Source organism: Doryrhamphus excisus, linkage group LG16 (assembly GCF_037039965.1).
Source record: "Doryrhamphus excisus strain RoL-2023G ecotype Guam linkage group LG16, RoL_Dexc_Guam_v1.1, whole genome shotgun sequence".
Lineage (NCBI taxonomy): Eukaryota > Metazoa > Chordata > Actinopteri > Syngnathiformes > Syngnathidae > Doryrhamphus > Doryrhamphus excisus.
Genome location: NC_136372.1, coordinates 9,651,352 through 9,795,530, shown reverse-complemented (window position 1 = coordinate 9,795,530; position 144,179 = coordinate 9,651,352). Strand labels below are relative to the sequence as shown.

The 144,179-nt window shown below is 43.1% G+C and overlaps 1 protein-coding gene across 3 annotated transcripts; it reads left to right on the top strand.

Moving 5' to 3' along the window:
• Positions 1-50,296: 50,296 nt before the first annotated feature.
• On the top strand, positions 50,297-140,291 carry LOC131111076 (uncharacterized). Of its 3 annotated transcripts, none has more exons than XM_078797158.1 (19): positions 50,297-50,374; positions 127,117-127,552; positions 127,663-127,722; positions 127,801-127,884; positions 128,147-128,180; positions 128,351-128,454; positions 128,526-128,792; positions 128,884-128,977; positions 129,137-129,204; positions 129,289-129,432; positions 130,301-130,333; positions 130,404-130,550; positions 130,619-130,681; positions 130,770-130,904; positions 131,030-131,092; positions 131,630-131,695; positions 131,782-131,922; positions 132,041-132,184; positions 132,330-140,291. In XM_078797158.1, the coding sequence occupies exons 2-19, from the start codon at positions 127,454-127,456 to the stop codon at positions 139,239-139,241; spliced, it is 8,658 nt and encodes a 2,885-aa protein (XP_078653284.1). In that variant the 5' UTR covers positions 50,297-50,374; positions 127,117-127,453; the 3' UTR covers positions 139,242-140,291. The 3 variants fall into 3 exon arrangements, with proteins under 3 accessions (XP_078653284.1, XP_078653282.1, XP_078653283.1); XM_078797156.1 differs by lacking the exon at positions 50,297-50,374 and adding an exon at positions 50,681-50,774; XM_078797157.1 differs by lacking the exon at positions 50,297-50,374 and adding an exon at positions 124,161-126,013.
• The last annotated feature ends 3,888 nt before the right edge of the window (positions 140,292-144,179 follow it).

The following is a 144,179-nucleotide window of genomic DNA, read 5'->3' as shown; positions in this document are numbered from 1 at the left end:
CCTCTTAGAGTTGCATGACCATGTATTAGGGACCTCCTAAAGAAAATAAAAAGAGAGGAGCGTGAATGGCATACTCAGAGTGGAGTGGCATGTCACTGGGTATGTTGTTTCACTCTCCTCGCTGCGAGAAACTTTGAATTTCGTTGTCTGTCTCTTCTGTAATTAAGTGTTTTTACAAGTGTCACAGGAGTTTGAACCTGACAATACACCCTTTGGCCTTTTTGAATTCAGTCGGATTGTTACGGTTTCCCGGAGGTGGACCACTGAATGCAGATGCGGGAAGTGGAAATAAAAAGTTTTTTAATGACTCAGGGGGGCACAGAAAGACAACTAGGGGCGCTGGTGGCAGCACCAGGAAATAACGAATGGGAAAGAAAGCACACTAAACTGAAAGCGCTGGTGAAGTGGTACACCAGGGTACAAAGCTTAAGAAGAGCCCTCTGGCTAGGGAGACAGGGACAACTGGGCGACAGGGGAAATGCTGGCAGCGAGGCTGTGGCATGCGGAGACATCAGGTAGCGAGTGCAAAGATCCAGCGACTCTCAGCTGCCTCCACTCAGCTTAAGTAGTGGTGAGGTCTAATGAGGAACAGGTGCGTCCAGCTGTCCCAGCTCAAGGAGGGCAATACACTGTGGAGAGAGAGCGAGAGAGAGGGCGAGCACCACAAAACAGGTGATCGTCACACAGATGCCTTTTGGCTTGTGTAAGGTTGTGCTTCCATTTTGGCGACGGAAAGCTTCACCTACCAACCCAATACTATCCTGGCCATTGACTTTACGTTGTTGGAACTGTCGAGAATGTGTTGGTCATGACTGACGTTTTTAGTAAATTCACTGTAGCAGTCCCTACAGGAGCAACAGGCCTCTGCTGTGGCTCAGGTCTTCTTTTTTAGTAAAAAGGGCTGCACGGCGGACGAGTGGTTAGCGAGCAGGCCTCACAGCTACGAGACCCTAATTCAATTCCACCCTTGGCCATCTCTGTGAGGAGTTTGCATGTTCTCCCTATGCATGCGTGGCTTTTCTCTGGGGACTCCGGTTTCCTCCCACATTCCAAAAACATGCTAAGTTAATTGGCGACTCCAAATTGTCCATACGTAGGTATGAATGTGAGTGTGAATGGTTGTTTGTCTATATGTGCCCTGTGATTGGCTGGCAACCGGTCCAGGGTATACCCCGCCTCTCGCCCGAAAACAGCTGGCAGAGGGTACAACAGAGATGGTCGAGGGTAGGCAATTTTAAATTGACACAACCTTTTTAAACATATCTAAAAGGTTTAACATTTTCCAAATATTATCTCATGACATATCATTTTGTAAAATAAGTAAATCAACAATCCATTTATCAACACACATATAATTTGCTTTCCTAGTATGATGTTCAGTTATCATTTCATAAAATCTTATAACTGCACTTTTATTAATTATATCTTGATGAAAGAGTGCATCCTCCAGATTGTGTTTGTGGCAAGTCATACTTTCAAGAGATATACATCTTTTAATTGTATGTTTTAGAGAAATATAATTTAAAAAATGACTTCTGGGTATACTATATTGATCAGATAATACACTTAATGATTTAGAAGAATTTTCATAAATAATGTCATAGTCTATTAATACCTTTTATCTTTCCATATATTCCATTTCAGTACCTTTTTATTAATTAAAATATCCGGGTTATGCCAAAGAGGTTGATTCATAGATGGAGTTGGATTTATTCCAAGTATATTATGACATAATTTAAAAATATTAAAAGTTGCTTCAATTGGGCTCTGTTTCAATGTGGAAGGTAAGATTTTCATATAATATGAATATTAATGCCTCTCCGTGAATCACCACCTTATCGTGGTGGAGGTGTTTGAGTGCCCGAGTGATCCGAGGAGCTATGTTGTCTGGGGCTATATGCCCCTGGTAGGGTCTCCCAAGGCAAACAGGTCCGAGGCGACGGGACAGACCAAGAGTGATTCAGAAGACCCATATGAGCAAGAACAAGAGGAGAAAACGTACCTTGCCCGGATGTGGGATACCTCACCCTGGAGCCAGGCCCGGGGGAGGGGCTCGCAGGCGAGCGCCTGGTGGTCGGGCCTTCACCCGTGGAGCCTGGCCGGGCCCAGCCCGAAGAAGCCACACAGGATCTCCCCCTCGTAGACCCACCACCTATGGGGGCAAGCATAAGGGTCCGGTGCAATGTGTGTTGGGTGGCGGTCAAGGGCGGGTGCGTAGGCGACCTGGTCTTTGGTGGCCAAATCTGGTTCTTGGGACATGGAATGTCACTTCGCTGATGGAGAAGGAAACTGAACTTGTGCGAGAGGTTAAGATATTCCGACTAGACATAGTCGGACTCACCTCGACCCACAGTTTGGGTTCCGGAACCAAACTCCTCGAGAGGGGCTGGACCTTGTTCTACTCTGGAGTTGCTGCAGGGCAGAGGCGGCGAGCTGGTGTGGGCTTATTAATAGCCCCCCGGCTTGGTGCCTCTGTGTTGGAGTCAGCCCCGGTGAACGAGAGGGTCATTTCCCTACGCCTTCGGGCTGGGGAAAGGGTCCTGACTGTCATTTGTGTGTACGCACCAAATGGCAGTTCGGAGTACCCGGCCTTCTTGGAGTCCATCAGAGGGGTGCTGGAGAGCACCCCAGCTGGTGACTCCGTCATTCTACTGGGAGACTTCAACATGACAGTGTGACCTGGAGGGGCGTGATTGGGAGGAACGGCCTCCCTGATCTGAACCCGTGCGGTGTGATGTTATTGGACTTTTGTGCGAACTACAGTTTGTCCATAACTAACACCATGTTCGAACATAGGGATGTCCATAAGTGCACTTGGCACCAGGACACCCTAGGCCGCAGGTCAATGATCGACTTTGTAGTCGTATCATCAGACCTGCGTCCGCATGTTCTGGACAAACGGGTGAAGAGAGGGGCTGAGCTGTCAAATGATCACCACCTGGTGATGAGTTGGATTAGATGGCGGGGGAGGTTGCTGGACAGACCTGGTAGACCCAAACAAGTAGTGAGGGTGTGCTGGGAACGTCTGGCAGAGTCTCCCGTTCGTCGAGTCTTCAACTCTCACCTCCGGCAGCGCTTCACCTGCATCCCGGGGGAGGACCGGGATATTGAGTCCGAAAGGGCCATATTCCGTGCCTCCATTGCTGAGTTAGCTGACCGGAGGTCAGGGCTGCCGTCAAGCTGAAGAAGGAGTCCTATCGAGCACTGATGGCTTGTGGGACTCCGGAAGCAGCTGACAGGTACCGTCAGGGCCAAACGGTTCGCGGCTTCAGCGGTTGTCGAGGCAAAAACTCGGGTGTGGGAGGAATTCGGTGAGGCCATGGAGCACGACTTTCGGTCAGCCTTGAAGAGGTTCTGGCAAACCATCCGGCGCCTCAGAAAAGGGAAGCAGTGCTCAGTCCACACTGTTTACAGTGGAGATGGGGGCCTGCTGACCTCGACTGGGGATGTAGTCGGACGGTGGAAGGAATACTTTGAGGCCCTTCTCAATCCCACTGACATACCTTCCATAGAGGAAGCAGAGTCTGAGGACACGTATGTCTCTTCAACATTGCATGGAAGTCGGGAACAGTACCTTTGGATTGGCAGACCGGGGTGGTGGTCCCCCTTTTCAAGAAGGGTGACCGGAGGGTGTGTTCCAACTACAGGGGGATCACACTCCTCAGCCTCCCTGGAAAGTCTATTCCAAGGTGCTGGTGAGAAGGGTACGACCGCCGAACCTCTGATACAAGAGGTCCAATGCGGTTTTCGTCCTGGTCATGGAACACTGGACCAGCTCTACACCCTCACGAGGGTGCTTGAGGGTGCATGGGAGTTTGCCCAACCAGTCTACATGTACTTTGTGGACCTGGAAAAGGCATTCGACCATGTCCCTCGTAGCGTTTTTTTGGGGGGTGCTCCGGGAGTACGGGATTGGTGGCGCGTTACTACGTGCTATCCGGTCCTTGTACAAACAGGGCAGGAGTCTGGTTCGCATTGCCAGTAGTAAGTCGAGCCTGTTTCCGGTAAACGTTGGTCTCCGCCAAGGCTGCCCTTTGTCACCGATTCTGTTCACAATTTTCATGGACAGAATTTCTAGGTTGAGCGAGTCCAGTTCGGGGGCCTTAGAATCTCATCTCTGCTATTTGCAGATGATGTGGTTCTTATGGCTTCTTCGGGCTGTGACCTTCAGCGTTTACTTGGACGGTTTGCATCTGAGTCTGAAGCGTCTGGAATGAGACTCAGTACCTCCAAATCAGAGGCCATGGTTCTCAGTCCGAAAAGGGTGGAGTTCTCCCGCCGGGTTGGAAATGAGGTCCTGCCCCAGGTGGAGGAGTTTAAGTATCTCGGGGTCTTGTTCACAAGTGAGGGAAAGTGGGAGCGTGAGGTCGACAGTCGGATCGGTGCAGCCTCGGCAGTAATGCGGTCGCTGTACCGGACCGTCGTGGTGAAAAGAGAGCTGAGCCAGAGGGCAAAGCTCTCAATTTACCGGTCGATCTATGTTCTATGTTCTATGTTCCCTCATGGTCATGAGCTTTGGGTCATGACCGAAAGAATGAAATCGCGGATACAGGCGGCTGAAATGAGTTTCCTCCGTAGGGTAGCTGGACTCACCCTAAGAGATAGGGTGAGGAGCTCAGCCATCCGGGAGGGGCTCAGAGTAGAGCCGCTTCTCCTTCACATTGAGAGGAGTCAGTTGAGGTGGCTCGGGCATCCGGATGCCTCTCGGACGTCTCCCTGGTGAGGTGTTCCGGGCATGCCCAGCCGGGAAAAGGCCCCGGGGCAGACCTAGGACACGCTGGAGGGACTATGTCTCACAGCTGGCCTGGGAACGCCTTGGTGTTCTCCCGGTGGAGCTGGAGGAGGTGGCCGGGGACCGGGAAGTCTGGGCTTCCCTACTAAGACTGCTGCCCCCGCGACCCGGATAAACGGAGGAATGTATATTGTCTAAATTCATTAATAATTCCCTTTGTTATATCAACCCAGTCTTTATCTAAAGTGGGGTGGAATAGTTGTCTTGCCAAAGGATATAATAATGTAGAAAATAGTTGTAACCTTCCTTTGGCTTGTGAACTAGACAGTCTTAAGAACATCTTGTCAGAATTCACTCTGCTTGGTCCGCTGCCCTCTGCTGTCTGCTGCCCTGCTGAGGCTTCCACCCCCGGCTCATCTGGCCAGCACATCTGGAGCCCATCTTCAATTAGGCCTTCTTATGTTATGCGGTCAAGCAAGCCCCTGTCAGATTGTCCTACTGCTTTCCCTGCATAGTTCATGCTTCACGACTCCTGACACCTTTGCCTAACCTTCTTAGTACTATTAGTTCCTGCTGCATACTCTTCTCCTGTGTTTTTCCCCAACTTCCCTAGTTTTTCCTTGTTTGCATTTTTAATATATAATTCACAGCTGGAAGTACATTCATTTTAATGATATTTACCTGACCCGAAAGAGATATTTGGAGACATGACCAACGTTCCAGTTTTGATTCTATTCTATTCTTTAAATCTTTAAGATTTATGTCTCTGCGAGAGTAGAGATTTGGTGTAATATATATTCCTAGATATCTTATTTAGAGATATCTCTCCATGGCATTTAAAAATTCAGAACTCATAATTTATTACAATACTTATTTAATGGTAAGAGTTCACATTTTCCCCAATTAATCTTATACACCGACAAACATCCATATTCAGTGATGACCTTATTGACACAGTGAAGAGAGGAGTTCACCATAAATCTAAATCTAAATCTAAATATATAAATATATGAATATATAAATACAGTGCATCCGGAAAGTATTCACAGCGCTTCACTTTTTCTACATTTTGTCATGTTACAGCCTCATTCCAAACTGAATTAAATTAATCTCTTACCTCAAAATTCTACACAAAATACTCCATTATGACAATGTGAAAAAAGGTTTTTTTTTTACATGTTTTGAATTTATTAAAAATAAAAAACAAAAAAATCACATTTACATAAGTATTCACAGCCTTTGCCATGAAGCTCAAAATTGAGCTCAGGTGCATCTTTTTTCCACTGATCATCCTTGAGATCTTTCTACAGCTTAATTGGAGTCCACCTGCAGTAAATTCAGTTGATTGGACATGATTTGGAAATATAATAACTGTCTATATAAGGTCCCACAGTTGACTGTGCATGTCAGAGCACAAACACCAAGCATGAAGTCAAAAGAACTGTCTGTAGACCTGCGAGACAGGATTGTCTTGAGGCACAAATCTGGGGAAGGATACAGAAAAATGTCTGCTGCTTTGAAGGTCCCAATGAGCACAGTGGCCTCCATTATTTGTAAATGGAAGACGTTTGGAACCACCAGGACTCTTCCTAGAGCTGGCCGGCCTTCTAAACTGAGCGATCGGGGAAGAAGGGCCTTAGTCAGGGAGGTGACCAAGGCCCTGATGGTCACTCTGTCAGAGCTCCAGCGTTCCTCTGTGGAGAGAGGAGAGCCTTCCAGAAGGACAACCATCTGTGCAGCAATCCACCAATCAGGCCTGTATGGTAGAGTGGCCAGACGAAAGCCATCAGACCAGAGAATTTTGTTTCTCATGGTCTGAGAGTCATTCAAGTGCTTTTTGGCAAATTCCAGACGGGCTGCCATGTTCCTTTTACTAAGGAGTGGCTTTCGTCTGGTCACTCTACCATACAGGCCTGATTGGTGAATTGCTGCAGAGATGGTTGTCCTTCTGGAAGGCTCTCCTCTCTCCACAGAGGAACGCTGGAGCTCTGACAGAGTGACCATCGGGGCCTTGGTCACCTCCCTGACTAAGGCCCTTCTTCCCCGATCGCTCAGTTTAGAAGGCCGCCCAGCTCTAGGAAGAGTCCTGGTGGTTCCAAACGTCTTCCATTTACGAATAATGGAGGCCACTGTGCTCATTGGGACCTTCAAAGCAGCAGAATTTTTTCTGTATCCTTCCCCAGATTTGTGCCTCAAGACAATCCTGTCTCGCAGGTCTACAGACCTTATATAGACAGTTATTATATTTCCAAATCATGTCCAATCAACTGAATTTACTGCAGGTGGACTCCAATTAAGCTGTAGAAAGATCTCAAGGATGATCAGTGGAAAAAAGATGCACCTGAGCTCAATTTTGAGCTTCATGGCAAAGGCTGTGAATAGTACTTATGTAAATGTGATTTCTTAGTTTTCTATTTTTAATAAATTCAAAAAAAGTATTTTGTGTAGAATTTTGAGGTAAGAGATTAAATTAATACAATTTGGAATGAGGCTGTAACATGACAAAATGTGGAAAAAGTGAAGCGCTGTGAATACTTTCCGGATGCACTGTATATAAGTATAAATATAAAAATATACTGTTTTGTTCCTCTCCTTAAAATAAATGGTTTTGAAAACAGATTTTTAGTTTTAACTGATGCTGCGTGGTTTGTATAGAGCATCCTAATCCATTTGATAAAATTAGCTCCAAATCCAAATTTGTGTAATGCACGGAACATAAAAGACTTATATAAAAACTTATGCGATCAAAAGCCTTCTCTGAAGCAATAGTTCAAACTGCTGTAGAATGAGGAAGGTCCTTAGCATAATGTATAATATTAAATAATTTCCCTGTATTATCGGATGAATGTCGGCCTTGCATAAAGCAAGTTTGATCGGTATGAATCAATTTTCCTGTAATATTTGATAAACGCATAGCTACAAGTTTTGCTAAGATTTTATTGTCCATATTTGCTAGAGATCTATAGGACGATAATTGCTACAAAGCAACAGGCCTTTATCTTTTTTATGTATCAATGTGATATGAGAAAAATTTTAAGTTGAAGAAAAAGATTGCTTATCAAATGATGATTGGTACATTTGTAATAACAGAGGAGACAAATCCTCACAAAATATTTGATTGAATATTTGATCATTACCATCTAAAAGGTTAATATTAGATATCAAATTCCTAGTCATCAGTTTATTTAACCTTAAAGTAAGAAGCTTTCCAGTTTGCTCAGCATGTTGAAAACATTTTAACTTTGCTCTATTCATTTTATGGTCAGGTTTATATTTTATTATTTAATCATATTCAATTTCTTGCATTTTGTACGATTGTCTTCAGGACAAGAAACATATCAATTCTAGTAAAGGACTGTTAGAATAGAAAGTAAAATCCCTCTCGTCTGAATTTAATGTCCTCCCAATATCTACCAAGTTTAAAATTTGAATCACAATGAGCATACAAAAAACAGACTTACAAAGAAAAAAAGAAAGAGAGAAAAAGAAAAATAATAAGATCAAATATAATAAGCTGGAAAGAACAAATAATGAATAGATTTAAAAATGAAAAAATCACTACTGAAATATCAGAGATAAATAAAAAATCTTAGCCAGCATATCCCAAAACACTTATTTAACTAAGAAAAATCGGGAAAAAACCACGTATTCACATTGTACTAGACTTCAATATATCAATATCTATGAAATCCTTATAGAAAAGTTTCTGATGTTATGGACGCATACATGATGTCATTACCTTGCGCCATTGTTTTGATGCAGCTCTGTGGCAACGGACTGGTCAGGGCGGCAATTCCCAGCAAAACTGGCCTTTGGATGCACGGCGCACAAAGTGCAAGGCATGACGCTGTCTGTCTTCTGCGTCGTATCTCTGAAACGTGTGTTTGAACTCGGAATGGCCTACGTAGCTCTAAGCCGCAGAACCTCACTCCATCGACTTTGATGAAAACAAAATATATGCTGATCCCAACATTGCATTGGCAATGGACAGCCTGTCGCAGGCTTCTTTCTTTACCGTCAGACCACTGTTGCACTTTGCACACACAGCTCCTCCGACTTTGAAGATTGTCCACCATAACACAGACATAACGCATCAAACATGAGGACATCAAACAGGCCAGACATGGCTGCAAAAGAGGGAGGAACAGTTACAGCCTACTAGCAGACGGAACTTCAAGGCCAGCCCCTTCGGTTTGTTCAGAATGTGCGAGACCTTGAATTCTAAGTTGTCAAAGTCATGGTGCCAGTCACGGCTCACAGCTACGGTTGATCAGCCACCGAACTTGATTGGATACTGCAATAACAGGTGTTGGAGCTGTCACATCTATTAGTTGTGGAGTTGTTGCAGTCGTAACTATATCATGTAGAATTGGCTGAGGCTGTTTAGTGGCCTTAGTGACAGTAACTTGCAAAGTTACGCCGACTGAAGTGGTTCTAAGTTTCCGTATTATCGACCTTACAGGCAATTGCACAGCTTTACCTCCTGGCAGTTCTGTATAATACATGTTTAGGGTGTATGTCTGTTTATCAGGCCGTGCTCCCCCTTTTGACTTACGTATCTACAATTATAGAAAAAGTATTTTGTGGGTCTCTTCATTGTGGCTGTAGCCTAACCCCCACTTCCCACTACTCTGGTTTTTGTAGTACTATTACAGTGCATTGGTCTGATCCCCATTCTGGAGGCTCATCTTCTATTTTAAAGTCTACACCACATATTCCCCGACCAAATATTGACACTGTAGGTGACCTAACAGCCTCCACTCTCCCTAGTTTACTAACCTTAATTTTAGCAGTCCATAATTCTGCAAACTCTTATGTCCTCCCTAGCCAGTAGTACTGGTACTGGTACTGGTACTGGTATTGCAATTGAGTGATGTGTAGTTGCATCGTACTCGTCTGGTTCATGTCTTAGGGCTTCCTTGGAAGCTGGCTTTTCTTTCCCTTAGAGTGAGACACTGGTATTTGGGTTGTCAGTGCCCACAGCACACAGCACACCATCGCCAGCAGGTGAATCTTTGACGTTCGGCTTTCCATTTGTGCTTCCTTTGTTGCTCAGCTCCTCCTTTTGCTTGGATTTGGTTGGACGCACCCTGGTGCAGTGGTTTAAATGATACCACGTTGTGCTCCCTTCCACCTGGACAGCCATGGGTGTTGCTCGAACCACCTTATAGGGTCCCTCTCGTCTTGGCTCGTGTCACTTTCGCCTGTACACTTTGATGTACACCTGGCCGCCTGGCACCACCTGGCCGCCTGGCACCACCTAGCCGCCTGTCACCTCTGTCAACTCAGGAACCCTGTTTTTCTCCTGCACAAAGATAGCTCTATGTATGGCAGTTAACTGTTTTATATAGTCTTTCATTTTGCAACTGCTCAAATGGGGGCTCTTTATAAGGCCCTCTCAAATGCGGTGCTGGCATGGGTCGACCCGTAAGCATCTCATGCGGTGTTAGATGTGTAATTCTGTTAGTTTGCATGTGATAGCTCATTAATGCAAGTGGTAGTGCATCCACCCAATTTAACTTTGTGACAGGTTCAACTCGGCTAATTGCGCAGAGCACGGTTGTACACAACTCTCAGCCTTGACTGTCAGAAAATCACTTTCTTCCTGTTTGATGACTGCAAACCCTGCATGGCTACCAAGATGATCTCTATAACATGATCCATCCACAAAGTACGTCACTTCTGCATTTACCAAAGGAGTAGATTCCAAATCTGGCCTCAACTTTGTGTACTTAATACAAACTTATTTTGGTGGATCAGCTCAGAAATTTTATGATGAGTATATATTGTCGCTGGATGTCCCATTGTGATTGTAGATGCCTTGTCAAAAGCATAATGTACAGCAGCCAACCCTTGATAACATGGTGGGCAGCTCTGGACCACATTGTCCAGCTTCGTGCTATAGTACACAACGGCTTGTTTCCTCCGACCACTACAAGTTTCCTGCATCAACACTGCAGATGCATATGTGGCGAGCTGATGGAGGGGTACAAAGAGGAAGTTGTCCGACAACGCCACCTGGGGAATTACACCCCAAGAAATATAGTACACTCAAGGTCACACAAGTTCATCACACCAATATACACAGGATGAGAGACGGACTTCCAAAAGTATTAATACATTTATTGGTTTAAAATTACTAAGTTAAAAATATACACAAAGAGTGCCAAATGGGCCACAAAATTGATGTGGTGGACTACTCCAAAACCAAACAAAACAAAACAGGAGTAATTTGAACTAAATGTAACTCAGTGGAAAATAAATGGTCTTTGGTGCAGTTCCACGTGGTAGCGCTAGGGGTCAGTGTGCTGTTTGTGAGGGGTTGTTGGGCGGTTAGATGAACGGAAGTGAGGGTTGGACGAGAGCCAAGTAGAAGCTACGTGTGTGTGGGTGCATGAGTCAACTCTGAGGTAAATATTCTAAATATTATGCATTCTTCAACATAATAGTTTGTAGTGGAATAGTAATAGTCTGTCCTTACAGTGTGTGGGTCTTTTTATGTTTAGGTGATCTTTTGGGTACTGATAGCAAAACAGCAAGGAAAGCTGTTCTTTGACAAGTTGGCAGTTTGCCACAGATTCTGCTGTCCAACGTTCATTTAATCAGTCAGCAATGTATGTAGACTTGAATTCTCTTTCTAGAAATTGTACATTTCTATGATTTCTAACCATACACTTGTATATTGTGTTGAGTATATATCTCAATGTGCCAACTCTTGTTACAGAAATGTGTGAACATTGTTGTTGAAATGTGTAACAAGGTATTAAGAGGATGCTCTTTATGTCACAAGGTATAGAACCACTGTAGTTATTTTACAGAGATTTCTTTCCTGACTTTGATACCTTTTCTAAAAATAGTAGTCAACCACCTAATCCTAAATTCCAGAATAAAGAACTCCATAATAATTTTGTGTCCTGTGCTTAATAAAGCTTTGCCAGGCAACATATTTTGGTACCAGGAGTGGGGTTCTGATAATTTGGTGGTTGACTGTAGTCAGACAGTAAACTACTTTTGAGTACAAAATAAAATAACTGCAGTGGTGAACAGTTTCGACGCCGGTGCTGGTTGGAGATACATCTTGGTGAGACTTTCTGATGGAGACACTGGGATGCCACCATCATCACTCACTAGCTATAGTCATCAGAAAGGAGCAGGCCAGAGACGCTTGAGGACAACGCACCAAAGCTATAGACGCCAGAGCAAACCTTGTGACCTCATGGCATGCCAGAGAGAGACGACGACTATGGTCAGTGTTGGGGAGAGGGGGATGAAGTGGACCCTATTACTGAACTTCAGGCTAAACTGTCGGAGCTGAGTTGCAAACACAATGAGTCCATGGCCCAAATAACTGCTCTGTTTAGTGCTGCCAACCGGTCTTATGTGTACTTACCTAGAGAACGACCTATATAACCGTTTTGCGGAGATCCGACTGTTGATGGTCGCTCTGTTGATGAATTTTTAGATGAAGTAGACAGAACGATGCGTTCAAGGGGCCTCGGTGGGGAAGAACAGGTTGATTTTATTTTCTCACTTCTCAGGGGGTCGGTGCTAGAGGAAGTCAAATTATGTATTGATGGTGAGAGAAATGAAGTGGGACAGATTTTTAATTTTCTCAGGGAGGCTTACAGAGAAAAGCGCAGTGTGGCCCAGCTTTTACAGACTTTTTACAGCCATCATCAGTTGGAAGATGAAGGTTTTTTTGAGTATTCTTACACGCTTTCTCAGATTCTTTGTTCTGCTCTGAAACAAAAGCCAAATGCTGTGTCTGACGCAAAAATGGCAGTGATAGATCAATTTGTGGAAGGGGTTCGAGACTCTTGTCTCAGAAGAGAACTCCGCAAGATGGTTAGAGAGAGGCCAGACTGTACACTCTTTGATGTACGTCAAGAAGCTTTTGACTGGTCTGAAGGGGACAGACCAAATAGTTCCAAAGTGGCTAAAAGTCGGAAAATAGTGTGTGAACGAGAAGGCCGAATGAGTTGTCCCCCTGATGATGCCCCACAAAAGCCTTCTGCAACACTTGATGACATTTCCAAAGTCGTCTCAGAGCAAGGGAAAGCTATCGGGGACTTAGTCACTGCAGTGAGAGAGAGTTTTGCAGTGAGAGAGAAGTCATACAGTAGTGGAAGATCCAGGTTAAAGTTTCAATTTACTGAGGAAGGGAAGCCTGTTTGTTTCAAATGCAGGACACATTGCTCGAGAGTGTAAAATGCAGAAGCAAGAACACCAGTCCGCTACAGACATCACACATCAGTCAAACTAGCTCCCTCGGTTGCCTCGCAATCTGAGGTGTGACTAAAGGCTCTGAAAGCTTGACCAAAGAGCAATTTTTTGAAAGAGCACTGGGAACGTGTCCAATAGTCGAGGTGGAAATAGCTGGAGTTACGGCAAAAAGACTGTTAGATACTGGGAGTCAGGTTAGCACCATCTCTGAGTCCTTCTTCCGTGATCACTTATTAGGACAGAATGAAGACATTACTCGAATTCTTTACCAATCCCTTACATGGGCTACCTGGAGCTTCATGTACAGGTTATGGGACTGACAATACCAGAGTGTGGGTTATTGGTTGTCAAGAGTCCTGTTCACGAGGCCCCTGTGTCAGGTGTACATGAACTAGCTTTGGGCTGCCCAACTGTAGAAAAAATCCAAGAAAGAGGTGAGCGAGAGGGACCAGAGTCACCCCCAGTCCTCATTGGCACGAACATCATAAAAAGATGCAAGGAGTTGGCTATTGCCAGTTTGGACACCACTTTGGAAGGTTAACTGAATTCAGCATGGAGAGAGGCTTTTCAGAAAGTTCATGTGTGTGAAGTGGCAGAACCAATATCCACTGTTCAGGTGGTAAATTTTTCACCCGAAGATGTGTGGTTAAAACCCAAAACCAGAATCGGTCTTCTCAGTCCAACGGATTGTACTGAAGAGGATACTAAAGTACTTTTTAGTCGTATTTCTGCTGACCAGGAAGAGGTGTCCATTGAGAGAGGGGAAGAGTGTCCACCAGCCCGTGAACTGAGTCCCATCTGGAGCGATTGAACATTGGTGGCTCACCAGATGAGCATTCTAAACTCATTTCACTTTTAACTCAATACACACATGTGTTTGCTTTCGGAGAAGATGACCTAGGCTACACTGATAAAGTTAAACACGAGATACACCTTATTGACGATACACCAGTCACACAGCCTTACCGACGTATTCCACCGACACAATACCAAGAGGTCATAACGAAGCTGTTAAAAAAAATGGCGTGATTGTGGAGAGTCAAAGTGCATATGCATCTCCTATTGGTCTTGTGAGGAAAGCGGACAATAGTTTGAGACTTTGTGTAGACTATCGCAGGTTGAACTCCAAAACCAGGCGAGATGCATTTCCTTTGCCACGCATTGATGAGTGTTTTGATGCATTGCATGGAGCAAAGTCCTTTTCAACAATAGACCTGGCCAGTGGTTACCATCAGGTGGCAGTACATGAAAAGGATAGGCATAAGACTGCCTTCACAACCCCTTTTGGGTTGTTTGAGTACACCCGATTACCATTCGGCGTATGTAATGGGCCTGCAACATTCCAGAGGCTCATTCAGGCCACTATGAATGACCTGGTTTTCCAGATTATGCTTGTTTACCTAGATGATATTTTAGTCTTTTCGCCGACGTTTGAAGATCACTTAATAAGACTACCGAAAGTGCTGCGGCGACTCACTGAGACAGGATTGAAAGTCAAAGTGGAAAAGTGCAATTTCCTCCAGTCCACTGTGCGTTTTCTTGGTCAACAAATATCGGCTGAGGGTGTTGGAACAGACCCGGACAAAGTCTCAGCTGTGAAGCAGTGGCCAGTCCCGACAACAGTAAAAAATCTGAGGGCTTTTCTGGGGTTTTGTGGCTATTACACAAAGTTCTTGCAGGGCTTCTCTCAGCGGGCTGGTGTACTACATGATGTGGTCAACTCTTGTATCAAGGTGAACAATTCAGTCAGGTCTCAGGTGTTGTTTCATGAGCTGTGGACAGAGAAATGTCAGGAGTCCTTTGAATGTTTAAAGGGACTGTCAAGTGCTCCTCTACTGGGCTATGCAGATTTTTCACTTCCATTTATTGTAGAGACAGATGCCAGCAGTTTAGGACTAGGTGCTGTATTATATCAGTTGCAAGAAGGAGGGAAACGTGTAATAGCCTATGCAAGTAGGAGGTTAAGGGGCGCAGCGAAGAATGATCGAAATTACAGCAGTATGAAACTTGAGCTCCTGGCACTCAAGTGGGCTGTTTCAGAGAAATTCAGAGGATACCTGCTTGGGTCCAAGTTTATTGTCCTAACAGATAATAATCCCCTCTGTCACCTAAATTCAGCAAAACTAGGGGCCACTGAACACCGCTGGGTGGCCCAATTAGCTCCGTTTGAATTTGACGTGCAGTACCGTCCTGGTCACTGTAATACAGCTGCAGATACACTCTCGAGGCAGCCGTTTGCAGGGGAGCTCGATTCAGGTGGGGACGATGAGTTTGATGGGTGTGTATCTCTTTGTAATGTCATCAGAAGAGGGTCTGTGTTACCACTAGATTTGGTTGGTGCCGGTGTCATGTGTTGCCAGGTGAAGCAGATTAGATCCAATGGTACTGACAATGGCATAGATAGCCCTGGATTCCTGGGAAGCACTCTGACTCTACAAGGTTATTCCAAAGATGAGTTGAGGAAATGGCAAAGCACAGATCTGACACTTAAGGTTTTCAGAGAATTTTGGGATCAAGAGAAAAGGCCATCACCACAAGAGAGGATAAGAATAAGTAAACTTGTCATTTCCCTGTTAAAGCAATGGCCCAGAATAAGAGAAATTGATGGATTGTTGTACAGGATTATCGATGACCCGCATGTGGGTGAATGTCAACAACTCCTGCTACCTGAGGGACTGCGGAAAGCTGTACTAGAGAGTGTCCATGATCAGATGGGGCATCAAGGAGTTGAGCGCACCCAGAACCTTTTGAGACAGAGATGTTTTTGGACAGGCATGTATAATGACGTAGAGCAGTGGGTTCAAGGGTGTCAGAAGTGTGTGCTCTCTAAGTTGCCTCAACCAAGGATTCATGTTCCAATGAAGTCCTTTCTAGCTAAGCGGCCGCTTGAAGTGGTAGTTGACTTCAGTGTGCTGGAGCCAGCTTCGGATGGTCGAGAGAATGTGTTGGTAATTACTGACATCTTCACTAAGTTCACTCAGGTGTTTCCAGCCCGGGATCAAAAGGCAGATGCAATTGCTAAGATTATTCTCAAAGAGTGGTTCATGAGGTATGGGGTGCCTGAGAGACTTCATTCGGATCAGGGAAGAAATTTTGAGAGTGAGGTCATTAAGGAACTTTGTAGACTATATGGTGTAAAGAAAACTCGCACCACACCCCATCATCCTCAAGGAAACGCCCAATGTGAGCGTTTTAACCGGACAATGCATGACCTATTGCGCACGTTACCACCAGAGAAGAAGCGCCAATGGCCCGAATATTTACCAGAGCTGACTTATGCCTATAACGTGACACCCCACGCCACGACCGGCTATTCCCCATATGACTTGATGTTTGGTGGGGAACCTTACCTTCCAGTAGATGCCTTGCTTCGTCGCAAGCATTCGGATGGGAGAGATAACTGGTTAGCACTTCATCAGGAGAGATAAAATGATTCCCTGAAAAGACCTGAAAAGTACAGGGTAGTTGGCATACAGGGCAGCACCTACACAGTTGAGCCAGTGGAAGGTGGATCCATGAAGAACATCCATCGGACTAACCTCAGGCCCTGTGTACACCCTGTACATCCAAGAGAAATCAGCAAAGCTGCAAAACTGTTGAATCAGATCCACCTCCAGAGATGACACCCGTTGTGGAGCAAATTGCTTCAGAATTAGAGCCGGGATATGTTCTGATAGAAGAAGTGACTTATCCCCAGGTGGAGAAAGCAATAGGGGAGGGACATGACCCTTATCAACATACTGAGGGATCAGGGAGTGCTGATGATGTAGAGCCTTCCACTGTGACACTCATATCCAGTCAGCAACCACCACCCCACAGCCCAACTACCACTACTACTGTCATAGAGCTGAATGGGAGCTCAGAGGTTCCAATGCCCGTTCCAGCACCCCGCCGAAGTCGTAGGCCCAATGCAGGGATGCATACAAATCCACATCACCTCCCACAGTCTACCTGCAATGCTATTTCCTTCAGTCCGGATACACTATCGCAGCTGTTGGGCAGTTTGGATGCTATGTTTTTTAGAACTGAAGAGTATTGGTTAAGTCAATGAGGACATTGACTCTTTTGCAGGGGAGGATGTAACCCAGTGGAAAATAAATGGTATTTGGTGCAGTTCTACGTGACAGCGCTAGGGGTCAGTGTGCTGTTTGTGAGGGGTTGTTGGCCGGTTAGATGAACGGGAAGTGAGGGTTGGACGAGAGCCAAGTAGAAGCTACGTGTTTGTGGGTGAATGAGTCAACTCTGAGGTAAATATTCTAAATATTATGCATTCTTCAACATAATAGTTTGTAGTGGAATAGTAATAGTCTGTCCTTACAGTGTGTGGGTCTTTTTATGTTTAGGTGATCTTTTGGGTACTGATAGCAAAACAGCAAGGAGAGCTGTTCTTTGACAAGTTGGCAGTTTGCCACAGATTCTGCTGTCCAACGTTCATTTCATCAGTTTGTAATGTATGTAGACTTGAAATCTCTTTCTAGAAATTGTACATTTTTATGATTTCTAACCATACACTTGTAAATCGTGTTGAGTATATATCTCAATGTGCCAACTCTTGTTACAGAAATGTGTGAACATTGTTGTTGAAATGTGTAACAATGTATTAAGAGGATGCTCTTTATGTGACAGGGTATAGAAACACTGCAGTTATTTTACAGAGATTTCTTTCTTGACTTTGATATATTTTCTAAAAATAGTAGTCAACCACCTAATCCTAAATTCCAGAATAAAGAACTCCATAATAATTTTGTGTCCTGTGCTTAATAAAGCTTTGCCATGCAACATAAAGAAAATCTATACAAACCAAACCACCATGTGCCACACCAACCTAACAAAAGGCAAGGGGGAAGCCAACACCAGGGGAAGTCCGTCGCGCACTGCACCAGCTCCTGTCCTAAAAAAAGAAAGAAGGAAAAGAAAATGAACACGGCTTCTGGCGGGACACTCAGGCAGGTAGGATCCAGTTAAAATAAAACAATTATCTACACAAAGACACACCCAAACACACATGAACTAAATCAAACCCATATAATAAAAACAATTTATGAAAACCAACCCAAACAACTCAGCTGTCGGCGGGGCCACGGATTGTCTTCGTTCCCAACCGCTGAGGAATCAAAAACCACAAAAAAAGGAAACAGTAAACGAGAACCTATACACAATTAAACCATATAAGAAAGACAATTGATTAACCCAAAGAAAGTAAACCTGGTGGGGCAAAAAGCCCAGGGGTATGGGCGCACAGGAGGGTGCGCTTGAACTAGGTTCAAACCAGGAAGTGTGGAGGTAGCGTGGAGACGGAGCGGCCGCAACAGTGTTGGAGGCTTTGGATAGCCGTACTTGGGGGGCCCAGTTGGCAACGCACATCCCCTGCATGCAGTGCAGGCCCGCGCCGAGCGTAGAGGAAGAGTGGGAGCCACAACAGCTACCACAGACAGAAAGCAGGGCGAATGTCTTGGTTAGCAGGGCAAAAAGATGTACAAAGCAGCTTACCGGAGCGAAGGTAGCTTAACACTCAGTGTTGTGAATTCCCTGCTGTGAGGAGCTTACGTCACAGCAAGCTGCCCCATGCAGACATTATAGAGTCTATAATGTCCGCATGGGGCATTATAGAGTCTATAATGTCTGCATGGGGCAGCTTGTCTATACAGTCTATAACAGAGGTAGGGAACCTATGGCTCGGGAGCCAGGTAGGGCTCTTTTGATGACTTTATCTGGCCCCTAAGCATTTCTTACCACAATAAAAATGTATTTTGCTAACATTTTAAAGTAAACATCACAGAAATGACTGTTAAAAATAATATTAAAAATCAACAACTTTTTTATGCATTTTAATTCGTCCATCTATTTTCTACTGCAATACGGCCGACCATATCCATCTTTCCTGATATTTTCCAGGTCAAACACCAAAACTCGATTATTACTGGGTAATGCGGTAGTCTACCTCGGTCATTGAGATGTCAACATGTAAATATAAACTTTTCTCCTTTAGTCAAATAGTCACCTAGCTAAAGTTGCAGAACCAAGCCTTCTGGCAAAGATGGCCAAAAGAATGAAATATACTGAGTATGGTGCAAAATTATGCAGCAGCAGAAGTTGTATTAATGGCAACAAGTATTTGATTTATTATTAGGAACTGCGCTGCTCACGAAAGTGTGCTGGCCACACCCCATTGGCGTGCGGTAGTGTGCCACACACAATTAGAGGCCATTATATCTAAAACTGTTGGTCTTACATAAAAATGCACACATTTTATTGCATTCAATGTTTAAAAAAATGTATATGGCTCTCACAGATACACATTTTAAAATATCTGGCCTTCATGGCTCTCTTAGCCAAAAAGGTTCCCGACCCCTGGTCTATAATATAGACTGTTCCGCACATGCGCAATATGTGTTCAGTAACTTTCGGTGTTTAGTCAGTTGAGTAGCACCTCGGTGACAAGAAGACGCTCTCCTTCATCCTTTGTACAGTACAACAGTGTGCGTCGGTGATGATGTAAGTTTATGACAGACGCTTGTACTTTGTACATAATGAGAGTTGATATTACCAGGTTAATAAGCTCAAGGTGTAGCTTACCATGTAGGACGTTTACAGAGCCTTGTGGAACGTGAACGGCCCGACACGTGGTGTGGCTAATTACCGCGCATTTGTTTATTTCCGTCGTTTTTTATTGGCAGCGTAGCAGTTGCTCTTTGGGGCTGCTATTGTACTGTATGCTAGCGTGACAGACTGACTGGATCGGTAACTACCGGGGCTGTTTCACTTTAGTTTGGTCGCGTAACCTGCCTGCTGCGCCAGGACGTTTGTGTTATTCATGATCCTACACTGACACCTACTGGTGATTTTCCGTATGACACGTTGTATATGTCAATAGTTATTCTAACACTACTGCCACTGTATGTTAACCATCATTAATACTGTTATTACTGTTGTCTTTGCAGACATCACAAACCACACTTATACACACACACATATACCCACGATCTACAAAGGAGACAGTGTCCTGTTATTTGGAAACAAATCAATAAAGCCATCAAAGGGAGAGAAGTTGCTGTGTTTTCTCTGACCGGAGGATTAGGCCAGCTTATACACAGCCAGCGTATCATCACCGAAGCTGTTCTCTTACACTCTGCCAATGCAATCCTAGCCTCAAGAGGAAGAGGCAAACACTGCACTTCCTGCAAGTCCTCCAAAATACACGCCAGGTCGCCAACAAACAACCCCGCTGCAAATTAAAACAATCACAGCTGCAGTCACATCATGATGCGCCATCAACCGGTACAAGCCCAGGGATTTTATGTCTACCTTTCCTATGCTGCCGATGGCACGACAGACCAGAGCACACCACCGGAGCACACCAACACAGCCTCGACAGGTGAACAGCAAGAAACAATGAGCACTGGTGACGTTGAGACCCATAAATAACCCTGGCACCGCCTCGCAATCAAGCCCGAACAGCTGATGCCAATTAAGGTGGAAGCGCAACAGCGCTCAACCTGCCACATTCCACCCCCATCTTTTGCGTCATCGCCCCGACGAGCCACAGGCTAACAAGTACACAAGAGCTAGGTCCATGGCCTAAATAGGACAGAGTGAACATTTACAACGGGTCATGCAGGTTGAAGTCCCCTATTATGCCTGACGCCAACAGGCTGGGGAAGATGATGGGGAACGTTAGAATGTTGACCGGTGGTGGACCAACCTGTTCGACGCAAAGGCAACCGAGAGGGGCTGGACTGACCACTAGAGGGAATGACTGCCAAGTGGGAACATTCCTGTTCTACACTCGAGCCTGCATCAGGCTGGGCCTGTGCTGGGATCATTCCTGCAGGACCTGTAGAGCAGGGGGGAGCTGGTACCTCAGTGGCAGAAGGTTCCGTCGACCTGCAGCAGCCAACAACTTCATGAGCATTCTCAAATGCCACCTTAAGCCTAGCCTGATGATCAGCCATCCAGTCCTGTATGTCCCCTGGCTCAGGGTCCCGGACCCGGCCCAAGAGAAAATCCACGGGAAGCCTGTGCTCCCGACCAAACATGAGGAAGAAAGGAGATTACCCCGTGCCTTGATGCGGGATGGTGTTATAACAAAACAAAACCTGAGGGAGACAAGAGACCCAATCCCGTTTCCGGGGGGTTGACAATGTCCGCAGTAGGTCATGGAGGGTTCTGTTGAACTGCTCACACTGACCGTTGCCGGCCGGGTGATAAGGTGTGGTTCGGGATTTATCCACTTCATACAAACAACAGATCTGATTAATCAAAGAGCTCTCAAAGCTCCGACCTTGGTTGGAATGAATACGGTTTGGAACACCAGACCAGAATAAACATCAGCAAGACCCGAGCCACAGTTGCGGCCTGCTGATCCCGGGTTGGGACCGCTACAGTATACTTGCTGAACACATCTGTCATTACCAGGACGTTCTCCAACCCATTCCTGGAGGGTTCCAACAATGTAAAATCAATGGCGACAATCTCGTTGGGACGAAATGCCAGCAAATGACCCATAAAACTGCGTGGCACAGACCTTGAATCTTTGGCAACCTGGCAACGTTCACAAGCCTGAACCCACCGCTTGATGTCAGCAGACATCCCGAGCCAGTAACAGTGCTGTCGCACCAATTCGGTGGTGCATGCCCTGGTGTCCATGATCTTGGTGCAACTGAGTCAGAGTCTCCTCTTCAAGGGCAGCAGGCAAGACAAGCTGGAGGTACTCCTCTCCCCCATCTGGGGCTTGGCCTGCCTCTTTCAGAAGGGCAAGAAATGATCGTGCAAAAGGGGATCAGCGTCCTGCAAGGAACGGCGATCCAAGGGAGAATGGCCCTGGAAGACAGACATCAATGACTGGACTACAGGCACCACTGGGGCTGAACCTGACACTTGCTGGGAAAGCAGACGGACTAAAGTGCTAGGTAGCGCATGTTCAGCCAGACTGGATCCTGACAGATACTGCTGGGATAGAGCATCAGCGTTCTTATTGCTGCGCCCAGAGCGGTACCTGATCTCAAAATCAAAGGCAGCTAATTGGGATGCCCACCGCTGCTCTGTGGCCCCCAACTTAGCTGAGTTAAGGTAGCTCAATGGGTTGTTGTCTGTAAAGACTACACACTTATGCCCCAACAGGTACTTGCGAAAGTAGCTGGCAAATCCCAGGAACGAACAAAGCTCTGACACTTGGCGGGACGTTGCCATTTTGCCACGGCCTCGATCTTGGCAGGGTCGATTGACACTCCTTGACGGGAGAGGATGTGCCCCAGATAGCTGACCTCCTTCTGGAAAAAGGCACACATCTCCAATTTAACTTTCAAGCCTTCCTTCTGCAGTCGATCAAGAACTACATCCAGACGCTCCAGGTGCTGTGAGACAGAGGAAGAAAATACAATAATGTCATTGAGATACAAAAGCAAAGACTGGCACTGTTGATCCCCAAACATCCTTTGCATGAGCCGTTGAAAGGAGCTTGGAGCGTTGCACAAGCCAAATGGCATGCGGTTCCACTCAAAGAGACCAAAAGGTGTACAAAAGGCCATCTTTGGCTTCTCCTGCTCTGCAAAAGGGACCTGGTTATACCCACTTGCCAAGTCCAGAGTAGTGAACCAGCGAGCTCCAGCAAGGGTGTCTAGGCTTTCCTCGATCCGAGGTAGAGGAACCACTTTTCCACCTTTCTCGTCTTGCTGTTAAGCAGGCGGTAGTCAACACACATGCGGAGGCTAAGTCCTTTTTGCGAACCAGAACAATGGGAGAAGCAAAAGGGCTATTGTTCTCCCGAATCTCCTTGGCGTCAAAAAACTGATCAATATGAGCCTTCACCTCCTCATACTCTGGGGAGAATTTGTCGGTACCGCTGTCTTACTGGAGTGTCATCAAGCAAGGGGATCTCAAGAGAAATGAGGTTGGTACAACCCAAATTACCATCATGGGTGGAGAAAACTGTACAATATTACCTTCAGCAGAGCATGCACGTCCCTCTGCTCTTGCTCTGTTAATGCAGACAGGTCCACAGATTTTTGCCACCCCAGCAACTGCCTGGTGAGAAACTGAAGCTGTAGTAGACTTCACTTCAGTTACACCAGTGGGCAAGCTGACTACCTGGGCACTACTTAATGCACCAAGGCCAGTCCGTGGGTGGAGCAGAACAGCGGCCATCCCCACGTTAACCACCAGGATATACTAGGCTGTACCTCGAGTAACCCGGACAAGACAGGGGAGGCCAGGAGCCCTCCTGACTCTGCTGGTTCAAACAGCACGGCCTGGCCATTCAGCTGTTCTGGACAAGTGGTTGCCACCAATTTCATCACTCCACCAAATATTTGTACTGCCCGTTTACCCCGAACCTTTGAAGAACCAGTGACGTTCCTCTGAGGATCAGTGGCGGTCCGATGGCACCGTTGTAGGGCTTCAAGAACTGGACCTGGAGCTTGAACCACGGAAGGGGAATGGAAAAGGGTAGGGCCATAGACAGCTAAAAGTTCCCGGTAACATTGGCGGATAATGTTGCTCCCCACGATCCTGGGGGCAATGGAAACAGCATCAGGAGGGTCTCTCACTACCAAAATCCCACAACCAGAGACCACCCTACCACAAGGTCACATCCAGCTCCAAATAACCAATGTATGGAATACAAAGACCATTAGCAGCCCGCAGCCAACACCGAAGACGCGCATGATCCCATGGAGCAAAGTGTTTCACAAAGAAACTCTCTGTGATCGTGGACACCATAGAACCGCTATCAAACAAGCATGAGACCGTAATATGGGGGAGTGCCACAATTCTATCGAGGAGTTCTCGTGGTGAGCCTCCAGTCTCCCCATCTGAGCCTTGGTTCCTCAGCTCAGTGGGCTTCAGTTTTCCGGCCGGAGTACGGAGTGGGAAAACCCAGCCACATTGGAAGACCGACCAGTAGCAGAGCCGGCACGAGGATGAGTAGGAACCCGTTCTCTGTCATACTCACTGGCGTAATGACCAGGTTGTTGACACCTCCGGCAAATGAAGGGTCCGCTGTCAGAAGGCCGAGATGGGACAGGGCGGGCCTGCAAAGAAGCCAAGGTCTGAGCCAGTTGATCCAGCTGCTCCTGTTGACGCTTCAAGAGGACCTTCACCTCACTCAACTCTGAGTCATGGGGTGACATCAGAGGGGCAGGGGGATGGCTACCCCGTACTACATGCTGTAGGCCGTAAGCCAAAGGAAGAGAATGGCTACGCTCTCTAGCGCCCCCTGGGCGCCCCTCTCGTTCCCATCTAATGGCCTCTCCGCGTAGATCAAGCAGAAAAGCAGTCGGGTGGCGGCGAACCAACTGCTTCAACTCCCTGTGAAGGGCACCATCGAGCACATGCTCCACGAACTGATCGCGAAGAATTTCTGCATGAGGCAGGCCACCACGGGCTGACTCCTTGACTCCTTGGCTGGCAATATTGTAACTTTGCCTGGGAGGTCTTATGCCCCCTTTCAGCCAGCTTCTGAAGTAACTTTATTGAGTCTCTGTGACAGTGTAGGTGCGCATATCAGCAAATCGTCAACAAACTGTAACAAAAACGCCAAAATTAGTGGATTTTCCATCGTTTTCCAAGTTATTTTGGACATATTTTTCATCATTGGTCCCAAATCTTTTGATGCAAAATTTTTGTTAACCAACAAGGTTATGTTTGGTGCCGAATTTGGCACATTGTACCATCGTGCAAGAAAAGGATTTGGTTCAACATTAAACGCTGCACCCTCCTGTCCAATTATGATATATCCTTTAGTTTGTGTTGCCCATTCTTCTTCCAAGATTTTGCTACATGATGAATCATAATAGACTGTGCACTGATACTCAGACCGTGGTTTTGTTGCTTTTGGAATTTGTGCAAGGATGTACTTTTCCCACTTTTGGAAAGCCAGGAGCACTGGTTTGGATATATCTCCTAACCAGTGCACTTTTGCTCGTGCCGTCTGAACAGTCTTTTGGAAATTTTCCTTAGCTCTATCTAATTTCACTCCCTCAGGCGTACATGAAATATTTACATTCAGTTTACATAATGCATCTCTTCCTAGCAAATTTACTGGTGTCTGCTCAGATACCAGAACTGGCAATACCGTTGTTTCCCCCCCCAAGAACAAAGCAAAAACGTGTACATAAGTTGGTTATACAGAATGCCACACTCAAGGATAGAAATGTTTGAAGATTGGCTCAAAACAACCTTTTCAGATAACAATCGAAAAACTATTTTCATATGTGGAGATTTCAATACTGATTTGTTGAATCCACACAAGAACAAGGTAATTGACGATTTTATAGATACAATGTAGGGCTTAAGTTCTACTTAACCAAGTAGAATAACAGACCATTGTGCCACTCTAATCGACAATATACAGTGCATCCGGAAAGTATTCACAGCGCTTCACTTTTTCTACATTTTGTCATGTTACAGCCTCATTCCAAACTGAATTAAATTAATCTCTTACCTCAAAATTCTACACAAAATACTCCATTATGACAATGTGAAAACGTTTTTTTTGACTTTTTTTGAATTTATTAAAAATAGAAAACTAAGAAATCACATTTACATAAGTATTCACAGCCTTTTCCATGAAGCTCAAAATTGAGCTCAGGTGCATCTTTTTTCCACTGATCATCCTTGAGATCTTTCTACAGCTTAATTGGAGTCCACCTGCAGTAAATTCAGTTGATTGGACATGATTTGGAAATATAATAACTGTCTATATAAGGTCCCACAGTTGACTGTGCATGTCAGAGCACAAACACCAAGCATGAAGTCGAAAGAACTGTCTGTAGACCTGCGAGACAGGATTGTCTTGAGGCACAAATCTGGGGAAGGATACAGAAAAATTTCTGCTGCTTTGAAGGTCCCAATGAGCACAGTGGCCTCCCTTATTCGTAAATGGAAGACGTTTGGAACCACCAGGACTCTTCCTAGAGCTGGCCGGCCTTCTAAACTGAGTGATCGGGGAAGAAGGACCTTAGTCAGGGAGGTGACCAAGGCCACGATGGCCACTCTGTCAGAGCTCCAGCGTTCCTCTGTGGAGAGAGGAGAGCGTTCCAGAAGGACAACCATCTCTGCAGCAATCCACCAATCAGGCCTGTATGGTAGAGTGGCCAGACGAAAGCCACTCCTTAGTAAAAGGAACATGGCAGCCCGTCTGGAATTTGCCAAAAAGCACCTGAATGACTCTCAGACCATGAGAAACAAAATTCTCTGGTCTGATGAGACAAAGATTGAACTCTTTGGTGTGAATGCCAGGCGCCATGTTTGGAGGAAACCAGGCACTGCTCATCACCAGGCCAATACCATCCCTACAGTGAAGCATGGTGGTGGCAGCATCATGCTGTGGGGTTTTTCAGCAGCAGGAACTGGCAGACTAGTCAGGATAGAAGGAAAAATGAATGCAGCAATATATAGAGACATCCTGGATGAAAATATTGCTGCATTCATTTTTCCTTCTATCCTGACTGGTCGAATAATGGAGGCCACTGTGCTCATTGGGACCTTCAAAGCAGCAGAAATTTTTCTGTATCCTTCCCCAGATTTGTGCCTCAAGACAATCCTGTCTCGCAGGTCTACAGACAGTTCTTTTGACTTCATGCTTGGTGTTTGTGCTCTGACATGCACAGTCAACTGTGGGACCTTATATAGACAGTTATTATATTTCCAAATCATGTCCAATCAACTGAATTTACTGCACAAAGCACAAAAACAATATTCGAGCAACCTGGGGCATACTAAATAGTATTATCAGGAAAAGTAACAAGAAGACAGACTACCCTAATTATTTCATGGTGGGAAACACCTATAATGATGATATGGACGAGACAGTTGAAAAGTTCAATAACTACTTTGTCAATATTGGCCCCAAACTAGAAGAAGGGATTCCGAAACAAAGGACAAGCGAGGAAAGGAATGAAACAATAGAAAGTAATCCTAATTCTATGTTCCTGACAGATGTAACAAAAAAGGAAATCATCGACATTGTCAAAAATTCTACAGCAAAAACATCAACGGACTGTAATGGAATCGAAATGGACACTATAAAAACGGTAGTTAACGAGATCGTAGAACCGCTGATGTACATCAGCAATTCATCTTTTCAGACAAAGGTTGTTCCAATTTTTAAAAATGGTGGGAAACACCAATTTACAAACTATTGGCCAGTCTCCTTACTACCACAATACCTACAGCTAGGAGAATACACATCTGCTTCCCCAGGGTTCAATTCTGGGGCCAAAATTGTTCAACTTGTACATCAATGATATCTCCAAAGTAACGCTTTTTGTTCTGGAGGGAGTACAGACGAAATCATTAGAAAGGTCAGAGAAGAAATGGTCACACTAAAAAGATGGTTTGATGATAATAGATTGTCCTTGAACCTAAGTAAAACTAAAATCATGCTGTTTGGTATCAGCAGAAAGGACACTCACCAGCAAATACCAATGGACGGTGTGGACATTGAAAGGGTGAACGAAAATACATTTCTGCGGATCACAATAGATGAAAATATGAGCTGGAAACCTCATATTAAAAATATACAACATAAGGCGGCCAGAAATATTTCAGTATTGAACAAAGCAAAACTTGTTTCCAATCAGAAATCACTCCACACTCTTTATTGCTCTCTGGTTCTACCATATATCTTACTTATTGTGTGGAAATATGTGGTAATAATGATAAAAGCAATCTTCACTCGCTAAATATACTGCAAAAAAGGTCAGTAAGGATAATTCACAATGCCGCCTACAGAGAACATACTAACTCCTTATTTCTAAAATCACAAATACTTAAACTTGCAGATATATGTAAGTAATTTTCAAACAGCTAAAATAATGCATAAGGCTAAAAATAACCAATTACCTAAAAATGTCATCCAATACTTCTCTACAAGAGAGGAGAAATATGATCTCAGGGAAGAACTAAATTTGAAACACTTATATGCTAGGACTACGTTAAAAAGCCATAGCTTTTCAGTATGTGGAATCAAACTATGGAATGGATTGAGTAAGGACCTCAAACAATGCACAACGATGAGCCAATTCAAGAAACAATACAAGCAGTTGATGTTTGCTAAATCCAAGGATGAAGAGTCTTGAACCAGTCATGATGTGCTTTATATGTATATCACTGTATTGATAGTTAATATGGTACCCATTATGTCATCGTATGGTCATATCACCTCATACTCATACTCATAGGACGAGGTGCATTATTTAAAAAAAACAACAGAAAACCTTAAACTGTATTATGGAAAGCAGGAAGTGAACAGTAACAGTTACTGATTGTAAAAGTACCAGATGGAGGGGTAGGATTTAATAAGCTTTGCTTCTTCCTACTCCTTTTGGACATGTGGAACTGTGAACTGATTATGTGATGCACTCAATTGTAATCTGATGCATGTTCAAATGAAATAAAACCATAACCATTACTTAGATATAGCACATTTTCCATTGTTGGTATCCCCAACACTCGTGCCCACACAGCGTTGATATCTCCAAGTGCCAGTATTTTGCCCACCATTTCTTCTTCAAACGCCCTTATCCATTTGCTGGCCCCCTCATGGATAACAGGCAGTCTGGCGATCAACCCCTCAAGATCAAGTGTCTGCCAAGGAATGTACTGTCCCTGTGTTCCTTTTAATAATATTGGTAATTGATTAGCCGGGTCAGTATACCTCTCTGGAGAGTGTATGCCACATGCCACATGTTTGGAGAACATTGTTGTACCTACATACCGACTAACCCGGCCAGAGGAGGGTCTTTTACTACAGCAATGACTAGAATTATTAATTATTAATTAATTATTAAGTCGTGGACTTCAGGAGGAACAGGAGTGACCCGCCCCCCCTCTACATCAACGGCGAGTGTGTGGAAAGGGTCCACACATTCAGGTTCCTGGGAGTCCAGATCTACGACGACCTCTCCTGGACAGAAACACCACAGCTGTCATAAAGAAGGCCCAGCAGTGTCTGCACTTCCTGAGAGTCCTCAGGAGGAACAACCTGAACAGGGAGCTGCTGCTGGCCTTCTACCAATCGTCCATCCAGAGCCTGCTGACCTACTGCGTTTCCACCTGGTACGGCAGCTGCACTGAGGCGGACAGAGAGAGGCTTCAGAGGACAGTCAAGGCAGCACAGCGCATCATCGGCTGCCCTCTCCCCTCCCTGACGGACATCTACTCCACCTGGTGCCTCAGCAGAGCTCGCAACATCATCAAGGACAGTTTACATCCCGGTGCTCAGCTGTTTGACCTGCTGCCCTCTGGCAGACGCTGCAGGTGATTCAAGGCAAAAACAAGCAGACTGAGAAACAGCTTCTTCCCAAGAGCCATCACCACCCTGAACTCAGACATACAACGAGCCCGGTCATTAGCGTAATGCAAATGTGCAATATTTCCATCACTGCCTCTGTTACTACCTCAAACATATTTAGTTATTTAACAACCCAATACAATACACTCATATGTGACTTTACTCATCTGTATACACCAGTCATTATTTGCACTAAGACCCATTTATCATTGCACTAAAATTAATATATCTGCAATATGTCTGCTCCTGCATATGCTCCTGTGCAATATTATGTGTATATTTTGGATATCTTGTATATATCTTGTATATATCTTGTTGAATTGTCTTTTTTACTCTACTTTTTGTATACTTTTTTTTTAACTTGACTACTGCACTGAAAGGAGAAGCTCTCCAATCTCGTTGTACATGTAATGACAATAAAGGCCATTCCATTCCATTCCAATTAGTGAACTTAGGAAAGAGTTGACAGAAAATGCAGGGATAGATACAAAGTCATTTGACTGGTTCACAACAAAGCTTGGATTTTGGGGTGCTCATTTGGTAAAAATGGGAATAACAGCACAAATAGTTTTGACTGTAATTTGTTTGTTACTTTGTTGCATCGTACCCATTCTGAAGAAATTACTGTTTTTTTTACAGACTTTTGTAAAGACAGATGACTGCGCTGGTGGTTACCAAGGTGGCAGAGGCTCAGCTAGTGCAACTAGTGGTTGAGCAGCCTGACCTATTTCCCAATCCGGACGATCGTGAGGATGATGGCACTGACTCAGAGGACTCAATGAGCCATGAGGTATGACTGTTGTTATGATTGGGAAGGGAGCCGGACCCTGAGCTGAACACCACCATCTTTATGTCACTATGCACTGAGTCCTCTCCACGAACTGTGCTACTACTGCTTGGGAAACCGCCATGCCATGGACAGGACCAATATAGAAGGGCAAGGGACTTGACGGGACTGAACAGCAATGCACTCACTCAAAATTAATCAGTGTTGGTAATACCAGTCAGTCAGTAGTAACACTTGTACTAGTTCAGTTATTCAGCACTACTTACTATGTTAGGAGTATATTAGTCACTCACTATTCTAGTTGCCTTATAGTGTTGTAGTTTCAGTGAATGTACATGTACGCAGTTACTCAATGAGGTATCTACACAGTACTTTAGAGCATTAAGGATTTTACACAGTTACTATAGACTACATGTAGTCAAAGATGTGTTTTGTTCAAATACTCACTTATCTTACAGCACTCAGCCATTCAGGAGGACCGCATCAACCGAGACAAGCCATTCCTGGGGGCCACAGTCGAGGAAGGAGCCAGACCGAGCAGAAGGACATCCATCCAGGAGGCTGGCAGTGAGGAAGGGGTGAGATGAGTGCCCTTGAGATGAGTGAGATGAGTGTGTGTGTGTGCGTAAACACAAAACATAACTATATTTCTTTATGAGGTTATTTTTATTATTTTATTGTGACTCGGGTGTTTTCTCTTTCCATCTTGGTCAACAGGAAGGACACGGCTGTGGCACATTGCCCAAGCTCCACCAGGCTGATGGAGGCAATTTTTGTCGAGCTGTGCAACATCCACAGTGAAGGGACACACCATCGCCGGATTTCGGATCAATCGCTGGGGATTGCCAGCACCATCTGCTTCATTTTCCTGTGTCGGGCCGTGGAGGTGGGCACTCTGGCAGAGGAGGCAGAAGTGGATGTGGAGGCCTCCGTCGCACTGTTGAAGCTGCAAAGTGATTCAGGATTTTTTTTTAAATGACTTCACCAGCAGAGGATGCCATTTTCATTGGCCATTTATTTCTAATGAATTATTGTTTTGTTTTGTTTTTTCCCATGTATGTTTATTGGGTTTTTCTCTTTTTTATAACACAAATATACAAAATACAAACTCAGAACACAAAACATAATATACAAACATAACATCAATACAACAAAGCAGGTTGCCAGCCCACCCACCCCCTATCCCCATTGAGGACCCATATAAAACCTCACTTGAATCTTGAAGTGCATGTTACATTCATCATTGAGCTTGATTTGTATTTACCAGATATTGAACAAAAGGTTGCCACGATGTTTCAAAATGTTGAAGTCTGTCTTTCAAGATATATCTTATTCTTTCCAGATGGAGTGTGTTCGTCAACTCCTCTAGCCACATCTTAGTTGATGGTACACTTACACTTTTCCACAGCATTAAAATCAGTTTTTTCGCTATAATGAGACCATATGAAATGAAACATTGTTGTGCCTCATTTAGCATTTGGAAGGATTCAGAAACCCCAAGGATGATGAGCAGAGGCTCTGGCTTTAACACAATCCCCCAAACCTTGGACATTATATCAAAAACACCAGACCAAAAAGAGTATATTCTGGGGCAGAGTGCATAACTATGAAGATGAGTTGCCTTCGAAGATCTGCACCTGTCACAGATAGGCGAGACATCTGGGTATATATTATGTAGTTTTACCTTTGAGAAATGGAGCATGTATATAATTTTAAATTAAATAAGGCAATGTCTGGCACTATGCGAGCATGTATTAATTTTCTCAAGTGCACTATCCCAGAGATCATCTGTAATCGATTCGCCAAGTTCTTTCTCCCATTTATGCTTATGTATATGAGCTGGAGAGGGAGTCATTGACAGGAGGGCTTTGTAGATGCGTGTTATCAGTTTTGGTTCGTCTATTGTCAATTTCAGGCAATCATTTATTAATGTTTTTGACTCATTCCGAAAGTCCTCCATATGTTTACGTATATAATCCCTAATTTGCAGTTATTGAAAGAAAGAATTATTTTCCAATCCAAATTTATGCTGTAGTTGAGAGAACGAGGCAAAGATACCCTGTATATATAAATCTCCAACACATTTTATACCTTTCTGACTCCATTTGGCAAAACTACCTCCCAGACCAGATGGGGCAAAAGTGGGATTTCTATCTATGGGTAGGGCAGGGGATATAGAATTGAGGTTATAACTGGCTTTAATTTGTTTCCAAATGCGAATCATGCTGTGGATAAGAGGGTTATTGTTGTATAATGATCTACTGATCGGGGTTGGTGCTAGTGAATTGCGGCTAGTGAATGTGGATGGCAGTCTCCCTGTTCCATCATTAGCCAATTAGGTGGGAACTCTGTGGTGTTTAGACAAACAATAAAATTCTTGAGTGCTGAAGCCCAGTAATAAAACAGAAAATTTGGGAGAGCCAATCCTCCTTCAGATTTTAGTCTGTAGAGATATTTCCTACCGATTCTAGGGGATTTATGTCCCCACAAAAAGGGTGTAATTATGGAGTCTAATTGTTTAAAAAAAGATTTTTTAAGGAATATTGGAATGTTTTGGAACAGGTGTAGTATTTGTGGGAGAAAGACCATCTTGATTGCATTTATTCTTCCGATCATTGAAATTGGAAGTGCATCCCAAAAGAGCAATCTAGAGCGCAGACTCTCAATTAAGGGCGGAAAGTTCTCTTGGAAGAGAGAGGTGTGTTCTCTTGTCACCTCTATCCCCAAGTAGGTGAATTTATCTAGGGAGATTTTGAATGGGAGATTAGACAGGGACGTCAGAACATCTGTACGAGCCGGCATTAAAACACTTTTTGTCCAGTTGATCCAATATCCTGCAAAAGTACCAAACAGATTAATTTTATCTAGGAGTATTGGAATAGATTCCTGAGGATGAGTTAAGTAAAGAAGGATATCGTCCGCATATAGTGATATTTTACTAGTTGTTTCTTTAACTGTGTATCCATGTATCCGAGCATCAAGCCTAATGCTTTGCGCTAGTGGTTCAATAGCAAGGGCGAAGATTAGGGGGGAGAGGGGGCAACCCTGTCTCGTCCCCCTATGCAACTTAAATGGGGAGGATAACGTTTTATTAGTTAGGATTTGAGCTGTAGGACTTTTATAAATCAGATTAATCAGTGATAAGAATCTATCTCCGAGATTAAATCTCTTGAGAACTTCAAATAAATATTGCCATTCAATCTGGTCAAAAGCCTTTTCGGCATCTAGCGAAACGACGACTAGGTCACTGTGTGGTAGTCTCTCTGTATAAAGAATATTAAACAGGCGTCTCAAATTGAAAGTGGAGTGCCTGTTTGGTATGAAACCCGTTTGGTCTGGGTGGATTAACCTCCCCAACAGGGGGCCTAGTCTGTTTGCTAGTATTTTGGCAAATAACTTCTCGTCCACATTTAAGAGTGAAATAGGGCGATAAGCACCAACCTCATGAGGGTCTTTTCCCTTTTTATGAATTACGGTGATTACAGCTTCAGTTTGTGTTGGAGGCAAATCTCCGCTTTCCTGAGCATGTTGGAATACTTTTAATAAGTAGGGGGACAGCTTTTCCTTAAATGTTTTATATAATTCTCCAGGGAGGCCATCAGGACCTGGTGTTTTATTACTTTTTTGAGGCAATAGCAATTTGGACCTCTTTGATTGTAAGTTCCGCGTTCAAAGATTCACAATCTTCAGCTGTCAGCCTCGGCAGCTCACATTCGTCTAAAAATTTATTCATGATTTCAAATTCTGACGCGGATTTAGAAGTGTACAAATCAGTATAAAAGTCAAGAAACCTGTTATTAATATCTTTGGGTTTTGTAAGGATAGTGTTGTCACGGGCCTTTACTTTATGAATTGTCCTATCACTTTCCATTTTCCGGAGTTGCCGAGCAAAGATTCACAATCTTCAGCTGTCAGCCTCGGCAGCTCACATTCGTCTAAAAATTTATTCATGATTTCAAATTCTGACGCGGATTTAGAAGTGTACAAATCAGTATAAAAGTCAAGAAACCTGTTATTAATATCTTTGGGTTTTGTAAGGATAGTGTTGTCACGGGCCTTTACTTTATGAATTGTCCTATCACTTTCCATTTTCCGGAGTTGCCGAGCTAATAATTTTTGTGGTTTATCACCAAATTCAAAAAACTTTTGTCTAGTGTATAGGAATGCTTTGCTTATTTTCACAGACATAATTTGATTATATTCATACTTTAATGTTGTTATTTTTCTAGATCTTTTAATTTGGATATGTTTTCTTTTCTCCTTGAAGCTTCAAATGAAATTATACTACCTCTAATATAGGCTTTAAATGCCTCCCACAGAATAGAGGGAGATGTCTCTGGGAGATCATTCATCTCAAAGTACAATGAAACTTGGTCCTTTAAGTACTCTCGGAATTTTTTATCTGTAAGCAAATAAGGATTCAGCCTCCAAGAAGTGTGTGGCTTATCCATATGGTCTAAGCAGACTGAGAAGGAGAGTGGACTGTGATCTGAGATCACAATGCTGTGATACCGAGCATCTACTGTATAAGGTGCCAGTTTGGCATCGACCAGAAAGTAGTCTATTCTACTATAAGAATTATGCACCGATGAGTAGAAAGAAAAATCCCGGCCTGAGGGGTTCATCATCCTCCAAATATCTAGAATATTAGTATTAATTATATATGTGTTTAGGAATTCACTTGAAGCATTTTTGGGAGACTTTTTTGTTGAGGATCTGTCTAGATATGTATCTAAAACGGTGTTAAAATCTCCTCCAATTATAAGATTAGTCTGTGAAATATCTGGTATCAATGCAAAAACTTTCTGAAAGAATATCGGGTTATCTATGTTAGGCGCGTATATATTTACCAGAGTGAATGGGGTATTCCGAATCTCTCCAATCACTATAACATAGCGTCCCTCTCTATCAGCTATTGTTTTTTTCTGCACAAAGGGTGTGCCTTTCCTAATTACGATTGCTGTCCCCCTTGCTTTGGAAGAAAAAGTCGAATGGTAAATTTCGCCTATCCACTTTGCTCTGAGTCTGCCGTGTGATTTATTATTCAAATGGGTCTCCTGTAAAAACACAATATCCGAGGTCAGTGTTTTCAGATGAGACAGAACCTTCCCTCTTTTAACTGGGTTATTAACTCCCCGTACATTCCAGCTGCAAAAGGTAAGGGTCTTTTTACCCTTAGTATTGTCATTCATGTCACTCCTATCAGTAAACTTTTTTCAGAAAGTAGGTCCTCTTGCCCCTCCCAAGCTACTATCCCTCCCCAGGTCAACCTGAACACCATATTAACAACAAAAACAAAAACTACTCTAGCCAATTCAAAATGAATGGCGCGAGCCTTCTTAGGGAAGTTAAAACAGAAAAAACTAATAACTAAAGTTACTTCCACATCTATTGGTGGCCTGTTAATAACTTAAAATGCTCTGCCAGCTCTGAAACTTGTGCTTGTGTGCATGTTTATCTTGAGTCATTTTCTCCCGGCATCAGGTACCGTGCTAATGTCAGCTATCAAAGCTAACTAAGGTATTCCTGAGGCCCACGATTTATCTGTCCAATGTAGGAAGTCTGTGTGCCGTTGTATGTGACCAGGAGTCGTGCAGGATATAGCAGGCCATACCTGACGCCGGGCTTGTCGCGTAGTAGCTCCCTGGCTCGGTTGAACAGCGCCCTCCGCTTAGCCACGGTGGGCGGATAGTCGGGGAATATTTGGATCTTCTTGCCTTGGAAATGAAGTTGTTTCGCCGTTCTAGCTCTCCGTAGGATGTCCTCAAGCTCATGAAAATAGTGTAGCCTCAGGATGAAGGGTCTAGGCGGCTCTCGTGGGTCGGCGTTTCTCCGGAGGGCCCGGTGTGCTCGATCGATGAGTGGTTTCTCATCCAGACCGAGCATGTCTTTTAGCATCCCGGCTACGAAGTCTCGAGGCCTGGATCCTTCGCCCCCTTCGGGAACTCCGACAATTCTGATGTTGTGCCTTCGAGACCTGCTTTCCAAGTCCTCACATTTTCCAGTCAGTTTCCCCACCTCAGAATTAAGTCGTGTTACCTGGCGCTGGAGAGTAGTGATATCGTCGGAGTGGAGCGTAGCCGTCTTCTCCAGCTCCTTAACAGTCCTCTCGCGGGAGGCCGCAGCTCTTTCCAGTGTTGTGATGGACGCGTTGATTTCCTTTTTAATCGTAGCCAGTTCCTCCCTAACTTCGACGTAGACAACTTGTATACGTGCCTCTATAGAGGCACATATATCGCTTTTAATCTGTGCGACTTCATTCCGCAGGCTAGCGATAGCTGCTAGTATTGCACGGTTGGATGGGTCCGTTTCGTCACCCCTATTCTCAGGCGGAGGCGTATCACTCGGGTCCCAGGGTTGGTCGTGGCCTGGTTCTTGGTGGTCGTTCTTCTTATTTTTTCCCTTTTTAGACATATTTTCCACTCTTGGTCGTTGTGCTGCACTCGTTTATGTTTTACTGCGTGTCTCCGAGGGTTTTAAGAGCGGATTTACCACATTTTAGTGTGTTATTAAGAACCAAGTTATCAGAGCTCTCGCAAACACGTCTTATTCCGCCATTGCTCCACAGCGCCCCCCCTGAATTATTGTTTTTTGACAGAAAATATGAAATAACACTGAATGTGGGAATACTAACACCTAGGCTAGGTAGTTAGAAGGTTATTTGGGTACCTTCATGCCATGGACAAGTTTTGTCACTGCTGTGAATTTGCCCTACCCCAAGCACGAAACACACCGTTTCATCACTGCAGCTTTGCATTTGCCGGGTTGTCTCTTCTTGGTCTATCACTTGGCTTTTCAGTATGACATGCACTGCTGTAGAGTTAGAGCAAAAATGAGGTATTTCACTCGCTGTGATAATGTATTTCAATCAACCTATAGGCTTTGTGGTAAAAATTTCTCCATACATGGCACATGTGTGCCACGTCCAAAAAAGCACTCCACTCGCTCAGAGAAGGCCTCCGAAGAGCGTTTTGGCACTTATGGAACACATTTAGTGTGAGGTGCTTTATTGCTTGGCACACACAACCATTGTTCGAAAATGCACTTTATTCACTCTGAAACACATTGCAAGCAAAGGATGTTAAGGGGCCATCCATAATTTTCAACATTTTCACGAGCGTACAAACCGTACGAGGGGGGGAGGGGGTTAAGACATCAACATGCGCTTTTTTGAAAACCAGAAAATGTTGATGTCTTTATGTTCGAACCGTGGGACGCAGTCAAATTTTAGCGCAAATAGACTGGTCCCCTGACGTCGTATGCTATTGCGAGAGCGTACCAGTCCACGCGATACTCCACGTAGCTCTGCGTGCTCCGCATTCCAACACAACAATCAGACAATGGCCGACCCCGGTAATTTCGATTACCTATTTTCGTTCATCAAAAAGAGAATTACTGCCATTCATCGCTCACCAAGTAATGCATACGAACAATACATCAATGTTTACTGCTTTGTGTGTTTGGAAAGAAAGCGGAATGACGCTGTAGCGGCTGGCCAGGCGGCTTGGAAAGGTTCCAAATCGAAGGAATCGAGCAGGGCGGATTTGTTCCGAAGTGCCGTTGCGAAAATGGAGAAGATCAAAACTAAACCAACCATCCTGAATCTATTCGCCAGCTCTGTGTTTATTTTCTATATTTGGGCATGGACCTGGCTGTGATTGCCATTTTCTGAATTACTCTGTGGTGGTGAATTTGACTTTGTGGACAGTGCAGTAACAATCAATGTGATTTTCACTTCCTGTGATACACTGACTAGACTATAGGGTTGATTGTTAAGCCTTTTCAACAGTTGCGTACTTCGCATAGAGTTGAGTTCAAGGGTTGTGTCCATCATTTCAAAGAAGATTTTATCTCCTCAGGCTTTTGGAAACCAGGGGAAACTCTTCTGCTCCTTGAGTAATCATGTGTGTATACAAGAAGTATTCCCTTGATTAAAAAATCCTGTGGAAAACAGTTGTTGCATCAGGACTTTTCTACATGTATCATTTGATAGAAAGAACAATACAAAAAGACCAAATTTGTAATACATTTGTATTTTCTTGAAAGAAAAATACAAAAAAGAGGCATTTGATATAATTTTTTATCTTGTTCGTGTTCAATACAATGTTGATGGGCAGTGACTGATCAGACCAGAGTCCCAAAATACAGCCAGAGAACACTATTGGACATGTTCGAATTTCCTGGCTGTATTGGGTCAGTTGGTCATGGACCTATCAACATTTTTCATTTGGGATTGTACTCTTTTTAGGGGGGGGGGTTGCTTAAAAGAGTACTCTTTGTACTCTTGTGAAAATGTTGAAAATTATGGATGGCCCCTAAGACGGCTCATTGTGAGCAAGCGGAAGGTGCCAGGAGGCTCATTCCAAATGTGCCTGACGCAGCTTTGCATCCAATCATATAGGCAGCAGTTTCACGTGGCTGAAAAGCACCGCTGTGGAGTTACAGCGAAAATGAGACAAGGTGTTTCATTCGCTGTGATAATGTATTTCCAGCAAGCTATAGGCTTTGTGGTAAACATTTTCTCCATATATGGCACATGTGTGCCACGTCCAAAAAAGCACTCCACTCGCTCAGAGAAGGCCTCTGAAGAGCGTTTTCGCACTTATGGAACACCTTTAGTGTGATGTACTTTATTGCTTGGCACACACAACCATTGTTTGAAAATGCACTTTATTCACTCTGAAAAACATTGTGAGCAAAGGATGTTACAGTGGCCCATTGCGATCCAGCGGAAGGTGCCAGGAGGCTCATTCCAAGTGTGCCTGACGCAGCTTCGCATCCCATCATATCGGCAGCAGTTTCACGTGGCTGAGAAGCACCTCTGTGGAGTTAGAGCAAAAATGAGACAAGGTGTTTCACTCGCGGTGATAATGTATTTCAAGCAAGCTATAGGCCAGGGGTGCTCACACTTTTTCAGCATGCGAGCTACTTTTAAAATGACCGAGTCACAATGATCTACCCACTACAAAAATGCAAAACATCTATTTATTTTCAAATGTATTGAGGATTATTTGTACGTACAATGTATGTTGATGTACCTTACATGACCAAATGAGCAAATATTGCAAAACACACATAATTAACTATTAACATTTTTTGTAATTACCTGAGTTTACTTTGATGACTTGCACTGAATTGAATCAGCCAGGGATGCATAGTCCGGACAGTAGCTGCTGATAGCCAGGTTAGCCAGGCAAACGCACTTCGAAAAAGACATTGTGAAAAAAAAGTCCACCTCCCATTCCGTATGGAAGTGATATGTTTTTGCCTTTTTACTTGGTCCAGCTACTTCGCTCATTTTAGTGACCATAAACTTTAGCGAGGGCTTAAAATCTGACGCAATTCGCCGACTAGCTTAGCACTTTGCATTGTTGTTTACGCATGAGCGGTGACCTAAAGGTCAAAATTCAGTTGTCATCTGACTGGTTGTCCTGTATGTCAATCAAGTAACGTGGATGGATGACAGGCTGACATCGTAAGTTCTGCTGCACTTAGAGATGTTGTTTGGTTTGATTGGCCACCCGAAGGGCAACATTCAGTTGTCATCTGAATGGCTGCCCTGTATATCAATCAAGTGACGGCATTGATGCTAGGATGATATTTTTTTAATGTCACGCCGCGATCGACCAGCGATCGACCAGCGATCGACCAGTACCACCTCCGCGATCAACCGGTAGATCGCGATCGACTTAATTAGCACCCCTGCTATAGGCTTTGTGGTCAAAATTTTCTTCATATATGGCACATGTGTGCCACGACCAAAAAAGCACTCCACTCGCTCAAAGAAGGCCTCCGAAGAGCGTTTTGGCACTTATGGAACACATTTAGTGTGATGTGCTTTATTGCTTGGCACACACAACCCACGTTCGCAAATGCACTTTATTCGCTCTAAATATATTTGTGAGCAAAGGATGTTGAGGCGGCCCACTTGTCATGCCTGCCATTGCTTACCCCGCCTTCACCTTGGAGACCCCGCCTCCTGCCTGATTGTGTTCAGGTGTCCCTCATCACCTGATTTCCGGCCTACTATTTATTGCCTCTGATTCCTCCTGTCTGGTGCAAGTTCGTTGTACTCTCATGTCTCGTTCGAGCATTCCTTGTAATCGCCTCGCCTGGTTTTCTCCTTCCCACGTCCCGCCTTGACAGAACAAACTTGCCATCATGGACCCAGTGGAGTTGGAGTCTTTTCGACAGGCACTCCGGACACAAGGACAGCGCCAGAGCCAACAAGAGGAACAGCTTGGCGCTCTGGGCACGGCGTTACAATCCCTGTCGGAGCGACAGGACGCCATGGCTGGGAACCTAGGCTCCCAGCTTAACTCCCTGCTATTGGCTCTTCAGCCCAACCCGTGGCTCCAGTGGATCCAGCAGCGGCTCCGCTCACTCCACCGGTCCTGACTTCCGCCTTGCCGGCCGCCACGTGTCCACAGTTGTCACGGCCGGAGTGGTTCTCTGGTGAGTTGGGCGACGTACGCCCCTTTTTGACCAAGTGTGAACTCCATTTCGAACTTCAAGCCCCCGCTTTCATGTCAGAGCGTGCCAGGGTGGCTTTTGTGATCTCCCATCTCACGGGCAGGGCAGGAGCGTGGGCCACCACAGAATGGAGCCGCCGGTCCGTGGTGTGCAGCATTCTCCAAGGCACTGGAGCAAGTCTTCCAACGCCAGCCGTCCGGCAGAGAAGCAGCTCGCTCCCTTCTCCAGCTACGTCAGGGGCGTCAGTGTGTCACCGACTATGCTGTCGAATTTCGCACTGTCGCAGCAAACAGCGACTTGAACGCCCCCGCGTTGTTAGACGCATTTTTTCTTGGACTGTCCCCCCACATCTGTAAACAAATGATCCCTCTGAAACTGCCAGGAACAATTGATGAACTCATTGCCTTGGCTGTCATGATTGAGAAGCGCCTTCATGATCATGAGGAGGAGAGCAGGTGGCGCGGGCGAGATTCCACCACACAGTGGGGTGGCAACCTCGGGCACGTCAATAATGTCCGGCCCACCCCTGTCGCTATGCCACTTGCTGCACCCTCTGCTGATGAACCCATGCAACTGGGACTAACCCGACTGTCTCCAGAGGAAAGGACCCGCCGCCGAAGTGAGGGCAGGTGCTTTTATTGTGGTCAAGGGGGACATCTAGTGGCTAATTGTGGGGTAAAGATTTTTTCCTTGTCCCCTCCCGAACATCGTGCATTCAGTACATTCAGGAGTCACTTGCAGCAGGGATTATCAGGCCTTCCTCATCTCCTGCTGGGGCGAGTTTCTTCTTTGTCGAGAAAAAAGACAAATCCCTTCGGGCATGCATAGACTACAGAGGCCTTAATGACATCTCCATCAAGAACCGGTATCCCCTGCCCCTCATTGGCACCGCCACTGATTTTCACCAAGCTGGATTTGCGTAACGCCTATCATCTTGTCAGGATACGAGAGGGTGATGAATGGAAAACAGCCTTCAACACCCCAACCGGACATTATGAGTACTTGGTGATGCCCTTTGGACTGACCAATGCCCCAGCAGTGTTTCACGGCCTTGTCAACGACGTTTTGAGGGACATGTTGAATATTTTTGTGTTTGTGTATCTTGATGACATTCTTATTTTTTCTCTTGATGAATCTACTCAGGAAGGTGCTGCAAAGGCTCCTGGACAACCACCTATTTGTGAAGGCAGAAAAATGTGACTTTCACCAGTCTTCTGTATCATTCTTAGGGTTTATTCCAGGGGTCCCCAAACTTTTTCCTGTGAGGGCGACATAACTTTTCCCTGCTCGTTCCCCTCACTGTGCCGGGCTGCTCTCTCCTGCTGCGGGGAGCTCACACGGAAGTCCCGCCCTCTGAACTGCTTGTTTGGACTAGGGACCGTCAATAAATTTGCATTCATTTCTAGTGTTTGCTTAAAAAAAAATTAAAATCACACAATAAATTAATCCATAAAGGTGTTAAATAATTAGTCATACCCTAAAAACATTTGGCACGCCCATTTTTAAAATTTTTATATTTTATTGGGCTTCATATGACCTTTTAACATGAAAAATTTTGTATTATAGCATGCAGGCCATGCTACCTTGGCACTTCAAATCACTTTATATTAATATTACGATGCATACCTTATACTGCAGGTGAGCTATAACCGTACCATTTGCGCAGTTATAACAGATGGATTATTTGAGTGGTGTTCTCGCTGCAGTAAGGCTGTGTTGAACACAGCAGGTATAATAGCTTGGAAAAAACTTCCAGAGATGAGTATCAGCTACACCACATCACACAATACCTGAGACAATTATTATTTCACCTTGCTGCCTTCAGGGAAAAGACACTGGTCTCTTTGCTCCAGGGCCACCAGACTGGTCGACAGCCTGTATCCTCAATGCACCTGGAACTGCTAAAGGGACACCATTTGTTGGATTGTTTTCATTGTCCCCATCTCATGTCCTGCTCTGCCCTGTCCAGCCAGCTGCTGAACGTTGGGCTACTGTGGTATTACGTTCTGCACAAACTATTGCTGGAGTGTTAAAAAGCAATATTTATTAACTCCATCTGTGCACTCTGGCTGTTATAAGCGTGCTATGCTGCATAAAAAGTCATTGAAAAATGTATTGAATTGAATTATTGGGCTAATATTTTTAATGACTTACAATAAATCCATTTCATATGAAAACTGGCCTCGTAGTACTATGCACACCTTTTTGTTTTTCAAATAATGTTTAATCAGATTTAATATGAATTTGTTACACAAGTCATTAACAATACCTTCCAGGTCATGTGACCTTTGACCTACAAACCACTTTGTATCAGTAGGAATTGTCTGCTAGTACTATACACGCCTTTTTGCTTTGCTACTCAACTTTACTAGGATTTTATATGATTTTTTTACACAAATCATTACCAATAGTTTCCAGTGCATGTGACCTTTGACCTCCAAACCATCTTGTATCAGTAGGACTTGTCTGCTAGTACCATACACGCCTTTTTGCTTTTCTACTTAACTTTGCTAGGATTATATATAATTTTTTTTACACAAATCATTACCAATAGCTTCCAGGTCATGTGACCTTTGACCTCCAAACCACCCTGTATCAGTAGGACTTGTCTGCTTGTACCATACATGCCTTTTTGCTTTTCTACTTAACTTTGCTAGGATTTTATATGATTTTTTTACACAAATCATTACCAATAGCTTCCAGGTCACGTGACCTTTGACCTCCAAACTACTTTGTATCAGTGGGAATTGTCTGCTAGTACCATACACGCCTTTTTGCTTTTCTACTCAACTTTGCTAGGATTTTCTATAACTATTTGAAATGAACTATTATCAATAGCTTCCAGGTCATGTGACCTTTGACCTCCAAACTACTTTGTATCAGTGGGACTTGTCTGCTAGTACTATACGCGCCTTTCTGCTTTGCTACTCAACTTTGCTAGGATTTTATATGATTTTTTTTTACACAAATCATTACCAATAGCTTCCAGGTCACGTGACCTTTGACCTCCAAACTACTTTGTATCAGTGGGAATTGTCTGCTAGTACCATACACGCCTTTTTGCTTTTCTACTCAACTTTTCTAGGATTTTCTATAACTATTTGAAATGAACTATTATCAATAGCTTCCAGGTCATGTGACCTTTGACCTCCAAACTACTTTGTATCAGTGGGACTTGTCTGCTAGTACTATACGCGCCTTTCTGCTTTGCTACTCAACTTTGCTGGGATTTTATATAATTTTTTGAAATTAAATATGATTTTATTACACAAATCATTACCAATATTTTCCAGGTCATGTGACCCTTGACCTCCAAACCACCTTGTATCAGTAGGAATTGTCTGCTAGTACCATACACGCCTTTTTACTTTTCTACTTAGCTTTGCTAGAATTTTATCTAATTTTTTTACACAAATCATTACCAATAGCTTCCAGGTCACGTGACCTTTGACCTCCAAACCACCATGTATCATTATGAATTGTCTGCTGGTACCATACATGCCTTTATGCTTTCCTACTCAACTTTGCTAGGATTTTATATATTTTTTTACACAAATCATTACCAATAGCTTCTAGGTCATGTGACCTTTGACCTCCAAACCACCTTGTATCAATAGGACTTGTCTGCTAGTACCATACAGGCCTTTTTGCTTTGCTACTCAACTTTGCTGGGATTTTATATAATTTTTTTAAATTAAATTCTATCAATAGCGTCCAGGTCATGTGACCTTTGACCTCCATACTACTCTGTATCAGTAGGACTTGTCTGCTAGTACTATACACGTCTTTTTGCTTTGCTACTCAACTTTGCTGGGATTTTATATCATTTTTTTTAAATAACATATTATCAATAGCTTCCAGTGCATGTGACCTTTGACCTCCAAACTACTTTGTATCAGTGGGACTTCTCTGCTAGTACCATACACGCCTTTTTACTTTTCTAGATAGCTTTGCTAGGATTTTATATGAATTTTTTATACAAATATTACCAATAGCTTCCAGGTAATGTGACCTTTGACCTCCAAACCCCTTTGTATCAGTAGGACTTGTCTGCTAGTATCATACACGCCTTTAGCTTTGCTACTCAACTTTGCTGGGATTTTATATAATTTTTTGAAATTAAATATTATCAATAGCTTCCAGGTCATGTGACCTTTGACCTCCAAACTACTTTGTATCAGTGGGACTTGTCTGCCAGTACTATACACGCCTTTTTGCTTTGCTACTCAACTTTGCTAAGATTATATATGAATTTTTTACACAAATCATTACCAGTAGCTTCCAGGTCATGTGACCTTTGACCTCCAAACCACCTTGTATCAATAGGAATTGTCTGCTACTACCATACTCATCTTTTTGCTTTTCTACTTGACTTTCATAAGATTTCATGTGATATTTTTATATGAACTATTATAAATAGCTCCAGGTCATATGACCCTTGACCTCCAAATCACTTTGAATCTTTCATACTCCCATGCTGGTACCATACACTCCCTTGTTATGGTCCTCCTGAAATCTGCAACTATCTTTTTAGTTCTCTTCAAGTTGATACTGAGGCAGGTGTGTAATAGGAGGATCATAACCCATGCAATGTCCAAGTCAATCCATTTTGTTTATATAGCAGAATTAAACAAACACAAGGTTTCCAAAGTGCTGCACAAGCACAATAAGGACAATAAAAACGTCAGTCTGGTAAATTAGAGTAATATAAGATAAAATAAAATATAAAAAATAAAATAAATATAAAAATGTAAAGCATAAAAATATAAAATCCATAAAATAAAATAAGATATAATACAGTACGATCAAAGTCATAAAAAATACCCACTCCCAAAACAGTCAAAAGTCAGCCTCCGACTAAGTGTTAAAACCCATGGAGAAGAGGTGGGTCTTAAGATTTAAAAACAGACAGAGAGGAGGCCTGTCTGATACACTGTGGCAGATTATTCCAAAGTTCCTGTTTTCTTAAATCGCCATTTTGAGTGAATCTTTTACCACACAGCGTGCAAAGAAAAGATTTCTCTCCAGTGTGCACGATGATGTGTAATTTCAAATTTGACATAGCAAGGAATCCTTTACCACAAAACGAGCAGGTGAAAGGTTTCTCTCCTGTGTGCTGCTTCATGTGTCTGTTCAGATTGCCCTTGTTAACAAAAGTTTGGTCACATTGAGAGCATTTCCCTCCTGAGCTTCCGCTTTGTTTTAGGCTTCCTCAGGAGCAACTGATCAGCTGACCTGACCAGACTGTAGAGTGTAAAAGTAAAAAAGCTCAGAGCGTTACGGCAGTTAGGTGATGATTTGTGACTGGAGTTGGTAAGCTAGTTGTTAGATTGCCAGTGGCCTGTGCGGTGAAGCAAAGGGATCAGGGATGTACTGTGTAGGACCAATGTTAGTGTTTCTTATTTTGCTCCAATACAGTCTGGGCTAGCAGTGTTAATAGCTCAACTACCTTTCTCACCTGAGTGATGGTAACATGGCTGTTTTCCACATCAAATAATCTTGTTAGTAGTGGAGGTATTTTATTGATAAATTAACTCCAATTTCTCCAGGCATTTCTACACTATATATGCAGCAGAGTCTGGTGCGGTCAGCGCGGTAACCATGGTGATGACAAATGCTCCTTCACATGACATACCAGTCCTGCTGCAGGAGGGTGACTGGCAAAGAGAAGTGTTGAGTGAGTTCATTTGGTTAATCTTGACAACCTTTGTGAAACCTGAATGTATTTCCTCCAATTCTGCTTTGACCTCACTTTTAATTCATTTTAATAGGGCTGTTACCATTTCAACATTAAGCTTTTTTCTGCATCAATCCTCCAGGTGTTTCTCCTTTTATGAGAGTCGTCACATTGAAGGGTTTCCTTTCTCAGACCCTGCTACAGCCACAGACTAATAGACTGTCGCTGGCCTGTAGGATGCTCACATACCTCCTGGGTGCTGGTGGCTGTAACCAAAGCCAAGAAGCAGCAGCAGAGTTCTGCAAACAGCAACAATAAGACTTGTGATAACACTTTAAAGGGGGACAGCACTTTGGGGGGAATTTGGCCCATTCACAATCCTGATGTGAATCATGAACATATTTCTTTCCTTTTTCTGTGTATTACTCCATGAGATAAGTTGATATGAGCTATTTAAAAAAGGATGTCATGTTTGAACTAGTGAGCTGTTTCAAAACCCAAAATGGAGATGCAAAATGTGGGACAAAAATGCTTACTAAAGAGAAGGTGCCCTTACAGGGAAAGGGCAAACAAACACCAAAAGGGTAAGCAAAAAGTACAACTGAGAACACAGTCCAATGCTAAATACAAAAAACAAAAACACTTCAGCAAAAGGGCTTACAGGCAAAAAGCAGGGCACAAGAACAAAAAACACAGCTGACAGAAAGTTCATTCATTCATTAATTTTTTACCACTTTTTCCTCACGAGGGTCGCGGGGGTGCTAGAGCCTATCCCAGCTGTCTTGGGGCGAGAGGCGGGGTACACCCTGGACTGGTCGCCAGCCAATCACAGGGCACATATAGACAAACAACCATTCACACTCACATTCATACCTATGGACAATTTGGAGTCGCCAATTAACCTAGCATGTTTTTGGAATGTGGGAGGAAACCAGAGTACCCGGAGAAATCCCACGCATGCACGGGGAGAACATGCAAACTCCACACAGAGATGGCCGAGGGTGGAATTGAACCCTGGTCTCCTAGCTGCGAGGTCTGTGCGCTAACCACTCGACCACCGTGCCGCCCCTTACAGAAAGTCTGCGGGTAAAAACTGGGTAAGGGTAACGTAAAATACCACGGCATAAAACAGTTGGCGAGTACTCACAACACTAAGATTAAAAGCCCGAAAACAAGGGGCCTGAGAGTCCACACACGAGGCCGAGTGGACAGGAGGTGTGCAACAGGTAGTCATAAAAGAAACTTGAGGAACAATCTGGTGGTGTGCTGGTCTCTGAGTGCAGCTTAAGTAGTCCAGGGGATAATTGGCCTCAGGTGTGTGCAGAAAAGACCAGCCTGCTGCCCATCAGGATGCACTGTAAGAAAAAGGCAGCAGGTGACAGCAGAGCGACGACACAGCTCATGACACGTCATTGGGATACACCTATTTGGCCTGTGAAGCCCTCTTAAAAAACCTCTAACAAAGTTGTATGGTTTGATATCCATGCCGTGATCATACAATAACACGTACACTAATGATGACATATAATAGTTGCTGTATCTTGCCATATTTTGATTATTTAAAACACAACCCAAACTTTGTTTCTAAGCGCATTAGATATTAGGCGGCACACATACAGCGACAAAACTTCCAATGTCTACTCTCTGTGGGATGGCTGTGTCTTCCAGCACAAGACGTGTGCTCCAGTCCTCAGGCAAATGCTGCTGGAAAACGAGCATCTTGTTGAGTCTTTGTAGTCGAACTAGCAAAGTATCCACTCTTTTGTCTGTGAATTATGCTGAGACCACGCCGTGTTCGTCCCCAAGATAAATATTGTTTTACATTTTAACTGCCATAATAACAATATGGCTGTGGCTTGGTTAATATACTAGGCAGTTCTGTAAATGGACATTGTTGGCGTTTTTTTGTGATTTTTTTTGTGGTCAAAATAGATACTATTTCCCATGCTGTCTGTTGTGAGCTAACTCATTTTAACTCATTTTCTCATGCTAGAATGCACAGAAAAGGGAAAGAAATATGTGTTCATGTTTCACATTGTGAATGATGTGAAGGATCGTGAATGATGGGTAAAATAAAATAAAAAAGCAGTTTCCCTTTAAAGGGGACCGTTTATGCTAATTTTTCAACCCTTCATATTGACAGTTTTACCATGACCATGAGCATTTTGAGCCATCCCAAACTTCTTTCAGGATTCACTTCGAAGTACACAAAGCTCATTATCTGAAACTTTGGGATCATTTACGAGAACAACATTCTAACTACATTTATAGGTCAGAAAAGTGGAAAAAGCATAATAGGTCACCTTTCAGGCCTGAGAGGATTCATTCTATAGATATAGGCCTACATATACATACTGTATATAACATATAACACTAGTATACATAGTAGCGGTTTAAGTACTTTGTCTAGTAAGTAGTTACTTTAATTATATACTATATAGTACATTAGTTACTGATTTTGTTACTTTTCAGAAGGAACATGTCACTACAAATTACTTACTTAAAAACAGAATTCCCACAACCCCAGGCATTAACCTTGCTGATTAAATTTGGATTCAGGCTATTCAGTGTGTTTTTGGTTGCCTTGATACAGCTCAGTTGCATGTTTCTTTAAATGTTTTTCTACACGTACCAAAATCCTGTAGGGGGTGATTTTATTAGCAAACGTATAGCGACCTACAGGCAGACAGACAGGTGTGGAAAACAAAGATTTCATTTTGTGCATCTCGTTAAACATTTAAAATGGGGCGCTATAGAAAAGGACAAAAAAGAAGAAATACAGACCTTTGGCCAAGGGCAGGAGGCAAAGCTTCAGTGACACATTCATTTGTGGCGAATGGATTCACAGGGCCCAACGCCCCTTGCTCGGAGAAGTGGCCCGCCATTACTCGCAATTTTTTTGGGGAATCCGAGCCACAGTTTCAGAAATGGGTAAAAACTATTTGGTTTGAAAACCGAAGAGGAATTCGAAGTGACGTTCAAAATCAAGAAGGTAATGCTAGACATTGAACAATCATTTAGCCAAGAAATCCCCATCTTTAACTTACCTTTCATCAAGTCAAATCCTTAGGAAACACGATTGTTTTAAAAGTATAAATATTAAAGCCACTCTGACAGCTTGGTGGGAATTTTTAAAAATAACTAGGTCCTCGCTCAATCCTTGCCAGTACACTCCGATCTGCAATAACCCTGATATATTGCTTTAAAAAAAAACCTTGGATTTTACAACATGGCATGACAAAGGAATAAGTTGCTTGGAAAATATCATAAGGGGGGGAAAGTTTGTGTCATTCACTTACCTTGTTACACAGTATGGGTTAAGCCAGAATACATTTCTTGAATACTCACAAATTAAATCCATACTTAGAGCTCGGTTTCGTAACATATCTTGGGAAAGTTATCCCACCATTGACCAATTCTTAAACGTATCCGCTCCCCAAACATTATCCAAGTTGTACATTCTTTTGTCAAAGTGTGACAACACCGTTGGGGTTCCAGTCTCCAAATGGAACCTAGATTTATCTACAAGCTGTGACCCTGAGTTCTGGAAACAAATATGCCTTAATTCATCCCGTTTAATAAAAAATCCCAACCTACAGTTGGTTCAGTTCAAAACCATTCATAGAGTACACTACACAGGGCAGAGAATGTTTAAAATGGGTCTAACCGACTCTAACATCTGTGTCCACTGCCCAGATCATGTAGTAGATGATTATTTACACTCCATGTGGGCTTGTGCCCCCATTAGTAATTTCTGGCAAGGAGTGTGCGAAAACCTTTCTTTGGCACTTGGGGACCTCTATTCCTTCCTCACCTTTATTATGCTTGTTGGGTGATCTTTCTACAGTCAACGCAGAAATAAATCACACACAACTCCTCATCACAGTGTTAAGCATTGCCAAGAAAACCATTCTTATCAATTGGAAATCCCAAAAAAAACTGAACATAGCCCTTTACAAAAATCTTCTGTTAGATCATATAGCAATTGAGAGAATGTCTGCTGAATCCAAAGAACAACTGTCAGAATTTCAATCTATATAGGTTCCAATAATTAATCTCTTAAACTAATCTCTTAATCTAATTCTCGAAGGGCTGAGTGTGCCTGTCTCTGCCCCTGGCGGTCTCGTTCCTCTGGGCATTTGGGGCATGGTCTTGGTCGCCGGGTTGCCCCGGCGTCTGGGGGGTGAGCGGGTGGGTGCCGTGTATCTCTGTCCCTTCTTGCTGGGCTGACCCCCTGGAGGTTCTGGTGGGGGTTGGTGGGGGGCTGTCCGGATCAGTGGATGGGGCGTGGGTGGGGTGGTGGTGGTCGTCCCGGGGGTGGTGCAGGCCGTCCCTCGGGGTGGTGGGTAGACGGGGAGTTGCATCCGGTGGGTGGTGGGCGCCTGCTGCTGGGGGGGGCCTGTGTGCGTCCGGTGGCGCTGGTTCCTCCGCGGCCTCCCTCGCCCCTGGGGGTGGGCCGGGTTTGCCCTGGGTGCTCTGGATTGGCTACTGTGTGGGACCGTGGGGTGTGGGCATGGGAGGCTTTGGCCCTGCCCTTGGTGTGGGCACGGGTGGTTATACCCCGCTGCCCTTGCAGAGCCTTCTCCCTTAGGTATGTATATGGCTATATATATGTGTGTGTAGGTATGCATGTATATAGTTATGGACTGGCCCAGTAGCCAGCCCATAGACTGCTACTTGCAGTAGCAGTCTATGGGCTGGCTACTGAGCCAGCCCATATTGTTATTGCTGTTTAGTTATTATTATTCCGTATATCTTAATCTTCCCTTTTTTGCGCGCGTAATGCGGCCAAAACCGCAAGAAGGACCCCCACACATGTTACACCGCCGGAATCGTGGCGCTCGGGACTACAGCGGTATTTAGTTTTTGGAACATTTTGTGTAACCATGGCGACGCTATTAACCGAAACGTTAAAAAATGGGCCACTAGATTAGGTATACCCTTTCTATTTTTAGAACAGCACATGGCAGAGAAAAACTGAGAATTTACAGACATTTCACAGCCTTGTAGCTCAGCCATACGGCCGCGCAGAAACGTGATTGATGGCTAATTTTTTAGATAAACTTCTGAACTCTCTGTGTGGCTAAATGCTAATTGCTAGCATGTTAGCATGTTAACAATTAAGCTAATTTACTCATGTCTAAAGGCAAATACACACATGACATGATGTGGGGAGGTTATAGGACAACCTTGGCACTTTCTAAACTTGAGGCTCTCTTGCTAGGTGCTAGCATGATGACTGTTAGCATGTTAGCGTTTAAGCTAATTTACTCATGTCTAAAGGCAAATACACACATGGCATGATGTTGGGAGGTTATAGGACAACCTTGGCACTTTCTAAACTAGAGGCTTTCTTGCTAGGTGCTAGTATAATGACTGTTAGCATGTTAGCGTTTAAGCTAATTTACTCATGTCTAAAGGCAAATACACACATGGCATGATGCAGGAAGGTTATAGGACAACCTCGGCAGTTTCTGAACTTGAAGCCCTCTTGCTAGGTGCTAGCATGGTAGCCGTTAGCATGTTAGCATTTAAGCTAATTTACTCATGTCTAAAGGATAATACACACATGGCATGGTGTAGGGAGGTTATAGGACAACATTGGCACTTTCTAACCTCGAGGCTCTCTTGCTAGGAGCTAGCATGACTGTTAGCATGTTAGCATTTAAGCTAATTTACTCATGTCTAAAGCCAAATGCACACATTGTATGATGTAGGGAGGTTATAGGACAACCATGGTACGTTCTAAACTTGAGGCCCTCTTGCTAGGTGCTAGCATGATGACTGTTAGCATGTTAGCATTTAAGCTAAATTACTCATGTTTAAAGGCAAATACACCCATGGCACGATGCAGGGAGGTTATAGGACAACCATGGCACTTTCTAAACTTGGGAATTTCTTGCTAGGTGCTAGCATGTTAGCCGTTAGCATGTCAGCATTTTAGCTAATTTACTCATGTCTAAAGGCAAATACACACATGGCATGATGTAGGGAGGTTATAGGACAACCTTGGCACTTTCCAAACTTGAGGCCCTCTTGCTAGGTGCTAGCATGACGACTGTTAGCATGTTAGCATTTAAGCTAATTTACTCATGTTTAAAGGCAAATACACCCATGGCATGATGCAGGGAGGTTATAGGACAACCTTGGCACTTTCTAAAGTTGAGGCTCTCTTGCTAGGTGCTAGCATGGTAGCCGTTAGCATGTTAGCATTTAAGCTAATTTACTCATGTCTAAAGGCATATACACACATGGCATGATGTAGGGAGGTTATAGGACAACCTTGGCACTTTCTAAAGTTGAGGCTCTCTTGCTAGGTGCTAGCATGATGACTGTTCCCATGTTAGCATTTAAGCTAATTTACTCACGTTTAAAGGCAAATACACACATGGCATGATGTAGGGAGGTTATAGGACAACCTTGGCAGTTTCTAAACTTGAGGCCCTCTTGCTAGGTGCTAGCATGATGACTGTTAGCATGTTAACATTTAAGCTTATTTACTCATGTCTAAAGGCAAATACACCCATGGCATGATGCAGGGAGGTTATAGGACAACCTTGGCACTTTCTAAAGTTGAGGCTCTCTTGCTAGGTGCTAGCATGGTACCTGTTAGCATGTTAGCATTTAAGCTAATTTACTCATGTCTAAAGGCAAATACACACATGGCATGATGTCGGGAGGTTATAGGACAACCTTGGCACTTTCTAAACTTGAGGCTCTCTTGCTAGGTGCTAGCATGATAACTGTTAGCATGTTAGCATTTAAGCTAATTTACTCACATTTAAAGGCAAATACACACATGGCATGATATAGGGAGGTTATAGGACAACCTTTGTAGTTTCTAAACTTGAGGCCATCTTGCTAGGTGCTAGCAGTGTAGCCGTTAGCATGTTAGCATTTAAGCTATTTTACTCATGTCGAAAGGCAAATACACACATGGAATGATGTCGGGAGGTTATAGGACAACCTTGGCACTTTCTAAACTTGAGGCTCTCTTGCGAGGTGCTAGCATGATGACTGTTAGCATGTTAGCATTTAAGCTAATTTACTCATGTTTAAAGGCATATACACCCATGGCATGATGCAGGGAGGTTATAGGACAACCTTGTCAGATTCTAAACTTGAGGCCCTCTTGCTCGGTGCTAGCATGGTAGCTGTTAGCATTTTAGCATTTAAGCTATTTTACTCATGTCTAAAGGCAAATACACACTTGGAATGATGTCGGGAGGTTATAGGACAACCTTGGCAATTTCTAAACTTGAGGCTCTCTTGCTAGGTGCTAGCATGATAACTGTTAGCATGTTAGCATTTAAGCTAATTTACTCACGTTTAAAGGCAAATACACACATGGCATGATATAGGGAGGTTATATGACAACCTTGCCACTTTCTAAACTTGAAACCCTCTTGCTAGGTGCTAGCATGGTAGCCGTTAGCATGTTAGCATTTAAGCTAATTTACTCATGTCCAAAGGCAAATACACACATGCATGATGTAGGGAGGTTATAGGACAACCTTGGCACTTTCTAAAGTTGAGGCTCTCTTGCTAGGTGCTAGCATGATGACTGTTAGCATGTGAGCATTTAAGCTAATTTAGTCATGTCTAAAGGCAAATACACACATGGCATGATGTAGGGAGGTTATAGGACAACTTTGGCACTTTCCAAACTTGAGGCTCTCTTGCTAGGTGCTAGCATGACGACTGTTTGCATGTTAGCATTTAAGCTAATTTACTCATGTTTAAAGGCAAATACACCCATGGCATGATGCAGGGAGGTTATAGGACAACCTTGGCACTTTCTAAAGTTGAGGCTCTCTTGCTAGGTGCTAGCATGGTAGCCGTTAGCATGTTAGCATTTAAGCTAATTTACTCACGTCTAAAGGCATATACACACATGGCATGATGTAGGGAGGTTATAGGACAACCTTGGCACTTTCTAAACTTGGGACTCTCTTGCTAGGTGCTAGCATGGTACCCGTTAGCATGATAGCATTTAAGCTAATTTACTCATGTCTAAAGGCAAATACACACATGGCATGATGTAGGGAGGTTATAGGACAACCTTGGCACTTTTTCAACTTGATGCTCTCTTGCTAGGTGCTAGCATGATGGCTGTTAGCATGTTAGCATTTAAGCTAATTTACTCACGTTTAAAGGCAAATACACATATGGCATGATGTAGGGAGGTTATAGGACAACCTTGGCAGTTTCTAAACTTGAGGCCCTCTTGCTAGGTGCTAGCATGGTAGCCGTTAGCATGTTAGCATTTAAGCTAATTTACTCATGTATAAAAGCAAATACACACATGGCATGATGTAGGGAGGTTATAGGACAACCATGGCAGTTTCTGAACTTGGGGCCCTCTTGCTAGGTGCTAGCATGATGACTGTTAGCATGTTAGCATTTAAGCTAGTTTACTCATGTTTAAAGGCAAATACACCCATGGCATGATGCAGGGAGGTTATAGGACAACCTTGGCACTTTCTAAAGTTGACGCTCTCTTGCTAGGTCCTAGCATGGTACCCGTTAGCATGTTAGCATTTTACCTAATTTACTTAAGTTTAAAGGCAAATACACACTTGGCATGATGCGGTGACACTATGGGACTGCATCAACCTTTTCCGTACTTGAGGCTTTCTTGCTAGGTGCTACCGCGGTAGCCGTTGGCACACCGTCCCGAGGTTCACAGCACAGGTGGCCAGTCCATCAAAATTTCCGCGGGAATTTTCTAGTTATTATTATTCCATATACCTTAATCTTCCCTTTTTTGCGCGCGTAATGCGGCCAAAACCGCAAGAAGGACCCCCACACATGTTACACCGCCGGAATCGTGGCGCTCGGGACTACAGCGGTATTTAGTTTTTGGAACGTTTTGTGTAACCATGGCGACGCTATTAACCGAAACGTTAAAAAATGGGCCACTAGATTAGGTATACCCTTTCTATTTTTAGAACAGCACATGGCAGAGAAAAACTGAGAATTTACAGACATTTCACAGCCTTGTAGCTCAGCCATACGGCCGCGCAGAAACGTGATTGATGGCTAATTTTTGAGATAAACTTCTGAACTCTCTGTGTGGCTAAATGCTAATTGCTAGCATGTTAGCAATTAAGCTAATTTACTCATGTCTAAAGGCAAATACACACATGACATGATGTGGAGAGGTTATAGGACAACCTTGGCACTTTCTAAACTTGAGGCTCTCTTGCTAGGTGCTAGCATGATGACTGTTAGCATGTTAGCATTTAAGCTAATTTACTCATGTCTAAAGGCAAATACAAACATGGCATGATGTAGGGAGGTTATAGGACAACCTTGGCACTTTCTAAATTAGAGGCTTTCTTGCTAGGTGCTAGCATAATGACTGTTAGCATGTTAGCGTTTAAGCTAATTTACTCATGTCTAAAGGCAAATACACACATGGCATGATGCAGGAAGGTTATAGGACAACCTTTGCAGTTTCTGAACTTGAGGCCCTCTTGCTAGGTGCTAGCATGGTAGCCGTTAGCATGTAAGCATTTAAGCTAATTTACTCATGTCTAAAGGATAATACACACATGGCATGGTGTAGGGAGGTTATAGGACAACCTTGGCACTTTCTAACCTCGAGGCTCTCTTGCTAGGAGCTAGCATGACTGTTAGCATGTTAGCATTTAAGCTAATTTACTCATGTCTAAAGCCAAATGCACACATTGTATAATGTATGGAGGTTATAGGACAACCATGGTACGTTCTAAACTTGAGGCCCTCTTGCTAGGTGCTAGCATGATGACTGTTAGCATGTTAGCATTTAAGCTAAATTACTCATGTTTAAAGGCAAATACACCCATGGCATGATGCAGGGAGGTTATAGGACAACCATGGCACTTTCTAAACTTGGGAATTTCCTGCTAGGTGCTAGCATGGTACCCGTTAGCATGTTAGCATTTAAGCTAATTTACTCATGTCTAAAGGCAAATACACACATGGCATGATGTAGGGAGGTTATAGGACAACCTTGGCACTTTCTAAAGTTGAGACTCTCTTGCTAGGTGCTAGCATGACGACTGTTAGCATGTTAGCATTTAAGCTAATTTACTCACATTTAAAGGCAAATACACACATGGCATGATGTCGGGAGGTTATAGGACAACCTTGGCACTTTCTAAACTTGAGGCTCTCTTGCTAGGTGCTAGCATGGTAGCCGTCAGCATGTTAGCATTTAAGTTAATTTACTCATGTCTAAAGGCAAATACACACATGGCATGATGTTGGGAGGTTATAGGACAACCTTGGCACTTTCTAAACTTGAGGCTCTCTTACTAGGTGCTAGCATGATAACTGTTAGCATGTTAGCATTTAAGCTAATTTACTCACATTTAAAGGCAAATACACACATGGCATGATATAGGGAGGTTATAGGACAACCTTTGTAGTTTCTAAACTTGAAGCCATCTTGCTAGGTGCTAGCAGTGTAGCCGTTAGCATGTTAGCATTTAAGCTAATTTACTCATGTCTAAAGGATAATACACACATGGCATGATTTAGGGAGGTTACAGGACAACCCAGGCACTTTTTTAATGTAAGGCTCTCTTGCTAAGTGCTAGCATGATGACTGTTAGCATGTTAGCATTTAAGCTAATTTGCTCATGTTTAAAGGCAAATACACACATGCATGATGCAGGGACGTTATAGGACATCCTTGGCAGTTTCTAAACTTGAGGCTGTCTTGCTAGGTGCTAGCATGTTAGCCGTTAGCATGTTAACATTTAAGCTAATGTACTCATGTCTAAAGGCAAATACACGCATGGCATTATGTAGGGAGTTTATAGGACAACCTTGGCACTTTCTAAACTTGGGACTCTCTTGCTAGGTGCTAGCATGGTACACGTTAGCGTGTTAGCATTTAAGCTAATTTACTCATGTCTAAAGGCAAATACACACATGGCATGATGTAGGGAGGTTATACTTGGCACTTTCTAAACTTGAGGCTCTCTTGCTAGGTGCTAGCATGGTAGCCGTTAGCATGTTAGCATTTAAGCTAATTTACTCATGTATAAAGGCAAATACATTTAAGCTAATTTACTCATGTATAAAGGCAAATACACACATGGCATGATGTAGGGAGGTTATAGGACAACCTTGCCACTTTCCAAACTTGAGGCTCTCTTGCTAGGTGCTAGCATGACGACTGTTAGCATATTAGCATTTAAGCTAATTTACTCACATTTAAAGGCAAATACACACATGGCATGATGCAGGGAGGTTATAGGACAACCTTGGCACTTTCTAAACTTGGGACTCTCTTGCTAGGTGCTAGCATGGTACCCGTTAGCATGTTAGCATTTAAGCTAATTTACTCATGCCTAAAGGCTACTAAGCACATGTCATGATGTGGGGAGGTTATAGGACAACCTTGGTACTTTCTAAACTTGAGGCCCTCTTGCTAGGTGCTAGCATGATGACTGTTAGCATGTTAGCATTTTACCTAATTTACTCATGTCTAAAGGAAAATACACACATGGCATGATGTGGGGACACTGTAGGACTGCCCCAAACTTTTCAGGACTTGAGGCTGTTTTGCTACGTGTTAGCACGGTAGCCGTTAGCATGTTAGCATTTTAGCTAATTTACTCAAGTTTAAAGGCAAATACACACTTGGCATGACGTGGGGACACTATGGGACTGCAACAACCTTTTCCGTACTTGAGGCTTTCTTGCTAGGTGCTACGGCGGGCCCGAGGTTCACAGCACAGGTGGCCAGTCCATCAAAATTTCCGCAGGAATTTTCTAGTTATGGGCTGGCTACTGAGCCAGCCCATATTGTTATTGCTGTTTAGTTATGGACTGGCCCATATTGTTATTGCTGTTTAGTTATTATTATTCCGTATATCTTAATCTTCCCTTTTTTGCGCGCGTAATGCGGCCAAAACCGCAAGAAGGACCCCCACACATGTTACACCGCCGGAATCGTGGCGCTCGGGACTACAGCGGTATTTAGTTTTTGGAACATTTTGTGTAACCATGGCGACGCTATTAACCGAAACGTTAAAAAATGGGCCACTAGATTAGGTATACCCTTTCTATTTTTAGAACAGCACATGGCAGAGAAAAACTGAGAATTTACAGACATTTCACAGCCTTGTAGCTCAGCCATACGGCCGCGCAGAAACGTGATTGATGGCTAATTTTTTAGATAAACTTCTGAACTCTCTGTGTGGCTAAATGCTAATTGCTAGCATGTTAGCATGTTAACAATTAAGCTAATTTACTCATGTCTAAAGGCAAATACACACATGACATGATGTGGGGAGGTTATAGGACAACCTTGGCACTTTCTAAACTTGAGGCTCTCTTGCTAGGTGCTAGCATGATGACTGTTAGCATGTTAGCATTTAAGCTAATTTACTCATGTCTAAAGGCAAATACACACATGGCATGATGTTGGGAGGTTATAGGACAACCTTGGCACTTTCTAAACTAGAGGCTTTCTTGCTAGGTGCTAGTATAATGACTGTTAGCATGTTAGCGTTTAAGCTAATTTACTCATGTCTAAAGGCAAATACACACATGGCATGATGCAGGAAGGTTATAGGACAACCTCGGCAGTTTCTGAACTTGAAGCCCTCTTGCTAGGTGCTAGCATGGTAGCCGTTAGCATGTTAGCATTTAAGCTAATTTACTCATGTCTAAAGGATAATACACACATGGCATGGTGTAGGGAGGTTATAGGACAACCTTGGCACTTTCTAACCTCGAGGCTCTCTTGCTAGGAGCTAGCATGACTGTTAGCATGTTAGCATTTAAGCTAATTTACTCATGTCTAAAGCCAAATGCACACATTGTATGATGTAGGGAGGTTATAGGACAACCATGGTACGTTCTAAACTTGAGGCCCTCTTGCTAGGTGCTAGCATGATGACTGTTAGCATGTTAGCATTTAAGCTAAATTACTCATGTTTAAAGGCAAATACACCCATGGCATGATGCAGGGAGGTTATAGGACAACCATGGCACTTTCTAAACTTGGGAATTTCTTGCTAGGTGCTAGCATGTTAGCCGTTAGCATGTCAGCATTTTAGCTAATTTACTCATGTCTAAAGGCAAATACACACATGGCATGATGTAGGGAGGTTATAGGACAACCTTGGCACTTTCCAAACTTGAGGCCCTCTTGCTAGGTGCTAGCATGACGACTGTTAGCATGTTAGCATTTAAGCTAATTTACTCATGTTTAAAGGCAAATACACCCATGGCATGATGCAGGGAGGTTATAGGACAACCTTGGCACTTTCTAAAGTTGACGCTCTCTTGCTAGGTGCTAGCATGGTAGCCGTTAGCATGTTAGCATTTAAGCTAATTTACTCATGTCTAAAGGCATATACACACATGGCATGATGTAGGGAAGTTATAGGACAACCTTGGCACTTTCTAAAGTTGAGGCTCTCTTGCTAGGTGCTAGCATGATGACTGTTCCCATGTTAGCATTTAAGCTAATTTACTCACGTTTAAAGGCAAATACACACATGGCATGATGTAGGGAGGTTATAGGACAACCTTGGCACTTTCTAAACTTGAGGCTCTCTTGCTAGGTGCTAGCATGGTAGCCGTTAGCATGTTAACATTTAAGCTAATTTACTCATGTATAAAAGGCAAATACACACATGGCATGATGTAGGGAGGTTATAGGACAACCTTGGCACTTTCCAAACTTGAGGCTCTCTTGCTAGGTGCTAGCATGACGACTGTTAGCATGTTAGCATTTAAGCTAATTTACTCACATTTAAAGGCAAATACACACATGGCATGATGTAGGGAGGTTATAGGACAACCTTGGCAGTTTCTAAACTTGAGGCCCTCTTGCTAGGTGCTAGCATGATGACTGTTAGCATGTTAACATTTAAGCTTATTTACTCATGTCTAAAGGCAAATACACCCATGGCATGATGCAGGGAGGTTATAGGACAACCTTGGCACTTTCTAAAGTTGAGGCTCTCTTGCTAGGTGCTAGCATGGTACCTGTTAGCATGTTAGCATTTAAGCTAATTTACTCATGTCTAAAGGCAAATACACACATGGCATGATGTCGGAAGGTTATAGGACAACCTTGGCACTTTCTAAACTTGAGGCTCTCTTGCTAGGTGCTAGCATGATAACTGTTAGCATGTTAGCATTTAAGCTAATTTACTCACATTTAAAGGCAAATACACACATGGCATGATATAGGGAGGTTATAGGACAACCTTTGTAGTTTCTAAACTTGAGGCCATCTTGCTAGGTGCTAGCAGTTTAGCCGTTAGCATGTTAGCATTTAAGCTATTTTACTCATGTCGAAAGGCAAATACACACATGGAATGATGTCGGGAGGTTATAGGACAACCTTGGCACTTTCTAAACTTGAGGCTCTCTTGCGAGGTGCTAGCATGATGACTGTTAGCATGTTAGCATTTAAGCTAATTTACTCATGTTTAAAGGCATATACACCCATGGCATGATGCAGGGAGGTTATAGGACAACCTTGTCAGATTCTAAACTTGAGGCCCTCTTGCTCGGTGCTAGCATGGTAGCTGTTAGCATTTTAGCATTTAAGCTATTTTACTCATGTCTAAAGGCAAATACACACTTGGAATGATGTCGGGAGGTTATAGGACAACCTTGGCAATTTCTAAACTTGAGGCTCTCTTGCTAGGTGCTAGCATGATAACTGTTAGCATGTTAGCATTTAAGCTAATTTACTCACGTTTAAAGGCAAATACACACATGGCATGATATAGGGAGGTTATATGACAACCTTGCCACTTTCTAAACTTGAAACCCTCTTGCTAGGTGCTAGCATGGTAGCCGTTAGCATGTTAGCATTTAAGCTAATTTACTCATGTCTAAAGGCAAGTACACACATGGCATGATGTAGGGAGGTTATAGGACATCCTTGGCACTTTCCAAACTTGAGGCTCTCTTGCTAGGTGCTAGCCGTTAGCATGTTAGCATTTAAGCTAATTTACTCATGTCTAAAGGCAAATACAAACATGGCATGATGCAGGGAGGTTATAGGACAACCATGGGACTTTCTAAACTTGAGGCTCTCTTGCTAGGTGCTAGCATGGTAGCCGTTAGCATGTTAGCATTTAAGCTAATTTACTCATGTCTAAAGGCAAATACACACATGGCATGATGTAGGGAGGTTATAGGACAACCTTGGCACTTTCTAAACTTGAGGCTCTCTTGCTAGGTGCTAGCATGACGACTGTTAGCATGTTAGCATTTAAGCTAATTTACTCAGATTTCAAGGCAAATACACACATGGCATGATGTAGGGAGGTTATAGGACATCCTTGGCACTTTCTAAACTTGAGGCCCTCTTGCTAGGTGCTAGCATGGTAGCCGTTAGCATGTTAGCATTTAAGCTAATTTACTTATGTCTAAAGGCAAATACACACATGGCATGATGTAGGGAGGTTATAGGACATCCTTGGCACTTTCCAAACTTGAGGCTCTCTTGCTAGGTGCTAGCATGACGACTGTTAGCATGTTAGCATTTAAGCTAATTTACTCACGTTTAAAGGCAAATAAACCCATGGCATGATGCAGGGAGGTTATAGGACAACCTTGGCACTTTCTAAAGTTGAGGCTCTCTTGCTAGGTGCTAGCATGGAACCCGTTAGCATGTTAGCATTTAAGCTAATTTACTCATGTCTAAAGGATAATACACACATGGCATGTTGCGGGGAGGTTATAGGACAACCTTGGCACTTTCTAAAGTTGAGGCACTCTTGCTAGGTGCTAGCATGGTACCCGTTAGCATGTTAGCATTTAAGCTAATTTACTCATGTCTAAAGGATAATACACACATGGCATGTTGTGGGGAGGTTATAGGACAACCTTGGTACTTTCTAAACTTAAGGCCCTCTTGCTAGGTGCTAGCATGATGACTGTTAGCATTTTACCTAATTTACTCATGTCTAAAGGAAAATACACACATGGCATGATGTGGGGACACTGTAGGACTGCCCCAAACTTTTCAGGACCTGAGGCTGTTTTGCTACGTGTTAGCACGGTAGCCGTTATCATGTTAGCATTTTAGCATTTTAGCTAATTTACTCAAGTTTAAAGGCAAATACACACTTGGCATGATGTGGGGACACTATGGGACTGCATCAACCTTTTCCGTACTTGAGGCTTTCTTGCTAGGTGCTATGGCGGGCCTGAGGTTCACAGCACAGGTGGCCAGTCCATCAAAATTTCCGCGGGAATTTTCTAGTTATTATTATCATATCTAAAATAGTTAAAAGATCTAAATTATTAGAAAATATATTATATATATATTATTATTATATATTAAGTATCAATAGTACTATCATTATTATACATACATAACTATTATCAATAAATATTATTATTATGGACTGGCTCAGTAGCAAGCCCATAGACTGCTATTGTTATTGCTGTTTAGTTATTATTATGGACTGGCTCAGTAGCCAGCCCATATTGTTATTCCTTGTGGCGTTTAGCTAATATTATATCTTAATCTTCCCATTTTTGCGCGCGTAATGCGGCCAAAACTGCAAGAAGGACCCCCACACATGTTACACCGTCGGAATCGTGACGCTCGGGACTACAGCGGTATTTATTTTTTGGAACGTTTTGTGTAACCATGGCGACGCTATTAACCGAAACGTTCAAAAATGGGCCAGTAGATTAGGTATACCTGTTTTATTTTTAGAACAGCCGCATTCCAGAGAAAACGAGAATTTACAGACTATTCACCCCCTTGTAGCTCAGCCATACGGCCACGTAGAAACGTGATTGATGGCTCATTTTTTAGATGAACTTCTGAACTCTCTCTGTGGCTAAATGCTAATTGCTAGCATGTTAGCATTTAAGCTAATTTACTCATGTCTAAAGGCAAATACACACATGGCATGATGTAGGGAGGTCATAGGACAACCTTGGCACTTTCTAAACTAGAGGCTCTCTTGCTAGGTGCTAGCATGATGACTGTTAGCATGTTAGCATTTAAGCTAATTTACTCACGTTTAAAGGCAAATACACATATGTCATGATGTAGGGAGGTTATAGGACAACCTTGGCAGTTTCTAAACTTGAGGCTGTCTTGCTAGGTGCTAGAATGTTAGCCGTTAGCATGTTAGCATTTAAGCTAATTTACTCATGTCTAAAGGCAAATACACACATGGCATGATGTAGGGAGGTTATAGGACAACATTGGCACTTTCTAAAGTTGAGGCTCTCTTGCTAGGTGCTAGCATGACGACTGTTAGCATGTTAGCATTTAAGCTAATTTACTCACGTTTAAAGGCAAATACACATATGGCATGATGTAGGGAGGTTATAGGACAACCTTGGCACTTTCTAAGCTTGAGGCCCTCTTGCTAGGTGCTACCGTGGTAGCCGTTAGCATGTTAGCATTTAAGCTAATTTACTCATGTCTAAAGGCAAATACACACATGGCATGATGCAGGGAGGTTATAGGACAACCTTAGCAGTTTCTAAACTTGAGGCCCTCTTGCTAGGTGCAAGCATGGTAGCCGTTAGCATGTTAGCATTTAAGCTAATTTACTCATGTCTTCAGGCAAATACACACATGGCATGGTGTAGGGAGGTTATAGGACAACCTTGGCACTTTTTAAACTTGAGGCTCTCTTGCTAGGTGCTAGCATAATGATTGTTAGCATGTTAGCATTTCAGCTAATTTACTCACGTTTAAAGGCAAATACACACATGACATGATGTGGGGAGGTTATAGGACAACCTTGGCAGTTTCTAAACTTGAGGCTGTCTTGCTAGGTGCTAGCATGTTAGCCGTTAGAATGTTAGCATTTAAGCTAATTTACTCATGTCTAAAGACAAATACACACATGGCATGATGTAGGGAGGTTATAGGACAACCTTGGCACTTTGTAAACTTGGGACTCTCTTGCTAGGGGCTAGCATGATGACTGTTAGCATGTTAGCATTTAAGCTAATTTGCTCATGTTTAAAGGCAAATACACATATGCCATGATGTAGGGAGGTTATAGGACAACCTTAGCAGTTTCTAAACTTGAGGCTGTCTTGCTAGGTGCTAGCATATTAGCCGTTAGCATATTAGCATTTAAGCTAATTTACTCATGTCTAAAGGCAAATACACACATGGCATGATGTAGGGAGTTTATAGGACAACCTTGGAACTTTCTAAACTTGGGACTCTCTTGCTAGGTGCTAGCATGATGACTGTTAGCATGTTAGCATTTAAGCTAATTTACGCACGTTTAAAGGCAAATACACATATGGCATGATGTAGGGAGGTTATAGGACAACCTTGGCAGTTTCTAAACTTGAAACCCTCTTGGTAGGTGCTAGCATGGTAGCCGTTAGCATGTTAGCATTTAAGCTAATTTACTCATGTCTAAAGCCAAATCCACACATTGTATGATGTAGGGAGGTTATAGGACAACCATGGTACGTTCTAAACTTGAGGGCCTCTTGCTAGGTGCTAGCATGATGACTGTTAGCATGTTAGCATTTAAGCTAATTCACTCATGTTTAGAGACAAATACACACATGGCATGATGCAGGGAGGTTATAGGACAACCATGGCACTTTCTAAAGTTGAAGCTCTCTTGCTAGGTTCTAGCATGATGATTGTTAGCATGTTATGTCATTTACGCTAATTTACTCACATTTAAAGGCAAATACACACATGGCATGATGTAGGGAGGTTATAGGACAACCTTGGCACTTTCTAAACTTGAGGCTCTCTTGCTAGGTGCTAGCAAAATGATTGTTAGCATGTTAGCATTTCAGCTAATTTACTCACATTTAAAGGCAAATACACACATGGCATGATGTAGGGAGGTTATAGGACAACCTTGGCACTTTCTAAACTTGAGGCTGACTTGCTAGGTGCTAGCATGATGACTGTTAGCATGTTAGCATTTAAGCTAATTTACTCATGTGTAAAGGCAAATACACACATGGCATGATGCAGGAAGGTTATAGGACAACCATGGCAGTTTCTGAACTTGAGGGCCTCTTGCTAGGTGCTAGCATGGTAGCCGTTAGCATGTTAGCATTTAAGCTAATTTACTTATGTCTAAAGGCAAATACACACATGGCATGATGTAGGGAGGTTATAGGACAACCTTGGTACTTTGTAAACTTGAGGCCCTCTTGCTAGGTGCAAGCATGCTAATTGCTAGCATGTTAGCATTCATGCTATTTACTCATGTTTAAAGGCAAATACACACATGGCATAATGCAGGGAGGTTATAGGACAACCTCGGCACTTTCTAAACTTGAGGCTCTCTTGCTAGGTGCTAGCATGGTACCCGTTAGCATGATAGCATTTAAGCTAATTTACTCATGTCTAAAGGCAAATACACACATGGCATGATGTAGGGAGGTTATAGGACAACCTTGGCACTTTTTCAACTTGATGCTCTCTTGCTAGGTGCTAGCATGATGGCTGTTAGCATGTTAGCATTTAAGCTAATTTACTCACGTTTAAAGGCAAATACACATATGGCATGATGTAGGGAGGTTATAGGACAACCTTGGCAGTTTCTGAACTTGAGGCCCTCTTGCTAGGTGCTAGCATGATGACTGTTAGCATGTTAGCATTTAAGCTAGTTTACTCATGTTTAAAGGCAAATACACCCATGGCATGATGCAGGGAGGTTATAGGACAACCTTGGCACTTTCTAAAGTTGACGCTCTCTTGCTAGGTGCTAGCATGGTACCCGTTAGCATGTTAGCATTTTACCTAATTTACTTAAGTTTAAAGGCAAATACACACTTGGCATGATGCGGTGACACTATGGGACTGCATCAACCTTTTCCGTACTTGAGGCTTTCTTGCTAGGTGCTACCGCGGTAGCCGTTGGCACACCGGGCCCGAGGTTCACAGCACAGGTGGCCAGTCCATCAAAATTTCCGCGGGAATTTTCTAGTTATGGACTGGCTCAGTAGCCAGCCCATAGACTGCTACAGCCAGCCCATAGACTGCTCAGTAGCCAGCCCATAGACTGCTACAGCAGTCTATGGGCTGGCTACTGAGCCAGCCCATATTGTTATTGCTGTTTAGTTATTATTTTTCTCTTTCTTCTTATATCTTAATCTTCCACTTTTTGTGCGCGTAATGCGGCCAAAACCGCAAGAAGGACCCCCAAACATGTTACACCGCCGGAAACGTGGCGCTCGGGACTACAGCGGTATTTAGTTTTTGGAACGTTTTGTGTAACCATGGCGACGCTATTAACCAAAACGTTCAAAAATGGGCCACTAGATTAGGTTTTCACCTGTTCTATTTTTAGAACAGCACAAGGCAGAGAAAAAAACGAGAATCTACACATTTTTTACAGCCTTGTAGCTCAGCCATACGGCCACGTAGAAACGTGATTAACGGCTCATTTTTGAGATAAACTTCTCTACTCTCTCTGTGGCTAATTAGTTTTATCGTAGGATGTTTAGTTTTCGCTCTATCTTCGTCAGAAGGAGGTGTGCGCTTCGCCAGCGTCTCCCACTCTGACTCCACTGTGGCAGGGGAGACGAAAAGAAAACTTTTTGGCTTTGCAAACAACTCCTCTTCCTGGCCACACCGTTTTAGCCAGCTCGATTTAATTTGGTGAAAACGTAGGAAATCTTGTCCCCTTTCCAAAAATGTCACTCTTATGTCTGAGAGATGTACGGATTGCCTTCTGGGCCCTCAGAAGCGAGAAGAGCGCCGGCATGTCTCCCATTCACTCCCATGTTAAAGACGCCGTCTTTTCTTTCTCCAAATCTTTAATTTTCTGTGTTTTCAACTCGTCATCCTGCGGTCATTTCTCAACCGATATGCAAAACGAGCAGATCTATGCAAAGCCCCGACCCTCGGGCCACTCACGGTCGTCTCGTGGTGTCCATATCTCGAATCGTTTGGCCGTAAGAAGCTTCTGTTCGACATGAGCGATTCAGCCCTCTGTGCTCATTCACTGCCATGGCCACCACCTCCTCCTCCTCCTCACAGCCCCTCCCTTCAAAAACCCCCTTCTCTTGACATGTGGATTACAATGATTCCCTTCCCAGCTGATACCATACAGCTCATTTATTATGTAGATTTTAAAAGTTAGATTTTTCTAATTAAGCACAGTGACTCCAGGCACCTCAAAGACCAAAGTATCAAAATATCAACATTTTTATAGAATCCATGATACAGCAATGAGCTCTGTTATCATCATGTCAGGAATCGATAGTTCAGTATCGACCCGCATGTCAGGCACTCTCTGCTCTTTAGTCCTCCATGGCAATGCAAGTGCTGCTTTCAATTGGAAAACATCACATGACATGTACAGACACCACAGCAGTGCCTGGCAACTTTCAAGACTTGATGCTATGTTGCTCGGCCCTCTTGCTAGGTGCTAGCATGGTAGCCGTTAGCATGTTAGCATTTAAGCTAATTTACTCATGTCTAAAGGCAAATACACACATGGCATGATGTAGGGAGGTTATAGGACAACCTTGGCACTTTCTAAACTTGAGGCTCTCTTGCTAGGTGCTAGCATGACGACTGTTAGCATGTTAGCATTTAAGTTAATTTACTCAGATTTCAAGGCAAATACACACATGGCATGATGTAGGGAGGTTATAGGACATCCTTGGCACTTTCTAAACTTGAGGCCCTCTTGCTAGGTGCTAGCATGGTAGCCATTAGCATGTTAGCATTTAAGCTAATTTACTCATGTCTAAAGGCAAATACACACATGGCATGATGTAGGGAGGTTATAGGACATCCTTGGCACTTTCCAAACTTGAGGCTCTCTTGCTAGGTGCTAGCATGACGACTGTTAGCATGTTAGCATTTAAGCTAATTTACTCACGTTTAAAGGCAAATACACCCATGGCATGATGCAGGGAGGTTATAGGACAACCTTGGCACTTTCTAAAGTTGAGGCTCTCTTGCTAGGTGCTAGCATGGAACCCGTTAGCATGTTAGCATTTAAGCTAATTTACTCATGTCTAAAGGATAATACACACATGGCATGTTGCGGGGAGGTTATAGGACAACCTTGGCACTTTCTAAAGTTGAGGCACTCTTGCTAGGTGCTAGCATGGTACCCGTTAGCATGTTAGCATTTAAGCTAATTTACTCATGTCTAAAGGATAATACACACATGGCATGTTGTGGGGAGGTTATAGGACAACCTTGGTACTTTCTAAACTTAAGGCCCTCTTGCTAGGTGCTAGCATGATGACTGTTAGCATTTTACCTAATTTACTCATGTCTAAAGGAAAATACACACATGGCATGATGTGGGGACACTGTAGGACTGCCCCAAACTTTTCAGGACCTGAGGCTGTTTTGCTACGTGTTAGCACGGTAGCCGTTATCATGTTAGCATTTTAGCATTTTAGCTAATTTACTCAAGTTTAAAGGCAAATACACACTTGGCATGACGTGGGGACACTATGGGACTGCATCAACCTTTTCCGTACTTGAGGCTGTCTTGCTAGGTGCCTCGGCGGGCCCGAGGTTCACAGCACAGGTGGCCAGTCCATCAAAATTTCCGCGGGAATTTTCTAGTTATGGACTGGCCCAGTAGCCAGCCCATAGACTGCTACTTGCAGTAGCAGTCTATGGGCTGGCTACTGAGCCAGCCCATATTGTTATTGCTGTTTAGTTATTATTATGGACTGGCCCAGTAGCCAGCCCATAGACTGCTACTTGCGGTAGCAGTCTATGGGCTGGCTACTGAGCCAGCCCATATTGTTATTGCTGTTTAGTTATTATTATTCCGTATATCTTAATCTTCCCTTTTTTGCGCGCGTAATGCGGCCAAAACCGCAAGAAGGACCCCCACACATGTTACACCGCCGGAATCGTGGCGCTCGGGACTACAGCGGTATTTAGTTTTTGGAACATTTTGTGTAACCATGGCGACGCTATTAACCGAAACGTTAAAAAATGGGCCACTAGATTAGGTATACCCTTTCTATTTTTAGAACAGCACAAGGCAGAGAAAAAAACGAGAATCTACACATTTTTCACAGCCTTGTAGCTCAGCCATACTGCCACGTAGAAACGTGATTAACGGCTCATTTTTGAGATAAACTTCTCTACTCTCTCTGTGGCTAATTAGTTTTATCGTAGGATGTTTAGTTTTTGCTCTATCTTCGTCAGAAGGAGGTGTGCGCTTCGCCAGCGTCTCCCACTCTGACTCCACTGTGGCAGGGGAGACGAAAAGAAAACTTTTTGGCTTTGCAAACAACTCCTCTTCCTGGCCACACCGTTTTAGCCAGCTCGATTTAATTTGGTGAAAACGTAGGAAATCTTGTCCCCTTTCCAAAAATGTCACTCTTATGTCTGAGAGATGTACGGATTGCCTTCTGGGCCCTCAGAAGCGAGAAGAGCGCCGGCATGTCTCCCATTTACTCCCATGTTAAAGACGCCGTCTTTTCTTTCTCCAAATCTTTAATTTTCTGTGTTTTCAACTCGTCATCCTGCGGTCATTTCTCAACCGATATGCAAAACGAGCAGATCTATGCAAAGCCCCGACCCTCGGGCCGCTCACGATCGTCTCGTGGTGTCCATATCTCGAATCGTTTGGCCGTAAGAAGCTTCTGTTCGACATGAGCGATTCAGCCCTCTGTGCTCATTCACTGCCATGGCCACCACCTCCTCCTCCTCCTCACAGCCCCTCCCTTCAAAAACCCCCTTCTCTTGACATGTGGATTACAATGATTCCCTTCCCAGCTGATACCATACAGCTCATTTATTATGTAGATTTTAAAAGTTAGATTTTTCTAATTAAGCACAGTGACTCCAGGCACCTCAAAGACCAAAGTATCAAAATATCAACATTTTTATAGAATCCATGATACAGCAATGAGCTGTGTTATCATCATGTCAGGAATCGATAGTTCAGTATCGACCCGCATGTCAGGCACTCTCTGCTCTTTAGTCCTCCATGGCAATGCAAGTGCTGCTTTCAATTGGAAAACATCACATGACATGTACAGACACCACAGCAGTGCCTGGCAACTTTCAAGACTTGATGCTATGTTGCTCGGCCCTCTTGCTAGGTGCTAGCATGGTAGCCGTTAGCATGTTAGCATTTAAGCTAATTTACTCATGTCTAAAGGCAAATACACACATGGCATGATGTAGGGAGGTTATAGGACAACCTTGGCACTTTCTAAACTTGAGGCTCTCTTGCTAGGTGCTAGCATGACGACTGTTAGCATGTTAGCATTTAAGCTAATTTACTCAGATTTCAAGGCAAATACACACATGGCATGATGTAGGGAGGTTATAGGACATCCTTGGCACTTTCTAAACTTGAGGCCCTCTTGCTAGGTGCTAGCATGGTAGCCGTTAGCATGTTAGCATTTAAGCTAATTTACTCATGTCTAAAGGCAAATACACACATGGCATGATGTAGGGAGGTTATAGGACATCCTTGGCACTTTCCAAACTTGAGGCTCTCTTGCTAGGTGCTAGCCGTTAGCATGTTAGCATTTAAGCTAATTTACTCATGTCTAAAGGCAAATACAAACATGGCATGATGCAGGGAGGTTATAGGACAACCATGGGACTTTCTAAACTTGAGGCTCTCTTGCTAGGTGCTAGCATGGTAGCCGTTAGCATGTTAGCATTTAAGCTAATTTACTCATGTCTAAAGGCAAATACACACATGGCATGATGTAGGGAGGTTATAGGACATCCTTGGCACTTTCCAAACTTGAGGCTCCCTTGCTAGGTGATAGCATAACCACTGTTAGCATGTTAGCATTTAAGCTAATTTACTCACGTTTAAAGGCAAATACACCCATGGCATGATGCAGGGAGGTTATAGGACAACCTTGGCACTTTCTAAAGTTGAGGCTCTCTTGCTAGGTGCTAGCATGGAACCCGTTAGCATGTTAGCATTTAAGCTAACTTACTCATGTCTAAAGGATAATACACACATGGCATGTTGCGGGGAGGTTATAGGACAGCCTTGGCACTTTCTAAAGTTGAGGCACTCTTGCTAGGTGCTAGCATGGTACCCGTTAGCATGTTAGCATTTAAGCTAATTTACTCATGTCTAAAGGATAATACACACATGGCATGTTGTGGGGAGGTTATAGGACAACCTTGGTACTTTCTAAACTTAAGGCCCTCTTGCTAGGTGCTAGCATGATGACTGTTAGCATTTTACCTAATTTACTCATGTCTAAACGAAAATACACACATGGCATGATGTGGGGACACTGTAGGACTGCCCCAAACTTTTCAGGACCTGAGGCTGTTTTGCTACGTGTTAGCACGGTAGCCGTTATCATGTTAGCATTTTAGCATTTTAGCTAATTTACTCAAGTTTAAAGGCAAATACACACTTGGCATGATGTGGGGACACTATGGGACTGCATCAACCTTTTCCGTACTTGAGGCTTTCTTGCTAGGTGCTACGGCGGGCCCGAGGTTCACAGCACAGGTGGCCAGTCCATCAAAATTTCTGCGGGAATTTTCTAGTTATTCCGTATATCTTAATCTTCCACTTTTTGTGCGCGTAATGCGGCCAAAACCGCAAGAAGGACCCCCAAACATGTTACACCGCCGGAAACGTGGCGCTCGGGACTACAGCGGTATTTAGTTTTTGGAACGTTTTGTGTAACCATGGCGACGCTATTAACCAAAACGTTCAAAAATGGGCCACTAGATTAGGTATACCCTTTCTATTTTTAGAACAGCACAAGGCAGAGAAAACAACGAGAATCTACACATTTTTCACAGCCTTGTAGCTCAGCCATACGGCCACGTAGAAACGTGATTAACGGCTCATTTTTGGGATAAACTTCTCTACTCTCTCTGTGGCTAATTAGTTTTATCGTAGGATGTTTAGTTTTCGCTCTATCTTTGTCAGAAGGAGGTGTGCGCTTCGCCAGCGTCTCCCACTCTGACTCCACTGTGGCAGGGGAGACGAAAAGAAAACTTTTTGGCTTTGCAAACAACTCCTCTTCCTGGCCACACCGTTTTAGCCAGCTCGATTTAATTTGGTGAAAACATAGGAAATCTTGTCCCCTTTCCAAAAATGTCACTCTTATGTCTGAGAGATGTACGGATTGCCTTCTGGGCCCTCAGAAGCGAGAAGAGCGCCGGCATGTCTCCCATTCACTCCCATGTTAAAGACGCCGTCTTTTCTTTCTCCAAATCTTTAATTTTCTGTGTTTTCAACTCGTCATCCTGCGGTCATTTCTCAACCGATATGCAAAACGAGCAGATCTATGCAAAGCCCCGACCCTCGGGCCGCTCACGGTCGTCTCGTGGTGTCCATATCTCGAATCGTTTGGCCGTAAGAAGCTTCTGTTCGACATGAGCGATTCAGCCCTCTGTGCTCATTCACTGCCATGGCCACCACCTCCTCCTCCTCCTCACAGCCCCTCCCTTCAAAAACCCCCTTCTCTTGACATGTGGATTACAATGATTCCCTTCCCAGCTGATACCATACAGCTCATTTATTATGTAGATTTTAAAAGTTAGATTTTTCTAATTAAGCACAGTGACTCCAGGCACCTCAAAGACCAAAGTATGAAAATATCAACATTTTTATAGAATCCATGATACAGCAATGAGCTGTGTTATCATCATGTCAGGAATCGATAGTTCAGTATCGACCCGCATGTCAGGCACTCTCTGCTCTTTAGTCCTCCATGGCAATGCAAGTGCTGCTTTCAATTGGAAAACATCACATGACATGTACAGACACCACAGCAGTGCCTGGCAACTTTCAAGACTTGATGCTATGTTGCTCGGCCCTTTTGCTAGGTGCTAGCATGGTAGCCGTTAGCATGTTAGCATTTAAGCTAATTTACTCATGTCTAAAGGCAAATACACACATGGTATGATGTAGGGAGGTTATAGGACAACCTTGGCACTTTCTAAACTTGAGGCTCTCTTGCTAGGTGCTAGCATGACGACTGTTAGCATGTTAGCATTTAAGCTAATTTACTCAGATTTCAAGGCAAATACACACATGGCATGATGTAGGGAGGTTATAGGACATCCTTGGCACTTTCTAAACTTGAGGCCCTCTTGCTAGGTGCTAGCATGGTAGCCGTTAGCATGTTAGCATTTAAGCTAATTTACTTATGTCTAAAGGCAAATACACACATGGCATGATGTAGGGAGGTTATAGGACATCCTTGGCACTTTCCAAACTTGAGGCTCTCTTGCTAGGTGCTAGCATGACGACTGTTAGCATGTTAGCATTTAAGCTAATTTACTCACGTTTAAAGGCAAATACACCCATGGCATGATGCAGCGAGGTTATAGGACAACCTTGGCACTTTCTAAAGTTGAGGCTCTCTTGCTAGGTGCTAGCATGGAACCCGTTAGCATGTTAGCATTTAAGCTAATTTACTCATGTCTAAAGGATAATACACACATGGCATGTTGCGGGGAGGTTATAGGACAACCTTGGCACTTTCTAAAGTTGAGGCACTCTTGCTAGGTGCTAGCATGGTACCCGTTAGCATGTTAGCATTTAAGCTAATTTACTCATGTCTAAAGGATAATACACACATGGCATGTTGTGGGGAGCTTATATGACAACCTTGCCACTTTCTAAACTTGAAACCCTCTTGCTAGGTGCTAGCATGGTAGCCGTTAGCATGTTAGCATTTAAGCTAATTTACTCATGTCCAAAGGCAAATACACACATGCATGATGTAGGGAGGTTATAGGACAACCTTGGCACTTTCTAAAGTTGAGGCTCTCTTGCTAGGTGCTAGCATGATGACTGTTAGCATGTGAGCATTTAAGCTAATTTAGTCATGTCTAAAGGCAAATACACACATGGCATGATGTAGGGAGGTTATAGGACAACTTTGGCATTTTCCAAACTTGAGGCTCTCTTGCTAGGTGCTAGCATGACGACTGTTAGCATGTTAGCATTTAAGCTAATTTACTAATCTTTAAAGGCAAATACACCCATGGCATGATGCAGGGAGGTTATAGGACAACCTTGGCACTTTCTAAAGTTGAGGCTCTCTTGCTAGGTGCTAGCATGACGACTGTTAGCATGTTAGCATTTAAGCTAATTTACTAACGTTTAAAGGCAAATACACCCATGGCATGATGCAGGGAGGTTATAGGACAACCTTGGCACTTTCTAAAGTTGAGGCTCTCTTGCTAGGTGCTAGCATGGAACCCGTTAGCATGTTAGCATTTAAGCTAATTTACTCATGTCTAAAGGATAATACACACATGGCATGTTGCGGGGAGGTTATAGGACAACCTTGGCACTTTCTAAAGTTGAGGCACTCTTGCTAGGTGCTAGCATGGTGACTGTTAGCATTTTACCTAATTTACTCATGTCTAAAGGCAAATACACACATGGCATGATGTCGGGAGGTTATGGGACAACCTTGGCACTTTCTAAAGTTGAAGCTCTCTTGCTAGGTTCTAGCATGATGATTGTTAGCATGTTAGCATTTACGCTAATTTACTCACATTCAAAGGCAAATACACACATGGCATGATGTAGGGAGGTTATAGGACAACCTTGGCACTTTCTAAACTTGAGGCTCTCTTGCTAGGTGCTAGCAAAATGATTGTTAGCATGTTAGCATTTCAGCTAATTTACTCATGTCTAAAGGCAAATACACACATGGCATGATGTAGGGAGGTTATAGGACAACCTTGGCACTTTCTAAACTTGAGGCTCTCTTGCTAGGTGCTAGCATGACGACTGTTAGCATGTTAGCATTTAAGTTAATTTACTCAGATTTCAAGGCAAATACACACATGGCATGATGTAGGGAGGTTATAGGACAACCTTGGCACTTTCTAAACTTGAGGCTCTCTTACTAGGTGCTAGCATGAAAACTGTTAGCATGTTAGCATTTAAGCTAATTTACTCACATTCAAAGGCAAATACACACATGGCATGATATAGGGAGGTTATAGGACAACCTTTGTAGTTTCTAAACTTGAAGCCATCTTGCTAGGTGCTAGCAGTGTAGCCGTTAGCATGTTAGCATTTAAGCTAATTTACTCATGTCTAAAGGATAATACACACATGGCATGATTTAGGGAGGTTACAGGACAACCCAGGCACTTTTTTAATGTAAGGCTCTCTTGCTAAGTGCTAGCATGATGACTGTTAGCATGTTAGCATTTAAGCTAATTTGCTCATGTTTAAAGGCAAATACACACATGCATGATGCAGGGACGTTATAGGACATCCTTGGCAGTTTCTAAACTTGAGGCTGTCTTGCTAGGTGCTAGCATGTTAGCCGTTAGCATGTTAGCATTTAAGCTAATGTACTCATGTCTAAAGGCAAATACACACATGGCATTATGTAGGGAGTTTATAGGACAACCTTGGCACTTTCTAAACTTGGGACTCTCTTGCTAGGTGCTAGCATGGTACACGTTAGCATGTTAGCATTTAAGCTAATTTACTCATGTCTAAAGGCAAATACACACATGGCATGATGTATGGAGGTTATACTTGGCACTTTCTAAACTTGAGGCTCTCTTGCTAGGTGCTAGCATGGTAGCCGTTAGCATGTTAGCATTTAAGCTAATTTACTCATGTATAAAGGCAAATACACACATGGCATGATGTAGGGAGGTTATAGGACAACCTTGGCACTTTCCAAACTTGAGGCTCTCTTGCTAGGTGCTAGCATGACGACTGTTAGCATATTAGCATTTAAGCTAATTTACTCACATTTAAAGGCAAATACACACATGGCATGATGCAGGGAGGTTATAGGACAACCTTGGCACTTTCTAAACTTGGGACTCTCTTGCTAGGTGCTAGCATGGTACCCGTTAGCATGTTAGCATTTAAGCTAATTTACTCATGCCTAAAGGCTACTAAGCACATGTCATGATGTGGGGAGGTTATAGGACAACCTTGGTACTTTCTAAACTTGAGGCCCTCTTGCTAGGTGCTAGCATGATGACTGTTAGCATGTTAGCATTTTACCTAATTTACTCATGTCTAAAGGAAAATACACACATGGCATGATGTGGGGACACTGTAGGACTGCCCCAAACTTTTCAGGACTTGAGGCTGTTTTGCTACGTGTTAGCACGGTAGCCGTTAGCATGTTAGCATTTTAGCTAATTTACTCAAGTTTAAAGGCAAATACACACTTGGCATGACGTGGGGACACTATTGGACTGCAACAACCTTTTCCGTACTTGAGGCTTTCTTGCTAGGTGCTAGCGCGGTAGCCGTTGGCACACCGGGCCCGAGGTTCACAGCACAGGTGGCCAGTCCATCAAAATTTCCGCGGGAATTTTCTAGTTATTCCGTATATCTTAATCTTCCCTTTTTTGCGCACGTAATGCGGCCAAAACCGCAAGAAGGACCCCCACACATGTTACACCGCCGGAATCGTGGCGCTCGGGACTACAGCGGTATTTAGTTTTTGGAACATTTTGTGTAACCATGGCGACGCTATTAACCGAAACGTTAAAAAATGGGCCACTAGATTAGGTATACCCTTTCTATTTTTTGGACAGCACATGGCAGAGAAAAACTGAGAATTTACAGACATTTCACAGCCTTGTAGCTCAGCCATACGGCCGCGCAGAAACGTGATTGATGGCTAATTTTTTAGATAAACTTCTGAACTCTCTGTGTGGCTAAATGCTAATTGCTAGCATGTTAGCATGTTAACAATTAAGCTAATTTACTCATGTCTAAAGGCAAATACACACATGACATGATGTGGGGAGGTTATAGGACAACCTTGGCACTTTCTAAACTTGAGGCTCTCTTGCTAGGTGCTAGCATGATGACTGTTAGCATGTTAGCATTTAAGCTAATTTACTCATGTCTAAAGGCAAATACACACATGGCATGATGTTGGGAGGTTATAGGACAACCTTGGCACTTTCTAAACTAGAGGCTTTCTTGCTAGGTGCTAGTATAATGACTGTTAGCATGTTAGCGTTTAAGCTAATTTACTCATGTCTAAAGGCAAATACACACATGGCATGATGCAGGAAGGTTATAGGACAACCTCGGCAGTTTCTGAACTTGAAGCCCTCTTGCTAGGTGCTAGCATGGTAGCCGTTAGCATGTTAGCATTTAAGCTAATTTACTCATGTCTAAAGGATAATACACACATGGCATGGTGTAGGGAGGTTATAAGACAACCTTGGCACTTTCTAACCTCGAGGCTCTCTTGCTAGGAGCTAGCATGACTGTTAGCATGTTAGCATTTAAGCTAATTTACTCATGTCTAAAGCCAAATGCACACATTCTATGATGTAGGGAGGTTATAGGACAACCATGGTACGTTCTAAACTTGAGGCCCTCTTGCTAGGTGCTAGCATGATGACTGTTAGCATGTTAGCATTTAAGCTAATTTACTCATGTTTAAAGGCAAATACACCCATGGCATGATGCATAGAGGTTATAGGACAACCATGGCACTTTCTAAACTTGGGAATTTCTTGCTAGGTGCTAGCATGTTAGCCGTTAGCATGTCAGCATTTTAGCTAATTTACTCATGTCTAAAGGCAAATACACACATGGCATGATGTAGGGAGGTTATAGGACAACCTTGGCACTTTCCAAACTTGAGGCCCTCTTGCTAGGTGCTAGCATGACGACTGTTAGCATGTTAGCATTTAAGCTAATTTACTCAAGTTTAAAGGCAAATACACCCATGGCATGATGCAGGGAGGTTATAGGACAACCTTGGCACTTTCTAAAGTTGAGGCTCTCTTGCTAGGTGCTAGCATGGTAGCCGTTAGCATGTTAGCATTTAAGCTAATTTACTCATGTCTAAAGGCATATACACACATGGCATGATGTAGGGAGGTTATAGGACAACCATGGCACTTTCTAAAGTTGAGGCTCTCTTGCTAGGTGCTAGCATGATGACTGTTCCCATGTTAGCATTTAAGCTAATTTACTCACGTTTAAAGGCAAATACACACATGGCATGATGTAGGGAGGTTATAGGACAACCTTGGCACTTTCTAAACTTGAGGCTCTCTTGCTAGGTGCTAGCATGGTAGCCGTTAGCATGTTAACATTTAAGCTAATTTACTCATGTATAAAAGGCAAATACACACATGGCATGATGTAGGGAGGTTATAGGACAACCTTGGCACTTTCCAAACTTGAGGCTCTCTTGCTAGGTGCTAGCATGACGACTGTTAGCATGTTAGCATTTAAGCTAATTTACTCACATTTAAAGGCAAATACACACATGGCATGATGTAGGGAGGTTATAGGACAACCTTGGCAGTTTCTAAACTTGAGGCCCTCTTGCTAGGTGCTAGCATGATGACTGTTAGCATGTTAACATTTAAGCTTATTTACTCATGTCTAAAGGCAAATACACCCATGGCATGATGCAGGGAGGTTATAGGACAACCTTGGCACTTTCTAAAGTTGAGGCTCTCTTGCTAGGTGCTAGCATGGTACCTGTTAGCATGTTAGCATTTAAGCTAATTTACTCATGTCTAAAGGCAAATACACACATGGCATGATGTCGGGAGGTTATAGGACAACCTTGGCACTTTCTAAAGTTGAAGCTCTCTTGCTAGGTTCTAGCATGATGATTGTTAGCATGTTAGCATTTACGCTAATTTACTCACATTTAAAGGCAAATACACACATGGCATGATGTAGGGAGGTTATAGGACAACCTTGGCACTTTCTAAACTTGAGGCTCTCTTGCTAGGTGCTAGCAAAATGATTGTTAGCATGTTAGCATTTCAGCTAATTTACTCACATTTAAAGGCAAAAACACACATGACATGATGTAGGGAGGTTATAGGACAACCTTGGCACTTTCTAAACTTGAGGCTGACTTGCTAGGTGCTAGCCTGATGACTGTTAGCATGTTAGCATTTAAGCTAATTTACTCATGTGTAAAGGCAAATACACACATGGCATGATGCAGGAAGGTTATAGGACAACCATGGCAGTTTCTGAACTTGAGGGCCTCTTGCTAGGTGCTAGCATGGTAGCCGTTAGCATGTTAGCATTTAAGCTAATTTACTTATGTCTAAAGGCAAATACACACATGGCATGATGTAGGGAGGTTATAGGACAACCTTGGTACTTTGTAAACTTGAGGCCCTCTTGCTAGGTGCGAGCATGCTAATTGCTAGCATGTTAGCATTCATGCTATTTACTCATGTTTAAAGGCAAATACACACATGAAATAATGCAGGGAGGTTATAGGACAACCTTGGCACTTTCTAAACTTGAGGCTCTCTTGCTAGGTGCTAGCATGGTAGCCATTAGCATGTTAGTATTTAAGCTAATTTACTCATGTCTAAAGGCAAATACACACATGGCATGATGTAGGGAGGTTATAGGACAACCTTGGCACTTTCTAAACTTGGGACTTTCTTGCTAGGTGCTAGCATGGTACCCGTTAGCATGATAGCATTTAAGCTAATTTACTCATGTCTAAAGGCAAATACACACATGGCATGATGTAGGGAGGTTATAGGACAACCTTGGCACTTTTTCAACTTGATGCTCTCTTGCTAGGTGCTAGCATGATGGCTGTTAGCATGTTAGCATTTAAGCTAATTTACTCACATTTAAAGGCAAATACACATATGGCATGATGTAGGGAGGTTATAGGACAACCTTGGCAGTTTCTAAACTTGAGGCCCTCTTGCTAGGTGCTAGCATGGTAGCCGTTAGCATGTTAGCATTTAAGCTAATTTACTCATGTATAAAGGCAAATACACACATGGCATGATGTAGGGAGGTTATAGGACAACCATGGCAGTTTCTGAACTTGAGGCCCTCTTGCTAGGTGCTAGCATGATGACTGTTAGCATGTTAGCATTTAAGCTAGTTTACTCATGTTTAAAGGCAAATACACCCATGGCATGATGCAGGGAGGTTATAGGACAACCTTGGCACTTTCTAAAGTTGACGCTCTCTTGCTAGGTGCTAGCATGGTACCCGTTAGCATGTTAGCATTTTACCTAATTTACTTAAGTTTAAAGACAAATACACACTTGGCATGATGCGGTGACACTATGGGACTGCATCAACCTTTTCCGTACTTGAGGCTTTCTTGCTAGGTGCTACCGCGGTAGCCGTTGGCACACCGGGCCCGAGGTTCACAGCACAGGTGGCCAGTCCATCAAAATTTCCGCGGGAATTTTCTAGTTATGGACTGGCCCAGTACTGAGTACTGAGCCAGCCCATATTGTTATTGCTGTTTAGTTATTATTATTCCGTATATCTTAATCTTCCCTTTTTTGCGCACGTAATGCGGCCAAAACCGCAAGAAGGACCCCCACACATGTTACACCGCCGGAATCGTGGCGCTCGGGACTACAGCGGTATTTAGTTTTTGGAACGTTTTGTGTAACCATGGCGACGCTATTAACCGAAACGTTAAAAAATGGGCCACTAGATTAGGTATACCCTTTCTATTTTTAGAACAGCACATGGCAGAGAAAAACTGAGAATTTACAGACATTTCACAGCCTTGTAGCTCAGCCATACGGCCGCGCAGAAACGTGATTGATGGCTAATTTTTGAGATAAACTTCTGAACTCTCTGTGTGGCTAAATGCTAATTGCTAGCATGTTAGCATGTTAGCAATTAAGCTAATTTACTCATGTCTAAAGGCAAATACACACATGACATGATGTGGGGAGGTTATAGGACAACCTTGGCACTTTCTAAACTTGAGGCTCTCTTGCTAGGTGCTAGCATGGTAGCCGTTAGCATGTTAACATTTAAGCTAATTTACTCATGTCTAAAGGATAATACACACATGGCATGGTGTAGGGAGGTTATAGGACAACCTTGGCACTTTCTAACCTCGAGGCTCTCTTGCTAGGAGCTAGCATGACTGTTAGCATGTTAGCATTTAAGCTAATTTACTCATGTCTAAAGCCAAATGCACACATTGTATAATGTAGGGAGGTTATAGGACAACCATGGTACGTTCTAAACTTGAGGCCCTCTTGCTAGGTGCTAGCATGATGACTGTTAGCATGTTAGCATTTAAGCTAAATTACTCATGTTTAAAGGCAAATACACCCATGGCATGATGCAGGGAGGTTATAGGACAACCATGGCACTTTCTAAACTTGGGAATTTCTTGCTAGGTGCTAGCATGGTACCCGTTAGCATGTTAGCATTTAAGCTAATTTACTCACGTTTAAAGGCAAATACACACATGGCATGATGTCGGGAGGTTATAGGACAACCTTGGCACTTTCTAAACTTGAGGCTCTCTTGCTAGGTGCTAGCATGGTAGCCGTTAGCATGTTAGCATTTAAGTTAATTTACTCATGTCTAAAGGCAAATACACACATGGCATGATGTCGGGAGGTTATAGGACAACCTTGGCACTTTCTAAACTTGAGGCTCTCTTACTAGGTGCTAGCATGATAACTGTTAGCATGTTAGCATTTAAGCTAATTTACTCACATTTAAAGGCAAATACACACATGGCATGATATAGGGAGGTTATAGGACAACCTTTGTAGTTTCTAAACTTGAAGCCATCTTGCTAGGTGCTAGCAGTGTAGCCGTTAGCATGTTAGCATTTAAGCTAATTTACTCATGTCTAAAGGATAATACACACATGGCATGATTTAGGGAGGTTACAGGACAACCCAGGCACTTTTTTAATGTACGGCTCTCTTGCTAAGTGCTAGCATGATGACTGTTAGCATGTTAGCATTTAAGCTAATTTGCTCATGTTTAAAGGCAAATACACACATGCATGATGCAGGGACGTTATAGGACATCCTTGGCAGTTTCTAAACTTGAGGCTGTCTTGCTAGGTGCTAGCATGTTAGCCGTTAGCATGTTAACATTTAAGCTAATGTACTCATGTCTAAAGGCAAATACACACATGGCATTATGTAGGGAGTTTATAGGACAACCTTGGCACTTTCTAAACTTGGGACTCTCTTGCTAGGTGCTAGCATGGTACACGTTAGCGTGTTAGCATTTAAGCTAATTTACTCATGTCTAAAGGCAAATACACACATGGCATGATGTAGGGAGGTTATAGGACAACCTTGGCACTTTCTAAACTTGAGGCTCTCTTGCTAGGTGCTAGCATGACGACTGTTAGCATGTTAGCATTTAAGCTAATTTACTCAGATTTCAAGGCAAATACACACATGGCATGATGTAGGGAGGTTATAGGACATCCTTGGCACTTTCTAAACTTGAGGCCCTCTTGCTAGGTGCTAGCATGGTAGCCGTTAGCATGTTAGCATTTAAGCTAATTTACTTATGTCTAAAGGCAAATACACACATGGCATGATGTAGGGAGGTTATAGGACATCCTTGGCACTTTCCAAACTTGAGGCTCTCTTGCTAGGTGCTAGCATGACGACTGTTAGCATGTTAGCATTTAAGCTAATTTACTCACGTTTAAAGGCAAATACACCCATGGCATGATGCAGGGAGGTTATAGGACAACCTTGGCACTTTCTAAAGTTGAGGCTCTCTTGCTAGGTGCTAGCATGGAACCCGTTAGCATGTTAGCATTTAAGCTAATTTACTCATGTCTAAAGGATAATACACACATGGCATGTTGCGGGGAGGTTATAGGACAACCTTGGCACTTTCTAAAGTTGAGGCACTCTTGCTAGGTGCTAGCATGGTACCCGTTAGCATGTTAGCATTTAAGCTAATTTACTCATGTCTAAAGGATAATACACACATGGCATGTTGTGGGGAGGTTATAGGACAACCTTGGTACTTTCTAAACTTAAGGCCCTCTTGCTAGGTGCTAGCATGATGACTGTTAGCATTTTACCTAATTTACTCATGTCTAAAGGAAAATACACACATGGCATGATGTGGGGACACTGTAGGACTGCCCCAAACTTTTCAGGACTTGAGGCTGTTTTGCTACGTGTTAGCACGGTAGCCGTTATCATGTTAGCATTTTAGCATTTTAGCTAATTTACTCAAGTTTAAAGGCAAATACACACTTGGCATGATGTGGGGACACTATGGGACTGCATCAACCTTTTCCGTACTTGAGGCTTTCTTGCTAGGTGCTACGGCGGGCCTGAGGTTCACAGCACAGGTGGCCAGTCCATCAAAATTTCCGCGGGAATTTTCTAGTTATTCCGTATATCTTAATCTTCCCTTTTTTGCGCGCGTAATGCGGCCAAAACCGCAAGAAGGACCCCCACACATGTTACACCGCCGGAATCGTGGCGCTCGGGACTACAGCGGTATTTAGTTTTTGGAACATTTTGTGTAACCATGGCGATGCTATTAACCGAAACGTTAAAAAATGGGCCACTAGATTAGGTATACCCTTTCTATTTTTAGAACAGCACATGGCAGAGAAAAACTGAGAATTTACAGACATTTCACAGCCTTGTAGCTCAGCCATACGGCCGCGCAGAAACGTGATTGATGGCTAATTTTTTAGATAAACTTCTGAACTCTCTGTGTGGCTAAATGCTAATTGCTAGCATGTTAGCATGTTAACAATTAAGCTAATTTACTCATGTCTAAAGGCAAATACACACATGACATGATGTGGGGAGGTTATAGGACAACCTTGGCACTTTCTAAACTTGAGGCTCTCTTGCTAGGTGCTAGCATGATGACTGTTAGCATGTTAGCATTTAAGCTAATTTACTCATGTCTAAAGGCAAATACACACATGGCATGATGTTGGGAGGTTATAGGACAACCTTGGCACTTTCTAAACTAGAGGCTTTCTTGCTAGGTGCTAGTATAATGACTGTTAGCATGTTAGCGTTTAAGCTAATTTACTCATGTCTAAAGGCAAATACACACATGGCATGATGCAGGAAGGTTATAGGACAACCTCGGCAGTTTCTGAACTTGAAGCCCTCTTGCTAGGTGCTAGCATGGTAGCCGTTAGCATGTTAGCATTTAAGCTAATTTACTCATGTCTAAAGGATAATACACACATGGCATGGTGTAGGGAGGTTATAAGACAACCTTGGCACTTTCTAACCTCGAGGCTCTCTTGCTAGGAGCTAGCATGACTGTTAGCATGTTAGCATTTAAGCTAATTTACTCATGTCTAAAGCCAAATGCACACATTCTATGATGTAGGGAGGTTATAGGACAACCATGGTACGTTCTAAACTTGAGGCCCTCTTGCTAGGTGCTAGCATGATGACTGTTAGCATGTTAGCATTTAAGCTAATTTACTCATGTTTAAAGGCAAATACACCCATGGCATGATGCATAGAGGTTATAGGACAACCATGGCACTTTCTAAACTTGGGAATTTCTTGCTAGGTGCTAGCATGTTAGCCGTTAGCATGTCAGCATTTTAGCTAATTTACTCATGTCTAAAGGCAAATACACACATGGCATGATGTAGGGAGGTTATAGGACAACCTTGGCACTTTCCAAACTTGAGGCCCTCTTGCTAGGTGCTAGCATGACGACTGTTAGCATGTTAGCATTTAAGCTAATTTACTCATGTTTAAAGGCAAATACACCCATGGCATGATGCAGGGAGGTTATAGGACAACCTTGGCACTTTCTAAAGTTGAGGCTCTCTTGCTAGGTGCTAGCATGGTAGCCGTTAGCATGTTAGCATTTAAGCTAATTTACTCATGTCTAAAGGCATATACACACATGGCATGATGTAGGGAGGTTATAGGACAACCATGGCACTTTCTAAAGTTGAGGCTCTCTTGCTAGGTGCTAGCATGATGACTGTTCCCATGTTAGCATTTAAGCTAATTTACTCACGTTTAAAGGCAAATACACACATGGCATGATGTAGGGAGGTTATAGGACAACCTTGGCACTTTCTAAACTTGAGGCTCTCTTGCTAGGTGCTAGCATGGTAGCCGTTAGCATGTTAACATTTAAGCTAATTTACTCATGTATAAAAGGCAAATACACACATGGCATGATGTAGGGAGGTTATAGGACAACCTTGGCACTTTCCAAACTTGAGGCTCTCTTGCTAGGTGCTAGCATGACGACTGTTAGCATGTTAGCATTTAAGCTAATTTACTCACATTTAAAGGCAAATACACACATGGCATGATGTAGGGAGGTTATAGGACAACCTTGGCAGTTTCTAAACTTGAGGCCCTCTTGCTAGGTGCTAGCATGATGACTGTTAGCATGTTAACATTTAAGCTTATTTACTCATGTCTAAAGGCAAATACACCCATGGCATGATGCAGGGAGGTTATAGGACAACCTTGGCACTTTCTAAAGTTGAGGCTCTCTTGCTAGGTGCTAGCATGGTACCTGTTAGCATGTTAGCATTTAAGCTAATTTACTCATGTCTAAAGGCAAATACACACATGGCATGATGTCGGGAGGTTATAGGACAACCTTGGCACTTTCTAAAGTTGAAGCTCTCTTGCTAGGTTCTAGCATGATGATTGTTAGCATGTTAGCATTTACGCTAATTTACTCACATTTAAAGGCAAATACACACATGGCATGATGTAGGGAGGTTATAGGACAACCTTGGCACTTTCTAAACTTGAGGCTCTCTTGCTAGGTGCTAGCAAAATGATTGTTAGCATGTTAGCATTTCAGCTAATTTACTCACATTTAAAGGCAAAAACACACATGACATGATGTAGGGAGGTTATAGGACAACCTTGGCACTTTCTAAACTTGAGGCTGACTTGCTAGGTGCTAGCCTGATGACTGTTAGCATGTTAGCATTTAAGCTAATTTACTCATGTGTAAAGGCAAATACACACATGGCATGATGCAGGAAGGTTATAGGACAACCATGGCAGTTTCTGAACTTGAGGGCCTCTTGCTAGGTGCTAGCATGGTAGCCGTTAGCATGTTAGCATTTAAGCTAATTTACTTATGTCTAAAGGCAAATACACACATGGCATGATGTAGGGAGGTTATAGGACAACCTTGGTACTTTGTAAACTTGAGGCCCTCTTGCTAGGTGCGAGCATGCTAATTGCTAGCATGTTAGCATTCATGCTATTTACTCATGTTTAAAGGCAAATACACACATGAAATAATGCAGGGAGGTTATAGGACAACCTTGGCACTTTCTAAACTTGAGGCTCTCTTGCTAGGTGCTAGCATGGTAGCCATTAGCATGTTAGCATTTAAGCTAATTTACTCATGTCTAAAGGCAAATACACACATGGCATGATGTAGGGAGGTTATAGGACAACCTTGGCACTTTCTAAACTTGGGACTTTCTTGCTAGGTGCTAGCATGGTACCCGTTAGCATGATAGCATTTAAGCTAATTTACTCATGTCTAAAGGCAAATACACACATGGCATGATGTAGGGAGGTTATAGGACAACCTTGGCACTTTTTCAACTTGATGCTCTCTTGCTAGGTGCTAGCATGATGGCTGTTAGCATGTTAGCATTTAAGCTAATTTACTCACATTTAAAGGCAAATACACATATGGCATGATGTAGGGAGGTTATAGGACAACCTTGGCAGTTTCTAAACTTGAGGCCCTCTTGCTAGGTGCTAGCATGGTAGCCGTTAGCATGTTAGCATTTAAGCTAATTTACTCATGTATAAAGGCAAATACACACATGGCATGATGTAGGGAGGTTATAGGACAACCATGGCAGTTTCTGAACTTGAGGCCCTCTTGCTAGGTGCTAGCATGATGACTGTTAGCATGTTAGCATTTAAGCTAGTTTACTCATGTTTAAAGGCAAATACACCCATGGCATGATGCAGGGAGGTTATAGGACAACCTTGGCACTTTCTAAAGTTGACGCTCTCTTGCTAGGTGCTAGCATGGTACCCGTTAGCATGTTAGCATTTTACCTAATTTACTTAAGTTTAAAGACAAATACACACTTGGCATGATGCGGTGACACTATGGGACTGCATCAACCTTTTCCGTACTTGAGGCTTTCTTGCTAGGTGCTACCGCGGTAGCCGTTGGCACACCGGGCCCGAGGTTCACAGCACAGGTGGCCAGTCCATCAAAATTTCCGCGGGAATTTTCTAGTTATGGACTGGCCCAGTACTGAGTACTGAGCCAGCCCATATTGTTATTGCTGTTTAGTTATTATTATTCCGTATATCTTAATCTTCCCTTTTTTGCGCGCGTAATGCGGCCAAAACCGCAAGAAGGACCCCCACACATGTTACACCGCCGGAATCGTGGCGCTCGGGACTACAGCGGTATTTAGTTTTTGGAACGTTTTGTGTAACCATGGCGACGCTATTAACCGAAACGTTAAAAAATGGGCCACTAGATTAGGTATACCCTTTCTATTTTTAGAACAGCACATGGCAGAGAAAAACTGAGAATTTACAGACATTTCACAGCCTTGTAGCTCAGCCATACGGCCGCGCAGAAACGTGATTGATGGCTAATTTTTGAGATAAACTTCTGAACTCTCTGTGTGGCTAAATGCTAATTGCTAGCATGTTAGCATGTTAGCAATTAAGCTAATTTACTCATGTCTAAAGGCAAATACACACATGACATGATGTGGGGAGGTTATAGGACAACCTTGGCACTTTCTAAACTTGAGGCTCTCTTGCTAGGTGCTAGCATGGTAGCCGTTAGCATGTTAACATTTAAGCTAATTTACTCATGTCTAAAGGATAATACACACATGGCATGGTGTAGGGAGGTTATAGGACAACCTTGGCACTTTCTAACCTCGAGGCTCTCTTGCTAGGAGCTAGCATGACTGTTAGCATGTTAGCATTTAAGCTAATTTACTCATGTCTAAAGCCAAATGCACACATTGTATAATGTAGGGAGGTTATAGGACAACCATGGTACGTTCTAAACTTGAGGCCCTCTTGCTAGGTGCTAGCATGATGACTGTTAGCATGTTAGCATTTAAGCTAAATTACTCATGTTTAAAGGCAAATACACCCATGGCATGATGCAGGGAGGTTATAGGACAACCATGGCACTTTCTAAACTTGGGAATTTCTTGCTAGGTGCTAGCATGGTACCCGTTAGCATGTTAGCATTTAAGCTAATTTACTCACGTTTAAAGGCAAATACACACATGGCATGATGTCGGGAGGTTATAGGACAACCTTGGCACTTTCTAAACTTGAGGCTCTCTTGCTAGGTGCTAGCATGGTAGCCGTTAGCATGTTAGCATTTAAGTTAATTTACTCATGTCTAAAGGCAAATACACACATGGCATGATGTCGGGAGGTTATAGGACAACCTTGGCACTTTCTAAACTTGAGGCTCTCTTACTAGGTGCTAGCATGATAACTGTTAGCATGTTAGCATTTAAGCTAATTTACTCACATTTAAAGGCAAATACACACATGGCATGATATAGGGAGGTTATAGGACAACCTTTGTAGTTTCTAAACTTGAAGCCATCTTGCTAGGTGCTAGCAGTGTAGCCGTTAGCATGTTAGCATTTAAGCTAATTTACTCATGTCTAAAGGATAATACACACATGGCATGATTTAGGGAGGTTACAGGACAACCCAGGCACTTTTTTAATGTACGGCTCTCTTGCTAAGTGCTAGCATGATGACTGTTAGCATGTTAGCATTTAAGCTAATTTGCTCATGTTTAAAGGCAAATACACACATGCATGATGCAGGGACGTTATAGGACATCCTTGGCAGTTTCTAAACTTGAGGCTGTCTTGCTAGGTGCTAGCATGTTAGCCGTTAGCATGTTAACATTTAAGCTAATGTACTCATGTCTAAAGGCAAATACACACATGGCATTATGTAGGGAGTTTATAGGACAACCTTGGCACTTTCTAAACTTGGGACTCTCTTGCTAGGTGCTAGCATGGTACACGTTAGCGTGTTAGCATTTAAGCTAATTTACTCATGTCTAAAGGCAAATACACACATGGCATGATGTAGGGAGGTTATAGGACAACCTTGGCACTTTCTAAACTTGAGGCTCTCTTGCTAGGTGCTAGCATGACGACTGTTAGCATGTTAGCATTTAAGCTAATTTACTCAGATTTCAAGGCAAATACACACATGGCATGATGTAGGGAGGTTATAGGACATCCTTGGCACTTTCTAAACTTGAGGCCCTCTTGCTAGGTGCTAGCATGGTAGCCGTTAGCATGTTAGCATTTAAGCTAATTTACTTATGTCTAAAGGCAAATACACACATGGCATGATGTAGGGAGGTTATAGGACATCCTTGGCACTTTCCAAACTTGAGGCTCTCTTGCTAGGTGCTAGCATGACGACTGTTAGCATGTTAGCATTTAAGCTAATTTACTCACGTTTAAAGGCAAATACACCCATGGCATGATGCAGGGAGGTTATAGGACAACCTTGGCACTTTCTAAAGTTGAGGCTCTCTTGCTAGGTGCTAGCATGGAACCCGTTAGCATGTTAGCATTTAAGCTAATTTACTCATGTCTAAAGGATAATACACACATGGCATGTTGCGGGGAGGTTATAGGACAACCTTGGCACTTTCTAAAGTTGAGGCACTCTTGCTAGGTGCTAGCATGGTACCCGTTAGCATGTTAGCATTTAAGCTAATTTACTCATGTCTAAAGGATAATACACACATGGCATGTTGTGGGGAGGTTATAGGACAACCTTGGTACTTTCTAAACTTAAGGCCCTCTTGCTAGGTGCTAGCATGATGACTGTTAGCATTTTACCTAATTTACTCATGTCTAAAGGAAAATACACACATGGCATGATGTGGGGACACTGTAGGACTGCCCCAAACTTTTCAGGACCTGAGGCTGTTTTGCTACGTGTTAGCACGGTAGCCGTTATCATGTTAGCATTTTAGCATTTTAGCTAATTTACTCAAGTTTAAAGGCAAATACACACTTGGCATGATGTGGGGACACTATGGGACTGCATCAACCTTTTCCGTACTTGAGGCTTTCTTGCTAGGTGCTACGGCGGGCCTGAGGTTCACAGCACAGGTGGCCAGTCCATCAAAATTTCCGCGGGAATTTTCTAGTTATTCCGTATATCTTAATCTTCCCTTTTTTGCGCGCGTAATGCGGCCAAAACCGCAAGAAGGACCCCCACACATGTTACACCGCCGGAATCGTGGCGCTCGGGACTACAGCGGTATTTAGTTTTTGGAACATTTTGTGTAACCATGGCGATGCTATTAACCGAAACGTTAAAAAATGGGCCACTAGATTAGGTATACCCTTTCTATTTTTAGAACAGCACATGGCAGAGAAAAACTGAGAATTTACAGACATTTCACAGCCTTGTAGCTCAGCCATACGGCCGCGCAGAAACGTGATTGATGGCTAATTTTTTAGATAAACTTCTGAACTCTCTGTGTGGCTAAATGCTAATTGCTAGCATGTTAGCATGTTAACAATTAAGCTAATTTACTCATGTCTAAAGGCAAATACACACATGACATGATGTGGGGAGGTTATAGGACAACCTTGGCACTTTCTAAACTTGAGGCTCTCTTGCTAGGTGCTAGCATGATGACTGTTAGCATGTTAGCATTTAAGCTAATTTACTCATGTCTAAAGGCAAATACACACATGGCATGATGTTGGGAGGTTATAGGACAACCTTGGCACTTTCTAAACTAGAGGCTTTCTTGCTAGGTGCTAGTATGACTGTTAGCATGTTAGCGTTTAAGCTAATTTACTCATGTCTAAAGGCAAATACACACATGGCATGATGCAGGAAGGTTATAGGACAACCTCGGCAGTTTCTGAACTTGAAGCCCTCTTGCTAGGTGCTAGCATGGTAGCTGTTAGCATGTTAGCATTTAAGCTAATTTACTCATGTCTAAAGGATAATACACACATGGCATGGTGTAGGGAGGTTATAGGACAACCTTGGCACTTTCTAACCTCGAGGCTCTCTTGCTAGGAGCTAGCATGACTGTTAGCATGTTAGCATTTAAGCTAATTTACTCATGTCTAAAGCCAAATGCACACATTGTATAATGTAGGGAGGTTATAGGACAACCATGGTACGTTCTAAACTTGAGGCCCTCTTGTTAGGTGCTAGCATGATGACTGTTAGCATGTTAGCATTTAAGCTAAATTACTCATGTTTAAAGGCAAATACACCCATGGCATGATGCAGGGAGGTTATAGGACAACCATGGCACTTTCTAAACTTGGGAATTTCTTGCTAGGTGCTAGCATGGTACCCGTTAGCATGTTAGCATTTAAGCTAATTTACTCACGTTTAAAGGCAAATACACACATGGCATGATGTCGGGAGGTTATAGGACAACCTTGGCACTTTCTAAACTTGAGGCTCTCTTGCTAGGTGCTAGCATGGTAGCCGTTAGCATGTTAGCATTTAAGTTAATTTACTCATGTCTAAAGGCAAATACACACATGGCATGATGTCGGGAGGTTATAGGACAACCTTGGCACTTTCTAAACTTGAGGCTCTCTTACTAGGTGCTAGCATGATAACTGTTAGCATGTTAGCATTTAAGCTAATTCACTCACATTTAAAGGCAAATACACACATGGCATGATATAGGGAGGTTATAGGACAACCTTTGTAGTTTCTGAACTTGAAGCCATCTTGCTAGGTGCTAGCAGTGTAGCCGTTAGCATGTTAGCATTTAAGCTAATTTACTCATGTCTAAAGGATAATACACACATGGCATGATTTAGGGAGGTTACAGGACAACCCAGGCACTTTTTTAATGTACGGCTCTCTTGCTAAGTGCTAGCATGATGACTGTTAGCATGTTAGCATTTAAGCTAATTTGCTCATGTTTAAAGGCAAATACACACATGCATGATGCAGGGACGTTATAGGACATCCTTGGCAGTTTCTAAACTTGAGGCTGTCTTGCTAGGTGCTAGCATGTTAGCCGTTAGCATGTTAGCATTTAAGCTAATGTACTCATGTCTAAAGGCAAATACACACATGGCATTATGTAGGGAGTTTATAGGACAACCTTGGCACTTTCTAAACTTGGGACTCTCTTGCTAGGTGCTAGCATGGTACACGTTAGCGTGTTAGCATTTAAGCTAATTTACTCATGTCTAAAGGCAAATACACACATGGCATGATGTAGGGAGGTTATAGGACAACCTTGGCACTTTCTAAACTTGAGGCTCTCTTGCTAGGTGCTAGCATGACGACTGTTAGCATGTTAGCATTTAAGCTAATTTACTCAGATTTCAAGGCAAATACACACATGGCATGATGTAGGGAGGTTATAGGACATCCTTGGCACTTTCTAAACTTGAGGCCCTCTTGCTAGGTGCTAGCATGGTAGCCGTTAGCATGTTAGCATTTAAGCTAATTTACTTATGTCTAAAGGCAAATACACACATGGCATGATGTAGGGAGGTTATAGGACATCCTTGGCACTTTCCAAACTTGAGGCTCTCTTGCTAGGTGCTAGCATGACGACTGTTAGCATGTTAGCATTTAAGCTAATTTACTCACGTTTAAAGGCAAATACACCCATGGCATGATGCAGGGAGGTTATAGGACAACCTTGGCACTTTCTAAAGTTGAGGCTCTCTTGCTAGGTGCTAGCATGGAACCCGTTAGCATGTTAGCATTTAAGCTAATTTACTCATGTCTAAAGGATAATACACACATGGCATGTTGCGGGGAGGTTATAGGACAACCTTGGCACTTTCTAAAGTTGAGGCACTCTTGCTAGGTGCTAGCATGGTATCCGTTAGCATGTTAGCATTTAAGCTAATTTACTCATGTCTAAAGGATAATACACACATGGCATGTTGTGGGGAGGTTATAGGACAACCTTGGTACTTTCTAAACTTAAGGCCCTCTTGCTAGGTGCTAGCATGATGACTGTTAGCATTTTACCTAATTTACTCATGTCTAAAGGAAAATACACACATGGCATGATGTGGGGACACTGTAGGACTGCCCCAAACTTTTCAGGACCTGAGGCTGTTTTGCTACGTGTTAGCACGGTAGCCGTTATCATGTTAGCATTTTAGCATTTTAGCTAATTTACTCAAGTTTAAAGGCAAATACACACTTGGCATGATGTGGGGACACTATGGGACTGCATCAACCTTTTCCGTACTTGAGGCTTTCTTGCTAGGTGCTACGGCGGGCCTGAGGTTCACAGCACAGGTGGCCAGTCCATCAAAATTTCCGCGGGAATTTTCTAGTTATTCCGTATATCTTAATCTTCCCTTTTTTGCGCGCGTAATGCAGCCAAAACCGCAAGAAGGACCCCCACACATGTTACACCGCCGGAATCGTGGCGCTCGGGACTACAGCGGTATTTAGTTTTTGGAACATTTTGTGTAACCATGGCGACGCTATTAACCGAAACGTTAAAAAATGGGCCACTAGATTAGGTATACCCTTTCTATTTTTAGAACAGCACATGGCAGAGAAAAACTGAGAATTTACAGACATTTCACAGCCTTGTAGCTCAGCCATACGGCCGCGCAGAAACGTGATTGATGGCTAATTTTTTAGATTAACTTCTGAACTCTCTGTGTGGCTAAATGCTAATTGCTAGCATGTTAGCATGTTAACAATTAAGCTAATTTACTCATGTCTAAAGGCAAATACACACATGACATGATGTGGGGAGGTTATAGGACAACCTTGGCACTTTCTAAACTTGAGGCTCTCTTGCTAGGTGCTAGCATGATGACTGTTAGCATGTTAGCATTTAAGCTAATTTACTCATGTCTAAAGGCAAATACACACATGGCATGATGTTGGGAGGTTATAGGACAACCTTGGCACTTTCTAAACTAGAGGCTTTCTTGCTAGGTGCTAGTATGACTGTTAGCATGTTAGCGTTTAAGCTAATTTACTCATGTCTAAAGGCAAATACACACATGGCATGATGCAGGAAGGTTATAGGACAACCTCGGCAGTTTCTGAACTTGAAGCCCTCTTGCTAGGTGCTAGCATGGTAGCCGTTAGCATGTTAGCATTTAAGCTAATTTACTCATGTCTAAAGGATAATACACACATGGCATGGTGTAGGGAGGTTATAAGACAACCTTGGCACTTTCTAACCTCGAGGCTCTCTTGCTAGGAGCTAGCATGACTGTTAGCATGTTAGCATTTAAGCTAATTTACTCATGTCTAAAGCCAAATGCACACATTGTATGATGTAGGGAGGTTATAGGACAACCATGGTACGTTCTAAACTTGAGGCCCTCTTGCTAGGTGCTAGCATGATGACTGTTAGCATGTTAGCATTTAAGCTAAATTACTCATGTTTAAAGGCAAATACACCCATGGCATGATGCAGGGAGGTTATAGGACAACCATGGCACTTTCTAAACTTGGGAATTTCTTGCTAGGTGCTAGCATGTTAGCCGTTAGCATGTCAGCATTTTAGCTAATTTACTCATGTCTAAAGGCAAATACACACATGGCATGATGTAGGGAGGTTATAGGACAACCTTGGCACTTTCCACACTTGAGGCCCTCTTGCTAGGTGCTAGCATGACGACTGTTAGCATGTTAGCATTTAAGCTAATTTACTCATGTTTAAAGGCAAATACACCCATGGCATGATGCAGGGAGGTTATAGGACAACCTTGGCACTTTCTAAAGTTGAGGCTCTCTTGCTAGGTGCTAGCATGGTAGCCGTTAGCATGTTAGCATTTAAGCTAATTTACTCATGTCTAAAGGCATATACACACATGGCATGATGTAGGGAGGTTATAGGACAACCTTGGCACTTTCTAAAGTTGAGGCTCTCTTGCTAGGTGCTAGCATGATGACTGTTAGCATATTAGCATTTAAGCTAATTTACTCACATTTAAAGGCAAATACACACATGGCATGATGTAGGGAGGTTATAGGACAACCTTGGCCCTTTCTAAACTTGAGGCTCTCTTGCTAGGTGCTAGCATGGTAGCCGTTAGCATGTTAACATTTAAGCTAATTTACTCATGTATAAAAGGCAAATACACACATGGCATGATGTAGGGAGGTTATAGGACAACCTTGGCACTTTCCAAACTTGAGGCTCTCTTGCTAGGTGCTAGCATGACGACTGTTAGCATGTTAGCATTTAAGCTAATTTACTCACATTTAAAGGCAAATACACACATGGCATGATGTAGGGAGGTTATAGGACAACCTTGGCAGTTTCTAAACTTGAGGCCCTCTTGCTAGGTGCTAGCATGATGACTGTTAGCATGTTAACATTTAAGCTTATTTACTCATGTCTAAAGGCAAATACACCCATGGCATGATGCAGGGAGGTTATAGGACAACCTTGGCACTTTCTAAAGTTGAGGCTCTCTTGCTAGGTGCTAGCATGGTACCTGTTAGCATGTTAGCATTTAAGCTAATTTACTCATGTATAAAAGGCAAATACACACATGGCATGATGTAGGGAGGTTATAGGACAACCTTGGCACTTTCCAAACTTGAGGCTCTCTTGCTAGGTGCTAGCATGACGACTGTTAGCATGTTAGCATTTAAGCTAATTTACTCACATTTAAAGGCAAATACACACATGGCATGATGTAGGGAGGTTATAGGACAACCTTGGCAGTTTCTAAACTTGAGGCCCTCTTGCTAGGTGCTAGCATGATGACTGTTAGCATGTTAACATTTAAGCTTATTTACTCATGTCTAAAGGCAAATACACCCATGGCATGATGCAGGGAGGTTATAGGACAACCTTGGCACTTTCTAAAGTTGAGGCTCTCTTGCTAGGTGCTAGCATGGTACCTGTTAGCATGTTAGCATTTAAGCTAATTTACTCATGTCTAAAGGCAAATACACACATGGCATGATGTCGGGAGGTTATAGGACAACCTTGGCACTTTCTAAACTTGAGGCTCTCTTGCTAGGTGCTAGCATGATAACTGTTAGCATGTTAGCATTTAAGCTAATTTACTCACATTTAAAGGCAAATACACACATGGCATGATATAGGGAGGTTATAGGACAACCTTTGTAGTTTCTAAACTTGAGGCCATCTTGCTAGGTGCTAGCAGTGTAGCCGTTAGCATGTTAGCATTTAAGCTATTTTACTCATGTCGAAAGGCAAATACACACATGGAATGATGTCGGGAGGTTATAGGACAACCTTGGCACTTTCTAAACTTGAGGCTCTCTTGCGAGGTGCTAGCATGATGACTGTTAGCATGTTAGCATTTGAGCTAATTTACTCATGTTTAAAGGCATATACACCCATGGCATGATGCAGGGAGGTTATAGGACAACCTTGTCAGATTCTAAACTTGAGGCCCTCTTGCTCGGTGCTAGCATGGTAGCTGTTAGCATTTTAGCATTTAAGCTATTTTACTCATGTCTAAAGGCAAATACACACTTGGAATGATGTCGGGAGGTTATAGGACAACCTTGGCAATTTCTAAACTTGAGGCTCTCTTGCTAGGTGCTAGCATGATAACTGTTAGCATGTTAGCATTTAAGCTAATTTACTCACGTTTAAAGGCAAATACACACATGGCATGATATAGGGAGGTTATATGACAACCTTGCCACTTTCTAAACTTGAAACCCTCTTGCTAGGTGCTAGCATGGTAGCCGTTAGCATGTTAGCATTTAAGCTAATTTACTCATGTCCAAAGGCAAATACACACATGCATGATGTAGGGAGGTTATAGGACAACCTTGGCACTTTCTAAAGTTGAGGCTCTCTTGCTAGGTGCTAGCATGATGACTGTTAGCATGTGAGCATTTAAGCTAATTTAGTCATGTCTAAAGGCAAATACACACATGGCATGATGTAGGGAGGTTATAGGACAACTTTGGCATTTTCCAAACTTGAGGCTCTCTTGCTAGGTGCTAGCATGACGACTGTTAGCATGTTAGCATTTAAGCTAATTTACTCATGTTTAAAGGCAAATACACCCATGGCATGATGCAGGGAGGTTATAGGACAACCTTGGCACTTTCTAAAGTTGAGGCTCTCTTGCTAGGTGCTAGCATGACGACTGTTAGCATGTTAGCATTTAAGCTAATTTACTCACGTTTAAAGGCAAATACACCCATGGCATGATGCAGGGAGGTTATAGGACAACCTTGGCACTTTCTAAAGTTGAGGCTCTCTTGCTAGGTGCTAGCATGGAACCCGTTAGCATGTTAGCATTTAAGCTAATTTACTCATGTCTAAAGGATAATACACACATGGCATGTTGCGGGGAGGTTATAGGACAACCTTGGCACTTTCTAAAGTTGAGGCACTCTTGCTAGGTGCTAGCATGGTGACTGTTAGCATTTTACCTAATTTACTCATGTCTAAAGGCAAATACACACATGGCATGATGTAGGGAGGTTATAGGACAACCTTGGCCCTTTCTAAACTTGAGGCTCTCTTGCTAGGTGCTAGCATGGTAGCCGTTAGCATGTTAACATTTAAGCTAATTTACTCATGTATAAAAGGCAAATACACACATGGCATGATGTAGGGAGGTTATAGGACAACCTTGGCACTTTCCAAACTTGAGGCTCTCTTGCTAGGTGCTAGCATGACGACTGTTAGCATGTTAGCATTTAAGCTAATTTACTCACATTTAAAGGCAAATACACACATGGCATGATGTAGGGAGGTTATAGGACAACCTTGGCAGTTTCTAAACTTGAGGCCCTCTTGCTAGGTGCTAGCATGATGACTGTTAGCATGTTAACATTTAAGCTTATTTACTCATGTCTAAAGGCAAATACACCCATGGCATGATGCAGGGAGGTTATAGGACAACCTTGGCACTTTCTAAAGTTGAGGCTCTCTTGCTAGGTGCTAGCATGGTACCTGTTAGCATGTTAGCATTTAAGCTAATTTACTCATGTATAAAAGGCAAATACACACATGGCATGATGTAGGGAGGTTATAGGACAACCTTGGCACTTTCCAAACTTGAGGCTCTCTTGCTAGGTGCTAGCATGACGACTGTTAGCATGTTAGCATTTAAGCTAATTTACTCACATTTAAAGGCAAATACACACATGGCATGATGCAGGGAGGTTATAGGACAACCTTGTCAGATTCTAAACTTGAGGCCCTCTTGCTCGGTGCTAGCATGGTAGCTGTTAGCATTTTAGCATTTAAGCTATTTTACTCATGTCTAAAGGCAAATACACACTTGGAATGATGTCGGGAGGTTATAGGACAACCTTGGCAATTTCTAAACTTGAGGCTCTCTTGCTAGGTGCTAGCATGATAACTGTTAGCATGTTAGCATTTAAGCTAATTTACTCACGTTTAAAGGCAAATACACACATGGCATGATATAGGGAGGTTATATGACAACCTTGCCACTTTCTAAACTTGAAACCCTCTTGCTAGGTGCTAGCATGGTAGCCGTTAGCATGTTAGCATTTAAGCTAATTTACTCATGTCCAAAGGCAAATACACACATGCATGATGTAGGGAGGTTATAGGACAACCTTGGCACTTTCTAAAGTTGAGGCTCTCTTGCTAGGTGCTAGCATGATGACTGTTAGCATGTGAGCATTTAAGCTAATTTAGTCATGTCTAAAGGCAAATACACACATGGCATGATGTAGGGAGGTTATAGGACAACTTTGGCATTTTCCAAACTTGAGGCTCTCTTGCTAGGTGCTAGCATGACGACTGTTCGCATGTTAGCATTTAAGCTAATTTACTCATGTTTAAAGGCAAATACACCCATGGCATGATGCAGGGAGGTTATAGGACAACCTTGGCACTTTCTAAAGTTGAGGCTCTCTTGCTAGGTGCTAGCATGACGACTGTTAGCATGTTAGCATTTAAGCTAATTTACTCACGTTTAAAGGCAAATACACCCATGGCATGATGCAGGGAGGTTATAGGACAACCTTGGCACTTTCTAAAGTTGAGGCTCTCTTGCTAGGTGCTAGCATGGAACCCGTTAGCATGTTAGCATTTAAGCTAATTTACTCATGTCTAAAGGATAATACACACATGGCATGTTGCGGGGAGGTTATAGGACAACCTTGGCACTTTCTAAAGTTGAGGCACTCTTGCTAGGTGCTAGCATGGTGACTGTTAGCATTTTACCTAATTTACTCATGTCTAAAGGCAAATACACACATGGCATGATGTCGGGAGGTTATGGGACAACCTTGGCACTTTCTAAAGTTGAAGCTCTCTTGCTAGGCTCTAGCATGATGATTGTTAGCATGTTAGCATTTACGCTAATTTACTCACATTTAAAGGCAAATACACACATGGCATGATGTAGGGAGGTTATAGGACAACCTTGGCACTTTCTAAACTTGAGGCTCTCTTGCTAGGTGCTAGCAAAATGATTGTTAGCATGTTAGCATTTCAGCTAATTTACTCACATTTAAAGGCAAAAACACACATGACATGATGTAGGGAGGTTATAGTACAACCTTGGCACTTTCTAAACTTGAGGCTCTCTTGCGAGGTGCTAGCATGATGACTATTAGCATGTTAGCATTTAAGCTAATTTACTGATGTTTAAAGGCAAATACACCCATGGCATGATGTAGGGAGGTTATAGGACAACCTTGGCACTTTCTAAACTTGAGGCCCTCTTGCCAGGTGCTACCGTGGTAGCCGTTAGCATGTTAGCATTTAAGCTAATTTACTCATGTCTTCAGGCAAATACACAAATGGCATGGTGTAGGGAGGTTATAGGACAACCTTGGCACTTTCTAAACTTGAGGCTTTCTTGCTAGGTGCTAGCATAATGATTGTTAGCATGTTATCATTTCAGCTAATTTACTAACGTTTAAAGGCAAATACACACATGACATGATGTGGGGAGGTTATAGGACAACCTTGGCAGTTTCTAAACTTGAGGCTGTCTTGCTAGGTGCTAGCATGGTAGCCGTTAGCATGTTAACATTTAAGCTAATTTACTCATGTATAAAAGGCAAATACACACATGGCATGATGTAGGCAGGTTATAGGACAACCTTGGCACTTTCCAAACTTGAGGCTCTCTTGCTAGGTGCTAGCATGACGACTGTTAGCATGTTAGCATTTAAGCTAATTTACTCACATTTAAAGGCAAATACACACATGGCATGATGTAGGGAGGTTATAGGACAACCTTGGCAGTTTCTAAACTTGAGGCCCTCTTGCTAGGTGCTAGCATGATGACTGTTAGCATGTTAACATTTAAGCTTATTTACTCATGTCTAAAGGCAAATACACCCATGGCATGATGCAGGGAGGTTATAGGACAACCTTGGCACTTTCTAAAGTTGAGGCTCTCTTGCTAGGTGCTAGCATGGTACCTGTTAGCATGTTAGCATTTAAGCTAATTTACTCATGTCTAAAGGCAAATACACACATGGCATGATGTCGGGAGGTTATAGGACAACCTTGGCACTTTCTAAAGTTGAAGCTCTCTTGCTAGGTTCTAGCATGATGATTGTTAGCATGTTAGCATTTACGCTAATTTACTCACATTTAAAGGCAAATACACACATGGCATGATGTAGGGAGGTTATAGGACAACCTTGGCACTTTCTAAACTTGAGGCTCTCTTGCTAGGTGCTAGCAAAATGATTGTTAGCATGTTAGCATTTCAGCTAATTTACTCACATTTAAAGGCAAAAACACACATGACATGATGTAGGGAGGTTATAGGACAACCTTGGCACTTTCTAAACTTGAGGCCCTCTTGCCAGGTGCTACCGTGGTAGCCGTTAGCATGTTAGCATTTAAGCTAATTTACTCATGTCTTCAGGCAAATACACAAATGGCATGGTGTAGGGAGGTTATAGGACAACCTTGGCACTTTCTAAACTTGAGGCTTTCTTGCTAGGTGCTAGCATAATGATTGTTAGCATGTTAGCATTTCAGCTAATTTACTAACGTTTAAAGGCAAATACACACATGACATGATGTGGGGAGGTTATAGGACAACCTTGGCAGTTTCTAAAGTTGAGGCTGTCTTGCTAGGTGCTAGCATGTTAGCCGTTAGCATGTTAGCATTTAAGCTAATTTACTCATGTCTAAAGGCAAATACACACATGGCATGATGTAGGGAGGTTATAGGACAATCTTGGCACTTTCTAAACTTGGGACTCTCTTGCTAGGTGCTAGCATGATGACTGTTAGCATGTTAGCATTTACGCTAATTTACTCACATTTAAAGGCAAATACACACATGGCATGATGTAGGGAGGTTATAGGACAACCCTGGCACTTTCTAAACTTGAGGCTCTCTTGCTAGGTGCTAGCAAAATGATTGTTAGCATGTTAGCATTTCAGCTAATTTACTCACATTTAAAGGCAAAAACACACATGACATGATGTAGGGAGGTTATAGGACAACCTTGGCACTTTCTAAACTTGAGGCTCTCTTGCGAGGTGCTAGCATGATGACTGTTAGCATGTTAGCATTTAAGCTAATTTACTGATGTTTAAAGGCAAATACACCCATGGCATGATGTAGGGAGGTTATAGGACAACCTTGGCACTTTCTAAACTTGAGGCCCTCTTGCCAGGTGCTACCGTGGTAGCCGTTAGCATGTTAGCATTTAAGCTAATTTACTCATGTCTTCAGGCAAATACACAAATGGTATGGTGTAGGGAGGTTATAGGACAACCTTGGCACTTTCTAAACTTGAGGCTTTCTTGCTAGGTGCTAGCATAATGATTGTTAGCATGTTAGCATTTCAGCTAATTTACTAACGTTTAAAGGCAAATACACACATGACATGATGTGGGGAGGTTATAGGACAACCTTGGCAGTTTCTAAACTTGAGGCTGTCTTGCTAGGTGCTAGCATGTTAGCCGTTAGCATGTTAGCATTTAAGCTAATTTACTCATGTCTAAAGGCAAATACACACATGGCATGATGTAGGGAGGTTATAGGACAATCTTGGCACTTTCTAAACTTGGGACTCTCTTGCTAGGTGCTAGCATGATGACTGTTAGCATGTTAGCATTTAAGCTAATTTGCTCATGTTTAAAGGCAAATACACACATGCATGATGCAGGGGCGTCATAGGACAACCTTGGCACTTTCTCAACTTGAGGCTCTCTTGCTAGGTGCTAGCATGATAGTCGTTAGCATGTTAGCATTTTAGCATTTTAGCATTTTAGCTAATTTGCTCAAGTTTAAAGGCAAATACACACTTGGCATGATGCGGGGACACTATGGGACTGCATCAGCCTTTTCCGTACTTGAGGCTTTCTTGCTAGGTGCTAGCGCGGTAGCCGTTGGCACACCGGGCCCGAGGTTCACAGCGCAGGTGGCCAGTCCATCAAAATTTCCGCGGGAATTTTCTAGTTATGGACTGGCCCAGTAGCCAGCCCATAGACTGCTACTGCAAGTATGGCATGATGTCGGGAGGTTATAGGACAACCTTGGCACTTTCTAAACTTGAGGCTCTCTTACTAGGTGCTAGCATGAAAACTGTTAGCATGTTAGCATTTAAGCTAATTTACTCACATTTAAAGGCAAATACACACATGGCATGATATAGGGAGGTTATAGGACAACCTTTGTAGTTTCTAAACTTGAAGCCATCTTGCTAGGTGCTAGCAGTGTAGCCGTTAGCATGTTAGCATTTAAGCTAATTTACTCATGTCTAAAGGATAATACACACATGGTATGATTTAGGGAGGTTACAGGACAACCCAGGCACTTTTTTAATGTAAGGCTCTCTTGCTAAGTGCTAGCATGATGACTGTTAGCATGTTAGCATTTAAGCTAATTTGCTCATGTTTAAAGGCAAATACACACATGCATGATGCAGGGACGTTATAGGACATCCTTGGCAGTTTCTAAACTTGAGGCTGTCTTGCTAGGTGCTAGCATGTTAGCCGTTAGCATGTTAGCATTTAAGCTAATGTACTCATGTCTAAAGGCAAATACACACATGGCATTATGTAGGGAGTTTATAGGACAACCTTGGCACTTTCTAAACTTGGGACTCTCTTGCTAGGTGCTAGCATGGTACACGTTAGCATGTTAGCATTTAAGCTAATTTACTCATGTCTAAAGGCAAATACACACATGGCATGATGTATGGAGGTTATACTTGGCACTTTCTAAACTTGAGGCTCTCTTGCTAGGTGCTAGCATGGTAGCCGTTAGCATGTTAGCATTTAAGCTAATTTACTCATGTATAAAGGCAAATACACACATGGCATGATGTAGGGAGGTTATAGGACAACCTTGGCACTTTCCAAACTTGAGGCTCTCTTGCTAGGTGCTAGCATGACGACTGTTAGCATATTAGCATTTAAGCTAATTTACTCACATTTAAAGGCAAATACACACATGGCATGATGCAGGGAGGTTATAGGACAACCTTGGCACTTTCTAAACTTGGGACTCTCTTGCTAGGTGCTAGCATGGTACCCGTTAGCATGTTAGCATTTAAGCTAATTTACTCATGCCTAAAGGCTACTAAGCACATGTCATGATGTGGGGAGGTTATAGGACAACCTTGGTACTTTCTAAACTTGAGGCCCTCTTGCTAGGTGCTAGCATGATGACTGTTAGCATGTTAGCATTTTACCTAATTTACTCATGTCTAAAGGAAAATACACACATGGCATGATGTGGGGACACTGTAGGACTGCCCCAAACTTTTCAGGACTTGAGGCTGTTTTGCTACGTGTTAGCACGGTAGCCGTTACCATGTTAGCATTTTAGCTAATTTACTCAAGTTTAAAGGCAAATACACACTTGGCATGACGTGGGGACACTATGGGACTGCAACAACCTTTTCCGTACTTGAGGCTTTCTTGCTAGGTGCTAGCGCGGTAGCCGTTGGCACACCGGGCCCGAGGTTCACAGCACAGGTGGCCAGTCCATCAAAATTTCCGCGGGAATTTTCTAGTTATGGACTGGCCCAGTAGCCAGCCCATAGACTGCTACTTGCAGTAGCAGTCTATGGGCTGGCTACTGAGCCAGCCCATATTGTTATTGCTGTTTAGTTATTATTATTCCGTATATCTTAATCTTCCACTTTTTGTGCGCGTAATGCGGCCAAAACCGCAAGAAGGACCCCCAAACATGTTACACCGCCGGAAACGTGGCGCTCGGGACTACAGCGGTATTTAGTTTTTGGAACGTTTTGTGTAACCATGGCGACGCTATTAACCAAAACGTTCAAAAATGGGCCACTAGATTAGGTATACCCTTTCTATTTTTAGAATAGCACAAGGCAGAGAAAAAAACGAGAATCTACACATTTTTCACAGCCTTGTAGCTCAGCCATACGGCCACGTAGAAACGTGATTAACGGCTCATTTTTGGGATAAACTTCTCTACTCTCTCTGTGGCTAATTAGTTTTATCGTAGGATGTTTAGTTTTCGCTCTATCTTCGTCAGAAGGAGGTGTGCGCTTCGCCAGCGTCTCCCACTCTGACTCCACTGTGGCAGGGGAGACGAAAAGAAAACTTTTTGGCTTTGCAAACAACTCCTCTTCCTGGCCACACCGTTTTAGCCAGCTCGATTTAATTTGGTGAAAACGTAGGAAATCTTGTCCCCTTTCCAAAAATGTCACTCTTATGTCTGAGAGATGTACGGATTGCCTTCTGGGCCCTCAGAAGCGAGAAGAGCGCCGGCATGTCTCCCATTCACTCCCATGTTAAAGACGCCGTCTTTTCTTTCTCCAAATCTTTAATTTTCTGTGTTTTCAACTCGTCATCCTGCGGTCATTTCTCAACCGATATGCAAAACGAGCAGATCTATGCAAAGCCCCGACCCTCGGGCCGCTCACGGTCGTCTCGTGGTGTCCATATCTCGAATCGTTTGGCCGTAAGAAGCTTCTGTTCGACATGAGCGATTCAGCCCTCTGTGCTCATTCACTGCCATGGCCACCACCTCCTCCTCCTCCTCACAGCCCCTCCCTTCAAAAACCCCCTTCTCTTGACATGTGGATTACAATGATTCCCTTCCCAGCTGATACCATACAGCTCATTTATTATGTAGATTTTAAAAGTTAGATTTTTCTAATTAAGCACAGTGACTCCAGGCACCTCAAAGACCAAAGTATCAAAATATCAACATTTTTATAGAATCCATGATACAGCAATGAGCTGTGTTATCATCATGTCAGGAATCGATAGTTCAGTATCGACCCGCATGTCAGACACTCTCTGCTCTTTAGTCCTCCATGGCAATGCAAGTGCTGCTTTCAATTGGAAAACATCACATGACATGTACAGACACCACAGCAGTGCCTGGCAACTTTCAAGACTTGATGCTATGTTGCTAGGCCCTCTTGCTAGGTGCTAGCACGGTAGCCGTTAGCATGTTAGCATTTAAGCTAATTTACTCATGTCTAAAGGCAAATACACACATGGCATGATGCAGGGAGGTTATAGGACAACCATGGGACTTTCTAAACCTGAGGCTCTCTTGCTAGGTGCTAGCATGGTAGCCGTTAGCATGTTAGCATTTAAGCTAATTTACTCATGTCTAAAGGCAAATACACACATGGCATGATGTAGGGAGGTTATAGGACAACCTTGGCACTTTCTAAACTTGAGGCTCTCTTGCTAGGTGCTAGCATGACGACTGTTAGCATGTTAGCATTTAAGCTAATTTACTCAGATTTCAAGGCAAATACACACATGGCATGATGTAGGGAGGTTATAGGACATCCTTGGTACTTTCTAAAATTGAGGCCCTCTTGCTAGGTGCTAGCATGGTAGCCGTTAGCATGTTAGCATTTAAGCTAATTTACTCATGTCTAAAGGCAAATACACACATGGCATGATGTAGGGAGGTTATAGGACATCCTTGGCACTTTCCAAACTTGAGGCTCTCTTGCTAGGTGCTAGCATGACGCCTGTTAGCATGTTAGCATTTAAGCTAATTTACTCACGTTTAAAGGCAAATACACCCATGGCATGATGCAGGGAGGTTATAGGACAACCTTGGCACTTTCTAAAGTTGAGGCTCTCTTGATAGGTGCTAGCATGGAACCCGTTAGCATGTTAGCATTTAAGCTAATTTACTCATGTCTAAAGGATAATACACACATGGCATGTTGCGGGGAGGTTATAGGACAACCTTGGCACTTTCTAAAGTTGAGGCACTCTTGCTAGGTGCTAGCATGGTATCCGTTAGCATGTTAGCATTTAAGCTAATTTACTCATGTCTAAAGGATAATACACACATGGCATGTTGTGGGGAGGTTATAGGACAACCTTGGTACTTTCTAAATTTAAGGCCCTCTTGCTAGGTGCTAGCATGATGACTGTTAGCATTTTACCTAATTTACTCATGTCTAAAGGAAAATACACACATGGCATGATGTGGGGACACTATGGGACTGCATCAACCTTTTCCATACTTGAGGCTTTCTTGCTAGGTGCTACGGCGGGCCCGAGGTTCACAGCACAGGTGGCCAGTCCATCAAAATTTCCGCGGGAATTTTCTAGTTATTCCGTATATCTTAATCTTCCCTTTTTTGCGCGCGTAATGCGGCCAAAACCGCAAGAAGGACCCCCACACATGTTACACCGCCGGAATCGTGGCGCTCGGGACTACAGCGGTATTTAGTTTTTGGAACATTTTGTGTAACCATGGCGACGCTATTAACCGAAACGTTAAAAAATGGGCCACTAGATTAGGTATACCCTTTCTATTTTTAGAACAGCACATGGCAGAGAAAAACTGAGAATTTACAGACATTTCACAGCCTTGTAGCTCAGCCATACGGCCGCGCAGAAACGTGATTGATGGCTAATTTTTTAGATAAACTTCTGAACTCTCTGTGTGGCTAAATGCTAATTGCTAGCATGTTAGCATGTTAACAATTAAGCTAATTTACTCATGTCTAAAGGCAAATACACACATGACATGATGTGGGGAGGTTATAGGACAACCTTGGCACTTTCTAAACTTGAGGCTCTCTTGCTAGGTGCTAGCATGATGACTGTTAGCATGTTAGCATTTAAGCTAATTTACTCATGTCTAAAGGCAAATACACACATGGCATGATGTTGGGAGGTTATAGGACAACCTTGGCACTTTCTAAACTAGAGGCTTTCTTGCTAGGTGCTAGTATAATGACTGTTAGCATGTTAGCGTTTAAGCTAATTTACTCATGTCTAAAGGCAAATACACACATGGCATGATGCAGGAAGGTTATAGGACAACCTCGGCAGTTTCTGAACTTGAAGCCCTCTTGCTAGGTGCTAGCATGGTAGCCGTTAGCATGTTAGCATTTAAGCTAATTTACTCATGTCTAAAGGATAATACACACATGGCATGGTGTAGGGAGGTTATAAGACAACCTTGGCACTTTCTAACCTCGAGGCTCTCTTGCTAGGAGCTAGCATGACTGTTAGCATGTTAGCATTTAAGCTAATTTACTCATGTCTAAAGCCAAATGCACACATTCTATGATGTAGGGAGGTTATAGGACAACCATGGTACGTTCTAAACTTGAGGCCCTCTTGCTAGGTGCTAGCATGATGACTGTTAGCATGTTAGCATTTAAGCTAATTTACTCATGTTTAAAGGCAAATACACCCATGGCATGATGCATAGAGGTTATAGGACAACCATGGCACTTTCTAAACTTGGGAATTTCTTGCTAGGTGCTAGCATGTTAGCCGTTAGCATGTCAGCATTTTAGCTAATTTACTCATGTGTAAAGGCAAATACACACATGGCATGATGTAGGGAGGTTATAGGACAACCTTGGCACTTTCCAAACTTGAGGCCCTCTTGCTAGGTGCTAGCATGACGACTGTTAGCATGTTAGCATTTAAGCTAATTTACTCATGTTTAAAGGCAAATACACCCATGGCATGATGCAGGGAGGTTATAGGACAACCTTGGCACTTTCTAAAGTTGAGGCTCTCTTGCTAGGTGCTAGCATGGTAGCCGTTAGCATGTTAGCATTTAAGCTAATTTACTCATGTCTAAAGGCATATACACACATGGCATGATGTAGGGAGGTTATAGGACAACCATGGCACTTTCTAAAGTTGAGGCTCTCTTGCTAGGTGCTAGCATGATGACTGTTCCCATGTTAGCATTTAAGCTAATTTACTCACGTTTAAAGGCAAATACACACATGGCATGATGTAGGGAGGTTATAGGACAACCTTGGCACTTTCTAAACTTGAGGCTCTCTTGCTAGGTGCTAGCATGGTAGCCGTTAGCATGTTAACATTTAAGCTAATTTACTCATGTATAAAAGGCAAATACACACATGGCATGATGTAGGGAGGTTATAGGACAACCTTGGCACTTTCCAAACTTGAGGCTCTCTTGCTAGGTGCTAGCATGACGACTGTTAGCATGTTAGCATTTAAGCTAATTTACTCACATTTAAAGGCAAATACACACATGGCATGATGTAGGGAGGTTATAGGACAACCTTGGCAGTTTCTAAACTTGAGGCCCTCTTGCTAGGTGCTAGCATGATGACTGTTAGCATGTTAACATTTAAGCTTATTTACTCATGTCTAAAGGCAAATACACCCATGGCATGATGCAGGGAGGTTATAGGACAACCTTGGCACTTTCTAAAGTTGAGGCTCTCTTGCTAGGTGCTAGCATGGTACCTGTTAGCATGTTAGCATTTAAGCTAATTTACTCATGTCTAAAGGCAAATACACACATGGCATGATGTCGGGAGGTTATAGGACAACCTTGGCACTTTCTAAAGTTGAAGCTCTCTTGCTAGGTTCTAGCATGATGATTGTTAGCATGTTAGCATTTACGCTAATTTACTCACATTTAAAGGCAAATACACACATGGCATGATGTAGGGAGGTTATAGGACAACCTTGGCACTTTCTAAACTTGAGGCTCTCTTGCTAGGTGCTAGCAAAATGATTGTTAGCATGTTAGCATTTCAGCTAATTTACTCACATTTAAAGGCAAAAACACACATGACATGATGTAGGGAGGTTATAGGACAACCTTGGCACTTTCTAAACTTGAGGCTGACTTGCTAGGTGCTAGCCTGATGACTGTTAGCATATTAGCATTTAAGCTAATTTACTCATGTGTAAAGGCAAATACACACATGGCATGATGCAGGAAGGTTATAGGACAACCATGGCAGTTTCTGAACTTGAGGGCCTCTTGCTAGGTGCTAGCATGGTAGCCGTTAGCATGTTAGCATTTAAGCTAATTTACTTATGTCTAAAGGCAAATACACACATGGCATGATGTAGGGAGGTTATAGGACAACCTTGGTACTTTGTAAACTTGAGGCCCTCTTGCTAGGTGCGAGCATGCTAATTGCTAGCATGTTAGCATTCATGCTATTTACTCATGTTTAAAGGCAAATACACACATGAAATAATGCAGGGAGGTTATAGGACAACCTTGGCACTTTCTAAACTTGAGGCTCTCTTGCTAGGTGCTAGCATGGTAGCCATTGGCATGTTAGCATTTAAGCTAATTTACTCATGTCTAAAGGCAAATACACACATGGCATGATGTAGGGAGGTTATAGGACAACCTTGGCACTTTCTAAACTTGGGACTTTCTTGCTAGGTGCTAGCATGGTACCCGTTAGCATGATAGCATTTAAGCTAATTTACTCATGTCTAAAGGCAAATACACACATGGCATGATGTAGGGAGGTTATAGGACAACCTTGGCACTTTTTCAACTTGATGCTCTCTTGCTAGGTGCTAGCATGATGGCTGTTAGCATGTTAGCATTTAAGCTAATTTACTCACATTTAAAGGCAAATACACATATGGCATGATGTAGGGAGGTTATAGGACAACCTTGGCAGTTTCTAAACTTGAGGCCCTCTTGCTAGGTGCTAGCATGGTAGCCGTTAGCATGTTAGCATTTAAGCTAATTTACTCATGTATAAAGGCAAAAACACACATGGCATGATGTAGGGAGGTTATAGGACAACCATGGCAGTTTCTGAACTTGAGGCCCTCTTGCTAGGTGCTAGCATGATGACTGTTAGCATGTTAGCATTTAAGCTAGTTTACTCATGTTTAAAGGCAAATACACCCATGGCATGATGCAGGGAGGTTATAGGACAACCTTGGCACTTTCTAAAGTTGACGCTCTCTTGCTAGGTGCTAGAATGGTACCCGTTAGCATGTTAGCATTTTACCTAATTTACTTAAGTTTAAAGACAAATACACACTTGGCATGATGCGGTGACACTATGGGACTGCATCAACCTTTTCCGTACTTGAGGCTTTCTTGCTAGGTGCTACCGCGGTAGCCGTTGGCACACCGGGCCCGAGGTTCACAGCACAGGTGGCCAGTCCATCAAAATTTCCGCGGGAATTTTCTAGTTATGGACTGGCCCAGTACTGAGTACTGAGCCAGCCCATATTGTTATTGCTGTTTAGTTATTATTATTCCGTATATCTTAATCTTCCCTTTTTTGCGCGTAATGCGGCCAAAACCGCAAGAAGGACCCCCACACATGTTACACCGCCGGAATCGTGGCGCTCGGGACTACAGCGGTATTTAGTTTTTGGAACGTTTTGTGTAACCATGGCGACGCTATTAACCGAAACGTTAAAAAATGGGCCACTAGATTAGGTATACCCTTTCTATTTTTAGAACAGCACATGGCAGAGAAAAACTGAGAATTTACAGACATTTCACAGCCTTGTAGCTCAGCCATACGGCCGCGCAGAAACGTGATTGATGGCTAATTTTTGAGATAAACTTCTGAACTCTCTGTGTGGCTAAATGCTAATTGCTAGCATGTTAGCATGTTAGCAATTAAGCTAATTTACTCATGTCTAAAGGCAAATACACACATGACATGATGTGGGGAGGTTATAGGACAACCTTGGCACTTTCTAAACTTGAGGCTCTCTTGCTAGGTGCTAGCATGATGACTGTTAGCATGTTAGCATTTAAGCTAATTTACTCATTTCTAAAGGCAAATACAAACATGGCATGATGTAGGGAGGTTATAGGACAACCTTGGCACTTTCTAAACTAGAGGCTTTCTTGCTAGGTGCTAGCATAATGACTGTTAGCATGTTAGCGTTTAAGCTAATTTACTCATGTCTAAAGGCAAATACACACATGGCATGATGCAGGAAGGTTATAGGACAACCTCGGCAGTTTCTGAACTTGAGGCCCTCTTGCTAGGTGCTAGCATGGTAGCCGTTAGCATGTTAACATTTAAGCTAATTTACTCATGTCTAAAGGATAATACACACATGGCATGGTGTAGGGAGGTTATAGGACAACCTTGGCACTTTCTAACCTCGAGGCTCTCTTGCTAGGAGCTAGCATGACTGTTAGCATGTTAGCATTTAAGCTAATTTACTCATGTCTAAAGCCAAATGCACACATTGTATAATGTAGGGAGGTTATAGGACAACCATGGTACGTTCTAAACTTGAGGCCCTCTTGCTAGGTGCTAGCATGATGACTGTTAGCATGTTAGCATTTAAGCTAAATTACTCATGTTTAAAGGCAAATACACCCATGGCATGATGCAGGGAGGTTATAGGACAACCATGGCACTTTCTAAACTTGGGAATTTCTTGCTAGGTGCTAGCATGGTACCCGTTAGCATGTTAGCATTTAAGCTAATTTACTCACGTTTAAAGGCAAATACACACATGGCATGATGTCGGGAGGTTATAGGACAACCTTGGCACTTTCTAAACTTGAGGCTCTCTTGCTAGGTGCTAGCATGGTAGCCGTTAGCATGTTAGCATTTAAGTTAATTTACTCATGTCTAAAGGCAAATACACACATGGCATGATGTCGGGAGGTTATAGGACAACCTTGGCACTTTCTAAACTTGAGGCTCTCTTACTAGGTGCTAGCATGATAACTGTTAGCATGTTAGCATTTAAGCTAATTTACTCACATTTAAAGGCAAATACACACATGGCATGATATAGGGAGGTTATAGGACAACCTTTGTAGTTTCTAAACTTGAAGCCATCTTGCTAGGTGCTAGCAGTGTAGCCGTTAGCATGTTAGCATTTAAGCTAATTTACTCATGTCTAAAGGATAATACACACATGGCATGATTTAGGGAGGTTACAGGACAACCCAGGCACTTTTTTAATGTACGGCTCTCTTGCTAAGTGCTAGCATGATGACTGTTAGCATGTTAGCATTTAAGCTAATTTGCTCATGTTTAAAGGCAAATACACACATGCATGATGCAGGGACGTTATAGGACATCCTTGGCAGTTTCTAAACTTGAGGCTGTCTTGCTAGGTGCTAGCATGTTAGCCGTTAGCATGTTAGCATTTAAGCTAATGTACTCATGTCTAAAGGCAAATACACACATGGCATTATGTAGGGAGTTTATAGGACAACCTTGGCACTTTCTAAACTTGGGACTCTCTTGCTAGGTGCTAGCATGGTACACGTTAGCGTGTTAGCATTTAAGCTAATTTACTCATGTCTAAAGGCAAATACACACATGGCATGATGTAGGGAGGTTATAGGACAACCTTGGCACTTTCCAAACTTGAGGCTCTCTTGCTAGGTGCTAGCATGACGACTGTTAGCATATTAGCATTTAAGCTAATTTACTCACATTTAAAGGCAAATACACACATGGCATGATGCAGGGAGGTTATAGGACAACCTTGGCACTTTCTAAACTTGGGACTCTCTTGCTAGGTGCTAGCATGGTACCCGTTAGCATGTTAGCATTTAAGCTAATTTACTCATGCCTAAAGGCTACTAAGCACATGTCATGATGTGGGGAGGTTATAGGACAACCTTGGTACTTTCTAAACTTGAGGCCCTCTTGCTAGGTGCTAGCATGATGACTGTTAGCATGTTAGCATTTTACCTAATTTACTCATGTCTAAAGGAAAATACACACATGGCATGATGTGGGGACACTGTAGGACTGCCCCAAACTTTTCAGGACTTGAGGCTGTTTTGCTACGTGTTAGCACGGTAGCCGTTAGCATGTTAGCATTTTAGCTAATTTACTCAAGTTTAAAGGCAAATACACACTTGGCATGACGTGGGGACACTATGGGACTGCAACAACCTTTTCCGTACTTGAGGCTTTCTTGCTAGGTGCTAGCGCGGTAGCCGTTGGCACACCGGGCCCGAGGTTCACAGCACAGGTGGCCAGTCCATCAAAATTTCCGCGGGAATTTTCTAGTTATGGACTGGCCCAGCAGCCAGCCCATAGACTGCTACTTGCAGTAGCAGTCTATGGACTGGCTACTGAGCCAGCCCATATTGTTATTGCTGTTTAGTTATTATTATTCCGTATATCTTAATCTTCCCTTTTTAGCGCGCGTAATGCGGCCAAAACCGCAAGAAGGACCCCCACACATGTTACACCGCCGGAATCGTGGCGCTCGGGACTACAGCGGTATTTAGTTTTTGGAACATTTTGTGTAACCATGGCGACGCTATTAACCGAAACGTTAAAAAATGGGCCACTAGATTAGGTATACCCTTTCTATTTTTAGAACAGCACATGGCAGAGAAAAACTGAGAATTTACAGACATTTCACAGCCTTGTAGCTCAGCCATACGGCCGCGCAGAAACGTGATTGATGGCTAATTTTTTAGATAAACTTCTGAACTCTCTGTGTGGCTAAATGCTAATTGCTAGCATGTTAGCATGTTAACAATTAAGCTAATTTACTCATGTCTAAAGGCAAATACACACATGACATGATGTGGGGAGGTTATAGGACAACCTTGGCACTTTCTAAACTTGAGGCTCTCTTGCTAGGTGCTAGCATGATGACTGTTAGCATGTTAGCATTTAAGCTAATTTACTCATGTCTAAAGGCAAATACACACATGGCATGATGTTGGGAGGTTATAGGACAACCTTGGCACTTTCTAAACTAGAGGCTTTCTTACTAGGTGCTAGTATAATGACTGTTAGCATGTTAGCGTTTAAGCTAATTTACTCATGTCTAAAGGCAAATACACACATGGCATGATGCAGGAAGGTTATAGGACAACCTCGGCAGTTTCTGAACTTGAAGCCCTCTTGCTAGGTGCTAGCATGGTAGCCGTTAGCATGTTAGCATTTAAGCTAATTTACTCATGTCTAAAGGATAATACACACATGGCATGGTGTAGGGAGGTTATAGGACAACCTTGGCACTTTCTAACCTCGAGGCTCTCTTGCTAGGAGCTAGCATGACTGTTAGCATGTTAGCATTTAAGCTAATTTACTCATGTCTAAAGCCAAATGCACACATTGTATGATGTAGGGAGGTTATAGGACAACCATGGTACGTTCTAAACTTGAGGCCCTCTTGCTAGGTGCTAGCATGATGACTGTTAGCATGTTAGCATTTAAGCTAAATTACTCATGTTTAAAGGCAAATACACCCATGGCATGATGCAGGGAGGTTATAGGACAACCATGGCACTTTCTAAACTTGGGAATTTCTTGCTAGGTGCTAGCATGTTAGCCGTTAGCATGTCAGCATTTTAGCTAATTTACTCATGTCTAAAGGCAAATACACACATGGCATGATGTAGGGAGGTTATAGGACAACCTTGGCAGTTTCTAAACTTGAGGCTCTCTTGCTAGGTGCTAGCATGATGACTGTTCCCATGTTAGCATTTAAGCTAATTTACTCACGTTTAAAGGCAAATACACACATGGCATGATGTAGGGAGGTTATAGGACAACCTTGGCACTTTCTAAACTTGAGGCTCTCTTGCTAGGTGCTAGCATGGTAGCCGTTAGCATGTTAACATTTAAGCTAATTTACTCATGTATAAAAGGCAAATACACACATGGCATGATGTAGGGAGGTTATAGGACAACCTTGGCACTTTCCAAACTTGAGGCTCTCTTGCTAGGTGCTAGCATGACGACTGTTAGCATGTTAGCATTTAAGCTAATTTACTCACATTTAAAGGCAAATACACACATGGCATGATGTAGGGAGGTTATAGGACAACCTTGGCAGTTTCTAAACTTGAGGCCCTCTTGCTAGGTGCTAGCATGATGACTGTTAGCATGTTAACATTTAAGCTTATTTACTCATGTCTAAAGGCAAATACACCCATGGCATGATGCAGGGAGGTTATAGGACAACCTTGGCACTTTCTAAAGTTGAGGCTCTCTTGCTAGGTGCTAGCATGGTACCTGTTAGCATGTTAGCATTTAAGCTAATTTACTCATGTCTAAAGGCAAATACACACATGGCATGATGTCGGGAGGTTATAGGACAACCTTGGCACTTTCTAAACTTGAGGCCATCTTGCTAGGTGCTAGCAGTGTAGCCGTTAGCATGTTAGCATTTAAGCTATTTTACTCATGTCGAAAGGCAAATACACACATGGAATGATGTCGGGAGGTTATAGGACAACCTTGGCACTTTCTAAAGTTGAGGCTCTCTTGCGAGGTGCTAGCATGATGACTGTTAGCATGTTAGCATTTAAGCTAATTTACTCATGTTTAAAGGCATATACACCCATGGCATGATGCAGGGAGGTTATAGGACAACCTTGTCAGATTCTAAACTTGAGGCCCTCTTGCTCGGTGCTAGCATGGTAGCTGTTAGCATTTTAGCATTTAAGCTATTTTACTCATGTCTAAAGGCAAATACACACTTGGAATGATGTCGGGAGGTTATAGGACAACCTTGGCAATTTCTAAACTTGAGGCTCTCTTGCTAGGTGCTAGCATGATAACTGTTAGCATGTTAGCATTTAAGCTAATTTACTCACGTTTAAAGGCAAATACACACATGGCATGATATAGGGAGGTTATATGACAACCTTGCCACTTTCTAAACTTGAAACCCTCTTGCTAGGTGCTAGCATGGTAGCCGTTAGCATGTTAGCATTTAAGCTAATTTACTCATGTCCAAAGGCAAATACACACATGCATGATGTAGGGAGGTTATAGGACAACCTTGGCACTTTCTAAAGTTGAGGCTCTCTTGCTAGGTGCTAGCATGATGACTGTTAGCATGTTAGCATTTTACCTAATTTACTCATGTCTAAAGGAAAATACACACATGGCATGATGTGGGGACACTGTAGGACTGCCCCAAACTTTTCAGGACTTGAGGCTGTTTTGCTACGTGTTAGCACGGTAGCCGTTAGCATGTTAGCATTCATGCTATTTACTCATGTTTAAAGGCAAATACACACATGAAATAATGCAGGGAGGTTATAGGACAACCTTGGCACTTTCTAAACTTGAGGCTCTCTTGCTAGGTGCTAGCATGGTAGCCATTGGCATGTTAGCATTTAAGCTAATTTACTCATGTCTAAAGGCAAATACACACATGGCATGATGTAGGGAGGTTATAGGACAACCTTGGCACTTTCTAAACTTGGGACTTTCTTGCTAGGTGCTAGCATGGTACCCGTTAGCATGATAGCATTTAAGCTAATTTACTCATGTCTAAAGGCAAATACACACATGGCATGATGTAGGGAGGTTATAGGACAACCTTGGCACTTTTTCAACTTGATGCTCTCTTGCTAGGTGCTAGCATGATGGCTGTTAGCATGTTAGCATTTAAGCTAATTTATTCACATTTAAAGGCAAATACACATATGGCATGATGTAGGGAGGTTATAGGACAACCTTGGCAGTTTCTAAACTTGAGGCCCTCTTGCTAGGTGCTAGCATGGTAGCCGTTAGCATGTTAGCATTTAAGCTAATTTACTCATGTATAAAGGCAAAAACACACATGGCATGATGTAGGGAGGTTATAGGACAACCATGGCAGTTTCTGAACTTGAGGCCCTCTTGCTAGGTGCTAGCATGATGACTGTTAGCATGTTAGCATTTAAGCTAGTTTACTCATGTTTAAAGGCAAATACACCCATGGCATGATGCAGGGAGGTTATAGGACAACCTTGGCACTTTCTAAAGTTGACGCTCTCTTGCTAGGTGCTAGAATGGTACCCGTTAGCATGTTAGCATTTTACCTAATTTACTTAAGTTTAAAGACAAATACACACTTGGCATGATGCGGTGACACTATGGGACTGCATCAATCTTTTCCGTACTTGAGGCTTTCTTGCTAGGTGCTACCGCGGTAGCCGTTGGCACACCGGGCCCGAGGTTCACAGCACAGGTGGCCAGTCCATCAAAATTTCCGCGGGAATTTTCTAGTTATGGACTGGCCCAGTACTGAGTACTGAGCCAGCCCATATTGTTATTGCTGTTTAGTTATTATTATTCCGTATATCTTAATCTTCCCTTTTTTGCGCGTAATGCGGCCAAAACCGCAAGAAGGACCCCCACACATGTTACACCGCCGGAATCGTGGCGCTCGGGACTACAGCGGTATTTAGTTTTTGGAACGTTTTGTGTAACCATGGCGACGCTATTAACCGAAACGTTAAAAAATGGGCCACTAGATTAGGTATACCCTTTCTATTTTTAGAACAGCACATGGCAGAGAAAAACTGAGAATTTACAGACATTTCACAGCCTTGTAGCTCAGCCATACGGCCGCGCAGAAACGTGATTGATGGCTAATTTTTGAGATAAACTTCTGAACTCTCTGTGTGGCTAAATGCTAATTGCTAGCATGTTAGCATGTTAGCAATTAAGCTAATTTACTCATGTCTAAAGGCAAATACACACATGACATGATGTGGGGAGGTTATAGGACAACCTTGGCACTTTCTAAACTTGAGGCTCTCTTGCTAGGTGCTAGCATGATGACTGTTAGCATGTTAGCATTTAAGCTAATTTACTCATTTCTAAAGGCAAATACAAACATGGCATGATGTAGGGAGGTTATAGGACAACCTTGGCACTTTCTAAACTAGAGGCTTTCTTGCTAGGTGCTAGCATAATGACTGTTAGCATGTTAGCGTTTAAGCTAATTTACTCATGTCTAAAGGCAAATACACACATGGCATGATGCAGGAAGGTTATAGGACAACCTCGGCAGTTTCTGAACTTGAGGCCCTCTTGCTAGGTGCTAGCATGGTAGCCGTTAGCATGTTAACATTTAAGCTAATTTACTCATGTCTAAAGGATAATACACACATGGCATGGTGTAGGGAGGTTATAGGACAACCTTGGCACTTTCTAACCTCGAGGCTCTCTTGCTAGGAGCTAGCATGACTGTTAGCATGTTAGCATTTAAGCTAATTTACTCATGTCTAAAGCCAAATGCACACATTGTATAATGTAGGGAGGTTATAGGACAACCATGGTACGTTCTAAACTTGAGGCCCTCTTGCTAGGTGCTAGCATGATGACTGTTAGCATGTTAGCATTTAAGCTAAATTACTCATGTTTAAAGGCAAATACACCCATGGCATGATGCAGGGAGGTTATAGGACAACCATGGCACTTTCTAAACTTGGGAATTTCTTGCTAGGTGCTAGCATGGTACCCGTTAGCATGTTAGCATTTAAGCTAATTTACTCACGTTTAAAGGCAAATACACACATGGCATGATGTCGGGAGGTTATAGGACAACCTTGGCACTTTCTAAACTTGAGGCTCTCTTGCTAGGTGCTAGCATGGTAGCCGTTAGCATGTTAGCATTTAAGTTAATTTACTCATGTCTAAAGGCAAATACACACATGGCATGATGTCGGGAGGTTATAGGACAACCTTGGCACTTTCTAAACTTGAGGCTCTCTTACTAGGTGCTAGCATGATAACTGTTAGCATGTTAGCATTTAAGCTAATTTACTCACATTTAAAGGCAAATACACACATGGCATGATATAGGGAGGTTATAGGACAACCTTTGTAGTTTCTAAACTTGAAGCCATCTTGCTAGGTGCTAGCAGTGTAGCCGTTAGCATGTTAGCATTTAAGCTAATTTACTCATGTCTAAAGGATAATACGCACATGGCATGATTTAGGGAGGTTACAGGACAACCCAGGCACTTTTTTAATGTACGGCTCTCTTGCTAAGTGCTAGCATGATGACTGTTAGCATGTTAGCATTTAAGCTAATTTGCTCATGTTTAAAGGCAAATACACACATGCATGATGCAGGGACGTTATAGGACATCCTTGGCAGTTTCTAAACTTGAGGCTGTCTTGCTAGGTGCTAGCATGTTAGCCGTTAGCATGTTAGCATTTAAGCTAATGTACTCATGTCTAAAGGCAAATACACACATGGCATTATGTAGGGAGTTTATAGGACAACCTTGGCACTTTCTAAACTTGGGACTCTCTTGCTAGGTGCTAGCATGGTACACGTTAGCGTGTTAGCATTTAAGCTAATTTACTCATGTCTAAAGGCAAATACACACATGGCATGATGTAGGGAGGTTATAGGACAACCTTGGCACTTTCCAAACTTGAGGCTCTCTTGCTAGGTGCTAGCATGACGACTGTTAGCATATTAGCATTTAAGCTAATTTACTCACATTTAAAGGCAAATACACACATGGCATGATGCAGGGAGGTTATAGGACAACCTTGGCACTTTCTAAACTTGGGACTCTCTTGCTAGGTGCTAGCATGGTACCCGTTAGCATGTTAGCATTTAAGCTAATTTACTCATGCCTAAAGGCTACTAAGCACATGTCATGATGTGGGGAGGTTATAGGACAACCTTGGTACTTTCTAAACTTGAGGCCCTCTTGCTAGGTGCTAGCATGATGACTGTTAGCATGTTAGCATTTTACCTAATTTACTCATGTCTAAAGGAAAATACACACATGGCATGATGTGGGGACACTGTAGGACTGCCCCAAACTTTTCAGGACTTGAGGCTGTTTTGCTACGTGTTAGCACGGTAGCCGTTAGCATGTTAGCATTTTAGCTAATTTACTCAAGTTTAAAGGCAAATACACACTTGGCATGACATGGGGACACTATGGGACTGCAACAACCTTTTCCGTACTTGAGGCTTTCTTGCTAGGTGCTAGCGCGGTAGCCGTTGGCACACCGGGCCCGAGGTTCACAGCACAGGTGGCCAGTCCATCAAAATTTCCGCGGGAATTTTCTAGTTATGGACTGGCCCAGTAGCCAGCCCATAGACTGCTACTTGCAGTAGCAGTCTATGGACTGGCTACTGAGCCAGCCCATATTGTTATTGCTGTTTAGTTATTATTATTCCGTATATCTTAATCTTCCCTTTTTAGCGCGCGTAATGCGGCCAAAACCGCAAGAAGGACCCCCACACATGTTACACCGCCGGAATCGTGGCGCTCGGGACTACAGCGGTATTTCGTTTTTGGAACATTTTGTGTAACCATGGCGATGCTATTAACCGAAACGTTAAAAAATGGGCCACTAGATTAGGTATACCCTTTCTATTTTTAGAACAGCACATGGCAGAGAAAAACTGAGAATTTACAGACATTTCACAGCCTTGTAGCTCAGCCATACGGCCGCGCAGAAACGTGATTGATGGCTAATTTTTTAGATAAACTTCTGAACTCTCTGTGTGGCTAAATGCTAATTGCTAGCATGTTAGCATGTTAACAATTAAGCTAATTTACTCATGTCTAAAGGCAAATACACACATGACATGATGTGGGGAGGTTATAGGACAACCTTGGCACTTTCTAAACTTGAGGCTCTCTTGCTAGGTGCTAGCATGATGACTGTTAGCATGTTAGCATTTAAGCTAATTTACTCATGTCTAAAGGCAAATACACACATGGCATGATGTTGGGAGGTTATAGGACAACCTTGGCACTTTCTAAACTAGAGGCTTTCTTACTAGGTGCTAGTATAATGACTGTTAGCATGTTAGCGTTTAAGCTAATTTACTCATGTCTAAAGGCAAATACACACATGGCATGATGCAGGAAGGTTATAGGACAACCTCGGCAGTTTCTGAACTTGAAGCCCTCTTGCTAGGTGCTAGCATGGTAGCCGTTAGCATGTTAGCATTTAAGCTAATTTACTCATGTCTAAAGGATAATACACACATGGCATGGTGTAGGGAGGTTATAGGACAACCTTGGCACTTTCTAACCTCGAGGCTCTCTTGCTAGGAGCTAGCATGACTGTTAGCATGTTAGCATTTAAGCTAATTTACTCATGTCTAAAGCCAAATGCACACATTGTATGATGTAGGGAGGTTATAGGACAACCATGGTACGTTCTAAACTTGAGGCCCTCTTGCTAGGTGCTAGCATGATGACTGTTAGCATGTTAGCATTTAAGCTAAATTACTCATGTTTAAAGGCAAATACACCCATGGCATGATGCAGGGAGGTTATAGGACAACCATGGCACTTTCTAAACTTGGGAATTTCTTGCTAGGTGCTAGCATGTTAGCCGTTAGCATGTCAGCATTTTAGCTAATTTACTCATGTCTAAAGGCAAATACACACATGGCATGATGTAGGGAGGTTATAGGACAACCTTGGCAGTTTCTAAACTTGAGGCTCTCTTGCTAGGTGCTAGCATGATGACTGTTCCCATGTTAGCATTTAAGCTAATTTACTCACGTTTAAAGGCAAATACACACATGGCATGATGTAGGGAGGTTATAGGACAACCTTGGCACTTTCTAAACTTGAGGCTCTCTTGCTAGGTGCTAGCATGGTAGCCGTTAGCATGTTAACATTTAAGCTTATTTACTCATGTCTAAAGGCAAATACACCCATGGCATGATGCAGGGAGGTTATAGGACAACCTTGGCACTTTCTAAAGTTGAGGCTCTCTTGCTAGGTGCTAGCATGGTACCTGTTAGCATGTTAGCATTTAAGCTAATTTACTCATGTCTAAAGGCAAATACACACATGGCATGATGTCGGGAGGTTATAGGACAACCTTGGCACTTTCTAAACTTGAGGCCATCTTGCTAGGTGCTAGCAGTGTAGCCGTTAGCATGTTAGCATTTAAGCTATTTTACTCATGTCGAAAGGCAAATACACACATGGAATGATGTCGGGAGGTTATAGGACAACCTTGGCACTTTCTAAAGTTGAGGCTCTCTTGCGAGGTGCTAGCATGATGACTGTTAGCATGTTAGCATTTAAGCTAATTTACTCATGTTTAAAGGCATATACACCCATGGCATGATGCAGGGAGGTTATAGGACAACCTTGTCAGATTCTAAACTTGAGGCCCTCTTGCTCGGTGCTAGCATGGTAGCTGTTAGCATTTTAGCATTTAAGCTATTTTACTCATGTCTAAAGGCAAATAAACACTTGGAATGATGTCGGGAGGTTATAGGACAACCTTGGCAATTTCTAAACTTGAGGCTCTCTTGCTAGGTGCTAGCATGATAACTGTTAGCATGTTAGCATTTAAGCTAATTTACTCACGTTTAAAGGCAAATACACACATGGCATGATATAGGGAGGTTATATGACAACCTTGCCACTTTCTAAACTTGAAACCCTCTTGCTAGGTGCTAGCATGGTAGCCGTTAGCATGTTAGCATTTAAGCTAATTTACTCATGTCCAAAGGCAAATACACACATGCATGATGTAGGGAGGTTATAGGACAACCTTGGCACTTTCTAAAGTTGAGGCTCTCTTGCTAGGTGCTAGCATGATGACTGTTAGCATGTGAGCATTTAAGCTAATTTAGTCATGTCTAAAGGCAAATACACACATGGCATGATGTAGGGAGGTTATAGGACAACTTTGGCACTTTCCAAACTTGAGGCTCTCTTGCTAGGTGCTAGCATGACGACTGTTAGCATGTTAGCATTTAAGCTAATTTACTCATGTTTAAAGGCAAATACACCCATGGCATGATGCAGGGAGGTTATAGGACAACCTTGGCACTTTCTAAAGTTGAGGCTCTCTTGCTAGGTGCTAGCATGGTAGCCGTTAGCATGTTAGCATTTAAGCTAATTTACTCATGTCTAAAGGCATATACACACATGGCATGATGTAGGGAGGTTATAGGACAACCTTGGCACTTTCTAAAGTTGAGGCTCTCTTGCTAGGTGCTAGCATGATGACTGTTCCCATGTTAGCATTTAAGCTAATTTACTCACGTTTAAAGGCAAATACACACATGGCATGATGTAGGGAGGTTATAGGACAACCTTGGCACTTTCTAAACTTGAGGCTCTCTTGCTAGGTGCTAGCATGGTAGCCGTTAGCATGTTAGCATTTAAGCTAATTTACTCATGTATAAAAGGCAAATACACACATGGCATGATGTAGGGAGGTTATAGGACAACCTTGGCACTTTCCAAACTTGAGGCTCTCTTGCTAGGTGCTAGCATGATGACTGTTAGCATGTTAGCATTTAAGCTAATTTACTCACATTTAAAGGCAAATACACACATGGCATGATGTAGGGAGGTTATAGGACAACCTTGGCAGTTTCTAAACTTGAGGCCCTCTTGCTAGGTGCTAGCATGATGACTGTTAGCATGTTAACATTTAAGCTAATTTACTCATGTCTAAAGGCAAATACACCCATGGCATGATGCAGGGAGGTTATAGGACAACCTTGGCACTTTCTAAAGTTGAGGCTCTCTTGCTAGGTGCTAGCATGGTACCTGTTAGCATGTTAGCATTTAAGCTAATTTACTCATGTCTAAAGGCAAATACACACATGGCATGATGTAGGGAGGTTATAGGACAACCTTGGCACTTTCCAAACTTGAGGCTCTCTTGCTAGGTGCTAGCATGACGACTGTTAGCATGTTACCATTTAAGCTAATTTACTCACGTTTAAAGGCAAATACACACATGGCATGATATAGGGAGGTTATAGGACAACCTCTGTAGTTTCTAAACTTGAGGCCATCTTGCTAGGTGCTAGCAGGGTAGCCGTTAGCATGTTAACATTTAAGCTAATTTACTCATGTCTAAAGGATAATACACACATGGCATGATTTAGTGAGGTTACAGGACAACCCAGGCACTTTTTTAACGTAAGGCTTTCTTGCTAAGTGCTAGCATGATGACAGTTAGCATGTTAGCATTTCAACTAATTTACTCATGTCCAAAGGATAATACACACATTTCATGATGTGGGGACACTGTGGGACTGCTATAAGACTTGAAGCTATCTTGCCAGGTGCTATCATGGTAGCTGTTAGCATGTTAGGATTTAAGCTAATTCACTCATGTCTAATGGCAAATACACACATGGCATGATGTTGGTACACTATGGGACTGTCTTAACACTTTATGGACTTGGTGCTGTCTTGCTAGATACTACCATGCTAATTCTTAGCATGTTAGCATTTTAGTTAATTTACTCATTTATGAAGCCGAATACACCCATGGTATGATGCAGGGAGGTTATAGGACAACCTTGGCAGTTTCTAAACATGAGGGCCTGTTGCTAGGTGCTAGCATTAGTCGTTAGCATTTAAGCTAATTTACTCATGTCTACAGGCAAATACACACATGGAATGATGTAGAGATGTTACAGCACAACCTTGGCACTTTCTAAAGTTGAGGTTCTCTTGCTAGGTGCTGGCATGATGACTGTTAGCATGTTAGCATTTTAGCTAATTTACTCATGTCTAATGGCAAATACATGGAATGATGTGGGGACACTATCGGACTGCCTGGACACTTTTGGGACTTGATGCTATGTTGGTAGGTGCTAGCATGCTAATTGTTAGCATGTTAGCATTTATGCTAATTTACTCATGTCTAAATGTAAATGCAAATGTGGCATAATGTAGGGACACTATGGGAATGCCTGACTACTTTATGGAATTGTCGTTTTCTTGGTAGATGCTACATTGCTAACTCCTTACATGATCTTCGATATCTCATGTATCTGGTAGATTTTAAAAGTTGTCTCTTTAAAAGTAAGCACAGGGACTGCAGTCACTTCATATGACTGGCATATCAAATATTCCCATTATCAACACCTATTATTATTACTATTGAACTGCCTTGTTACATTAGGTAGTTCATGCTCTCTTGCTAGTTGCTACTATGCTAACTGTTCGTCCATTCATCCATATGTTGCTTATGTTGGAACCTATCCCAGCTGTGTCTCGGGCGAGACATGGGGTGCACCCTGGACTGGTGGCAGGCCAATCACAGGGCACATATAGACAAACAACCATTCACACTCACATTCATACCTATGGACAATTTGGAGTGGCCTCTGAAGCTAACACGCATGTTTTGGGGAATGTGGGATGACACCGGAATACCCGGAGAAAATGTATGTGAGGAGGAAAGATGAAGAGGACCGACAAGCCAAATATAAACCTGTAGAGTGAGCATCAATTCATGTACACCAGCATATTAAATTATTCATTCATTCATTTTCTACCGCTTATCCTGACGAGGGTCACGGGGGTGCTGGACCTATCCCAGCTGTCCTTTGGGTGAGAGGTGGGGTACACCCTGGACTGTTGGCCACGCATGCACGCATGCACAGAGATGGCTAAGGGTGGAATTGAACTCGGGTCTTCTTGCGTGAGGCCTGTGCGCTAACCACTCGCTGCCGTGCAGCCTCATATATTCAACGTATTAGTAGTGTATTTTCTTGACATTACCGTTGAAATTGTATTAACAGGGATATAAATACAACAGTTGTGGGAGTTGGAGTTGTAATTGAAAGATTTGTGCACTGAATATAAAATATTTTAAAATATAAATATTTCAAAATAATATTAAAATAATAATATAATATTAAATAATATTAAAATAGGATTTTAAAATAAAAATATACTTTTGTCATTTCTTTATTTGTTTTGGATTTAATTGTGTTGGACTATTATTATTATTATGAGTACATTATATGATAACATATACCACATCACTGATAGTATTTGTAGTTTAAATAGTGAAAATCAATGTAATGAAATGACGGTGGGTTGTGGGAGGGGCCACAGCGTGGGTTGCCTAATGCATCATTGAAGCAGAACTGCCTCTGTTGTATTTATTATATTTGTAGTTGTTTTTATTTAACACTAATTCAATCTCGTTTAAAAAAAAATAAACTAACAATCTTTTTACAGGTTGCATATTATTTTTCATTCATTTATTTATCATAGAACGTTTCGTTGAGGATGAGTGTGTGGTCTTAATGGCTTCCAAAGACAAGGGGGAGGGGTGGATTTTGCCGATCCAGTATGAATAGCGCCGATCCCGGTAATTGGACCTATACCTTAGCAGTATCTGATATCAATTTCGACTTGATATCGATCTATAAAATATCATCATATTCAATATCGTCATCTGTATCTCCTGGTTGGCTAATCAACCAACGCATGCGCAACCAGATCAATCAGCGAGTTCACTCCTTCCTTGCGACTGAGGTAAGTAGACGCATCCAATTATGCTCTCTAAATTAAGAGTACTGTTGTTTTTGTTACTTGCCAATTGTAGTTGATGGACAAATATGAAGCTAGATATGAACGTTGATAGATGTAGAAAGTAGTATGTTTGTTTGTCTTGGTGATCTCTTTTGCTGAAGTTCAGTGCCACACCCAACTTGCAATTGATTGATTGGACCTGTTGGTTGTACAGCTAAAATACACCCTTGGTGAAAGCACAGAAATACATACATTTACTTTAAGAATATTTCTATCATGTTTTAAAAGTTCTTTTAGCTGTTGTTTAATAGCTGCTGTCTGCATGTTTTAAGCTAGCTTGATCCATGGTCCTATGTGTGCATGATTAATGTGATGATTGATGCTTTTTGCCAGCAATAATGCTCTCTTTACCTTTAAACGTTAAAATAATACAATATATTTAAAAGATGTTTTTACTAGAACGTTTTAATAGTGTGGATTGCTTATGGATGCAAAATAAGCTATGTGCATGTTTAAGCTAGCTTGGTCCATGCGGTCCTATGTGTGCATGATTAATGTGACGATTGATGCTTTTTGCCAGCAATAATGTTCTCTTTGGCTTTAAACGTTAAAATTGTACAACATATTTAAAAGATGTTTTTTTTCTAACATGTTTTTGTAGTTTGGATTGCTTATGGATGCAAAATAAGTTATGTGCATGTGCTTGGTGGTATCATGTGCTCACACTGTAGGAAAGCTTGATGCCATTAGCTGCTGCTAATGCTCTTGTTGCCTTTTAAAAGTAAAAATGAGAAAACATATACTAAAGAGAGGGGTTCTTTGCATGTGTATGTCGTGTGGGTTGCTTATGGAGCATGCTAGCTGCAGGTGCTGTAGTCCCATGTGCTGTTCAAATTGGAAGTGACGTTTTGAGAACGATTTGCAATTGTATTGCAACACATTGATGCTATATTGATAGGATAAGATATGCCATTATTCATCCCTCAGTGGGGAAATTAGCTAATTTGAAATTTGCTATTGTACTGATCAGCAGAGGTCTCAGGGTTGTTTAGCAAATATTAATCCTGATTTGTTTACTGAAGTAAAATATTTTCTATTCTTTCCAGCATCTCCCTGAGAATTGCACATTGCGAGATTTGGAAATCTGTTGACAGCTGAAGGCGACTGAAAGCATCATCATCAGCCCTACCACCATTAGCTAATCACTACATTCATATCTATACACCAGAGAAGACATCAGTGCATAAACAACACATACCATATATTGCTAAACTAGAGTCACTGAAAACACTACACACCATCCATCCACGCACGCGCACACACACACACACACACACACGGGGAAAAAGTACTGTCCTAGTACTTTGCAGTGTACTACTGCTCTATTTTCAACATTAAAGTGTTGGGAAGTGTTTTTGTGCTTTTGTCTTTGCTGTGAACAGGATGCCACGGAAGGGGAAGCGTTCCGAAGCAGCGAAGCGCCGATGGAGGAAGCTGGACCTTGCTGATCCACAGACGGGCCAGACCAGCGCACCCCAGCAGGTACTTTTCCTCTTATGACTGATTTCTTACTACAGTGTTGTAGCTGTACTAAATGATTAAAGAGAATATTCCTTTGGGACTAATATGTACTACATTGACATTGTTCACAGCCTGGGTCCCCACCCTCGACGACCAGCGATGGGACCATCCTGCAGTCTCCCACGAGGAAGGTATTGGTTTCACTTTTCATTTTGAAGATGAATTTGTCTTCATTGTCATAAACTTAAGATCCTCTAATGTGTAATCAGAGAGCCAGGTTCCAGACCTCCCCTCTGGCCGACCAGCCCCGTGCAGTGGATGCCTGCTCCGCCACTTCTTCTGTGGTTGCCCAGGTAAGAATTTCGTCAGCTTTTTGGAAAATGTGTGGGATAATTGTCATTCGTGCTGCACCTAAAGTTTTGTGGATATTCAGTGACTGGTTATGTTTGAATAGAAATCTGAATATAACAGATAAATTGCTGGTGTTGACATGTAAGACGTGTATGTTACTGTATAGACATACTGTAGTTGCTGACTGATTTTGCCAAAGATATATTGGTACAGTTTGGTTTTACTCGTACTCATGTTTTTTAAATGTTTGTGCTACTTCCGTAGGAGTCTCTGGCCAGACACCAGCCTCCGAGACACGGTCAGCCCTCCTGTGACTTGAATACACATTTTTTTATTGTTTTAATGTCTATTTTCTTTCACTGTTTAAAATGTAGTCTGTAGTCTCGTACTGTGCAAAACATTGCTACGGTATCTAATTTGTTTAAGGTTGGAGGATTTACCTTTTTAATTGTCTGTGATTGTGATTAGTCCGAGGCACTGGGCGGCGCCACACCGTGCGGAAATGGCCAGTTTCTGCAGTGACTGGGAAGAACCACAAGCTGGTCATTCCAGCCGTGGCTCAGGGCAAGCGGGTATGTCGAACGTCTGAATACAAGAATACATTGAAGACCGACATTGAATATGCCCTCATGTATGTTTGTAGTTTGTCCTGATCGTTGGAGACTCCCATCTGCGAGCCATTGCACATGGATTTGTGAAGATGCCGGAGGGACCCTTGTCTTTTGGAGTGATGTCCACCCCGGGTGCCACGGCGGCTCAGTTGTGGGCTGAGGTGCAGAATGCAGTTCTGTCTCGATCTCCCGAGGCAGTCTGTGTTTTGGCACCCAGCAACAACTTGGGTCGTCCCGTTGGCGAGGCAGCCACCGACTTCGGGCAGCTCCTGACCGCCATCTGCAGCCGCTGGCCTAACGTAAATACCTTGTGATCTATATCCTTGTTGCAAATAATGATTTACATGAAATGGAATTTATATTGTTATGATGATAGGTTCATTTATTCAGGTCGTCGTCGTGGACTTTCCTCCACGTCTGAACGTCGTTGTGGCCCAGCAGGATCGTCTGCGCCGGGAGTACCATCGGGTGGCAGCTCGGATGGGTATGCAAATTGAAATAAAGGCATACTGTTATCAATGCTTAACATAAGTTGGGAAACCTCAACGATGTGAAATGCCAGTGTCATTTCATTGACTTGACCTGGTAAACAAAAGTTTATAGAAACTAATAAGGGATTTGTTTTTTCCTTTCTGTACCGCAGGTATTCCTTACCTATCCTCAGCTGACCACTTCCCGCTGTCACGCCTTGAGATGTGGTGTAGGGATGGCGTAAGTGGATGATGTCCTACAGTAAGGATATGGACAAGTAGAATATTTCCAGGTTTACTAATCATTTTGGGTTATGTGTGGCAGGTACACCTCAGTGACAGCGATGGGATGCCTGTGCTTGCCAGGTTGCTGTGGGTTGCTGCCCGCCGTCAGCTGGAGAGTACCGCACCTGCCCCACCCCCTCCACCTCCACCACCAGCCCCTCCTACGACGTCGCCGTCGGGCGAGGTACTTTTGGGTTGCACCTTCATTCACACTACATTTTAATCACAATCACATTAGGGCTGGGTTAAATGATTATTTTTGTAATCTGTTTAATTTAGAAAATAGTTTTTCGATGCATCGATTTGATTTTTTTTGTTTAATTTGACATATATATAGCAATTAAAGCTAATTTATCTCCATGAATCAAACAAATATATTATTAACAAGTTCAAAATGAATTATTTTGAACAATACAACAAAGTACACAATGGAATCTGAAAACAACAAAAGTAATAAACTTTTATGTAGCCTAAGGACGGTCAAGAAAACAGCCTGCGAGCTGACTTCTGCCCTGCCGCCATATCTGAAAGTATCAAACATGAAGTGTGCAGGGCGAAGTGTAACGTGTGACCATTTCGAGCTTAAAAATGACTGTTCATTGCAAATACTGCGACACAATTTCCAAGTATAATTCAACAACCAAAAGTAACTGCCACTACGTATGCTTCTGCAATGAAGCAATCTCATCCTTTGTTCTTTGATTAAATACTATTAGTGAATAATATGATTTATTTTGTTTAAAAGAGGCAAAATGTAGGCTATTTTGTTTGAGAATAGACTCTGAGAATTGAGAATCGGCTCTTATTTTAAGTCTCAACGCCTCCGCATAGAGGCCTATTCCTATAGTTTAACAGTTGCACATTTAAATTGTAAATTGCACCAAACGTGGATTAAAGTTCTCCTTAAATTATTATTTATGATTATTTTTTGTGTCGACGTCATCGATGATGTTGACGCGTTGTCCCAGCCCTAAAACACATGCATGTGACTCATTGTGTTGGTTTATCAAACCTATGTGTCGCAAATAATTTTTGCCTGTGTTCCCCATCAGCCCCATCGTCCTTGGTCGTCACTGTTCCAGAAGGTACTTTCAAAAAGGCATCTCCATGTGTAATGCATGCCACATCATGATTGACTTTTCTGTGCCCCATCAGCTGGAGACGACTGCACCACCGGCGCCTTCTCTTCAGACGTCCCCACCAACGCGAGTGTTCCTGCCGAAAGTGGTTGTGAAGGGTGAGGTCACCGTGCAGCATCCTTCCAACCCTTTTGACTGGACACTCATTGGCAGCACAGAGGGGGTAAAAAAGAAAACGTTGAAAAATGGACAAGAATATGTATGTAGCCATAATGTGACTTATTGCAACAGAGGAGTCGGCGTGTCAAGTCCAAGGTGCCCCGTGACTCCAGCAAAGGGATGTGCAAGCAGCAGGTTTGTCACAGTTGATGGAGACGAGCATGGATGTTAGAATGGTGATAGTTTCAAGTCTTAGTATATGTATTTTGGTACTTTTTGACAGGAGGACCTGTTGCAGTGCAACATCCCTGTGAACCCTGTGTGGTTCAGCCCGCCCATGCTGGTTGCAATGGACAAGCTGGCTCCATCGCATCTTCCAAGCCCTGAGACCTCCACAGTTATCCCCAAGGGCAAGAAGGTACTTTAGCAACTTCATAGAAAGTATGTTATTCACAAATACATCTAAATCTTGTAAGTGCAGCACTTTCTTTTTTGTAAAAGCTATGCATGTGAAATATTTCCTTTTTTTCTGTGCCACGTCAGGCGGTGACTGCAGAGTGCCAACGGCTTCGTCCAGCCTCCAAGAGGAGAGTGGGAGAGCTGCAGGTTTGTAGTCCATGTACAGTCATCCCTTGTTCATCTTGGTTCATTGGTTCCACACAGGACCGTGATAAGCAACTTTCTGCAAAGATTGTTTAGGAAAATATAATAATTGGGCAAGAAGTATGCATATATGCTATGCATATATTCTATGCATATTTAACCCTGTCATAGTGGCTGCACGATGGATGAGTGTGTCTCTGTGTGGAGTTTGCATGTTCTCCCCGTGCACGTGTGGGTTTTTTCTTCCTCCCCCATTCCAAAAACATGCTAGGTTAATTGGCCACTCCAAATTGTCCATAGGTATGAATGTGAGTGTGAATGGTTGTTTGTCTATATGTGCCCTGTGATTGGCTGGCCACCAGTCCAGGGTGTACCCCGACAGCTGGGATAGGCCCAGCATCTCCACGATCCTCATGAGGATAAGTGCTAGAAAACAAATGAATGAATGAAATATGTCATCGGAGAAAAATAAAATGTTGTTCTGGTTGTGAATGCGTGTGTGTGTGCATTGTTAGTAAAGTGGTGTGTGTACATTTTTAGATGGAGGCAACACCACCACCTTCCTCCACGCCACTACAGCACATTGTACAGGATGTGGCCAGCTGGGTAAAATGCACTTTTTTCTTATAGTATATGCAGTCTATATTTATTGGTGTAGAAAAATGGCGTGACAGAAATATGTGTGTGTGTAGATGGAGGAAACACCACATCGTGTGGAGCTGCCTTCCACCCCAACACCACCTTGCAGTCCCGGGCCAGTGGTCGTCACAGAGGAGACGTGTGCGCCATCCTCCACACCACCACAGCACACTGTCATGGATGGGACCAGCTGGGTAAAACAAACATTTTCTATGTTTATCATATACACATGCTATATTTGTTACTATATTAAAGGTGGTATTTTGTTGGTTTTGTGTGCCATTTTTAAGTTAGTTTTGCCTTCTCATTTAGACTGAGGCGAAGGCGACACTGCATACTGTAGAGCTGCCGTCAACACCATCACCGCCTTGTAGTCCAGAGGCAGTGGTTCAGAGAGACATTTGTGCAAAGTCCTCAATGCCACTTCTGCACATTGTCATGGATGGGACCAGCCAGGTAATTTTATCACTGGAAATGTATACGCCTACTAGATCTACTGTAAAGTTGCATTGATAAAACAAGGCTAATGTAAGCTTTTCTCTGGTAAAAACTAACCTGATTACCACAAATGTATGTTAACACGACAAATACTACATTTCAGGATTGTGGCACAGAATCTGGTCGACGCATTCGTACCGTCCGGGCCACTCACTCCCAGATGGATTTGAGGTATGACGATTGCACTCGCAATAATCAGTGCACGTGTATGGCACTGACGTTCTTGGCCTACCATGCTGAGGGGTTTCATTTTGATGCAGACGTTCTTGACAGAGTTCTTGAAAATGGAGACTCACTCTATGCGTGGACAATATGTGGGCTAGGACTACGTTTAATCAGCAATCATTTAACCAAAGAGGAAATGCCAAAGATAGTTCACACCGACAACAATGCATACACAGTTACACAGTTGGAGCCGAAATTTGGTTTGGTGAGGGATCGCAGCAATTCCCTAGTAGATCCTTATTTGTTGCCACTTGCCAGACAACTTGAGTGCCTTTCACAAGATGTCACTCATGCTTTTCTGATTGTGGCTCCAGAGTGCTTTGCGGTTTTTCGTGATAGGTCAGGATGCTACGGTTTTTTTGATTCGCACAGTCGATCTTCAGTAGGTTTGCCAGACCCAAACGGAACTGCGATTATGATGACATTTTCTCACTTAGATGACTTAGTCAACCATGTGCATGAGCTCCTTTTGGATCGCAGCCCCGATGCAAACTACGAGTTGGTACCGGTTTCCTTTGGATTAGAACAGATACTAGCAAGTGACAGACAGGTGCCGTTGGATGTCGCAGTCATTTCAGAGCCCACCAAAGTAACAGACGCAGCAATAAGAGAATGTGTTGAGACAGATCAAGAGGAGCTGATAGTACCACCATGCGTCCATGTTCAAATAGATTTTTCCAAAGTGAGTAAAACGAGGCGACGGACCGCTATTAAAAGGGCACTCAAGTGCCAACAATGTACACCGTACAAAGCTTCAAAAGAACCCAGTCCCCGTCAAAAAAAACTTCTACAAATGAAGGTCAAGTATGTAACAGACAATAATTACCGCCAACTAAAATTAAACCGCTTTACCACGCGATACAGGTGTGATAGTGCCTTTAAGAATAAACAGAAGGCGCACGTTGCTGAAAAATACCATAGATGTCCGACGACCAAAAAGACTTTAATGTCAGCATATGTCAGGAAAAGGTATCAATCTGATCTGGCGTTTGTTGAACGACAGAAGCTGAATCTTAAGGAAATGTATCACCGGAACCCAGATTTTAAAATGAGAAAAAAAGTATATATCAGGCAAAGGTATCACCAGGATCCAGCTTTTCAGGCGAGACAAAAGTTATATCTGAGGGAGCGGTATCACCGGGATCCAGCTTTTCAGGCGAGACAAAAGTTATATCTGAGGGAGCGGTATCACCGGGATCCAGCTTTTCAGGCAAGATATAGGGCGTATCTAAGAGATAAATATCGCAACCATCCAGGTTTTAAGCAAAGGTGGGCTGTTTTCATGAAAACATGGATGCAGAAGTATATAGTATTTTATAAGTATTTTCAAAATAAGAAATATGTGAGAGATAGTAATAGACATTCTGATGTAAGGCTACATCATGTTCAGCGTTGCGAAAAGAACCGTCTTAATGGGCAGCGTATTCGGCACAAATTACAATGCGCGCTTCAAATAAAGACTAAATATATGACTAGAACTCAACATTCAGCCAACAATGTGCAGGATCCAGCAAGCGCTGTAATGAAAGCAGCAATATCGTCGTTCCGCGAAAGAGTCGCACATGGGCCCACATATGTTTGTACTGTATGCCACCGTGCTCTTTTCCTAAATCAGGTACAGAAATGCAATCGAGGAAAATATAGCAACAACCGTGACATAGTGGCCGCCAGCTTGACAGGTAAATATGTTCACGTCTGTAACAACAGTTGCACTGCCCCGCAAGAGAGAAAGCAGGAATGGATATGTCACACCTGTGACTCCCACCTTAGGAGATGTGCAATGCCACCTCTGGCAGTTGCAAATAAGTTGGATCTGGCACCCATTCCCCAAGAGCTGTCCGATTTAAATGTACTCGAGAGACAGCTGATAGCAAAAATTATACCTTTTGCAAAAATTGTAGCATTGCCCAAAGGACGGCAACGAGCTGTTCATGGCTCAGTAGTGTGCGTACCGTCGGAAATGGAAGCAGCAGTGAACTCACTACCTAGGCCACGTAGCGAAGCTCAACTGCTGCAGGTAAAGCTAAAGAGACGCCTTCGGTATAAAGGACATCAGCATTTTTATACAGTAAATATGGCGAATGTTATAGCCGGGCTCAGGACGCTGATACACACTCATCCACAGTACAGGGATGTGTGCATCAATGAGAGTGCAGCAGCTGAAAGTGTCCTTGAAGGGGAAGAGGAGCCATCCGCCCTGCCGTCATCATCCTTGCAGCAAGAGGCCAGCAATGCCCAAGCTACGCAGGCACAGCATGTTGAATGTGATCAGGAGGAACTTCGGCCGGGCCTCATGCTCGATACATGCATGCAGCCGCTTGACATTGCACAGGAAAGTCTTTCATTTGGGGATGGGATATTCAGCATTGCTCCTGCCCAACAAAACAAGCCTGTTGGATTTTTTGCTGTGCCGCAGCTGGAGGCCATGGCCTTTCCTGTTCTATTCCCAACAGGAAAGAACACGATGGATGAGGAGAGGATCGTTAAAGTATCACCCAGTTCTTACTTCAACACCAGATTGTTTTCCGTGGATCCACGCTTTGCTGAAGATCAGGGCTACCTTTTCTTTGCCCAATTTGTTATTGAAACTTACATGGCCAATAACAGCATGTCGATTCAGTCGCGGAAAGGAAAACCTCACACTGCGGATGGGAGGAAAATTCTGAACCGGATGATCCAGGACAAGGCGGCGTTGGAGCGGCTCATACAGAACAGGGAAGCGACCAGATTTATGCAGCCACTCCGAGGAACACCAGCATACTGGGAGAAAGCTCACCGGGAGCTCCACGCAATGGCCAGGCAGTTGGGGAAGCCGACATTTTTTCTTACCTTTTCTGCGGCGGAAATGAGATGGCCTGAAGTCACTGCTGTGATAAAAGCGCAGCAAGGCCAACAGGAGGATCACTTTTCAGATCTGGACTGGAACGCTAAATGCGAGATTCTCCGCAGCAATCCAGTCACGGTCATGCGCATGTTTGAGAAAAGGGTAGATGCTCTCTTAGAGCTTATTCTGTCTCCTGCGCAGCCCATCGGCCCAGTCGAGGACTACTTTTACCGTGTTGAGTTTCAAGCACGAGGAAGTCCTCATATTCACATGGTGGTGTGGATAAAGGATGCACCGGTGATCGAGGAACCAGATCCCATCTACTGTGGCGAAGTGGTCGAATTCATCGACCGTTATATCACCTGCCACATCCCCGATCAAACCCAGGATCCGGAACTCCATGAAGTGGTTACGAGTGTTCAAACTCACAGCCGCAGTCACACCAAATCTTGCCGAAAAGGAAATGTCTCCTGTCGCTTTGGATTCCCTAAACTGCCCATGGATGTCACCACAATTACCTTTCCCTTTGAGGACCCGACCAGTGATGACGAAGAGGAAAACGATGACCCCAAGAAGAAGAGACGGAAGGAGGAAGACGCCCGTGCCAAAAGGACCAAGTTGGCGAAGAAACAGAGGGAGTCCAAGGAAAAGCTAAAACAGGTTAGAGAGCGTCTTATGGACACACAGCTTCCAGAGGATTTGACGGACCTTCTCAATTCGTGCCAGCTGACCCTGGGCCGGTATAAGCACTATGTTGAGAACCTCAGTACTGGGATGGCTGTCCACTTGAAGCGTACACCGCAAGAAAGTTGGACTAATGCCTACAACCCCCATCTGCTGCGTGCGTGGAACGCCAACATGGACATCCAGTATATTCTGGATGATATCAGCTGCATCATGTACATGATGTCTTACATCTCCAAGCCGGAGCACGAGATGACAGAGTTCCTCAAATCTGTCATCAAGGACATGCAAAAGTCTGACGTCAACCAGAAGGAGGAGATGCAAAAGATCATGCAGGCGTATTCAAAGCACAGAGAGGTAAGTGCTCAGGAAGCAGTGGCACGAACATGCAGTTTGCCCATGAAGAAGTCCTCACGCAATGTGGTGTTCCTCCAAACCGACGAGGACGGTTTCCGAATGAGTCTGCCCATGAGTCGGCTTATGACCATGCACCCAGATTCAGCTGAAGTGTGGATGTCAAGTTTGCCGGAAAAGTACGCCAACAGACCACGTACGCAGGCGTTTGAGTCTCTGTGTCTGGCAGAGTTTGCGTCTGATTACCGGGTGGTCTACGGACACGAGAGAGAAGGGCCAAATGTCATTCCCCTTTTGAACGACATGGGTTGCATTCAGAAGAGGACCAGGGGAAAACCTGCCGTCATAAGATACACGCGGTTTTCCATGACAAAGTTTCCTGAAAAATATTTCAGGGCCCTTCTCAAACTCTACTTGCCCCACAGGACGGACCGCGAGTTGACCAGCGACTCCCACCCAACTTATGAGTCATTCTACCTGGACGGATGGTCAAGGCTAGGTCCGGCAAAGGCCATCGTTGATGAGAAAATGAAGCGGTTTGAGGGCCAAGCGAAGAAACTGGACAAGGCTTTGGAGCGACTCCAACAGGAAGGTCCAGCTGTTAATGCGTGGAACTCTTTTGCGCCAGAGGTGGAAGCAGAGCGCCTGGAATGTCTTGCTGCGCTAAAGACCATGATGCCAAACGCAGCGGACGAGCGGGATGAGCAGGATGACGTTCCTGCCTATCAGGCTGACCTTTCCGGCGCCCCAGCACTGCCGGCCTTTGAAGCACCCCAGTTGAGTCCGGACTTTGTGAGGAGGATGTACCGCAGTCTTAACATCATGCAGGCTTCCGTCTTCTATGCCGTACGCGACTGGTGTTTGCAGCGCGTTTCTGATCGCGACATTGAGCCCTTTCATTATTTCATCTCAGGGGGAGCTGGATGTGGCAAGTCACATGTCATCAAGTGCATTTACCAGGAGGCCACCAAGATTTTTCGGCAGCTTCCCGGCATTCGTACCGATGCGGATTTGTCTCAGCCCACGGTTCTGTTGACGTCATTTACCGGCACAGCTGCGTTCAACATTTCTGGGAAAACCCTTCACTCGGTCTTGAAGCTCCCAAGAAGTTTGAGGCCTCCATATCAAGGACTCGGCAACGCACTGGACACCTTGCGGGTGAGTCTTTCCAACGTGCAGATTTTAATCATTGATGAAATATCAATGGTCTCCAAGGATCTTTTTGCGTATGTCCACTGGCGGTTCCAGCAAGTCAAGGGCAACCGGAAGACCTTTGGAGGGATCTCTGTGCTTGTAGTTGGGGACTTTTACCAGCTGCCACCTCTTGGAAGGGCCAAACCCCTCTGTGTGTATGAGGATAATGTCCTTGACCTCTGGACCAACTTTCAGTTGGTCCGACTTACGGAGATCATGCGACAGAAGGAGGACCTGACCTTTGCCCAGCTTTTGAACAGGGTAAGGGAAAAGAGGAAGGAGGAGCCCTTGTATGAAAGTGACCGGGCTTTACTGCAGCAGGCTACTGTCGAAACATCGCAGTGTCACACCAGTACGCTCCACATTTTTGCAACCAATAAGGAGGTTGACGAACACAACTGTGCAACTGTGGCAGCTTTGAAACTGAATGTGGTCGATATTCCGGCAGAAAACTACAGAAAAGACCCCCGGACCGGACAATTGGTCATCGTGTCCAACATGATAACCGGGAGGAAAAGAGATCTGCCCGACAACCTGCAAGCCGCTGTAGGAGCGCGAGTCATGATCATCCGGAACTTGGACATTGAGGATGGTCTCGTGAACGGCACCTTCGGGACCATCATGAACATTGTCCGTGGACCACAGGCCGCTGTTACTTTTCTTGGCATTTCTTTGGACAATCCTGGAGCAGGCCTGAAATTTCGGAAGAAACTTCAGGGACCCGGGGACGATTTGGCCTACATTGAAAAGTCAGAGGAAAGTTTAAGCATCAAAGGACTGGTGAGGCGGCAATTCCCGGCAAAACTGGCCTTTGGATGCACGGCGCACAAAGTGCAAGGCATGACACTATCTTCTGCGGTCGTATCCCTGAAGCGTGTGTTTGAACCTGGAATGGCCTACGTCGCTCTAAGTCGCACGACCTCGCTCCAGGGACTGAAGATCATGGACTTGGATGAGAAGAAAATATATGCTGATCCCAACATTGCTTTGGCCATGGACAGCATGTTGCACGCTTCTTTCCTGTCTGTCAGACCGCTGTTGCACTTTGCACAAGGGCCTTCTCCGACTTTGAAGATTGTCCACCACAACACAGAGGGCCTCGCGTGTCACATGGAGGACATCAAATCTCATCATGAGCTGAGACTGGCTGATGTGCTTTGTTTGACGGAAACGCATTTGTCTGGTTCCATCTCGCCGCACTTGCAGCTGGAGGGCTACGCTGTTTTTGTACGGAACAGACGTGTTTCCTACTTAAACAGGCCAGACATGGCTTCGAAAGAGGGAGGCGGAGTTGCAGCCTACTGTCGGAGGGAACTTCAAGGCCAGCCACTTCGGTTTGTCCAGAATGTGCCAGACCTTGAATTCTTGGTGGTTAAAGTCGTGGTGCCGATCACGGCTGTGGTGGCGACTGTTTATCGACCACCGAACTTGAGTCTGGGCACATTTCTACCTAATTTGACAAACCTCTTGGACACCTTGGCAATGATGGAAAGCCACCCCATTGTTGTTTGTGGCGACTTCAACGAGGACCTGCTTTCAAAACGTAAGAAGCCTATACTGGAGTTGTTTGAGTCCAGAGGCTATACTCAGCTCATCGGCAAGGCAACAACTGGCAAGCAGACACTGATTGATCACATTTACATTTCTCAACCGCAGTCTTGCATTCAGTCAGGTGTTCTGCATTCTTACTACAGTTACCACAGTCCGGTGTACTGTATCTTAACATCTTTGTAGGTCCTAGTCTGGTCTACACATGCTGTCTTGTCCCCAATGAACATTTGCTTGCAATGACCTTGTGGCCATTTCTTCCCCTCCATCCATCCACGCCATCTCACATACGTAAGTACTCCGTGCTTGTGACCTGAAGGCTAGGTATGCTGTACCTCTGCTCATGGGCTGCCTTTAAGAAATGCTGCTGCACACGCTTTAGCCCCAACCGGAAGATGTCGCTTTATTATATGTAGTAGATACATACGCTAGTCAGAATTACTGTATTATCTCTGAACGGGCAGTGTTGGCATAGTCATGTTCTCCATGTTCTCCCTATTCCTGAAACTCCATGTCACTTATGATGGAACATTCTAATAACTTGTCTCTCTCTCTCTCCCCTGTAGTAGGCACTGTTGCATGAATAGCCTGTTTGAGGCTGTTATGTTATACACGGTCATAGTATTACTTTCAGCTTTTTCAATTACTGTACTGACTTGTTACTAACTTGTCTCTCTTTCTCTCTCCCCTGTAGTAGGCACTGCTGCATTGAAGACATGAGAACAGTTATTGGTATCAGCGTTGCTGATATGTAGTCATCGGACCTCTTTTTTTTCCGCAATATATAATATTGATCAAGTATATACTGTGTTTGGGTGTGTGTGTATATACAGTATCTATATGACAGTTACTGATTTATTTGACTAACTTGTCTCTCTTTCTCTCCCCTGTAGTAGGCACTGCTGCACAAAGAGCTGAGAACAGCAAAGCTCAAAGATTTGTATTAGTGGCAGTACATTTTACACAATATATAACATCTATAAAGTGTATATGTATATGACAGTTACTGATAACATTTGACTAACTTGTCTGACTTTCTCTCCCCTGTAGTAGGCGCTGCTGCGTGAAAAGCTGAGAAAAGCAAAGCTCATAGATTTGTAGTAGTCGCAGTACTTTTCCGCAATATGTCACGTGGAGTCTATATATTGGGGATGCTCAGCATATGAATATCCCAGCTGACTTCCTGCTTCCCAGCTTCCTGTGTGGATAAAAAGCTGATACTGTCAGATTTGTGATTTGTGTGTTTTACAGCTACAGAGGAGAACAGGTTCAACTCGCATTCTGATACCAACTGCAGGACATGACAGAAAAGGTGTGTTGACAGTTTGTTTTATGAATTGACAATTAAGAATTCAGTCTTGATACAATTTTTACTGGGTTTTTGTGTGTGTGTCTGTTTAGGGAAAGGACAATCCTTTACACAAACATTTCCCGGATGTGTTAATACTTCCTGTCCCTGTTTTAATACGTAGTTACCTACCACATACATATGTTCACTATGCCTTTTTGTTCTCAAGCGTTTGCACCTTTATGTACAAAGACCATTATTATGCATAATCATGCTGTACCAAACATTTTTCTATTGTAACTTAAACGGTCGAGACAGACGGCTGCCCCACTGAGCCTGGGTTCTGTCCAAGGTTTCTTCCCAAGTGGGAGTTTTTCCTTGCCTCCGTTGCCAGGTGCTTGCTCATGTGGGTTTCTGTTGTTCATTTATGATAAACTTGAGGATAGACCAAACTAATAATGATAATAATAATGTGAACCAAAGTGCCTCAAGATCCCTTGTTTTGTTGTGAGTTTGTGCAATATAATGTCATTGAACGCTTCTTTTAATTACTGCTGTTTTTTTTTTTCTGAAATATTTGATGTGCCTTTGGCCGCTGACCTAAACTGTTGAGTTACATACGGGACATGCCTTGCTACATGAAGTGTTTGTCATTGGTTTTATCTTTCTATATTACAGAATATTATACATCACAATACTGTTCATAACTGGTGTAATTGTTGACATTTTGACTTCAAGAATTTAAGGCTTTGTTGCATCTTTTTGTGGTTCCTTTTTAAATAAACTGTCAAATGATTTATTCAGAAATTGTCTGGTTTTATATATGAACTTAAGTACAGGTTTTGCTTCCATGGTCTTTTTAAACTGAAAAAAGTGCTAATATTCCGCTGCATTCCACCCATCTACTGCTTTTCCGAGGTTGGGTCAAGGGCAGCAGCCTCAGCAGGGAAACCCTGACTTTAGTCTCCTGGCTCCTTCATCCAGCTGCACATGCCTTGAAATCTACTGTTTGGTTCTATTTTGGCTTATGAGGCTTATGACAGTAAGTTGAGAAACCCCAACTTTGGAAACAACTGCTGATGTCAGGTCAAATGTATGAACACATTTAAGCTTTCACTTCCAATGTGATGCCACGAGATGCCTTTTACAAATAGTTTGTACAAAATAATTCCTGCGATATACAATGCATAATGCTCGGCGGCGCCGCACGGCAGACACCGGGCCCGAGGTTCACAGCACAGGTGGCCAGTCCATCAAAATTTCCGCGGGAATTTTCTAGTTATGGACTGGCCCAGTAGCCAGCCCATAGACTGCTACTTGCAGTAGCAGTCTATGGGCTGGCTACTGAGCCAGCCCATATTGTTATTGCTGTTTAGTTATTATTATTCCGTATATCTTAATCTTCCCTTTTTTGCGCGCGTAATGCGGCCAAAACCGCAAGAAGGACCCCCACACATGTTACACCGCCGGAATCGTGGCGCTCGGGACTACAGCGGTATTTAGTTTTTGGAACATTTTGTGTAACCATGGCGACGCTATTAACCGAAACGTTAAAAAATGGGCCACTAGATTAGGTATACCCTTTCTATTTTTAGAACAGCACAAGGCAGAGAAAAAAACGAGAATCTACACATTTTTCACAGCCTTGTAGCTCAGCCATACTGCCACGTAGAAACGTGATTAACGGCTCATTTTTGAGATAAACTTCTCTACTCTCTCTGTGGCTAATTAGTTTTATCGTAGGATGTTTAGTTTTCGCTCTATCTTCGTCAGAAGGAGGTGTGCGCTTCGCCAGCGTCTCCCACTCTGACTCCACTGTGGCAGGGGAGACGAAAAGAAAACTTTTTGGCTTTGCAAACAACTCCTCTTCCTGGCCACACCGTTTTAGCCAGCTCGATTTAATTTGGTGAAAACGTAGGAAATCTTGTCCCCTTTCCAAAAATGTCACTCTTATGTCTGAGAGATGTACGGATTGCCTTCTGGGCCCTCAGAAGCGAGAAGAGCGCCGGCATGTCTCCCATTCACTCCCATGTTAAAGACGCCGTCTTTTCTTTCTCCAAATCTTTAATTTTCTGTGTTTTCAACTCGTCATCCTGCGGTCATTTCTCAACCGATATGCAAAACGAGCAGATCTATGCAAAGCCCCGACCCTCGGGCCGCTCACGGTCGTCTCGTGGTGTCCATATCTCGAATCGTTTGGCCGTAAGAAGCTTCTGTTCGACATGAGCGATTCAGCCCTCTGTGCTCATTCACTGCCATGGCCACCACCTCCTCCTCCTCCTCACAGCCCCTCCCTTCAAAAACCCCCTTCTCTTGACATGTGGATTACAATGATTCCCTTCCCAGCTGATACCATACAGCTCATTTATTATGTAGATTTTAAAAGTTAGATTTTTCTAATTAAGCACAGTGACTCCAGGCACCTCAAAGACCAAAGTATCAAAATATCAACATTTTTATAGAATCCATGATACAGCAATGAGCTGTGTTATCATCATGTCAGGAATCGATAGTTCAGTATCGACCCGCATGTCAGGCACTCTCTGCTCTTTAGTCCTCCATGGCAATGCAAGTGCTGCTTTTAATTGGAAAACATCACATGACATGTACAGACACCACAGCAGTGCCTGGCAACTTTCAAGACTTGATGCTATGTTGCTCGGCCCTCTTGCTAGGTGCTAGCATGGTAGCCGTTAGCATGTTAGCATTTAAGCTAATTTACTCATGTCTAAAGGCAAATACACACATGGCATGATGTAGGGAGGTTATAGGACAACCTTGGCACTTTCTAAACTTGAGGCTCTCTTGCTAGGTGCTAGCATGACGACTGTTAGCATGTTAGCATTTAAGCTAATTTACTCAGATTTCAAGGCAAATACACACATGGCATGATGTAGGGAGGTTATAGGACATCCTTGGCACTTTCTAAACTTGAGGCCCTCTTGCTAGGTGCTAGCATGGTAGCCGTTAGCATGTTAGCATTTAAGCTAATTTACTCATGTCTAAAGGCAAATACACACATGGCATGATGTAGGGAGGTTATAGGACATCCTTGGCACTTTCCAAACTTGAGGCTCTCTTGCTAGGTGCTAGCCGTTAGCATGTTAGCATTTAAGCTAATTTACTCATGTCTAAAGGCAAAAACAAACATGGCATGATGCAGGGAGGTTATAGGACAACCTTGGCACTTTCTAAAGTTGACGCTCTCTTGCTAGGTGCTAGCATGGTACCCGTTAGCATGTTAGCATTTTACCTAATTTACTTAAGTTTAAAGACAAATACAAACTTGGCATGATGCGGTGACACTATGGGACTGCATCAACCTTTTCCGTACTTGAGGCTTTCTTGCTAGGTGCTACCACGGTAGCCGTTGGCACACCGGGCCCGAGGTTCACAGCACAGGTGGCCAGTCCATCAAAATTTCCGCGGGAATTTTCTAGTTATGGACTGGCCCAGTAGCCAGCCCATAGACTGCTACTTGCAGTAGCAGTCTATGGGCTGGCTACTGAGCCAGCCCATATTGTTATTGCTGTTTAGTTATTATTATTCCGTATATCTTAATCTTCCCTTTTTTGCGCGCGTAATGCGGCCAAAACCGCAAGAAGGACCCCCACACATGTTACACCGCCGGAATCGTGGCGCTCGGGACTACAGCGGTATTTAGTTTTTGGAACATTTTGTGTAACCATGGCGACGCTATTAACCGAAACGTTAAAAAATGGGCCACTAGATTAGGTATACCCTTTCTATTTTTAGAACAGCACAAGGCAGAGAAAAAAACGAGAATCTACACATTTTTCACAGCCTTGTAGCTCAGCCATACGGCCACGTAGAAA

Coding starts and splice junctions, on each gene's coding strand:
- LOC131111076 (XM_078797158.1), top strand. CDS start 127,454: ATGCCACGGAAGGGGAAGCGTTCCGAAGCAGCGAAGCGCCGATGGAGG. Junction 128,793..128,883: donor TCTGCAGCCGCTGGCCTAAC/GTAAATACCTTG, acceptor TCATTTATTCAG/GTCGTCGTCGTGGACTTTCC. Junction 132,185..132,329: donor TCATGGATGGGACCAGCCAG/GTAATTTTATCA, acceptor ACTACATTTCAG/GATTGTGGCACAGAATCTGG.